Source organism: Diabrotica undecimpunctata, chromosome 3 (assembly GCF_040954645.1).
Source record: "Diabrotica undecimpunctata isolate CICGRU chromosome 3, icDiaUnde3, whole genome shotgun sequence".
Taxonomy (NCBI): domain Eukaryota; kingdom Metazoa; phylum Arthropoda; class Insecta; order Coleoptera; family Chrysomelidae; genus Diabrotica; species Diabrotica undecimpunctata.
Window position 1 is genome coordinate 63,366,628 of NC_092805.1, and position 118,877 is coordinate 63,485,504.

The 118,877-nt window shown below is 34.2% G+C and overlaps 1 protein-coding gene across 1 annotated transcript; it reads right to left on the reverse strand.

The window, feature by feature from the left end:
* Window positions 1-24,710: 24,710 nt before the first annotated feature.
* On the reverse strand, window positions 24,711-98,683 carry LOC140436862 (beta-ureidopropionase-like). The gene is made up of 8 exons (XM_072526009.1): window positions 98,571-98,683; window positions 96,279-96,538; window positions 92,932-93,026; window positions 90,700-90,906; window positions 90,527-90,637; window positions 29,704-29,913; window positions 27,149-27,235; window positions 24,711-24,847 (listed from the first exon to the last, which is right to left on the reverse strand). The coding sequence occupies exons 1-8, from the start codon at window positions 98,672-98,674 to the stop codon at window positions 24,743-24,745; spliced, it is 1,179 nt and encodes a 392-aa protein (XP_072382110.1). The 5' UTR covers window positions 98,675-98,683; the 3' UTR covers window positions 24,711-24,742.
* Between the last annotated feature and the right edge of the window lie 20,194 nt (window positions 98,684-118,877).

Sequence of the window (118,877 nt, forward strand, 5' to 3'; positions counted from 1 at the left end):
TCTGTAAGCTACTCAATGTGTACCAGAGTTCTTTGAAATGTCAAGAATAATTATAGCACATTCATGTTTACGAGGGTTACGTGGTAAATTATCTCTCATAAACACACCACGGAAATTTGGAATTTTAAGCAGTTTAACAAATTTATTTAAGTCCACGTTGGTTAATGGTCTATTGGGTAGCTTCAGCGGAAGTTTTCTGACTTTTTTAAATATAATCCAAAGCCATCTTCAGCGTTTTTTCGTAGGTATAATTCTTTGCATAGATGATCAATAACTTTATTGTGACGTTTATCCTCTTCCAGTTTCTTTTGAGCTTTCTTTGAATCAATTACAGTCTGGCGATTGCGCTTGCGCTCTTGCCAAACTGCCGAGAGCTGATAAGCCTGCAAAGATGGGGATTAAAGGTAAAATATCATCAGATTTTGGTTCGAATGGAATGGTTCTTAGAACTCGTACATTCTTTTTCCCACCTACATTGTTAACGGCGGTTCTAGCTGCTGCAAGTGCAATTAAGGCTGATTTACGCAAATTTGGCGACGGAGGAGTACGTTTCAACGTTTTGATAATTGGTTGTAGCACATATCGCTTAAACTAACCAACACCTTTATCACGTTTCATACCCATACCCAGTTTTCGTTTAGCTTTCATTGCTGTAGTAGTCAAAGCAGTAGCTTTTTTACCCAAAGATGCGTCTTTTACTTTAACTCTTTCCCACGCTTTGTTTTTCAAGACCCAATATGCCGATCTTTCAATGAATTACTCTGGGAATATGCGATATCGTGATCTCTCGCAGTTTGATCTAACGGATTTATCCCCGGATCTCCACGAGCTAGACGTTTCTGTAATTTAGTTCCAGTTCCTAGATATTGGTGACTAGGAGCATGCAATTCAAACGGTAGACTGTTGATCAGAGAATTCAGCACTCCTTCACCTTGAACGACCAACATTGAAATAAACTGCCTTTTCCAAAATGTCTTTATAGATAACCGTGTGTACAAAATGCATCTTAATTACAAGATGAAGTTTATTCAACAAGACAAGACACTAGCAGTGGAAAACTTGGATTTTGTCGACAACGTGACAAGAACCAGCAAACATGGTGCATTGTTACCACATTCATTTCGTGCTATCATATGTGGTCCAAGCGGATGTGGAAAAACTAATGTTATGTTGGCATTACTGTTTGACCTGAATGGCTCTAAATTCAAAAATGTTTACGTTTATTCAAAGTCGTTATTTCAACCCAAGTATCAATTTTTGAAGAAAGTGTTGACATCTGTGAAAGAGGTGGGGTATTTCAATTTAAAAACAATAATGACGTAATAGGTCCTGATGAAGCTAAACCAAATTCCATTTTTATTTTTGATGACGTACAACGGATCCGCAACAAACAATACGTGAATATTACTGTATGGGTAGACATAAAGATATCGATTGTGCATACCATGTCAATCGTACAGTCGAGCAGGCAAACAACTTCTACGTGTTAATGCTAACCTTATTGTATTGTTTAGGCAGGACGAGCTCAATTTAAAACACGTCTTTGACGATCACGTCTCACCGGGTATGACATTTGATCAATTTAAACAATTTTTTTCCGAACGTTGGAAGGACAAATATAGTACGTTGGTGATTGTTAAGGATTTCGATATTTCTAATTGACGATATCGTAACGGCTTCGACAAGTTTATAAAACTGTAAGTATGATCGAAACACATGCATTGTACAACAATATGTGAGACAAAGAGGTAGCTGCACACAAACGTAAAGTTGCCGAACTAGCTCGTGTCATTCGCAAAAAATATTTGGCACTAAAGCTAGGTAGAATAGAACAAGATGAGTCGCTAAATAAACTTTTTAAACCCATAGCTAAACCTCTAAAAGATATTGCGCAATCCTCAAAAACGTTGCATCATGCTATTAATAACAAACTTAATCATGTTAAAAAGGAGGAGGTGAAAATGGAGGAAGAGGTGAAAAAAGAAGCCGGCGGTAACGATGTATTTTCCGATGCAGTATCAACTAATCAAGTTAACGAACATAAAATTTTTAATCCTAATAATGTTTCGAAAGAGGTTATTGATGAATATATCGAGCAATATCCTCCAATGAGTCATAAGTATATAAAAGAGTTTTGGATGAAAGCTGATAAAATTGATAAAAACTATGGACCTATATACAATGATGAAATTGGTTGGATGTTAGGTAAACGGCGAATAAACTTTAACAAAAACAAAGGTAGTGTACAAGTCATAGGTAGTGAGGAAGGATAATGGATACCGGGAAGGCCAGGTTTATACCAACTAATTTTCTATAATAGTCCAAAATATTATGATGATAATGATTTAAAATACTATAAAAGTTTATTAAATAGTACAGGAGCTCATCTGGATGCCATAGGTCTTCTTAAAGGTGCAACTGAAGAAAAATATCATCATATTATCAAGCCACTATTTAAACCTATCGATGCAACAACGAAGAAATCACCACCAAAAACTCGATCTACTGCACCAAAGAGACCACCTTTTGAAGGTCTTGCTCGTTTAGCAAAAGCGACTCGTTCATCATCGTCAACGTCTCCTCAAACATCGTTATCTTCACCATCTAGCTCCAAAGGATCTGGGCTCGTCGGTGCTTTTCAATTGATCTACAATGATAATCCTATTGTATATGTGTATTGGGATGATCCAAACGAACTATGTGAGACAGTAAAATTGCTGATTGCTTCCCAAGAAGCAGAAAATACATCCCACAATAACGAAATTGTTGCCATTATTAACGAATTATGTGAAGCTGATATTATATATTAATGTTAGGTTAGATGGAGCATCATTTCCAAGATGAGTGTTGACAAGTTTGGTCGTCATCATTATCGTTCTAATGAACAAGCTGTTAAAAAGCTACGTAATGGTTTAAAGCAATCCATTTTGGATTTATAATACCAGAAACATGCAGTAAATAAAGACATTAAATGGGATCCTCCTGTAGCAGGCATACATCTTTAAAACAAGAAATATGTAGATGATTGCATTGTTCACGTCAAAAATTTTATACAAAAAGAGTTTAATTTGATACGCAAAGAATATAATGCAAAAGATGCTCAACTTGAACAAAAAATCTTAAACTTAATTAGCAAAATTGAAAGCAGTTTTAATAAATCGATTAATTAGTTAAATGATAACAATAAAATGGATTGTTTGAAAATATCCGATTTGACAAAACAAGTACATGACTTTAAAAATGATTTAGATATATTTAAACGTGAAATGAAGAAAAAAATTACAGATGCTGCTTACCAGAGTTCACAAAATATGCTGAAAACGTTGGAAATAGAAAAAAAGATTAAAACAATGGATCTTAATTCACATGATTTAGACAATCGTCTTAAGGTAATAGAAGAATACATCGAAAATAATAAAAACGTATAAAGTCTATGGAACAATGAATTATAGCGTTACAAAGTAAAGAGGTTAGATAGAGTGAATATGTCCAAATCTAAGATAGAGAGATAGAGGGGCATTCTAAGAAGAAGAATTGAAAACAACGGCTAATCCTGACATTTATTTAGTTGAAAAAGTACTGCGCAGACTCGGAAATGGTTCAATAGTTAGGATTGGATAGCAAACATAACAGTTGGATTGATAGTTCAGACCTAGTTTGAGGATCTGCTTTTACATACGCCGCGTAGACAAACTCTAAATGAGTGGTGGACTAAAAAGAATAAATTGCAAAAAGCCTGCAAACTCACTCTCAGTTGTTCCTGTCATTTCATCAATATGAGTTCTCAAGCACTGCAAACTCAATCTCCAGCACGGCATTTCTCACCAGCCATTATTTTATGCCAGCCTAACAAAAATGTAAGAATAAGTTTAAATACGTTTGACTGGAATGATATAATCGCAGTTTTTAAGCAGAAGATTAGTGATTTATTTAACAGCACTTCTCAAGATGATTACAATCCTACTGAGTTTCAGTGTAGAGAGTATTGTAAAATTAAAGAAATAATGTATGATGTAACCAAATTTATCGTTGTTGAAAAACATGGCGTAGAATACTATCTAGATAAAAGTGATGTCAACCAAATCCTATATGTAAACAGCAGTCTGGTGTCTCATTGTGTATCCTTATTGAATAACCTAAATTTTCATGAATATTATAGAAATGTCATCGATTTAATAAAATCAAACTTTTGTAGCAGAAGTAGTTTATATAGACCACTTGAAGCTTTAACTGCGTTTTGTAGCATTTCCACAGACACTTTGTTAAGTCAGGCTTTACGAGAATATTTACATTATTATAAAATTAAAGTTGTAAATGATTTTAGGCAATAATAAATAATATTATATCTCAAAATGTCTTTCATTTCTACTCATACGTTTTTCGATCGCTTTTTAACATACTAAAAGGACAACTCTTTACGTTGGAATTTGCACTCAAATACAAATAGCAGTGGAGGAGGTTAGAATATATAAATTAACAGTTTGTCATGACCACGTCTTTATTTCGTGAAAAACGTACTACCATGAACAGTGTTGAAGTAAAAGCCAAAAGTGAAACGATGTTGATTAATACACTATATCATTTTGGAAATTTAAGAGTTTTAGTTGGAATAAGTTCAGCTCGATTATTTGAGCCTGGAGTTAAATTATGCTGTCAGAATAATGAAATATCGTTTGGTATATTTGATTGGTTACAATTCATGGATGAACTTAATCGTAAATACAATCTGTTCTTTCAGATGACTCTACAATGCTATTGTGAAAGTGAACCTCCAGAGTGTTGTGAATTTTTAACCGTTGAAACTCAAGCTACAGATCAGCTCAAGTGGTTATTCGTTAAGAAATTGGGTTTTACTTTACATGAAGAAGGTGTCAAAAATCTTATTGAAGGAAGCGAGAAGTTTATTTTTACCACGCATTCGGTTGTTTGAAGACTTTTCTTTCTTGACGACTGAATTTTCAAATTACTATTGTAATGCACTAAAAATTGCTACTTTATTCAAAATCAAAAACGGTTTAAAGCCAATGGACATTTTATATTCATTTTATGAGTCTTCTTTTAATACCAGTATTACAAGTTTAATATTAAGAGAATATTTGTATTATTTTAAAGAATATGTAATTATAGATTTAAATAAAAGTGTTTTTGAATAAAATATTTGAAAAAACTTTTAGTTCGATTCATTATTAATATCCATGTCACAACCTGTGAAAGACAAGCTGAGACTTTAAGAACCAATTTGCAAAAAAAACAATGCATATTTTGAAAGTTTTTATTTTGTACTTAAAATTACAAATGCTGATTTTTACCAAAATTACTATTATCCATCTACATATTAATTTAAAAATAATTGGGTCATTTTTCTTGTGGAGATTGACGAAGCTTTAAAAAATTGGTTATATTTTCATTTATTAATTTATTGTTTTTTACTCAATCATTGTGGTTTCATAATGGCCCCAAGGTAAAGTGTCATAAGAATTTTGTTGCAAGTAACGTTTGTCATCGTACGGACTTAATGCGATTTTTTCTTGTGTGATTGTAAAAAGATCATGGGCGTAGGAACGAAACGTTGATTGGGAGACGCTTTTAGTTGTAAATTCGTTTAAACACTTACCATAATAATCGAAAGTAATGTCATTTTTTACCGTTGAATATTTAACCCTCTTAGATTTTTTTGTGACACTTAAATCATTTACAATTCTTTCAATATTTGCATCATCCATATTATTCTTGTTTTTATCCCATAATGCTTTTCGATCTTTTATCATTCCGAGAACTTTTTTTTTTGACTTGAGGTATTCCATAAATATTATTCTCAGAATAGTCTGATATATCGAATTTAGATTTTATTTTTATTTCATAGATAAAACTGTCAGTATCCCCATACATCAGCTTACAATTTTTTACTCCCATATATGGCAACATAAAGTTATGATGAAAATCGTACATACATACTTTGAATATATCTAAAATATATATGCCGATGTACAATGGTTTGTTAAAAATAAGCTATGTTTTGTTAAGTTCGATTGTCATTAGATTTTCATCAAACACGGTTCTATGATGAAATCTTGGGCTAGCAATCAAATTTTTTGCCCCATATTTTCCATCCCATTTTGATACTAGCTTTACGATGCGATGTTTCCTAATGTTTTCCATCGTTTTACTAAAGATGGCGTTGTTGGCTAACTTGTACATGTATTTTTCAAATGCTGTAGTTGCTGCGGTTCGCAATCTGGTGTTAAGATCGATGTACGGCGTAAGCCAATCGCTCTGTTTGAATTTCAGGATCCGGTGAATCTTTTTTAGTATGGGTCCGGCATTCAGAGCTTGTTTTAGATTGCGATAGTGCAAAGTGTACTCTTTTTTTGTGGTATAGGGTAGTCATAAGTTTTGGAACCTTACTTCTTGGTGGAACACGATGTTCGCAACAAATCAGTAAATCTCGATGTAAGTTATGCAAGTGTTCTGGGTATTCCAAATCCACTCCCCATATCCCACATCCCCCATATCCGCGTCGTCAGGAATGCTAAGAACATCAATATTGGGGTCAACCCACTCGAAACCCCATATGGTAAGAATTGAGACATTGCCCAACCATATAAATTGTTGACATCTAAATATAGCAAATATTTACTAGGTTTTGATGGATCATAATTATGCATGTATTTGTTATTTGAGGGCCTGCGTAGCGTAAGCGGTAGGATGCTTGCCTCGTACGCCGGTGGTCCGGAGTTCGAATCCTACCGCCGGCAAAGAACAACTAGACATTTAAAAAAAAAATGTCTATAGGCCCCAGGTCGACTCAGCCTGAATAAAATGAGTACCTTGGGTAAAACCAGGGGTAATAATAGGCGGTTGAAGCATAGCACTGGCCAGATTACCTTCCTTGTATACCGTAGGCCCTAGATATAGCAGACTACCCTGCTATACTCCCAAAGCCGCGAAGCGGTATAAAACGGGAGACTATTATTATTATTTGTTATTTGCCTCAGAATATCTATTACTTACTTGACTTATGCCACCTCGGATAGCTTTCCCAATAAACATGATTTATCGATATCATTTAATAGTTCAAGTTCACATCTAGTATACTTTAGCATTGCATCCCATGAAAAACCTGGCACGGTATGTGCCCAGCAAAAATGTGGTTCGACATTTTTGTCAAAAATTTTTAAAAATGCATGTCAGTAACATAATATCTGTCTTTATGTACAACATGCTATATTCCAAAACATTTTTAATACCGAACGACTGCCAAACTGTTTGTGCATGACAGTACCTACATATTTTTGAAGATGTGTTTACCTGATAATGAGCTGTAAAATTTATCAATTGATGGTAGTTGTGTTTCATTCAATTTATTAAAAGAATCAATATATTCGTATGGGAATATGCCTTTTCTTTTCAATAATTCCATTTGTTCGGTACTCGCGTTTGGAATTTCACCAGCTAAATATCTTAAAACTCAGGTTGTAATGTGGCAGCCAACTTGTCCAATGACGAATTTAAAAATCTCAGTGAATCAACAAATCTCAGCCTTATGCTGGATTCGGAATCGTTTATTGTAAAAGAAATATACTTTTCCTTATTTATTGGTAGTAGGCTGATACTACTATTTTTTGCTAGATTTCTAATCATCATATGTGAATCGTAACCACTGAGATTATAAAAAAAAAATTGGGACAACAGAGATTCACCGTAAGAACATTTTACGTAATAACCTGCACTAAAGGCCTTATGCTGCTGATATTTAATTGTTTTGCATTTTAACGGACTGTTTTTAACTTTGTGCAACATTGATTCAAAATTAGCATAGGCGAGTCGTTTATTTATACATATGATTTTTAAATTCAACATTCTGATATGATGGAAACGAAACTTTACATTATGCAATATTTTGCATGATCGTTTAATCTGTCAAAACTGCTAAAATAATTCAAACATAAAATATGACATATCATAAAATGTCACATAAAATTTTTATAATATTATTCTTACTCAACTGACTAGACATGAGTCGAACCATATCTTTAATCATACAATAATGATATTTAATTTCTACAGATTCATCGTGAGCCATAGATGCTTGGTAATCATTCAATTTTGGAAAATATTTATCCTGCACAATCAATAAATGTACATGTTTAGTTAATTTGGTTTTGCATAGCCTTACTGGTATTGTTACGTAAAACGTTCTCTCTTTAGCAACAATCATTTTTAACCCGTAAACGTTTACAGAAATGATATTTAACTTTTCAAATTTTGAAATACCCTTTATAGTCATAGGTGTCTCTAGCCCGTCGATATTTAAGACAGTTGCATAATGTAGCGTGATTAAATAAAACGAGCGGTTCGAATTTATATACATATATTTATTTATAACTTTACAGTTCGGTAGTATCTTAACGACTAACTCTACTTCTAAAATCGCGTCATATATATACCAAAAGTATTAAGTTCCAGAACATTCGGGAGTTGTCCCACCTCTAATTTGCCTACGTGACCTGTTGTTCTCTCTCGCACTCGATACACGGAGAAGCTTCTGGAAGGGTATTAGAGATTCAATGCAACCGTTACCTGGGCCATCTCGAAAGCATGTTCGTAACACTGCTCCCCTCTTAAATCTGACCGTCCCGATCAGCAACTCTATATGTAGGCACAGGATGGCGGAATCTACAGGACTCTCCAGCTCTGCATGAACCCTTTAGAAAGAAATAACAGTCTACTGACTTTGAATGATACGATTTCATCGGGTTAATGCAACACACAGTAATTCCTACGCCGGTTTCTCGGAAGATCACTTCAAGCATGCTTCTGACAATCTTCCAGTCCAGATTATCTAGTGCATGACCTATCTTGGGTAAGGCCAAATTCTTGATGTCGTAATTGCACACAATTTTCTTCAAATTAGTTAGAGCACGCCATATATCCTCGTAGCTTGCCCTGTCTGTATACGACTTCCTGGTCACCATATACAGCAAAGATCGAGAACCATCTTCTAATCTCAGTACTCTTCCAACTTTAGGCTGCTGGTTTTTTAACTCGTCCAAACGACCGAATTTCTTATAAAATACAGATGAGATTCCTTTAGTCATCTCAAGATCTTGGGCAACACAGTGGGCTAGAGAGACGTTATGCGGAACCCTAAAAAGATCCTGCTGAACTTCTCTGGTCACGCCGAATCTAGCACTCTTTCTCTCTGCGTAATTTGACATAAATTCATTAAAGCTTGGTCGCCGGTCATCTTTGATCTCATGTTGAAGGGTTCGTGCTTCTTCTGTTTCATTTGAGCCAGCATATGGTGCAAGACGATTTATGTGAACTACTTTTGGTTTACCTTTCGGCAACTTCTTAATTCGGTATATTACGTCATTTATTTTCTTTTTAATTTCATATGGACCTTCCCATTGTCTTTGCAGTTTGGGAGACAAGCCTCGACGACGTTGCGGATTATAAAGCCAAACAAGATCACCTACTTCATAGCTTTCACTCTTGCATCGAGAATCATATTGATCTTTCATTCTGTCACTGGCTATCTGGATGTGTTGTCGGGCAAGTTCATGAATGTTGTTCATTCTTAACTTCAGGCAGTCGACATAATCTTCGCTTGCAACATGTTCTTCGGAAGGTCTGCAGCCAAACTCTAGGTCGCAGGGTAAACGAACTTCACGACCTAACATCAGGCAGGTTGGAGTCTGGCCTGTAGTTTCATTCACGGCCGAGCGGTAGGCCATTAGGAATAAATGAATGTGCTGGTCCCAATCTCTTTGATGTTCTGATACAACTTTGGACAGGTGTTTACCCATTGTTCGGTTCATTCTCTCGACCATTCCATCTGATTGAGGATGCAGGGGTGTCGTTCTGGTCTTATTGACACCAATCAATTTACAGACGTTTTGGAAAAGGGTTGACTCGAAGTTTCGCCCTTGGTCGGAGTGGATCTCCAAAGGAACACCAAATCGGCTAAAGAATTCTTTAACAAGTACCTCTGCAACGGTAGCAGCTTCTTGATTTGGTATCGCATAGGCCTCAGTCCATTTCGTAAAATAATCCATGGCTACCAGGATATATTTATTTCCATCATTTGTCTCTGGAAGTGGACCTGCAATGTCGATTGCTACTCTTTCCATAGGACTACCAACATTGTACTGTCTCATGGGTGCCCTCTTTTTACCAGCTGGACCATTACTGGTTGCACACAGTTCACATTTCCGGCACCATCTTCTTACATCATCTTTACAGTTCACCCAATAGAACCGTTCTCGAACCTTTTGCAGAGTCTTCGTGATACCAAAGTGTCCACCTGATGCACCGTCATGCAACTGACGCAATACTTCTGACACTTTACTTTTAGGTACAATTAACTGAAGCTTAGTTTCTGTACCATCATCGTTCTCAAAGGTTCTATACAGAAGATCATCTTTCAGCACTAGGCAATTCCATTGGCTCCAGTAACACTTGACTTCTGGACTACATGCACTAATGTCTTGCCAAGAAGGTCTCTCACTTCGACGCATCCAATCCAATACTCTTTTTATACATGGATCATCTGCTTGAGCGTCTTGTAGCTGTTGAGGCTGCCATTGCTCATTAATGACGGTGGTTCGTCTCACGGGGCAAAGTCGTTCTTCTAATTTAAGACAGTGATTACAATTTGCACTGCACGGTCGTCTCGAAAGGGCATCAGCATTGGAATGAACTCTGCCAGCCCTGTGTTCGATCTCGTAATCATATTCTTGTAATCGTTCTAACCATCTTGCCATCTGGCCCTCTGGATTACGAAATTGTAGGAGCCATTTTAGAGCAGCGTGATCCGTGCGAAGGAGAAACTTTCTGCCATACAAGTATTTATGGAAATGCTCACAAGCCTTCACTACGCCTAGCAATTCTCTTCTGGTAACGCAATAGTTTCTTTCTGGTTTTGACAAGACTTTGCTAAAGTAAGCGATGACTTTCTCCTGCCCATCTTGGATTTGGGAAAGAACAGCTCCTATTGCACTGTTGCTTGCATCGGTGTCCAACACAAATTTTCCTGCCTGTCTAGGGTAGCTTAAAATCGGTGCGCTGATCAGAGCCACTTGTAAGTGTTCAAAAGCTCTTTGACACTCTTCGCTCCATGTATATTCTTTGCCTTCTTCTGTCAACTTTGTTAATGGCTTGGAGATATTGGCAAATCCTTTGACAAAACGGCGGTAATATGTACATAGGCCAAGAAAACTTCTAATTTCGTGTTTATCTCTTGGTATTGGCCAATCCTTAATTGCTGCAAGTTTTTCAGGATCAGCTGTTACACCATTACTTGCTACAATATGTCCCAAGTACTTCACTTCTCGTCGAAACAAGTGACATTTCTTCGGACTCAACTTCAGATTCGCTGCCCGCAATCGTTGAAAGACTTCTGATAGATTATTGGCATGTTCATCGAAGGATCTTCCAACTACAATTACATCATCCAAATAAACCAGGCATGTTTTCCATGTTAGACCTCTTAAAACTGCATCCATTAATCTTTCAAATGTGGCCGGAGCATTACATAAACCAAAGGGCATAACTGTGAACTGCCAAAGCCCTGATCCTATGGAGAATGCGGTTTTTTCACGATCAGCTGGCTCCATGTCTACTTGCCAATATCCACTTTTCAGATCGAGTGTGGAGAACCAACGAGAACCAGAAAGTGTATCCAAAGTATCGTCTATTCTGGGCAAAGGATAACTATCTTTTTTAGTTACTGCATTGAGCTGTCGGTAGTCAATACAAAAACGTGTTGAACCATCTTTCTTCTTTACTAGGACTACTGGTGATGTCCATGGACTGTTTGATGGTTCAATTACCCCTTGTTTGTTCATATCTTTGATGATGTCTTCGGCTTCATCTCTTTTCGCAAATGGAAGTCGTCTAGGTTGTTGTCTGATTGGCTGAGCGTCTCCGGTATTAATTTTATGCTTTACTATGCTTGTTTTGCCATTATCCTTCTTATCCATGGCAAAAACATCTTGAAATTCTATCAGCATAGACTTCACTTTTTTAGTTCGTTCATCATCAAGATCTTGGCACGTTTTAATCATCGTCTCAACAAGCTCCTTTGGATACTTAGATTTCGACGGTTTCTCATTAGTATTTATGGAACAAATCGAAGCCACGGGAACACACTGTCCGATCAAAGTTCTTTTACTTAACTTAATAGCAGTTCCCTTTAAATTCATAACTCTTACAGGAACGACATCTCGAATTCTCACCAAAGCTTTTGCCGTTAGGAACTCGGCATTATTCACATCTTCGACCATCCTTAAACTTCCCTCTCGGCAGTAACCATCAGGTCTGGTCATCAAAATTTTCTCACTATTACCGGGTATTGTTACGTCACAAGTAGTTATTAAGCTGATAACATCTTCTTTGTCTCCATGAAACGGCAACTCTTCACCACTGATCTCGAGAACTCCATCTTTGACATTCAATACAGCCCCAACTTTCCTTAGTAAATCCATCCCCAATATGAACTCATCGGAGATCTCTGCAATTAATACTGTATGTTTCACTGTGGTCTGGCCAATGGATACTGACATATTAGCCTCGCCATATGTATTAATTATCTCACCAGTTGCTGTTCTAAGCTTTACTGTTGCAGGCAATAATTTAAGATGGCCTCGTACTACTTCTGGCCGTGCAATAGTTCTCGTTGCACCTGTATCTACCAAAAACGATCTACTTTTATTATTGATACGACCCTCTATGTACAAGCTATGAATTCCACCTGAGGACGTAATGTTCACAGTTACTATGGGGGCTGTGTTTCTCGAGGTCGGCAGTTGCCCCTTGTTGTCGACCCGTTCTAGTTTTCCGACTGTTGTATCATTTTCTTGCAATTACGGCGAATATGACCTAAGTCACCGCAATTCCAACATCTGGGCTCGCGTCTCTTCGGCATCGTGTTACGAACTACTTTTCGTACCATTTCTTCCAGACGTTCATCGCTTGGTTCGTCGCCTTCTTCAATGGTTCTTACTCGATGACTCCGTGAAGTTTGACTAGCTGTTTCATGTTCCAAGGCAATAGCGAGCGCTTCATCTAGAACTTTCGGTCTTGCTAGTCGTAAAGCTTTCTGTAATTCACTTTCTTTTAACCCATTGACGAAGGTATCTACAGCAATTTCTTCTAAAATGTTGTCTGGTACCTCCGGATAAGCCAACCGCACTATACGAGCAACATCTGCTTCAAACTCTTGCAAATTTTCACTTGCTCGTTGAATTCTACTTCTTAGTGGCGCTTTGTAGACTTGTTGTAGATGGGCATCTCCATAACGTTTGTCTAGTCGGGTAAACAAGGTCTGGTAACATTTTTCTTGACCCTTAGGAATCGATCTTAGGATATCTGCAGCATCACCTCGTAAAGCAGCAGTCAAGGAAACAGCTTTTTCTTGTTCTGTCCAATGATTGGCTGTCGCAATAGCTTCAAATTGTCTAAGGTATATGGACCAAGCAGACTTTCCATCAAATGGTGGCAATTTGAATCTCATATTATGTGTCGTTTCGTCTCTGGGTGATTCTTCTTTCACTACCGGATCTAAGGCTATTGTATTAACTGGTGGTAGCACTTTTGTGTTAGTTATCATGGTCTCTAATTGTTTGATCTTCTCTTCTACGTCTTCTATCTTATCGTTAACATTTTTCTGTATCTTATCAAATGTTCTTGAGACTTCTTCAAATTTCTCATTGTTTTGATTACATACTTCGTCGAATCTTCTAGACATATTTTCGAATTTCTCGTCGTTTTGTCTGGCTGTTTCTTTAATAATTTGAGAAGTTTCTTCGATCATTTGAGACGTTTCATCGAATCTTTTGGAAACAGTGTCGAATTTATCATCAGTTTTTTTAGACGTTTCTTCAATTTTTTTAGAAGTTTCTTCTATCTTCATTAAAACTGCTTCTTCCGCTGACTGAAACTGGAATGTCTCTGGGTCATCTCCATTCTTGTTGAGAACAGTCTTCAGACGTTCTTGAAGTATCTTTTTGGACCCGCTGCAATCTTCATCGCGTTCTTCCAGTTGCTCACGCAACTGTTTTACTGAAAGTTGTACTAGCAGCATCTTTGGTCAGGCACACACGTACTTTTTAAATGTTCTTTCGTACAAAGGACACTACCGGATGTACTAACTACGCGGATGTTCCCGACGAACAATACTTTTCAAAAGTTCAAAAGTCTTTTTCAAAAGTCACTGCTGAATTTATTTGCAAATCTCACACCGGACACCAACTGTAGCGTGATTAAATAAAACGAGCGGTTCGAATTTATATACATATATTTATTTATAACTTTACAGTTCGGTAGTATCTTAACGACTAACTCTACTTCTAAAATCGCGTCATATATATACCAAAAGTATTAAGTTCCAGAACATTCGGGAGTTGTCCCACCTCTAATTTGCCTACGTGACCTGTTGTTCTCTCTCGCACTCGATACACGGAGAAGCTTCTGGAAGGGTATTAGAGATTCAATGCAACCGTTACCTGGGCCATCTCGAAAGCATGTTCGTAACAATAATGTGGATATAAAGAAGTACGATCTGAACTGCATTTAGCTGGATAAATTGCCGAAACTATGCTCAAAAAAAATCATGCTTCATCATCGTTTTTGATATTAATACATGTATGCTTCTTTTGGATTGATTCTGGTAGTCTAATGAACGACGAAGCTCCATTTCCCACTTCATATTTATTTATATTGACTTCTAAAGAAACTATTTTTTCAAAGCCCACCCTGATCCCTTTTATTCAAATTCTGATAGATTGGTCATTAATTTATCAACTACGTTTCTATAAAATCATAAAAGTCCGTTCCTGCGTCCAGGACAGCATTTTTGGCATTGAAATATTTAAATTGGTTAATATCACCTTGATTTGATTTTTTAATGAATTCTCCACATCATGTCATAATACATTTTATCATATATAATTTTTTTAAAATGTTTTTAACTCCAATTTTAAATAACTTAAAATAGTCCCCGAAAAATTGAATTAAATCTTTGTGTCCTAAATTAATAATTATACCCGTTCTGACTCTACTCGAATTTACATCTTTCCATTTAACTCTATCATGTTTATTATTAGTTCCGTCACCTACGCGAAGACCGAAATTTTTAATTTCCAATTTAATTGTCTTTAAATGACCTGCGTTTGTCTGTAGTTGTCGAAATTTAGCTAATTCCAAGTTCCCACACCGAATCGCTTTAAATGATGCCAGAGGCTGGTTTTTTCCTACGTCCACTTTCCCTTCGAAGATTAGTAAATATTTTCCTCTGCAAAGTTCGCCGATGATTGGTCGGTATACTTCGGTCACCCGATGAGGCAGGAACACGACGTTCAGTACCTAAATCCAGTAGAACTGCTTCCCCAAATTTTGTGTTTACCACTTTTCCTGAGTGAATTGAAAAGGGTGTCCCAATCGGCAAATCTACCAATTTTTTTATTGGTTTGCATTCTGTAACCAAAGATGATGCATTAATTTTTGCTAGATACATCTGCAACAATTTACATTTCCTTAATTTACCATCGAAATATTTTTTTGCGTGCTTCTATTTTTTAATCAACAATTACTTTATTATCTGTGAAATGCACTGTTCTACTTTAAAAACGAGAAAATTAAACATATTTACAAATAATATTGCATGTTTTAAATAATGCAGAAATAAATTAACAATATGACAAACTTAGAATGATGGTATATAAAATCAAATACGAGCCCTCTAAAATATATACAATAGTACTTATTTTTTAATTTTTATTTGTAGCACAAACACAAAACGAACACTTTATCGCTAACCTTCTTATAGCACAAACGACCACTGTTCCTTTTCCAAATGTTGACTACAGAATGAAAGTACAAAAAGTATTCGTTCATTAAATATGAAGGCTGATATGACGTAACTCGACTGGAAATTAGCGAGAACTGCATACTATTAATAACAAGCTGATTCCTGTTGTAAGTGCACAGGATATTCTTGACTGTGAAAACGCCGAAGAGTGAAAAAATGTTAAAAAGGAATGCAATAACATCTGGCGACGTTCTCGTTAGCAATATTTCGCGTCATATTACGTCCGGTGGCATCATTCTATGAATAACAAGCTACGACACGTCGAAAAGGAAATGCACGTGTTTCCGGTGACCGTGTGAGAAATTTTAAAAGGAAATGCCCATCCGGTGAGTCACTGGCTGTGAATGCATACATTTTCTGGCGTTATATTTTTGTTCCCAGCGATGGTAGAATGCATACGTTGGAATTTATAAAGATTCCCAAGTTTAATTACGAGGTTACTCGCAAATTACTCGTAAAATATAAATTGAAAAATAACGAATTTTTACTATTACGCTATTCGTTGTGGATAAAATATATATGGGATTTATCAAAAATTACTCTCTTTGTCCGTCATTCGTCTTTTTTTTCGTCTGTCGCCATTGGTGTTTGTCGAGGCATATCTTCGTTATTATTGGGGGAATGGGGGGGGGGCGTTTGGGTATCTTTTCGTTAATATTCTCGAACGTCTCCACCAGTCGTTTTCATTGGTGTAGGTTGAGGCGTATCTTCGTTATTATTGGGGAATTGGGGGCGTTTGGGTGTCTTTTCGTGGGACGTCTCCACAATTGGTCGATGTACGTCGTTCTCATTGGACGTCGATGCACACGTTCCCATTGGGGCGTTCCTATGTCACCATTGGTCGGTGAGAATTCGATGTCATAATGCCGCCTTTGGACGTACATACGTTCCGACGTCACAAGTAGGGCGTTTTTGTGTCACCATTGGTCGAGGATACGTTCAAACGTCACAAGTGTTGCGTTTCTGTATCACCATTGGCCGAGGATATGTTCTAACGTTACGAGGAGACGTTACTATGCCAACATTGGTCAGGCGTTTACTGTCACCTCGGGGGAACAAATAAGGGTCTAACCACCTTCTGTTGTCTCCGGGTGCTCTGTAGAGGGCTTCGAATATACTGTCGAGAGCTCCCCTACTTAAGTCCATTTTCGGGTTATGGACTTGGAAAATATTTATCTTCGGTGTCTTGCCTTGAAAAAGGCAAGATATTTCTTACATGACAATTTCTTCGTCGAAATACAACACCAAGTTAAGTTGAAACAATTCTTAGCCACAGAGTATGGTAAATAAATGCAGGAAGCAGAGCCCTGAGAGCACTAAGCTCTCGGAGAGCCCATGAGGGACTGACCTGAAAATCGCCAATATTTATATGCGCTGTTCGAGCGATAAATAGGGATTTCCAGGTCAAGAGCCAATGGGCAAATTCGAGGCGGGGCGATGCGCATCGAAATGCGTACTAGTCCACAGACTATGGCATTCGATGACATTACTTGGGGGCATTTCTGTGTCACCACTGTTCGACGATATGTTCTAACGTCACGAGGATATGTTCCTATGTCAGCATTGGTCGAGGATATACTCTAACGTCACAAGTGGGGCGTTTCTGTGCCGCCATTGGTCAAGGATATGTTCTAACGTCACGAAGGAATGTTCCTATGCCACCATTGGTCGAGGATATGTTCTAACGGCACGAGTGGTGACGTCCCTATGTCACTATTGGTCAGGTGTTTACTTGGGGGCGTTCCTATGCCACCATTGGTCGAGGGGCGTGGCCTAGAGACACGAGGGGGAACCTACGTCATCAGAGGGGCGTGGCCTAGAGTGACAAGTCACTTCGGCTCCAGAACGAACTTGTCACATCTACTTAGTTATTCCGATAACGTTCTGAATTTTTTTAAATAAAATAATGTTCTTTGTCTAAAGTTATACGTTTGTGCCGATTTTGATAATAATTTATAAATATTCAGTGGAATAATTATTAAAAAACGAAAAGAATATGTTCGGATTTTAAGCTAATGCTTCCGGATTAACGCTATTAGGATTAGTCGTAACATCTTCCCGCCTATTAATTGGTCACCGCATCAATTTTTTTATATTTTTTCAATTTTATGTCCTATTTTTATGTTACAATGAAGTTGAAGGATCTCCATACACACTTACGAGCCGCAAACAAATTTACCTCAGTATCCTTTCTTCCACGATATCCCTTAAATCCCTTATCAATGCACGATACTCGAGTTTTGCAATGTTAACTTCACGCACAACCAGTTTACTTCAAACGGCATTTTTAACTGATCCCAAGAATAACTTAATAAGATTTACTACTACCAACGTAAGAAAAAATTCACAGCCGCCACTAAAGGCGTCTATTATCCATCTACAATAATGAACATTAATGTATGGCATTTGCTAATAATCTTTAAATACTAACGAAAACAAGAAAATAATTAAGATGTGTTATAAAAAGAATAGAGATTCAGGCAAGGTATTTTGAGCTAGAAATAAACCAGCATACGTCAAAGTACATGATACTATTAAATATAGAGCAAAAAGATGATAGGTCACTTTCACATATAATGAATCAATAGAATATAATATATTATATAGAGAGAAGTGTACTATTTTAGTTCATAAAAAGTAAACCCATCTAGAGTTTATTATAGAAGAGAAAGGACATGAAGAATTAGAGGTGAAAACCAAATTGATAAAAGGAAATAAAAATAGGGTAGTCTAAGAGCACTAATGAAATCCAAATATGAATTAAGAAAAATAAAAATAGGAACTTCAATTTAATGGAGTTCAAGGTAAAAAAGTTCACAAAATTACATATTTAGAAACTGTTATAACGGACCAAGTAGATCCAGATATAAAAATAAAACGCAGAATTGCAGAATAACAAAGACTAAAACTACTTTTATAAAAATGAAGACATTTCTTTTCAATAATCATCTCAGTTTAGAACTAAGACAAAGAATGGTTAAGTGCTATATTTGATATGTACTTTTGTATGGAGCAGAAGTGTGGGCACTAAAAGTATAAAGCATCAACAGAATTGAAGAATGTTGATTCATAGACGAGTGTTGAAAATACCTTGGACAGCAAGAAAAACAATGAGGAGAATTGCTAAACACTGTTAAATACCGAAAAATGTCTTATCTGGGACATATAGTGAAGGGAAATGTATATAGAATACTACAACTGATCTAACAAGTTTCTTTGTTAAAACGGACTCAGATATCAAATGCAGGACAATTATTGTATCAAATTATTTCAAAACACGGTGAAAGACGTAATGAAAATGAAAAATGATAGAATATCAAAGACCGATGAAAAAAGGAGAGGACGACCAAGACAACAATGGTTTTATAACGTAGACGAATTTTTCAGAAACATATGAGTTTATGAATGGACTAGAAGCCATTTAAATAAACAAATATTTATATTTTTGGAATATGTAATGATTTAATTATATTTTAGCCCTAGAGATACATGATCCACTGAGCATTAAAAATAAAAAAAATTCCACTAAGTATGGAATTTTAAAAATGGTTTATACAAAAGTGTCATGAATATATTCATTTATATTGTATATCGACGAGACCAAATTCATAAGGGAATGAGGATTAAATTTTAGAAGCAATGTTTGAGATAAAGAAAATTAGGTGTCTGTAAATTAATGGGGTTTTCTGTATTAATTTTATATAAATGTGTGGGTGGCTTACAGTTTAAGATTATGTAATCTGAACTTACTTTTATCCAGATAAGTATTAAGGGAAGCTATTTATACTCATTTTTTGAAAGAAGTATTATATGAACCGTTGGAAAATTTTCAATTAAAAATTACACTACATATTTTTTGGTTTTGGCACGATGGGGAATCTATTTATATTGCTACAAAGGCAAGATATTTCCTAGATAGATTTTTTAGAGAAAAATGATTAGATTGTTGGCCTCCAAAGTCATCGGAATTAAACTCTATAGACTATTTTTGTCAGGGGCTATCAAGTCCTATTGTATGAAAGGTATTAAGGAAAGATGTATTGAGGTAGATCTGATAGTTAATATTTAAGCTGTTATATACATTCAGTTCATCTCATGTGTTTTCAAAAGATACGTTTTTCCATAAGACAAAGTTGTAGAACGTGCTTGCAAGTAAACGGCCAGCAGTTTTAACATTTATTATAATCTTGACTTATCGTGCACATCGTTACTATTTGTAACGATATGCACCGCTATCTATCGCCACCGTACCGCCAAAGCTCTGTATACCTATTTCCATTGCTGCGTTCCACTTCCAATCATATTCGCTAGAGGAGATGGAGGGCCGACAACGATATAAAACAACGTAAGCCACAAGAGAGAAAGGAGTTCCACCAGAGTGCTGATCTAGCAGGAACTTCACCGGGCCATTGGATGTTGACCAAAGACAAACTGTCCTAGGAGTTCTAACAGAGTGTTGATCTCGAAACAATTTTACTGACCCTAGGGTGTTGACTGAAGGCCAATCGCTTCCGCTAGAGTGATCTAGTGGCAGCTTTCTACCGGTTTTAGAGTTTTGATCTGAGACAGACCTGTCCCGTGCCTAAGTGTTGATTAGTCGCTTCCCGCTCCTTGCCGGATCGAGTGTTAATTGATCCGTCCACCTCTAACCCATCGTTCGTTCTCTTGAGTATGTGTGTATTAACACCATATTTTTGTTTCGATTTTATTACATTAATTATATTTTATTTTCATCAGGTATTAAACAGAGAGTCATCGAGCTGTGCGTCGATACCATCGTCGCTAGGATTGATAATTAAATTTTGTACATATTATCCAGGATATAATTTTGTTTTGTTATTTATTTATTTCGAATATATATTTATTTAAATTAAACCTGAGTTTTACTAAGTCTGCTGTGTAAAAGAGCTACTCTTTAAATATTGTAGGTAATATATTTTTATTTTAATTAAATTTTAGTAATTGCTCCTACAAGTTAAGACCATAAATAGATTTTATTTTTCACTATTCGCGCCTAATTATTATTAGAAGTATAATTATTGGATGTATGTATCAATGTATGTATGGATGTATGTATGTATGTATGTATGTATGTATGTATGTATGTATGTAAGTATGTATGTATGTATGTATGTATGTATGTATGTATGTATGTTTGTATGTATGTATGTATGTATGTATCTATGTATCTATGTATGTATGTATGTATGTATGTATGTATGTATGTATGTATGTATGTATGTATGTGTGTATGTATGTATCATCATCATCACGTAGCGCTACAACCCTGGGTGGGTCTTGGCTGACTGTACAACTTTTTTTCAATTTGTTCGGTCTTCCATCAACCTAGGGTCAAATGGAATGTTCATTTTCCGGAGATCTGCTTGGATGTTATCTCTCCATCGCATTCTGGGACGTTCGAGTGGTCTTTTGCCTGTGGGAATCTCCTCCCATACCAGTTTTACAAGTCTATCGTTATGCAGTCTGTGCACGTGGCCTGCCCATCTTAGTGGCTGTGATTTAATTTCTTGGACAATATCGGCGTCATTGTAGAGTGCTTTTAATTCGATATTGGTTCTGATCTTATACTGGTTTGTGGTGATGTCATGGTGAGGTCCGAATATTTTTCGCTTAAAGCGTCTGAGCTTTTCTTCGTTTGCTTTGGTCATGGTCCACGTTTCGCATCCGTATGCTATTACAGGTCTGACGATGGATTTATAGATTTTTATTTTTGAACTTCTTGTCAGATTTTTTGATTTTATGAGCTTATCCAGTGCGAATAGACAGCGGTTTGCAGATTGGATTCTGTCTTTTATTTCTTCAGTAATGTATGTGTGTATGTATGTATGTGTGTATGTATGTATTTATGTATGAATGTATGTATTGTATATATGTATGTACGTGGGTATGTGTGTATATATGTTTGTATGTGTGTATGTATGTACGTGTGCATGTGTATATATACGTTTTCAACGATTTTATGCTTTAAAGAACTGGAACTGATTTATAATCTTTTCAATCAGATCTCAGAACTAGATATTATTTTGTAAGAATGTATACCACGGATTGCAACTCTATTTTTCGAGTTCCTGCATTATATAAATGTAAACTAAAAAAATATTATTAAATTCTTTTAGTTCTAAAATATATTTGTAAAGTAAAAAAACAAATATACCCAATATTTTTGTTTCAATTTTATAATAACACAATAAATAGAAATAATATTATAAAAATAAAATGCTTCATACAAGTTCACCAAAGATTATTACTAGTCATATATTATACAAAAAAAAAATTAATCACCTGATTTAAAACTTTCCGAATAAAAAATTATGGCACAGTTCTTGCAATATCTGTGGCGTGAATTTTGTTTCTACGCCGAAAAGGATATTGTAAATGTTTAAAAACGCGTAATTTATATTTGAGTCTTCTTTAAATTCTTTTCGCAAATAAACGACAGCACCTCATTTACAATTGACGGTTCGATCTTGTCTTAGTAGTACCACAGATTAACAGAACACATGTTCTGTTAATCTGTGGTAGTACTGTGATGATCATAATGACATCTGATGTTTGGAATAAACAGGTTGTCGATGGAAAATTCAAGGAAAATTCACTGATGTTTCATATGCATATTTCACCAGTCAGTTATCAGTATCACCATTTTCCTATTGGTCGAATTGATAAAAGCTTAGAATGGTAAGTCATGAGTCCTGTCAAAAGATATATTCGAAATCTGTGTTTACTTAAAATTCTCAGAAGAGGATGAAGGAAATGGATAAGGGTCCTTTAAAAACCATGGGATCAGAGCACGGTTCTTAGACTTACAACGGTTGCCTATTCCGACTAACCGATAAACATTAAGTCCGCAAATACGTCACGAGAGTACAGTAATTTGAATCGTAACATGGTTAATCCACGTTTTTATGTCTTTGATGTATGGAAAATAGTAAAGATAGTTGTGAAATAAAGATGAGATGTATAGTGGATTATAACACCTAATTATGGAAAACCGTTGATATATGGGTTGTTAAAATTAACCAAAAAAGAAATCTAGGACAATCTAGGTAATACATTTTAATTGGTAAAAAACGTAACTAGTTTATTGTATTTCCAGTAGATATAAATATACACTACATAATTAAGGTTTTTATTTTTTTAATATTTTTTCTTGATTGATTATTAATGACTTCATCTTAGTTTCTTTTGGAACTGGTAACCTGGCTTTCGAAGCATTTATTAAAATACTTGATCCGCATGAATATCCTTTGTCTGCAGTATATTTTTACGAGACAAAGGGGTATATCCGAACAATGACTAGAAACATACTCTGCAGTTATAAAAATAAAAAAAATTGTTTAAAAAAAAATTTTAAGGCTGTTGCAATTGTGTGAGATAGTAATTTTGCAGCAAGTGCAACGTTTTGTCTCCGCAATTTTTTTTTCCTCTAAATGATCTGAAGTCAGCTTATATATGGAACTTATTTCTGTTGTTGCAGCTTCAATTAGTTCTTTTAATAAATCTTTTTTGGATACACTTCCATTTTCAAGTTCAAATCCTGTGTCGATTAACCAGTTTCTTGTTAATATTAGGAGATGGGGGGCATCAACAAACATGTCGATATTTGCTTTTGTGACTGAATGTGTAAAATGTGTGATGTCAACTGAAATATTTAATTTTTTCCAAAGTCCTTGATTGCCTCTCCCGAAATCATACAAGCATGCAACCACAATATATTTTACATTGTGCAACTCAGTAATTATTGTAGACAAAATATTGTCAGTCATACTTGTATCAAAGGTTATTTTCATTTATGAAACAGTCATCTAGCCATCATTACTTGCATGTACCTATGAGGGCCAACCACTTCTTCCTCTTTTTGGTCATATTTATACTGGACACAAACTTCATTTCATCATATGACAAGATGGTTACTCTTTGTAGTTCAGTTTTTAATTTTCCAACGTTATACATCACCTGAAGTACTCCTTGTAGGAGACCAGATCTAAGGTTAAAGTTTTTCAGCCCATTTTTGTAAAGTTGATATTCCAGGTAATGGGTATTTAAGATTATTTCTTAGATATAGTAACATCTTTTACTAAAATATCTTATTGTGAAAGCTTTTGAAATTTCTTCTGTCGTCCAACATGCTCTCTTTTTCTTTTTCACAATAATTTCAATTTCGTTTTTAGCGCATGGTCCATATTTTTTCTAATTTTGTGTTTTTGGGAAACGTGAAGAATGCCATTTGTTGATCAGAATCAGCAGACTCTTGTTTTTATAAAAAATATTTTTACAAGTGGTCACACTATAACCTGTGCCTGGCATTCTAAAATTTTATCAAAATTATTATTATGTTAATACACAATGAAATTTTAACGTTTTAACCTACCACCATATAAAAAAAATAAATTTATGTAAGCTTCTACAATAGGTACGATGTAGGTACAACTACATATTACAATAAATAACTTCGTCGATAATTCAAAATAAATTTTTATAGGAAACAACACCAAAATTTCTAATATAAAAAAATAAAGTAAACTAAGATAAGATATTATAAACGATAAATAAAAACACAAATAATAAACTCAAAGATCATTACCACGAACAAACTCTGATAATAAATGGGCTTGTGTTCTTGTGTACTCTGGTGACGTAAGTAAAGTATTCAACTCTCCCCACCCCAGTCGAAGTAGGCAACCGTAGTAAGTCTACGAACCGTGGGATCAGGTCGTTAAGAAGATAGCGTTGAAGATATGGAAAGAAAAGGAACCTACATTATAGAGGGTTTGGGAAAAGGAGTTAGTATAAATAAACAGAATAGTTTAATTTTTAATTTTTTTTTACAATAAAAAATATAATAAAAAATTAAATAGAATTACAGTGGCAGTGCTTTTTGATCACTTGTGGCTTGAATTCGTTGTTGGTTAGTTTTAATAGAATATCTCTATATTTTGGTAATTTATGAGTAATCTGAAAATATATTTAGTTAATTAGTTAATAGTTATCATACATAAATAGTCAATACTCGAAAGCATAAACGAACAAAAATAAAGACGAATAATTAATTATATATATATATATATATATATATATATATATATATATATATATATATATATATATATATACATATATAAGAGTAAGAAAAAAGAAGTACTTGTGACTCGTTTGGAAAAAATATATAAATATGGTTTGGATGGGCTGGAGTCAATAAAAGGGGCTATTATGTAACTATTTTTCTCGAGCTTACAATTGTGTTTACAATCATTTTCAAGAGCTGCTAAAAAACACAAAATATTTTACAAAGTGGAACTACCAAAAAATAATAACTCACCAAGCAAAATTAGTTTGGTTAATAAACTTATGTTGCTAAACATATATTTCAAAAAGAGTATTTTAAAAATTAGCGTATCTAATAAATGTTTCTCTTAAATTTTGTAACATAATTTTGAAAAACTTTTTTAACACAAAAACAATTGAATTTATAAATAAGTTAAAATAGTAACCAATTACAAATAAGCCTCAATGTCATGAATGCCAACTTACAATTTTCATTTTTGACAATTATATTGCCAAAAACTAAAATTTTGTTTAAATATTCTTTTTTATTTAATAATAAAAAAGATGATTTATTTATCATTGGTATATGCCTGAAAAAATGTGACAAGTATATGGAAAATTAAATTAAAATGTGATATTTTACCGGTTTTATAAATAAACTATAGAGAAATAATATAATTATAAATTTTGCTTAGATTTTGAATTTATGATCTTTTGTTTAAATTATTATCACTTCTGCTAATACCAGAGCTGGGTAGTATCCGGATACTTCTGTATCCGGATAGGTACAATATCCGGATAAAAAACATTTTAGCATCCCTGCTTCGTCAGACACTCGGGCTGATATAAATTCAAACTCGGAAAGTCCAACGAATATCTCCTAAATCTTTACCACTGCAGTGGTTAGCGTACAGAGGTGCCATCTACTTTAGTGGCTATGAACGAAAAGGATTTAATAATATCGTTTTCTGTCCTCTGGGCTATATAAGATTAAATCTGTTAGCAAAAGCTAACAGATTTAGATCTTTACAGATGTTGCCGAACATATACTTTTACAGAATACAATACTAAACTTTACCAGATTTACCAGAAAAACCTTCATGTAATAAAGAATAGAATTAGATATACTAAAAAGAGAATTAAGAAACATGAAAGAAGAAAACGTGAAACTTTAACAAAAACTTCTAGAAAAAGAAAATACTGAAATCAATCGTAAACCTTGGATTAGAGAACTTGAGACACTAAACTGGAAAGCGAAACTGAGTTTAAGGGAAAAGCAAAACATATTTTTAAAGACTTTTTCACTCCTAATCAACTACAAATAATATTAAAAAGAAAACAAAGGCTCGCTCTCCCCCAAAACTCAAAAGTATACCTACTCAAAATAATTTAAACAAGTTAATTTAAATATAGTATATTTTCATGCTTTAGTCACATATATACACAAGAAAGAACCTACTTTTAATTTATTTTAGTAGTAGTGCTATTCTTCTACATATATTTAGTTGCAATTATATTCTACTATTTCTGTAACTCTGTAGGTATCTCCCACATTTTTTAAAGATTGAATGAAATATATAGTCATTAAAATTCCAAAAGTATTTTTTTAATATACATAGAATAATATATTTTCAATCATTCACTACCTTAAAGTAAGACTCCACCTTAAAGTAAGACAGAGAACACGTAGCAGCGAAGTAGGCGGATCCTCTATGCCAATTTTAGGTCTCTGTTACATAACACCTTGGACATCCTTCTAAAAGCCGCTCTAGCCTGTTCTATCCTAGATCTAATTTCGCCATGACTTTCTGCGTTACAATTTAATTGCTGTCCAAGATAAACGATTTTATCAACTTGCTCAAGTTTGGTATTATTTACATATTGTCATTAATAAATTGATTTACTTTCTAAATACTGATTAAGCGGTATAGTACTTTTATAATTATAATTATATTAATATTGGAACTTTACATAAAATGGTAATTCAAGCTAGTTTCAATAAAACGGACGCCACATCACTAGTCAACATAATTAATTTACAGCAAACAATACTCTACACTTTACTAACGAACTGTTTCCCAACTAAAATGCGTATCTTACTAAAACGGCACCCGATTGGTTGTAAAAAAGAAGGGATCACACCGCAGCATAAATACTTTTAAAATTAACAGGAATTTCTAAACATTCCTAACATTTAAACAAAATACTTACTCCTAAACCTCTGCTATCTTTTACTTGACGACAAAGATTTAGATCAAATTCAGCAATAAGAAGCCCATTTTTTGTTCTTGAGAGTCCCTACAAAATAAATAGATATGATAGGAAATATTAATTAACTAGTAACGAACAAGAAAGGAAGTTACAACTTATCCTTTCTTTTCTTTCGCCAATTGTTTCTTTAAGTAACTGTATTTAAGATATTTATATTTTTCTGGATTTGTATCATATCACCTTTAAGAGCAATATTTACTGATTTTGTTACGCTGAAAATAGAATTTTTTTAAGTCCTAAGAATAAACCAGGTTAGTTGCGGTATCTTAATCATTTTCGTCGTATGCTACTGCTAGTAATTCCCTCAAGAATATGTTTTTTTTAAACTTGTTTGTATAAAGTTGACAACTTTATACAAATTTATGCGCTAGAAAGATGGAAGATTTTTTAAAAACTTTTTGGATGCTTTTCCTATTATTGTTACAAGTGCGTCCCGATGCTTCAGATATATTCCATAGATTTGTATGGGCTTTACGATGCTGAATATTAGGAAACTCTTAGTTTCAGAATGAATCTGGTTTTTCCATTAAGTTTCTAAGCTTTTTTTGAACAGCTTTGCTCTAAATGAAGATTGAGCCACATGATAATATACATCAAACATCACTGGCTATATATCCTTGTCTTGTTTTCGTAATCGTAAGTCTTTGTAGGATTTATGGGGTTGTTATAGTATCAATTTAATGCAGTGGTTTCAACTTCGTTAGGGTAAAGCAAAAATGAAAACTAAACTGAGATCTTACCAAAATATAAATATTTATGGTTATTGACGCTGTGGATGCAACATAGGGAAATTGTGACGTCAGCCTCATGTAAAGGATAGGAGCTGATGTCACAATTTCAGTAGATCCCTTACAATGATAATTAAAATGTAAGTATATAGGATGTAGTCAAAAAAATTGGATCTAAATGGCTTTACTTACAGGGGCAATGGCAATGCAGCATACCTTAGGATAGGATTTAACGAATAGAATATGATGACAGAAAATTTTGATATTGGGGTGGAATGTGATATATTATATGACCTAGAAAGTGACGTATTATGTGACATGTGACCTGGAACGTGACATATTGTGTGACATGTGCCGTGGAATGTGGCATCTAACATTTTTTATGGGGGTAGTTTCCCTTGCCTCCATGATACCATAATGGCATTACAGCAGCTAATAAAAAAATATGGACACAGAAATCCCTCCCCAATGATTGGAATATTGGAATACTTTGCACCATACACAAAAAATGAGATATCTTTGAATGCTCTAACCTCATTATTTGTGGGAGAACGTTGTGCGTTATTGGGAGAACGGAAAACGCTATACGAGAGGCGTATTTAGCATTAAAAGGATCAGCTACAAAAATGTGTTTAATAATAAATACCAACAAAACGAAGTATATGAAAATAAGTACGAAACTACAAATCCTACAACCACTTGAATTTGCACGGCCAACCAGATGCTATTTTGGTCTCAATCTCCTGCTTAAATCCATAATTATATCGAGAAATACAAAAATAAAACTATACAAAACAATAATACGTCGAGTCCTCACATATGGTTTAGAGACCTAAACTCTAACAAAAAATAATGAAAACATGTTGTTTTGAACAGGATGTTTTGAAAGAAAAGTACCAAGGAGAATCTACGGAGCAGTGATTGATAATGGAGTGTGGAGAAGAGATACACTTCGAACATTATAGAATATACCAGGAACCTGATATCGTAAAACATATTAAGATAGGACGTCTGAGGTGGATAGGGCATGTAATGCGGATGGACCAAAATGACCCAGCTAGAAAAACGTTCCTTGATAGACCCATTGGTCAGAGAAGAAGAGGAAGACCCAAAACAAGGTTCCTTGATAACATCAATGAAGACATGAGAAATATGGGAATACGTGCTTGGCGGAAAAGGCGATGGATAGGGACGACCGCAGGGTTGTAAAGTCAGCATGATGATGAATTTCCCTTGCTGTGCCGCTTATATTTGTCTGCTGCTTACTTGCTTTATTTCTTTGTTTGTAGTCCATAATTGTCCCACGAAAAGCTTTTGAATTAATGGCCACTCCCGGCATATGCCACATGCCAGAAGAAGGGTAATAAAACCTAGGTTTAAGCTAAACCAGAGTTGAGCCATAAGGTAGTGATGACAACTGAGCATGAAAAGCCCTTCCACTACAAGATCTTACGACCTTTGGGGTGGTTTATGGCTGATTAGATTACTCAGATAAGAACAAAGTTAATTAAAGTAATTTTACAGTAAAGCTACATCTGAATTTAAAATTTACGCTTAAAGTACAAAAGAATATTTTTGTTAGAACTTATGGGGAAATAAAACTGAGTGGGTGTAAAATAACAAATAATAGAAGACACATTAAAAGGAAAAACTATACAAATATTTAATAATCCAGTAATATTGTAATAAGAAACTGACGATCAAAAGGTTACAGTTGCTAAGCTATCTTGTTGACTAATACCAAACACACTTATATTATATTCTTACCGGAGATCTTGTTCCATCGGGGGCAGCTACATAGCTGGAGCCAAAAAATAGACCAGAATCTTTATGATGAATGAGATTTCCTTGTTCATCTTCATATTCATGATCGTATATCTCCATTCCAATTCTGTTTACAGTACAGACATAAACTCCATTTTCAATAGCAGCATTTCTGGCTTCTACACTCCATAGTAGTTCTGTCTCTTCGCCTATCTGTACAATGATTAAAAATATATACAAAATAATTCTTTAGAAAAGGAAATTGAAAATTATGTAACTCTTAATGTAAATTATACAATATAATCTTCTTTTTAATGTAGATAATTTAAATACTGTTATCAGAACATCTTGGCTGTATTTAATTTTTTTTATTTATCATTTTATAATTTCAACGAATAATAAATAAATTTCGGAGAATATCAGTATAAAGCTTTTCAGTAACTGAAAAATTGATTTTTAATTGCAATAAACAGTTATGGAAAACAACGCACACAAAAGTTGTACGTAATTTCAAATATTGCGAATTCAAAAAGATATTCCCATATAATAGCAGAACATTTTTCCCTTTTTAATGTTAGCCGTCTATTATAAACAGGTTGGACTGCCGCCAATTGACTAATTATACATCTTTCATTCTTTATTGGTACCCATTCCAGAATTCTAGAATCATGTAGCAGCTTGTTGGAGTTAGGGTTAGGTTCAATATAAGTGGACGCTTGACCACCCTTCCACTCGACCTAAGAAGTCTATGGTGACTCACCCCTTGGTTAAACTTATCACTTTAGCTCAGCCTTTTTAACAAAGTCTATTATGACGTTAGATGATACTTCTAAAAAGCCGTAGGGCTCGAGTTGTATATGCTCTAATGTCTTCTTCTTTAAGTGCCGTCTGCCGATCGGAGGTTGGATATCATCATCACTATCTTTACTCTGTCTACTGCTGCTCTGAAGAGTTCTTTGAACTGCATTTAAACCAGTCCCTTAAATTCTTCAACCATGACACTCCCCTTCTTCCTATACTCCTTCCTCCTCTTTTCTTTCCCTGTATTATCAGCCTTAGCAGTTCATATCGCTGTCCCCTCATTACGTGTCCCAGATATTGTAATTTTCTTATCTTTATTGTTTTTATTATTTCTCATTCTTTGCCCATTTCTCGCAATACTTCAGTGTTAGTTTTCTTCTGTGTCCATGCTATTCTAAGAATCCTCCTGTAACACCACATTTCAAAGGACTGTAACTTATTTATGTGTTCTTGCTTTAATGTCCAGCTTTCAAGTCCAATGAATAAAGCCTACATTATATAAATATATATATATATATATATATATATATATATATATATATATATATATATATATATATATATATATGTATATATAAATATATACATTTTATAAATATATATATATATATATATATGTAGATATATATATATATATATATATATATATATATATATGTATATATATGTATATATATATATATATATATATATATATATATATATAAATAAAATAAATAAAAAAATAATGTATAAAAAGGGGGAAAATTAATCACATTAATAAACTTTCATTAAAATTATCCCTAAACTAAGAAGAATGATGACCGATATCGATATATTAAAATATTCACGGCAGGTCGACAAGGCTAATATAAAAACTAATGGAACACTACTTTATATTAGCTATAAGTAAAAGACTTTTTATCAAATGAAATCACCAGCCAGTATCACCTGATTTTTATTCTTCAGTGTAATTTTAAACATCGTCGTTGTTTGGTCATTTCGGTAGTAAACAACGGTTTACAGGAAAGTTTTTGTCGTTTTTATATTTAGAATATGAGTGATAAATTTAAGAACATTTCTCCAATATTAACAGTTTTAAACATGTTAAAAATATTCCGTAAGTTAGAAAAGGTTTAGCAACCTACGTTTCTTTGTAGTCATTTATTACTTTTTTTATTATACAGTATTTATAAATTATTGATTTTATTGCTTATAAATTAATCAAAGAATATACATATCGCGGATGTGTGATATTTGTTGAACACGAAGATAAAATGATTTTGCTGGGTATGAAGTTCTATGGATTGAAGCTGTGTTCCAGTTTCTACAATAATTCTTCAGGCGAATTGGTAAATATTTATTCATTTAAATGTATACAATAAATTTATCGCAGCCTATTTTTTTATATTAAAGCATCTATCAAGTTTTATAACATGCATCTATACTCATTTACTCATATTCTCACACATTTACTTTTCTATATACTAGTTTTATGTTAAACCTTTAAGAAATTTTACGAAAAAATGCATACCAATGCATTGTTGATTTTATTTAAATGTATGTTTGCTGTATCTTTACTTTAATCTTTTGTAATAAAACATATTAAATGCACATAGAGTAAAATTAATTTTATTAATAGAAATTAAATCTAATAGCGTCTTTCTGTTCTAATTTTATTTTGTTTCTTTTTGCAGTACAAATGGTACAATGTCGCCGGTGAGTAAGGGAATGAGTCAGGGGTTTTATATTTCTAATATACTCTTTTTATGTACCGTTTACTTGTAAAATTTTCCATTTAAATACTATATAGACCATATTAAGGTATGTACCAATTGGTACTTACCCAATAGTATCCGACAAAAAGGTCTCGCATCAGTATAATTAGAGTATGCATCATTTGATGCTTACTCCCAAAATATTCAGCTGCTGTAGCATTCGCGAATTGCCTGTATTGGTTTTTTGCTTTGAAATTTCGTTTTTACCGATAAAAAGCGAATGGTTCTAATATACTCTTTTTATGTACCGTTTTCTTGTAAAATTTTCCATTTAAATACTATATAGACCATATTAAGGTATGTACCAATTGGTACTTACCCAATAGTATCCGACAAAAAGGTCTCGCATCTGTATAATTAGAGTATGCATCATTTGATGCTTACTCCCAAAATATTCAGCTGCTGTAGCATTCGCGAATTGCCTGTATTGGTTTTTTGCTTTGAAATTTCGTTTTTACCGATAAAAATCGAACGGGGTGCATATACATGTAGAGCTCAGTTCACGACTGGCACCCTGTTTCAACCAAACGCTCTGCATATATGTTTAAAAATGCTTTCCCAGTTTAAATATAGTTATGTCTGGACTAGTTACTTTTTAGGGACCATACTCTTTCCTAAACATTTTTTTTCTATAAGTCTTTGGTGTACTTATAGTTTAGTTGATGTCTTCTAATACAATACCTATGTTTCAGAGCCTTATGTGGTGACTGGTAGGACACATTCAAGGTTGGTCTTTGTCTTCAACTTTAGAGAAATTCTTATGTTTAGAATGTATTTTAATTTACCATATGCTGCCCAGCCCAACTTAATTCAATTCAAGGTTGGTCTTTGTCTTCAACTTTAGAGAAATTCTTATGTTTAGAATGTATTTTAATTTACCATATGCTGCCCAGCCCAACTTAATTCTTCTACTGATTTGTTCTTTGTTTTTCTGTACTGATTGATTGTCCCATATATATATATATATATATATATATATATATATATATATATATATATATATATATATATATATATATATGTATATATATATATATATATATATATATATATATGTATATATATATATATATATATATATATATATATATATATATATATATATCAATGAAGTGTTACATGAATTAACAGAACTAAAAATAGACATAGCAGTCATTACTGAAACAAAAAAGAAGGGAACCGGCTCTGAAAATCTAGGAAAATATGACCATTTCTATAGTGGAGTACCAAAAGAATGTAGAGCTCAACAGGGAATTTCTTTAATGATTCACAGAAGACTAAGAAAGTTCATAACAACCTGGGAAGCCATAAGTGAAAGATTGATTAAAGTAAATATGTGTCTTCACGGATATAAACTAACAATTATGGGCGTATACGCAATAAATAACGATGCACTAGCCAACGTAAAAGATGCATTTTTTGAACAGCTTCACGAAGAAATATCGAAAATAAGTCAATCGCGGGAAATAATATTAATGGGGGATATTAACAGTAGAGTAGGAAGAAAAGATGCGGATAAAATAGTAGGAACATACGGAGAAGACACCATGAACAACAATGGTGAAAGATTCATAGATTTATGCAACCAGAATCAACTCAGAATATTAAATGGGTACTTTCCACATAAACTGATACACAGCTATACATGGACTCAGGAAACACGAAACATAAAATCAATAATCGATTATATTGTAACAAAACAAAAAACCCGACTAAGAGTACAAGATGTAAGAGTTCAGAGAAGCTCAACATGCGGTAGCGATCACTATTTATTACGTTCAAAAATACACTTCCCAATCCGAAGACCACAGAGAGAAACACGCATAGACATAAACACAACAGAAAAGATACAGGAACGAAGATACAACATCAGAAGCCCAGATGAAGAAAGTACCCAAGACTTATTTAAAAATAGATTGGATAAGAAGCTACAAATTCCCGCCCCCAAGAATATCGACCAGCTATATAAACATATAAAAAACTGTTTACACGAAGCAGCATTTGAAGCAATGGGATACTACATAAAACCCAAGGTAAACAAACCATACTGGTGGGATAACGAAATAGAGGAAGAAATAAAATGTAAAAGACAACTATACCAACAATATTTAAGTTCTAAATCATTACAAGACAAAATAAAATATAAGGAAAAACAAGCAGAAGTACGAAGGAAAATCTCTAAGAAGAAGAACGAGTGTTGGGAAAGAAACTGCCAACGAATAAATACTTATCTAGGAGGAACCAGAAGCACAGAAAGCTGGAAACTGATAAAAAAATTGAGAAAAGAAAAGAATAAAGAAGTAATACAGAGCATAAAACCTGACTACTGGGAAGAGTATTTCAAAGGACTTTTGGTAGAGAATAGAGTCGAATTTCAGGAACGTAGAAATCAAAACCAAGATAGAATTTCAATAGTTGGCTCGCCAATAAGATTAACAACAGAGGAAATTAAAAATGTATGTAAACAGCTGAAGAGGAACAAAGCACCCGGACCAGGAGATATACCCGGAGAATTGTTTAAGTACGGAACGAACAAATTGTACGAATGTCTTCGACAACTTTTTCAAGAATGCATAAACACAAGCGAAATCCCTACGGAATGGAAGATATAACACCTCAGCACTATACATAAAAAGGGTGATAAAAATAATTGTGAAAATTACCGAGGAATAGCTGTAACTGGATCTATGAGTCGAATATATGGAAAGGTGTTAAAGAACCGAATCGAGAGAGAATACTTGTATTATGAAGCAGAAGAACAAGCAGGATTTCGTACGGGTCGATCCACTATTGACCACATTTTCTCCTTAACCCAGATAATAGAAAAAAAGATGGCAAGGAATCAAGAGATTCATATGTTGTTCGTCGACCTACGGAAAGCCTACGACAGCGTTCCACTGAAGAAGCTGTGGCAATCAATGGAAAGCACGAATATTAATATAGAATTAATAAAAGCCGTCAAAGTGCTATACAACCAACCAATAATAAAGATAAAAGCGGGGACACAAATAACAACAGGATTTATAACATCAAAAGGATTAAAGCAAGGATGTTGCTTGTCTCCCACTTTATTTAAAATATACCTCGAAAGTGCTTTAAAAAGATGGAAACAAAAATGCAGGACAATGGGGATACCGCTCACCAATACTATGGTATATACGCTTAACTTTGCAGACGATCAAGTAATAATGGCTCAAGATTATGACGATTTAAACTATATGGCACGAAAATTAATTGAAGAGTATGATATATGGGGTCTAGAAGTAAATAAAAAGAAAACCGAATACCTGTGCATTGGAGCAGAACAAAAAGATCTCATATTAGACGATAACACTACGATAAAGCACTGCTGTGACTACAAATACCTAGGTATCACTATTTCACAAGATGGAACATTAGACAAAGCCATAAGAGAGAGAAATACGTCAGGGAGAAAAGCCATCACAATGTTAAACACCATTTTATGGGACCAATCCATCAGCAAAGAAAATAAAAAGAGGATATATGAGACTATAGTAAAAAGTATCACTTTATACAGCTGTGAGGTATGGCCACTGAAAGAAAGAACACTGTCAACGCTGAAAGCGACGGAAATGGATTTTTGGAGAAGAGCCGCAGGAAGATCTAGAAGAGAAAGGATTACCAACGAACGCATTAGAGAAATAATGGGAATCAAACGAACAATCACAGATGACCTAACAACAAAACAACTTATCTGGTTCGGACACTTACAAAGAATGGACGAACAACGAATGCCAAAAGAAATACTAAAGTGGCAACCAGAAGGAAAGAGAAAACGAGGTAGACCGAGAAAAAGTTGGAGCGAAGGAATAAATAAAGAACTGAGAGAGAGAGGGCCATAGAAGAAGATTTATGGAACAACCGGTCTAAGTGGCGATTGGAAGTCGGAAAACGGCGGAGAACGTTATAAACCGACAAGTAGTAGTAGTATATATATATATATATATATATTGAATTTGAAATTTCCGCGGGAGCTATATGTGGTTTCAGTTGTTTTCCGGGTTTGACTCCGCGTTAAATATTTTTGGTTTTTAGAAAAACCATTGTTTTGACGACGTTTCGGCAAGGTCACACTTGCCATTGTCAAGTCAGATTCTGCTTCGTCTTGATGTTACAGGCGAACTGATTTCTCGGTCGCTGCACGCTGAGTTTAAATATCTTGTTGCGCTTCTTGTCATTGGTCCTGTGCGCAGAGTGGGCGTGGTCTTCTTCGCTATTTTAATTTTTACGTTTTTCTGCAGAATTGTTTTCCACGTATTTGGGAGTCTTTGGGCATCATCTCTGGTGTTTAAATTTTTCGGATGTTTTTCGATCTCTATGGCTTCTCTGATTACACGTTTGGCCTTATTTTCGATGTTGGTTAGCATTGCTGTTCCATTTAAGTCTATTTTATGTCCTGTGTTTATGACATGTTGTGCTAGGGATGAAGTTTTTTCTTTTCTTTCGATGGCGTTTCGATGTTCTTCGCGTCTAACCTGTATCCTTCGATTTGTTTGTCCGATGTACGATTTATCGCAGTCTTCACACGGGATCCTGTATACGCCTTGATTTTCTAATGCAACTTTTGTTTTTGCTGATGGTAATATGGTTGCTATTTTTCTGTCGGTGTTAAAAATAGTTTCTATTTTGTTTTTTCTTAGAACTCTGCTGATTTTGTCTGTCGTACCCTTTATATAGGGCAGGATAGTTTTACCGACTGGTTTTTCTTCTTTTTCTGGATCTTTGCTGTTGTTTCGGGATTTATGTGCTTTTTCAATCATGAACATGGAGAAACCATTTTTTCTTAGACTTGTTTTGACTTTGTGCATTTCTTCATTCTTATGGTCCTCATCTGCCAGTTTCTCAGATCTTGTTATTAAGGTTTTTATTACCGAATTTAATTGTGCAGGATGATGGTGTGAGTCTGCGTGTAAGTACCTGTCAGTATGGGTTGGTTTTCGGTATACTGTATGTCCTATGCTTCCATCTTCTTTCTTAATAACTAACACATCTAGGAATGGAAGTTGTTGGTTATTCTCCCGTTCCATGGTAAACTGTATTTTTGGATGGATATTGTTAATGTGTTGTAGAAATTTATTAAGTTTCTCTTCTCCGTGCGTCCAGATAATAAATGTGTCGTCAACATACCTAAGCCACAGTTTGGGTTTATGCTCTGCTGTTTCTATTGCTTTTGATTCCATATCTTGCATAAAAAGGTTGGCTATTACGGGGGACAGTGGTGAACCCATCGGTGCTCCTTCGACTTGTTTGTACCTCTGGTCCTTGTAGATGAAGTAGGTGTTGTTTAAGCAATGCCTCGTTAAGTTTAGTATATCCTGTGGTATTGGATATTTTCTATGTATAATTTCTAATGTTTCTTCTACTGGGACATTGGTGAATAATGAGATTACATCAAAGCTCACTAATAAGTGTTCAGGTTCCAGAATAACGTCCTTGATACGGTCGATAAAGTGGCTTGCGTTCTTGACGTAAGAATCCGCTTCCTCCGCATATGGTTGTAGCTGGTCAGCCAGAAATTTTGCCAGTGATTGTAACGGTGATCCAATAGAGCTGACTATTGGTCGTAATGGTAGCTCTGCCTTATGTACTTTAGGTAAACCGTACAGTTTTGGACATCTTGACGACTTTTCTCGTGGAATAAGCTGGAACTGTTGTTCTTTCTTGATGTTTGACGCTTGTATTTTGGCTTTCGTTGTTTTCTCCAGATACGTTGTTGGGTCTGTTGCGATTTTTTGATATGCACTATCGTTTAGAATGTTTTTTATTTTTGTGTCGTAGTCTTCAATGTTCATTATGACAGTAGCATTACCCTTGTCAGCTGGAAGAACGATAATGTCTTTGTTTTGTTGTATATTCTTCAAGGCTTTCTTTTCTTCGTAAGTTAGATTCTTTTTCGGAGGCTTGGCTGTTCTTAATATTTGTGATACGTCTTGTCTAATAATCTCGGCTGTTTCTGATGGTAATTTAGTGATAGTCGTTTCCACTTCGCTAATGATGTTTTCGATGGGAATACGTGTCGGTGCAATAGCAAAATTAAACCCTTTGGAAAGGACACTATTTGTAGCTTCATCCAAAGTAAGATTTGAGAAATTGTAGACTAAATTACTGGATTCTGTTGTTGGTAGTTCCTTATTCTTTGGTCGTTGTTGTAGTATCAATTTCTCAAACTTTTTGATTTGTTTTTTCTTGGTGAGATCAGCATCTGTCTCCGATCGAAAGTTTGTGAGTTTGTCGAAGATGTTCCACATAATCGGATGTACTTTGTTACTTAGTGTGAGATATAGCTTTAGCAACTCTGAATTTACTTTATCGATGTCTCGTCTGGAATCTTGAATTGCTTCTCTAGTAAGTGCTAGACTTGCCCTTTTTAAAATATTCTTAGTTTTATGGTTGTTTTTGTGGAAACTTAACTTCATACAAGTGGGTATTATGGCTTCATCGCGGCAGCGTTCTAAAAAGGTTAGGTTACAAAGTAACTTACCTCGCTTTGACCGTAGTTTTTCATATCGTCTAAGGTCTCGTAGAATTTCCTCCCCGTAGAGGTTAATTATATTGAATTTGAAATTTCCGCGGGAGCTATATGTGGTTTCAGTTGTTTTCCGGGTTTGACTCCGCGTTAAATATTTTTGGTTTTTAGAAAAACCATTGTTTTGACGACGTTTCGGCAAGGTCACACTTGCCATTGTCAAGTCAGATTCTGCTTCGTCTTGATGTTACAGGCGAACTGATTTCTCGGTCGCTGCACGCTGAGTTTAAATATCTTGTTGCGCTTCTTGTCATTGGTCCTGTGCGCAGAGTGGGCGTGGTCTTCTTCGCTATTTTAATTTTTACGTTTTTCTGCAGAATTGTTTTCCACGTATTTGGGAGTCTTTGGGCATCATCTCGCAATGCTAGCCAACATCGAAAATAAGGCCAAACGTGTAATCAGAGAAGCCATAGAGATCGAAAAACATCCGAAAAATTTAAACACCAGAGATGATGCCCAAAGACTCCCAAATACGTGGAAAACAATTCTGCAGAAAAACGTAAAAATTAAAATAGCGAAGAAGACCACGCCCACTCTGCGCACAGGACCAATGACAAGAAGCGCAACAAGATATTTAAACTCAGCGTGCAGCGACCGAGAAATCAGTTCGCCTGTAACATCAAGACGAAGCAGAATCTGACTTGACAATGGCAAGTGTGACCTTGCCGAAACGTCGTCAAAACAATGGTTTTTCTAAAAACCAAAAATATTTAACGCGGAGTCAAACCCGGAAAACAACTGAAACCACATATAGCTCCCGCGGAAATTTCAAATTCAATATAATTAACCTCTACGGGGAGGAAATTCTACGAGACCTTAGACGATATGAAAAACTACGGTCAAAGCGAGGTAAGTTACTTTGTAACCTAACCTTTTTAGAACGCTGCCGCGATGAAGCCATAATACCCACTTGTATGAAGTTAAGTTTCCACAAAAACAACCATAAAACTAAGAATATTTTAAAAAGGGCAAGTCTAGCACTTACTAGAGAAGCAATTCAAGATTCCAGACGAGACATCGATAAAGTAAATTCAGAGTTGCTAAAGCTATATCTCACACTAAGTAACAAAGTACATCCGATTATGTGGAACATCTTCGACAAACTCACAAACTTTCGATCGGAGACAGATGCTGATCTCACCAAGAAAAAACAAATCAAAAAGTTTGAGAAATTGATACTACAACAACGACCAAAGAATAAGGAACTACCAACAACAGAATCCAGTAATTTAGTCTACAATTTCTCAAATCTTACTTTGGATGAAGCTACAAATAGTGTCCTTTCCAAAGGGTTTAATTTTGCTATTGCACCGACACGTATTCCCATCTAAAACATCATTAGCGAAGTGGAAACGACTATCACTAAATTACCATCAGAAACAGCCGAGATTATTAGACAAGACGTATCACAAATATTAAGAACAGCCAAGCCTCCGAAAAAGAATCTAACTTACGAAGAAAAGAAAGCCTTGAAGAATATACAACAAAACAAAGACATTATCGTTCTTCCAGCTGACAAGGGTAATGCTACTGTCATAATGAACATTGAAGACTACGACACAAAAATAAAAAACATTCTAAACGATAGTGCATATCAAAAAATCGCAACAGACCCAACAACGTATCTGGAGAAAACAACGAAAGCCAAAATACAAGCGTCAAACATCAAGAAAGAACAACAGTTCCAGCTTATTCCACGAGAAAAGTCGTCAAGATGTCCAAAACTGTACGGTTTACCTAAAGTACATAAGGCAGAGCTACCATTACGACCAATAGTCAGCTCTATTGGATCACCGTTACAATCACTGGCAAAATTTCTGGCTGACCAGCTACAACCATATGCGGAGGAAGCGGATTCTTACGTCAAGAACGCAAGCCACTTTATCGACCGTATCAAGGACGTTATTCTGGAACCTGAACACTTATTAGTGAGCTTTGATGTAATCTCATTATTCACCAATGTCCCAGTAGAAGAAACATTAGAAATTATACATAGAAAATATCCAATACCACAGGATATACTAAACTTAACGAGGCATTGCTTAAACAACACCTACTTCATCTACAAGGACCAGAGGTACAAACAAGTCGAAGGAGCACCGATGGGTTCACCACTGTCCCCCGTAATAGCCAACCTTTTTATGCAAGATATGGAATCAAAAGCAATAGAAACAGCAGAGCATAAACCCAAACTGTGGCTTAGGTATGTTGACGACACATTTATTATCTGGACGCACGGAGAAGAGAAACTTAATAAATTTCTACAACACATTAACAATATCCATCCAAAAATACAGTTTACCATGGAACGGGAGAATAACCAACAACTTCCATTCCTAGATGTGTTAGTTATTAAGAAAGAAGATGGAAGCATAGGACATACAGTATACCGAAAACCAACCCATACTGACAGGTACTTACACGCAGACTCACACCATCATCCTGCACAATTAAATTCGGTAATAAAAACCTTAATAACAAGATCTGAGAAACTGGCAGATGAGGACCATAAGAATGAAGAAATGCACAAAGTCAAAACAAGTCTAAGAAAAAATGGTTTCTCCATGTTCATGATTGAAAAAGCACATAAATCCCGAAACAACAGCAAAGATCCAGAAAAAGAAGAAAAACCAGTCGGTAAAACTATCCTGCCCTATATAAAGGGTACGACAGACAAAATCAGCAGAGTTCTAAGAAAAAACAAAATAGAAACTATTTTTAACACCGACAGAAAAATAGCAACCATATTACCATCAGCAAAAACAAAAGTTGCATTAGAAAATCAAGGCGTATACAGGATCCCGTGTGAAGACTGCGATAAATCGTACATCGGACAAACAAATCGAAGGATACAGGTTAGACGCGAAGAACATCGAAACGCCATCGAAAGAAAAGAAAAAACTTCATCCCTAGCACAACATGTCATAAACACAGGACATAAAATAGACTTAAATGGAACAACAATGCTAGCCAACATCGAAAATAAGGCCAAACGTGTAATCAGAGAAGCCATAGAGATCGAAAAACATCCGAAAAATTTAAACACCAGAGATGATGCCCAAAGACTCCCAAATACGTGGAAAACAATTCTGCAGAAAAACGTAAAAATTAAAATAGCGAAGAAGACCACGCCCACTCTGCGCACAGGACCAATGACAAGAAGCGCAACAAGATATTTAAACTCAGCGTGCAGCGACCGAGAAATCAGTTCGCCTGTAACATCAAGACGAAGCAGAATCTGACTTGACAATGGCAAGTGTGACCTTGCCGAAACGTCGTCAAAACAATGGTTTTTCTAAAAACCAAAAATATTTAACGCGGAGTCAAACCCGGAAAACAACTGAAACCATATATATATATATATATATATATATATATATATATATATATATATATATATATATATATATATATATACATATGTATATACATATATATATATCTACGGCATTAAGTGAACTCCGCCCATGTTAAAATTCAGGTTCAATTGAGCTCCGTGGTCAAGTGGATACCGATATACGGAGCTCACTTGACAATTCCGTAATATTGGTTCAGTCGATTCATCAACATGTAGAGTTTAATAATTTATAAAAATTTTTTGGAGCCCGTAAATACCCCTGTATCATAAATGTATATCGTTTAGTTCACGTGTATATATTATAGGGGTCGTTCAGATCTTTTTCATTGTATATTTGAACCATACGTTTATCGGTTTAAGTAAGCTCTGAGAGTTTGGCAACTGTGCGATTATACCGTATATTTTCAACATATACCCTGAACGGTTTATATGGGCTCCTTATTTTTATCTACTATTTGTAGACAGTGTAATGTCATATGCATTACACTGTGTAACAGAGGATATCTTATTACCTGGTATAACTACGTACTAAAAGGTAACTGGTTCTTTAAAAAACAGGTATATAGATACAAAAGGATTTCGGCTTATTATTTAATGGAATGTTCGCTTGCATAGAAAATTTTATTTTTTCTGCATTTTTAGAAATGTTGTTTTTTTATTTAATATAATTTTATTAGTTCAATGCCGAATTCGATGTTTTTTTTTATTACAGAAATTTCGTAATGTATTTTGTTTACGTGAGTATGTCTTTGTACGTTTTATGTAAGCACCCGATTAATAAAAACTACTTTTATTTCATCTACTCTTCTGCGATATCTTGTATAAAGCTTTTTTATTATTTTAGTTCTGGTCTTATTTGTATACTCATATGATATCTCGATAGAAGGTTATCTCAAAATAAATATGGTTAAGTGCTGCAATAGATATTTTTGTGTTTAAATGGGTAGTAGTGTGCACAAAAAAAAAGAATGGTTAATTTGTCTATCAAGGTATATTCGGCAGCAGAAGCATATAGTGCAAGCGTCTATGTTTTAAAGGCGGAAGGACGTACGCCTCATTTTTAGCTGACAAGCTTGCGAAGAATATTATTTCTGGTCCTCAATTTACCTTTTAGTTTTAAACAATGATCTGTGACTGATCCCGTGGGATACAAACTATTTTCAAGAAATTTATAGGAAGTCTACAGTTCAACAATTTCATGACATTATTGGATGTTCAGTTTGTGAAAGCGTCTATGTTAGGGAAATTGAGGAGCGCACATGAGTTTTTCAGGGGTTTTGGCTGAAAATTGATTCATAGTTTATTTTTATTGTGCAATAATAGGTGTATCGTCTTTATAATATTAGTCCTATTATCTACCGGTATGAGTTGATCGTTTGGGTAAATGTTATACAGTGTAGGTGCTGTTATGCTACCCCAAGCAAGACCGTTTTTCATCTGCTATTCTTAACATTGAGTGATACAAAAAATATTCTCTTGTGTAGGCATACGCAAATAATATAAGTGAGTTTGTTATCTAAGGGGATATCATATAGTTTTTCGAGAAATATTTGGTAATTTAAGGTATTGTAAGCGGCATTTAGATTGAAAAATACCACCCCTGATACCCGATATTTTTCGTACCCGTCTTTGATGTGTTGGGTAAGATTTAGCATTTGTAATCTACATGATCTTCCCTATCTATAGCCAGTTTTGTTTACAGATTTCGTAATAGTGCTCAGATCCTCAATGTAGGTAGTTGTATTATTTTTCATTAAATATGTAGATGGTGGATCCAAGCTGAACATCGTTGAAAGGTTCTCTGAAAGCTGACTGGTGTTGTCCTTTCTTACTTTGAGTTATTCTTTGCTTTTTTTCCGACAGAGATAGCATGTCTATATCTATAATGTGGTTTTCAGCGATAAGCTTTATACCAAATACCCTACGTTAGGCCCTATATGTGTTTCCTGCACTAGAAATGAGTCAGATTCGTATTTAGCGCATATGTCTGATAAGTTTAAGTAAAGTAAAGTTTCTTGATCTCTAGATATACCCTTAACAGTTATATACATATGTTATTAGAATAGTTGGTCCTAAAAAGGACCAATTTGACAAAATCATATTAAAGGGGTGACTGACGAATTAGCCGATTAATTATTTAATCATTACCCTGGGTATGCACGATTGTTCTGATCTTCTTAGTGCTTAAATTTTCGTAAAGGCTCGTTCTTTGAACCCCGTAAGTAATGCCTAATATTTTACTTTTTATTGAAAATTTAAATTTTACATGCCGTGTATTACTTTTTGACGATATTTCGAATCAGATTTGTATAGTAATAATTTAAGGTATTAAAGAGCCTGTTTGTGGAAAATAAATAAGTTTGTGATATCGTTCGTAACTTATATATAGATAATAAAAAAATAAACAGTTAAAATAGGTGTAAAAAATTTCAACTTCATACATGGCGCCATTGTTCAGGTGATGATGGGTTTATCACAGATATCAAAGGTTACATTTTAATTCAAGGTTCTATTTGCGTATTTTCAATATTAAAAGAGTAGGAAAAGACATGTTTATGCTTTTATTTATTTTTTAAATCTATTCTATTTTCTTTCTAGAGTTCCGTCTTCTTTGAACGACCTGTGGTCTTTTTTCAATTGGGCACTTATCTAAGGCTATGACAAATACTCTGTCCTCTGCTATTCTACATTAATATGACTTATTCATTTTCTCTTTCTTGCAGCTATTTTATTGTTTATCCTGTCAATCCTGTGTATCTTTTTCTTCTTCTTCTTCTTCTTTTTATATAGACATTACTCTGTCTGTTTTTCAATGTGTCTCCAGTAAGTTGCCGTTCCATGGTTTTCGTGGTCTTCTTGCTGATCGTCTTCCTATTGGGTAACCGTCTCTTGCCATGTCTACTACTCCATTTGTTGTCATTCGGCTTATATCATCGTTCCATTCTACTCTTCTATTTCTTAACCAGTTCTTAATGTTCTTCACCTTGAATCTACATCGTATATCTGTACTTCTAGCTCTGTCCCATAGTGTCTTACCATCAATTTTTCTAAGTGTTTTTATCTCTGTTGTTTCTAACATCCTTTTTGTCCTCTCTGTGTCAGGTCTTGTTTCTGCTGCGTATGTCATTATTGGTCTGATAACTGTTTTGTAAATTCTGCCTTTGGTTTCTTTCCCGATATTTTTATTTCTTCATATTGTTTCATTTAAGCAGCCTGCGGCTCTGTTTGCTCTATTCAGTGGATCTTCCACTTAAGTTTCGAGATTTCCGTAGCTAGATAATGTGATACCTAGATATTTAAACTCCATCACTTGTTCTATTATCTGACCTTCCAGCTCCAATTAACATATTAGTAAACTTGCTGTTGAAACCATGCATTTTGTCTCTTTTGAAGAAATTAACATGTTAAATTTTCTGGCGGTTATATGAAATTGGTGTAGCATACGTTGTAAATCATCTTCACTTTGAAGGAATAGTATTGCGTCGTCTGCATAGCAGATTATTTTAATTTGTTTTTCTCCCATTTGGTATCCTCTTTTATTTCTTACTTTTTTATTATTTCATCCACAATCCGGTTGAACAATAAAGGACTCAGGAAATCTCCCTGTCTTATCCCATTACCAGCTTCAATAGGGTCGGTTAGTTCTTCTTCTACTTTTACTTTTATAGTGTTGTTTTGGTATATATTTTCGATTGTTTTGATTATTCAATGAAATTGACATTAATTTGATAGTTTTCATTTTATTAGTACTGATGGTATATAACTAGCATCTGTTGGTACTATATATCAATTTGAACATGTATAAGTAAGAGCACTCTCTTGTTGGTAATTTCAGTGTAAATTATGACGAAACCAGAAATAACCCATAATATTATCCCACACCTCAAAGGTCTGCCTCGCGGTAACTTAGAGACGCAATAATTCGCTTTTGATAGATAAAAACAAAAACCCACTAAGACGAACACAACATAAATCAAAAAAATCCGTCAACCTGTCAATAGGGACATACAATATTAGATCAATGTCTACGGATGAAAAAGTACATGAATTGGAAGAAGAATTAACAAACATAAAATAAGATATCATAGGCCTATCAGAAACTCGACGAAAAGAAGAAACCCGAATACAGCCTATGTCATACTTAAAATAAGAAGAACATCAATTAAAATTATCCAGGTATATGCCCCCATGACAGCTTATGATGACGAAGATATCGAACTATTTTATGAAGATATATCAAAGGCTATGGAAGAACATAAAAATCGTCTTATACTACTAATTCGAGATTTCAATGCCAAACTGGGTAGAAAACTAAACAAGGAAGAAACTAAAACAGGAGATTTCGGGTATGGTCAGAGAAATGATAGAGGTGCTACTTTGATGAACTACCTAGAAGAAAAGCATCTATACGCAATGAACTCCTTTTACAAAAAGAAGCCCCAACGAAAGTGGACATGGATCAGCCCTAATGGATCCACAAAAAATGAGATCGACTACATACTGTCCACGGAACGATATATCATTAAAGTTGTAACAGTTCTTAACAGATTCACAACAGGTAGCGATCACTGGATGGTCAGAGCAAAAATTAGTGTTGACGGTAACTACGAAATGAAAAGAAAAATAATTAAAACCTGGGATCTAGTAGATAGAAACAAACTAGGGCAATATAAAGAGATATACAAAGACCTATTAAAAGAACAACTTACTTAAAAATTAGACAGTGATGACAAAGATATAGATGAAATAGACAACATACTTACAGCAACGATGATTACATCAGGAAAAGAAATAGCAAAAAAGGATCTAAAAAAGAACAACTATATATCAACAGAAACAAAGAAGCTTATGGATAAAAGAAGGAAGCTATAGAATATGTAGAAATCAATAAAACAATAAGCAGAATGATAAGAGAAAATAAGAGAAAAGAACAAGAAATAAAAATAGAAAAATAATACAAAACAACAAAAATATGAAATGCTTAAGACCGAAATTAGGTAAGTGTGAAATAAACAAAATAAAAGATGAAAACGGACTAGAAACAAACATTAAAGATGACTTTATAAATATTATCCACCATTTCTACTCAGAACTATATAAAACAAAAAAGGAACCACCAGAAACAATTAAAAACCAACTTAAAGCTAAAGTAAAAAATGTCAACTCAGAGCTACAGCCAGAAATAAGCAAATCAGAAATAAAGAAGGCATTGAAAGAAATGAAAAACAACAAATCGCCTGGAAAAGATGGAATAACTGCAGATATGCTGAAATATGGTGGAAAAGTGGTAATTAACACTCTACATTCCCTTTTTAACAAGATATTAAAAGAAAAAAGAATCCCAATCAACTGGAAGGAATCCGTAACCATTATCCTACACAAGAAAGGGGATAAAGCAGATATAAAAAAACTACCGTCCCATAACACTGCTCAATGTAATGTATAAACTCCCAACAAAAATTTAAACCAATAGATTGACGACAAAATTCGATGGAAACCCAACAAGCTGGTTTTAGAAAGGGATTCAGCAAAAGTGACCATTTACTAAGTATGAAAATACTTATAGAACGAGCAAATGAATACCACATTCCTCTATATATAGCGTTCATACATTTCGAAAAGGCTTTCGACAGTGTCGAACATTGGGCAGTGAAAAGTTCTTTGATTAATAGCAGAATTTACCACAGATATACGGAACTAATAGCCAATATATATAAGGAAGCCAAAACAACAATTAAAGTATATGAATAAACAAAATCAATATAAATAAATAGAGGCGTGAGACAGGGTGACACAATATCACCGAAACTTTTCAATCGGGCTGTGGAAGATATTTTTAAAAGATTAGAATGGGAAGAAAAAGGTTTAAAAATTTGTGGACAACACTTGAACCATCTAATATACGCTGATGACATCGCATTGATAACAGATAAATGAGAAGAATTATTTGAAATGATGAAAGAACTGGACGTAGAAGCTGGAAAGATAGGCCTTATTATGAATTACAGCAAGACCAAAATTATAACAAATACAGATGAAAACATCACAATGAGGTTCGGACAAGATGAAGTAGAACAAGTTCAGGATTATATATATCTGGGTCAAACTATAAAACGTAACAAAGAAAACCAAACAGCAGAGATAAAAAGACGAGTTAGACTGGCATGGGCGGCATTTGGCAAACTAAGCTACATTCTTAAAAACAAAAGATGTACTCCCTGTTCTAAATTATGGTTCTCAAATGTGGACATTTACAAAAGCAAACATGGACATAACCATAAAAACCCAAAGAGCAATGGAAAGACAAATGTTGCACATAAGACTAATGGATAAAAAGAGAAACAAGTGGATAAGAGAGAAAACAAAAGTGAGGGATGTTAGACAAGAAGTTGCAAAATTGAAATGGAGATTTGCCGGGCACAATATAAGACAAAAAGAAGACCAATGGAACAAAATTCTTATAAGTTGGAGACCGTGGGAATATAAACGAAGCAGAGGAAGGTCCCAAATGAGATGGGCAGATGATATTAAGAAGCACGTGGGCTCTAGGTGGATAACTATACCGACAGACAGAGAAGAATGGAAAAGGATTGAGAAGGCCTATGTCCAAAGATGGACCGAAAAAGGCTAATTAGATAGAGACAGATTCTCCCCGTGTGATCTTAGTATTTCCGTTCATTGAATAGTATAGGGTATCCAATATTTTAATTAATGGTATATCAGAGTTTTATAAATTTTATATATATTTGTAAAATGAAGAAGAAAGTTAAGCACAGGCAGTTAAACAGCTGATCTGTCAATTTAGAAGTAAGAGCAAGTACCAACTTGCTGAAAAGCATACCATACACAAAAGGGATAATAAAATGTACTACACAAACTATAGCGATATGAGCTATATATAAGCTATATATCTATTAATTATTAGGATATACAATATTTTTTCTAATACACCTGGAACGATTGAGTGAATAATCAATTATTGACTATTAGGCAGTTAATTACAAATGTTGGGAATACAAAAAAAACATTAAACTATTTATTTATAGATTTTAAACAAACACTGATATAATCATAAGAATAAAACTATGAAATACCATGGCAGAACTAGGCTTACCTAATAAACTAATTAATAAAGTATCTTACTGTCGACTTATTTTCAAATGTACTGCAAAGAGCTTTAAAAAATGTGAACGAATTATTAACAGCTGTTTTGAAAACTAAATATTATGAGACGAATTGGGGATATTATATTACACAAACTAAACCGCTTGCCTACAAAAAATATTAGGAAAATATGATACGACGCGAAAGACTAATGACTTTACAGCTAATTGCCACATAAGTATCAATGTAACTATAGCTCGCAAAATGGGTTCAATTACATTGCAATTTTTAAATTTTTCGTGATAAAATGAAGTGATTGATTGTTGTTTTGAAAAGGTAAGTTGTTTTTTATTTTTGTATTCCTATCATCTGATATTGTAATATCAACAACATTTTTCATAATATATTCTGAAATGCGCTTTCTCTTACTGATAACGAACAAAAGTTTTATTAACTTCTCGTTAATATAATTATGTAGGAATTAAGAATTTTATCTTGTTCTTACTATAGTGCTAAAGCACAAATGTAGTCATAGTCTACCGTATTTTTTTCATAGTGGTCATAGTTTTTAATTGTAGTATAGCTTATGTGTTTATAATAACTAGTGCAGAGAAAATAATAAAAATTTTTACCCTGTGCTTTATGTTTATTATCCTTTATTGTATTGGAACATCTAGAAGTATAGCAATACATTTTAATTGTTGAACAAAAGAGAAAATAAAAACACTTTTTGTGGTGTGCCACTTAACCATACACAAAATTGTACACAAATAGTCAAATGGTAGTAAAAGTTTCCGATATAGGCCGCCAGACGGTAGAGGCACCGCCGCGCTCTATGTCTATACTATGAGATGTTTTTCATACAGTTTTCGGATCAGATTTTTTCAAAACATCAAATTACATTTTCTTTTTGCCTTTCTTTATTTAGGCTAACCGCTACTGTTTTTTTCTTCAGCGTTTCTTCTTAATCTACATTAATGTTATTATATTTACAATTCTTTCTGGAACGAGCTATAATTTTTCTCAAATAACCATTTTGTGTGGTTTAGTCGCCTTAAGGTTTAGCATGCTTTGTCAGATGCTCTTTAAAGTCCCTTTTAATATTAATATTGTTTGAGAAATTTTTCCCAGATACTTATATTTCGTTTTGATTTTCAATCTTCTTTTAATGTTAGTTTAAATGGTCCAGTAGTGTGTTCGTACAGTTCAGTTATAAGCAAAATTAGGTGTTGTTGTACACCTAATTCTTTTAGTATCAGTCATAAGTGTATCCATTTGACTCTGTCGAACGCTTTACGATAATCTATAAAACAAATCCATAGTGGGATATTGAATTCCCTAGACTTTTATACTTTTTTTTGGACTATTATAATAATAGCTTTAAAATTAAATGTTTAGTGAAAATCTCTACGCGACTTTAATGCATTAAATATTTTAATTAAAAATCGACATATCTATTGAAATTAGGCAGTAAAAAAGTATGTTATTAAAGATTGATTTATAAATTATTGTAGTTTAAATTCAACTACGCTATAAAACAAACATTGCATGTCATAAACTGCAGTAATCCAAAAATTACAAAGATCTCCCTGTTGTTTGAGTTTTCTTTAATTATATTAATAGGGTAACAAGCATTATAATCCTACCGAAGGGGCTTCTACTTTCATAAACTGTTACACGATTACTCTATCCGATGTGCGTACATTTATGAACTAAATGTTTTAGTGACAATGCCTTTTAATAAAAAATACTAATTAATAAAAATGGAAACTTAACTTTTCCACGTTTATAATAGACACTTTCTTATGTTTAAAAATATATAAAACAAGTAATATAAATTACCGCCTTGTTTATTAAAACTAAAAAGTAAAATAAAGTTATGTGTCGGTTAACAATTTATATTTAACTACATTAGCCAAATAATCCTGAAATTCCTCCATGACTAAATTGATGGATATTTAAATAAATTTCAAGTTCCAAAATGTACCAGCTGTAAAATTTGAAAATCTACTACTAATACAATTATTGGCAACATCTCAGGAGATTAGAAGTGTACGCAAAATGGTAAATACGGATCCCACAAATGATTTATCCTGTTGTGGAGTCCACTTAATCCTACATGTTGGTCGGAGTCTAAATAAAGCGCTACTTAGATAATACTATACACGGTGTATATTCTACTGGAGTTAGTATGATACCGTTTTAGAACGGAGCTCAGATTAACCGCTAGATGTATATATATACATATATATATATATATATATATATATATATATATATATATATATATATATATATCTACGGCATAAAGTGGACTCCGCCCATGTTAAAATTCAGGTTCAATTGAGCTCCGTGGTCAAGTGGATACCGATATACGGAGCTCACTTGACCATTTCATAATATTGGTTCTGTCGATTCATCAACATGTAGAGTTTAATAATTTATAAAAATTTTTTGGAGCCCGTAAATACCCCTGTATCATAAATGTATATCGTTTAGTTCACGTGTATATATTATAGGGGTCGTACAGATCTTCTTCAATGTATGTTTGAACCATACGTTTATCGGTTTAAGTAAGCTCTGAGAGTTTGGCAACTGTGCGATTATACCCTATATTTTCAGCATATACCCTGAACGGTTCATATGGGCTCCTTATTTTTATCTACTGTTCGTAGACAGTGTAATCTAATACGCATTACACTGAGTAACAGAGGATATCTTATTACCTGGTATAACTACGTACTAAAAGGTAACTGGTTCTTTAAAAACAGGTATATAGATACAAAAGGATTTGGGCTTATTATTTAATGGAATATTCGCTTGCATAGGAAATTTTATTTTTTCTGCATTTTTAAAAATGTTGTTCTTTTATTTAATATAATTTTATTAGTTCAATGCCGAACTCGATGTTTTTTTTAATTACAGAAATTTCGTAATATATTTTGTTTACGTGAGTATGTCTTTGTACGTCTTATGTTAGCATCCGATTAATAAAACCTAATTTTATTTCATCCAATCTTCTGCGATATCTTTTATAAAGCTTTTTTATTATTTTAGTTCTGGTCTTATTTGTGTACTACATATGATATCTCGATGAACGGTTATCTCAAAATAAATATGGTTAAGAGCTACAATAGATATTTTTGTGTTAAAATTGGTAGTAGTGTGCACAAAAACAAAGAATGGTTAATTTGTCTAACAAGGTATATTCGGCGGCAGATGCATATAGTGCAAGCGTCTATGTTTTAAGGGTGGAAGGATGTGCACCTCATTTTTAGCTGACAAGCTTGCGAACAATATTATTTCTAAAAGAAGAGGTTAGTCTTTGTATGTGGGTATATTTTATTTTATAAAAACCCTTAAAAGGGCAACATTACAAGCACGAACGTTTTCGGAACAACTGTTCCATCATCAGGTTTAAAATGCCTAAAATAAGTATAAACCATTTAATTACAGCAAACGTGGTTTAAAATTTTGACTAAGGTTAAAAACAATAAAATGGTTATACTTACAGGTTAACATGCCTGAGCCACCAAAATATTTGGGTAAAAACCCTTTAAATTGAAAAATGTTACCAAAGATTGTACATGATGTTTATAATATTATGTGATGTTTAATATTTTAATTAGATTTTACTTCAGGTAACATACACCCATGCTTAAGTGAGTTCCAGTGTCCGGAGAGTAAACCTCTTCAAACGGACTACGGTTGGCAACTGATTGATGAAATACTCATGAGCGGTGTCAAAAACAAAATGTCAGTGAACCATGAAACAGTGTTAGTTAAACATTATATTACTACAGCCAAAAGATTAAAAAACTTTGATGATGTTAAAATGATAACAGTAATCCAGGTGTTGGGATTTAAAAATTTTTCTATAATTATTTAATATTGGATGTAAAAGATGTAAATTACTGGTGTTGTTGAAGGTCATGTTTAAGAGGATGACGTATGCATTAGGCAGCTTATGTTACTCTTTATCGTATGGAGTGTGGTCTAAAAGGTGTAATTTGTGAAGAATTAGCTGAAATATATGGAAATGTCCTTTTATGTTGCTAACATCTAGGACAAGGAAAAATAAATAATATATATTTGTAGCTAATGTAAGACTTTTTTTAGTAGATGAAATTGTTTAATACTGCTAGTATCGTAAAAAAATTTTTTTTTTATTTAATATAAGTGAGTCCAATAGATTGAGAAAAAATGATTGAAAATCTTCCGGCTGAAGGAATTAAAGTTATAATATATGTGATTAAATTTAAAAAATTTTTGGAAAGACTGAGATCCTCAGAGACCTGGCAGGAATAAAAGTAAATTGAATGACTAAAGAATAAAGGAGAGTGGGTTAAAGGGAAATGAATGAGTTAATCAACAAAATTAGAGATGATAGAGGTCCTTCATGCTTAAAGCATCTAGCACCCTGAACAAAATATATTTTGGTTATATTAAAATCCGATACATAAAAGCCTGAAATTTTATTTGTGAGTATGGTGTACTAAGTTGTTGACTAAGAGAGGGGGGAGCAATGGTTGATTAAAGGTTTAGGTAAAGTGGGAGAAAGTGAATTCTGATGAATTGCTGGATTGTGTTTAAATGTTTACTGAGATTAGAACTAATGGGTGGATGGAAGATATACGAAAAGACTGAGAACTAGCAAAAGAAAAAAGAATGGACAGGAATATGGTGAAAACGTGAAGATTGTAAAATAATGAAATAGTGAGGTATAAAAGATATGATGTTAACATCATATCTTTTATACCTCACTATTTCATTATTTTACAATCTTCACGTTTTCACCATATTCCTGTCCATTCTTTTTTCTTTTGCTAGTTCTCAGTCTTTTCATATATCTTCCATCCACCCATTAGTTCTAAACTCAGTAAACATTTAAACACAATCCAGCAATTCATCAGAATTCACTTTCTCCCACTTTACCTAAACCTTTAATCAACCATTGCTCCCCCCTCTCTTAGTCAACAACTTAGTACACCATACTCACAAATAAAATTTCAGGCTTTTATGTATCGGATTTTAATATAACCAAAATATATTTTGTTCAGGGTGCTAGATGCTTTAAGCATGAAGGACCTCTATCATCTCTAATTTTGTTGATTAACTCATTCATTTCCCTTTAACCCACTCTCCTTTATTCTTTAGTCATTCCATTTACTTTTATTCCTGCCAGGTCTCTGAGGATCTCAGTCTTTCCAAAAATTTTTTAAATTTAATCACATATATTATAACTTTAATTCCTTCAGCCGGAAGATTTTCAATCATTTTTTCTCAATCTATTGGACTCACTTATATTAAATAAAAAAAAAAAATTTTTTTACGATACTAGCAGTATTAAACAATTTCATCTACTAAAAAAAGTCTTACATTAGCTACAAATATATATTATTTATTTTTCCTTGTCCTAGATGTTAGCAACATAAAAGGACATTTCCATATATTTCAGCTAATTCTTCACAAATTACACCTTTTAGACCACACTCCATACGATAAAGAGTAACATAAGCTGCCTAATGCATACGTCATCCTCTTAAACATGACCTTCAACAACACCAGTAATTTACATCTTTTACATCCAATATTAAATAATTATAGAAAAATTTTTAAATCCCAACACCTGGATTACTGTTATCATTTTAACATCATCAAAGTTTTTTAATCTTTTGGCTGTAGTAATATAATGTTTAACTAACACTGTTTCATGGTTCACTGACATTTTGTTTTTGACACCGCTCATGAGTATTTCATCAATCAGTTGCCAACCGTAGTCCGTTTGAAGAGGTTTACTCTCCGGACACTGGAACTCACTTAAGCATGGGTGTATGTTACCTGAAGTAAAATCTAATTAAAATATTAAACATCACATAATATTATAAACATCATGTACAATCTTTGGTAACATTTTTCAATTTAAAGGGTTTTTACCCAAATATTTTGGTGGCTCAGGCATGTTAACCTGTAAGTATAACCATTTTATTGTTTTTAACCTTAGTCAAAATTTTAAACCACGTTTGCTGTAATTAAATGGTTTATACTTATTTTAGGCATTTTAAACCTGATGATGGAACAGTTGTTCCGAAAACGTTCGTGCTTGTAATGTTGCCCTTTTAAGGGTTTTTATAAAATAAAATATACCCACATACAAAGACTAACCTCTTTTGTTATACGTGGTATACAGCCAGCTACAGGAATTATTTTCCTTGTGGATTTTAATATTATTTCTGGTCCTCAATTTACCTTTTAGTTTTAAACAATAATCTGTGACTGACCCCGTGCGATACAAACTATTTTCAAGGAATTTATAGGGAGTCTACGTTCAACAATCATGACATTATTGGATGTTCAGTTTTGTGAAAGCGTCTATGTTAGGGAAATTGAAGGAGCACACACGAGCTTTTCAGGGGTTTTGGCTGAAAATTGATTCATAGTTTATTTTTATTGTGCAATAATAGGTGTATCGTCTATATAATAGAAGTCCTAGTATCTACCGGTATGGATCGTTCGTTAGTGTAAATGTTATACAGTGTAGGTGCCTTTATGCTACCCCAAGCGAGACCGTTCTTCATCTGGTATTCTCACCATTGAGTGATATAAAAAATATTCTCTTGTGTAGGCATAAGCAGACAATATAAGTGAGTTTGTTATCCAAGGGGATATCATATAGTTTTTGAAAAAATATTCTGTAAGTTAAGGTGTCGTAAGCGGCATTTAGATTGAAAAATACCACCACTGATACCCGATATTTTTCGTACCCATCTTTGATTTAGTATTTGTGATGTACATTACTTTGAATAGCTGACAAACTAAAAATTTCGGCTGATAGTTTTTGTGGTCGTTGGAGTTTTTGCCAGGTTTAAGCAAGGTAACAACTTTGGCTTGTCTCTAGACTTTGGGTATCTCCTAATTTGAATACAGTTGTTCATCATCTGGATAAGCCATTGTAGTGTTTTTGGTCCAGATTTCGTAATAAGCTTTGTGCTCAGATCCTCAATGTCGGGATTTGTATTATTTTTCATTAAATATGTAGATGGTGGATCCAAGCTCAAAATCATTAAAAGGTTCTCTTAGCTGACTGGTTTTGTTCTTTCTTACTTTGAGTTATTCTTTGCTTTTTTTCCGATAGAAATAGTATGTCTATATCTATAATGTGGTTTTCAGCGATCAGCTATATACCAAATACCCTAGGTTAGGCCCTATATGTGTTTCCTGTACTAGAAATTAGTCAGATTCGTGTTTAGCTCATATGTCTGATAAGTTTAAATAAAGTAAAGTTTCTTGATTTTTAGATATACCCTTAACAGTTATAGACATATGTTATTAGATTAGTTGGTCCTAAAAAGGACCAATTTGACAAAATCATATTAAAGGGGCGACTGAAGAATTAGCCGATTAATTAATTAATCATTACCCGGGGTATGCCCGATTGCGGTGGTCTTATTAGTACTTCAATCTTCCTAAAGGCTCGTTTTTTAAACCCCATAAGTAATGCGTAATCTTTTACTTTTTATTAAAAATTTAAATTTTATATGCCGTGTATTACTTTTTGAAGATATGTCGAATCAGATTTGTATAGTAATAATTTAATTTAAGGTTCTAAAGAACCTCTTTGTGGAAAATAAATAAGTTTGTGATATCTGTCACAACTCATATATAGATAATAAAAAAATAAACAGGTAAAATAAGTGTAAACAATCTTAACTACATACATCGGCGCCACTGTTCAGGTGATGGGTTTATCACAGATATCAAAGGTTACATTTTAATTCAATGTTCTATTTACGTATCTTCAATATTAAAAAAGTATAAAAAGACATGTTTATGCTTTTATTTTTTTAAATCTATGCTATTTTCTTTCTAGAGTTCCGTCTTTTTTGAACGACCTGTGTTCTTTTTTCAATTGGGTACTTGTCCAAAGCTATGACAAATACTCTGTCCTCTGCTATTCTACATTAATATGACTGATTTATTTTATCTTTCTTGCAACTATTTTAATGGTTATCCTGTGTATCTTCTTCTTCTTCTACTTTTTCTTTTCATATAGACATAACTGTCTGTTTTTCAATGTGCCTCCAGTAAGTTGCCTTTCCATCGTTTTCGTGGTCGTCCTACTGATCGTCTTCCTATGGGTTAACCGTCTCTTGCCGTCTTTATTGTTTTATTTGTTGTCATTCGGCTTATATGATCGTTTCATTCTACTCTTCTATTTCTTAACCAGTTTTTGATGTTCTTCACCTTGCATCTACGTCGTATATCTGTACTTCTAGCTCTGTCCCATAGTGTCTTACCATCAATTTTTCCAAGTGTTTTCATCTCTGCTGTTTCATATCTTTTTTGTCCTCTCTGTGTCAGATCTTGTTTCTGCCTCGTATGTCATTATTGGTCTGATGACTGTTTTGTAAATTCTGCCTTTCGTTTCTGTTTCGATATTTTTATTTCTTCATAATGTTTCATTTATGCCGCCTGTGGCTCTGTTTGCTCTATTCACTGGGTCTTCCACTTTAGTTTCGAGCTTTCCGTAACTAGATAATGTGATGCCTAGATATTTAAGCTCTAACACTTGTTCTATTATATGACCTTCCAGCTTCAATTAACATCTTAGTAAATTTGCTGTTGTAACCATGCATTTTGTCTCTTTTGGACAAATTAACATGTTAAATTTTCTGGCGGTTATATGAAATTGGTACAGCATACGTTGTAAATCATTTTCACTTTAAAAGAGTAGTATTGCGTCGTCTGCACAGCAGATTATTTTAATTTGTTTTTCTTCCATTTGGTATCCTTTTTTAGTTCTTATTTTTTATTATTTCATCCATAATCAGGTTGAATAATAGAGGACTCAGGTAATATTCCTGTCTTATTCCATTGTCACCTTCAATAGGGTCGGTTAGTTCTTCTTCTACTTTTACTTTTATTGTGTTGTTTTGGTACATATTTTCGATCGTTTTGATTTTTCCTAGAGGTATCTCTCTTGCGTACAATAAGGGGATAACGTTTTTTTAATTTGTGTATCTTCTGTATATTATTATTTCTTTTGTGTATTAAAAATTAAATTTTGGTTATTATTTCTTAAGATTCTCTTAACGTGTTTATTAATTGTCTTGTTTTATGTGTATCAAGATATGTGTGTCATGATAGATTGTAATGCATATTTCATTTAATGTAATTAAATTGCTCTTTGCGTCTGCCTATTACTTTCTCACTTCCTTAGCGATAGGTCTTTTTTTCCTCATCAATAACCTTATCCTCGCTCGATACAGCTATTTTAACCCTCTATAGCCCCGTGTGTACTCAAGGTAACAAAGGAGTTTTTGATGCAGAAAACTTTTTTAAAACAATTTCCGACTCTAGTATGCCCTCTGTTAATTTCAGGCAATATTTGGTTATACATTTTAATACACTCTATGAACCTATGACGAAACCTATATGGAAATGTTTAACAGTATGTCAAATGGACATGACTGCCTTATTAGTTTGTATTTTCGATCGTGATTTATTGTTATAAATTGTGTACAATTTATATAAAATACATACAGAGGCATTATATCAGCATTTAGATATTGATTACCGTTGACATTTGTTTATTTTATTGTGTTGTTTCAGTACTGTGACAAAAAACAGGTATGTTGCTTTGAATCCACACTTTACCATATTATTTTAAATTATTTCTTTAAGATGCATACAAAAACGTTCTACGGGAAAAGCAGTAAATATCCGAGGAATTCAAAGACTCTGACTTTGATAGTGATAATAAGAAAGTAATAATAAATTTTCCAGGTACCCAGATATTAATCGATCCAGAATCAAATAAAATGGAAAATAAAGACGATTTGTACGAAGCAAATTTAGACCAGGATACCAATTTAGATTTAGACTAAGATGAAGATGAGGGCGATACCGATAAAACTGAAAAACACACTGAACAAAATGTGCTCAAAAGGTCAAAAATGATCGTAAAAAACATTCAGTGGACGAGTGGTTCTCGAACAGTATTTCCAATTCCAGAATGGAAAGGTAATTTACCAACATGCAAATTATTAGAACCGGAATCCCCTCTACATTATTTTAAAAAGATGATATCTACCAATATACTGGAAAACATAGTAGAACAAAGTAATTTGTATGCACTGCAAAAGAATATAAATAAACCATTGAATATGACACTAGCAGAATTAAACCAATTTATTGGATCTGTTCTACTGATGTCAATATATGGCTTGCCAAGGACAAGATCATTTTGGCAGAAGGAAACACGTATTGCTCAAATAGTCGATACTATATCTAGGAATCGCTGGGAAGAAATAAAAACTAAAACGCATTTCAATAATAACGAAAATATGGTCAACAATAATGATAAGTTATACAAAATTAGACCATTCATCAACGGTCTATTTTAAAATTTTCGAAGTATTCCAATGAGTGAAAAATTGTGTATTGATGAACAAATGATACCATTCAAAGAGGCACATTCTTTAAAACAATATATGAAGAACAAACCCAAAAAATGGGGATACAAGGCATTTGTTTTGTGTGATAGCAATGGTATTGTTTATAACTGGGAATTATATACAGGAACTGTTAAAGATCCCCTTCATTTACCTAATGTAGACACCAGCGGTAATGTAGTAATAAGATTGTGTGAGATAATAAAACCAAACAAATACTATAAAGTATATTTTGACAACTGGTTCAATGGCATTCAGTTGCAGATTGAAATGGAAAAACGTAGACTGCAATGTTTGGGAACTGTTCTTCCAAACAGAGTGCCTTATTGCCATTTTTCTGATGACAAGAATATGAAGAAACAGGGCAGAGGTACTGTAGAAGAAAAGCACGCTACAGTAGATGGCATAAGACAAACAGCGTTAAAGTGGTACGATAATAAACCGGTTCATTTGCTTAGTACATTTGTTGGTTCTAAGCCTACTTCGTTAGTCAAGAGGTGAAATAAGAAACAAAAATCAAGAATTATTGTATGCTGTCCAAATTCAGTACAATTTTATAATAAATTTATTGGAGGTGTCGATCTTATGGATTCACTAATTGCTCTTTACCGAACAGACATAAGATCTAAAAAGTGGTATCTAAAAATATTTTTTCGCCTTCTGGATTTAGCCGTTGTTAACAGCTAGTTGTTGCATCGTCGTGATTGCGATTACTTTGAAATTAAAAAGAAAAACCAGTTACCTTTGTTACAGTTTAAGTCCCACTTATGTAGCGTACTGTTAGCAAGCAATGATCAGATCAAAAACAAAGGACGTCCCAGGCTCAGTGAAATTGAGAACGAAATTGTAAAAAAACAGAGGAGAGGATCTACTGCTATTGTACTACCAAAGGAAGTTAGGCTTGACCAAACCTTCCACTGGCCAGTAATTTCTGAAAAAAAGGAAAGATGCAAAAAACCAGGATGCTGTAATACTTCTAAAGTAATGTGCGATAAATGTAAAGTTGTTTAATGTTTTACAACTAACTACAAATATTTGTTTTTTTGAATGACATAATAAATAAGTATATAACTTAATTCGTTAGTTTTTGCTAAACACTCCCAAAACTCTCCCCAAACGAAATTTAAAAAATCTAAAAAAATTACTAGTTGTTGTAAATGGATATTTGAGCACATATACAAATTAAAACATTTTATGAACAAACAAGTTTACAAAAAAGTCGGGCAATAGAGGGCTAAGATATTTATATTTCAGTATATGCTCTATCATTTGGTTTTCATTTATAATTTGCACCTATGACGAAATTTATAATATCTAAGATCTGGTGCTTTCATATGAAACTGGAATAAAACACTTGTTAGATAATATTTATTCGTTTTGAGTACACTTTTCTTAGAACCTAGTATATAAAAAAATAAATATTTGTCTGTCAACAAATTTCTTTATAAAAGTACGAGGCACTATTCTCATGCTGTGAGCTTTGCTGCTCTGTTACTTTTATAACGCTTAAGCTATTTTTAATTTATTGTCAATATTTTTGAGGTGTGTTATCTTAAATGATCATTTTTAAGGTTAGTACGTTTGATTAAATGAAATTGACATTAATTTGATAGTTTCCATTTTATTAGTGCTGATGGTATATGACTAGCATCTGTTGGTACTATATATCAATTTCAACATGTGGAAGTGAGAGCACTCTCTTGTTAGTAATTTCAGCGTAAATTTTGACCAAACCAGAAATAACCCATATTATTCTCCCCGTGTGATCTTAGTATTTCCGTTGATTAAATAGTATAGGGTATCCAATATCAATATCTAATGTTGATTTTTAAATGCACACTTTAGATACTCTGTTTTTGTTTACCTTATTTTTAGACCTTTTTGCTCAAGCGCCCATCTCCATTGTCTCAATCATTAATTCAATTATCTCTCCTTATCTCTTACTAACACCACATCGTTAGCATACATAAGGCACCAAGGGATATCTCCTTAACATGTTTTCGTTAATTTTTCCAACACTAATTAGAAGAGATAAGGGATTAACACTGACCCCTGATGCAATACTATTCTCAAATGAAATTTATCAGTCTTACCCTAACTTGTTCTAACATTAGTTTTCCATTACTTGCCTTATGATAAAAATTGCATCCGTTGTTGATATGCCTTGCATGAATTTAAACTGATTTCCTAATATTTCTGTTTCTTCCTCTATCCTACTATCAATTATTCTCTCCCACAGTTTCATGGTGTGACAGAGTAGTTTTAGGGCTCTATAGTTTGTACAGAGTTTAAAATCTACTTTGTTTTTGTATACAGGTACTAAAATGCTACTTCTCCATTCATCCGGTATTCGCCTTACTTTCAAAATTCTATTAAATAGTCCTGTTAGCCAACTTGTTCCTGATTTTCCTAATGCTGATCATATATATCCAGGGATGCCATCAGGACCTATGCCTTTTCTTTTTTCATCTTATGTAGCTCTTGAATTAGTTCCGCGGTCGTCATTTTCGGCACCATTGCTATTACTGTCTCTGTTGCCTCTATAGATGCTTTCTCAATCTATTAGTTTAATTGGTCGTTAAAGAACTCCTTGTAGCTATTTTTTAGATCCTTTCCTTGCATAAATAGTTTAATGTATTTATCTCGTATACATTTAATCTGATTAAAATCTTTGGTTTTCTTTGCTCCACTTTTAACAATTTTGTATATGTTTTTTTCTTAGTACTCAGTTCATTGTACAGCTTTTCATGCGCTGCTACCTTAGATTGTGCTACCGCACATTTGCTTCCTCTTTATCTATTTGATACTTTTGATAATCTTATTCTGATATTTTTTCTTGTCCCTCCTTATATAATCTTCTCTTGTCTTTTATATTGTCTTAAACATCGTCTGACTATCTATATTTACCAATTTTTAAGTCAATTTTCTGAGATTTTTTCAAGTATTTTAGTTACACCCTCTTTAATAATTTTTGACACATTTCTCCAAATTTCATTATGACCTTTTTCCATATTCCAACACATTCTTTTTTTATTTCTGTTCTAAATTGAACTACTTTGTCGCTTGTTAACGTCAATTAATTGTTTTTGTGACTCTCCTCGATATTTTGGTTTTATTTCATATTTTACTTGTATATCTAGTACCAGCACTTTATGCTGTTGGCTTACAGTTTCACTAATTATTACTTTAGAGTCTTTACATAAGGGATTGGCTTACGATCCATATTTGGAATTGATTTTGTCTGCTTTTAAATTGGATAGTTGGCTTTCTCTTTTCTAAAAGCATGTACTAACAGTGGACTAGGTATGGCCACTGTTAGTACATGCTACTGCTAATTCCAGCATATTATCTGCCATATTATTTGCTGCTAATATCATTCTAATATTTCATCTATAGATTAAATCCGTATAACAAATAGATATTTTTCACTTTCTCGGAGTAATAATATTCTAACATACAAAATCCTATTAAATTGCCAAAACCTTCCTTGCATATTTTATTCACTTATAAGGGACAGCAGCAATATTAGTACCATAATAAGGGTATAGTCCTGGACTGGCTAATCGTTGGATAATAGGAAGCATGAGTGTAGCAGTTTTAATGTTTTCGGGACTGCTACCTGGTATGGGGGAGCAGAGATATCAGTACCAAGTTATTGCATATATGAATTGTTGCTTGAACTTTATTATTATTAAACAGCACTATATAAACAGCACTATATTCTATAACACAAGAAACACTGTTATAAAACAGTCGAATAATATACCGATTCTCAATTCAAATATTCTAAAAATGAAAGAACAGCTTACTAAAATAGAAATCGCCTATTTAAAATGCAATCCATTAATGGCCCAAAGTACCAAGCACTTCTAGCATATGGTAATGATATTGATCTCATAAGAAACTCTCTCCCGTCTGCGACATCTTCAACAAAGTGAAGAGAACACGAAAAATGTTTTACTTAAAATCAACAAAATGAAAAACAAATACAAGCGAATCAACAGAAGAGAGCAATTCAATCTAGATTGTGAATAAAACAAGTGATGTTTTTATCTAAGGGGACGTCATAGAATTTTTGGAGAAATTTTCTCTAATTTAATATGTCGTAAGCGGCATTTCGATTGACAAATACTACCCCTAATACCTGATATCTTTCGTACCGGTTGTTGATTTTTGCAACAACGGGTACGTTATTACATACTTTATAAGTATTACGAATAAAAATAAATAAGTAAGAAGAATGTAAGTGTACTATATTTAAACCAAGTGACAGAAAAAAGAATATTATACATACATGTACTTCTAAATTAAAAATTATATGCCTGACAACGCAAGATACAAAAAACAATGATTTAACATTGAAAACAATGATAGCTTGCACAAGCGACAAAGTATTTAAAACGATAAGGCCGAACATATTATATGTAATTGTAATAGATATGTTGGCTAAAATTATACCATAAGACACCGAAATATTATATCTATGTGTTTATGTGTATCTAAAGTATAGTAGTATATTGAATTCCCTACATTAAAAAATCGAAATATTTAAATTAGACAGTAAAAAATTATAATTTTAAGATTGATTTATAAATTATTATAATTTAAATTTTACTGCTTGATGAAACAAATATTGTAAGTCATACACTATAGCAATCGAAACATCGGAAAGTACATTTATAATATAATAAATATTTCAGTGCCAATGTATTAAAAAAAATTCTAGTACATAAAAATGGACACTTGCCTATTCAAAGTTTATAATAGACACTAATTTCAGTTTATCTATAATTAAAGCAAGTAATATAAATTATAATTATTAAAATATTTAACTACATTAACCAAGTACGTATTTGTGAAATTTCTCGATGACTAAATTGATTGATATTTAAATAAATTTGAAGTTCCAAAACGTACCTGCTGTAAAATTTAAAAATCTACGACTAATCAAATTATTGGCAACATCGGAGGAGTTTAGTTGGGTACGCAAAGAAATGTATACGGATCCCAAAAGTGTTTTAACCTATTACAGAGTCCACTTAATCCGACGTGTTGGTCGGAGTCCACATAAAGCGCTACCCAGATAATAATATACACGGTGTATATTCGCCTGGAGTTAGTATAATACCGTTGTAGTACGGAGCTCTCATTAACCGCTAGATCTATATATATATATATATTATATATATATATATATATATATATATTATATATATATATATATTATATATTATATATATGTATATATATATATATATATATATATATATATATATATATATATATATATATATATATACTCAATACAAACTATACAAACTCAAATTTGGGAATGGCGAACTGTCTTTTTTAAAACAGAATTTATTAGAGCTAAAACAACTAATTACAATAAGATCAGATTCTAAACTGAATAAAAAATTAATTAAAATAGAACATAATATATACAATTGCAATTATACAATTCACACTTTACACTTAGTCCTAAGCCTTTCTACCGTTAGGTGTAAGGCTGGTGGAGTTAAGTTTTGATACAATTCACAATATACGAAAACATCAATGTCTTTGACTATGTCAGCACTCCTAAGTCCAAGGCCTGAATAAACCCATAATCGTCACTCTATAACTCCTCTTCCCCTAGATTGAGGCTCCAAGTGGGAGGTGAATTTTCGAACTGGAATTGTCTGGGTTCTGTACGTTTGACATTCTTATGTCTTCCTTTCTTTTGGTTTATTTTCTTGTTCTTATCGTTATTTTCTTATGGATAATGTAAATGATTATTAGTACGATGGCAAGATATAATATGATCATCCAAATGCTGGAAATGTGGTAATTTTCTCTTTGTTCTATGATGGGTGTGATTCTGTTTGTGGGATTTTTTTCAAATTTTAAATTCTTCAAAGATATTTTCATAGGTGAAACGCTTAATTCATTGAACTTTAATTTCGGTTCGGTGATTAATATTGGTTGTCCAAAAGTTCGATCTTGGAACAACAATTCTTGGTTTCTGAAAAGGATTGTACACTGTGTATTTTCGATCAGAAAGATGCCTGTCAGTGTTTTAATTTGAATTCCTTCAGAGCATTTGAAAGTTAATTTTTCCTTCATAGGAAATATTGCCAAAAACTGGTTCATCCCTGGTATGATTTCGATGTGATTGCCTTGGATGTCTGCCTTAATATATTGACAATTACTGGAGTTTTCTTGTAAGATTAGTTCTTTTTCGCATAGGTGTTCTTGGTTATTTTCTAGACATTGGAACATTTTACCGTGTGCAGATGTCGTTGAGAGGTATTATTGTATTTTTATTTTTTAACAAATATCTTGTATTAGGTATTATTATAGCAAATTCTGACTAAATTTATGTGGGTATAGGTAATAAATAGTAGAGATCAAAGATGTTGTCAAAATCGATAGGAATTGTCAGAAAATATTGAATTTGGCTTTTTCCTCTATTTTATAGGTGATTTTCAGAATGGATTCAAAATTTAAAATATTTTCGTGTTTTAATTCAAATGGTAATTGTGTTTTGTAAAATAAAGAGATTTTTTGTAACTCTCGAAATAGATCTCTAGATTTGATAATACAGTATACTCCCTCTATAACGAACACGGTTATTACGAGTTTTCGCTTATAACGAGGTACATTAGATGTCCCGTGAAATTTGTATTCAACTATAACCCTCTATAGCGAGGTAAATTTGCTTATAACGAGAGAAAATAAGATTGAAAAACGTGTTTTTTACGTTTTGGCCCGACCGTAGCTATAGCTATAAATAAATACCCTTTTTAACTGCCGATGCCGTCCGCAATAAACTTCTTACAATTTATGATTCTCAGTGGGAAATTTACAATTTATGATTCACAAGTGTCATTGTAGGGGGTTGACCATTCACACCTAATAATATAGGTCCTAATAGACAAGATGTGGAAAGTGTTTTAAAGGTTGTCAGAAACTTTATCCAAAGAAAAAACGCAAATGAAGAAGCATAGAACTGTTTCACATCTTTAGAAAATATGATAGATAGAATACTGGACAATTTAAAGCAGTCAAAAATGACAGACTTCTTCCAATTATTGCAGACGCAGCAGTTTATGTTATTCTTGAAAATACGCTTTATACAGATTTACAGAATACAGATTTTTTGTTTTAACGTATATCATTGACAATAAAAGTAAACAACTCTTTTCTGTTTTAAGGTATTTCTTTGACAATAAAAGTAAACAACTTTTTTTCAAAAACGCCATTCAAACAATATTTATTAGCATCTTATATTGCTCCGAATGGCTTCACTATAGAAAGTTAATATTTTAGAAAACTACATATCCATATGTATGCACAGTATTATTGTTGTTGGATATAACGAGATCCGCTTATAACGAGGTAATTAGTCTGCCATTTCAGTTGTCGTTATAGAGGGAGTCTACTGTACTAAGGTGAAGGTTTTGAGCTTACAAAAAGTAATAGAATTTTCTACAGTCTCCATTACATCAAGTATAGAATTAGATGTGATAATAAGTTCATTGAACATGTCCTTTAGATAAATATATATATACAAGGATTTTCACAGTTTTCACTGTATTCCTTCACTCAACCGTTTTCTCCAATTTTTCCTGTTTAGCCAGTCCCCTTCCTGTAGGTTTCTTCTACTCATTGCTTCGTCCACTTCATCTCTGAAAGATCTTCGGGGTCTGCCTCTCTTTCTTCTTCCTATCGGGCTCCACAATGTTATTCTATTTATCCACCGATTTTGGTCTACTCTTCTGACATGTCCGTACCAGGTTAACCTCTTCTGTTCGATGTAGTCTATTATGTCGGAGTTCATTCCTATTCTCCTCTTAATCTCCATGTTATTTATTCTATCTCTTCTTGTTACTCTGCAGCTTCTCCTTAGGAATTCCATCTCTGTTGCTCTTATTTTGTTTTTGGTTTTCTTATTTATTGTCCAATTTTCACACCCATAAGTGAGGATACTTCTTGTCATGGTATTATATTTTTTTTTCTTTGTTTTCATGCTGATGTTCTTATCGCATAGTATATACCGGGTTCAATTTTCGTATGCAGTCTCTTGTTTGCCCTAGTCTATTTTTTATATCTTCCTCCGTTGTTCCTTTGTTTGATATTATGAAGCCTAAATACTTATACTTGTCTGTTCCTTTAATTTGTTTACCTTCGTCTATTTCCAGCTGTTTTATTTCTGTATTCTCCGTTGTTAGGTATTCAGTTTTCTTTAGGTTTATTTCCATCCCATTCTTTGTATATTCCTGCTCCAGTTTTCTCATCATAAAACTGAGGTCATCCTCGTCTTGTGCGATCACTATTTGGTCGTCGGCAAAACTTAGCGTATATAGATATTCGTTCCTTACTGGTATACCCATTCCTTTAGATAAATAATGTTCTCAAATTTGGTTTGAAAATCGACAATGTCTTTTATTTCAAAAATGTTTGTTTTAAGGATTATTTCATTTGAATGTCTTGAATGGTTTTATTAAAGTTACCTATGATTTGTTTACTGAAAAAATATTTGATGTTTTCTGATGTTCTAATTTTATTTGATTAGTTTTCACATGTTCTAGTATTAAATTTATCTTCTCACCATCTTCGGCGTCTAAATTTCCTGTGATTGCTTTTACTATTGAACCAAAACCATTAATCAAACCTTTTTTCCTTCTTGTTAAATTAATATGAATATTTAGACCACTAAATTTTTCTTGTATGCTATTTTTGATATATTGAATAATATTAACGTAGTTGTACGTCTCTGATCTAAAGAATTCGCTGTTAGAAATGTTATTTTTAAGATACTCAAATTGCTTGTTCAGGTTGTCATATTCAGTTACAAATGGTTTTAAATTATAAAAATGTACAAATGTATGACTAGGTTTTTGGAGTATTGCGATTCCTAATTTTATAGGTAGAATGCCTAGGTTGTGGGTGATATCCTTTATTTCGGCTATTATATGTCCGATTGTGATGAACCTGGAAAAATATAAGTTTTCCGTTTAGGTCGTTTTACATTAATTTGAAAGGTGAATATTCTCGGTAGTATTTTTATGCCGCTTAAAGTTTTGCTGTTTTCTTAAGTTTATTAATGGATTTTATATTTTCCTTTTGATATTTATTTTTAGTTTTCCTTTTATTTGTCTATATCGCACAAATATTTCGGTAGGAATTTCTTTTGGTAATTCCTCGCGTGTTTCATTTGCTTTATTTATAACTTTTGCTTTATTTTCTTGAAGTTTTTTGTTAATATTAGAATGTAGTAATTTCATTTTATCCTTAGGATTAGAAATATAATTATGAATTAATTATTGCTCTAGGTCAATGTTAAATGGGGAGTTGGTGTCTAAATGTCCCGTAACTGGTTCATGGGGTTTCATTTTTGTTACGGTGTGGATAGTCCTGGTGTAAGCTAATATTGCATAGTTTACTTTTTGTTCTATTGGGTCAGATTTATACTTATTTTGATTGTTTAGTAACCTGATATGTTCTATAATAGTCGAATGAAATCTTTCAGCTATACCATTTGACTCTGGATGCTGGGAGGAGATAAAGTGGATTTTTACCTTGTGTAATGCTAATAAGTCTTTAATGACTGAATTCTTTAGTTCCGAACCATTGTCTGAAATGATTTGTTCTAAAATACTATGGTGAGTAAAGTATCTAATCAAAGCGTTTGATACTTCGATACCTCCTTGAGCAGAATTAAGTTTATAAAGTTGGGCATATTTGGAGAAGGAATCGACTATCGTTAGAAATTTGGTATTTTCAAGAGTTAGGAAATCTAAATGTAAAATCTGAAATGGCTTAATTGCTGTAGGAGTAATGCTAAATAATGGTTTTATGGGATTCCTATCATATTTTGTTATTTGGCATATTTCGCATTCATTAATATAAGTTTCTATAGAAGCTCGTTGATTGGGCCAATAATATAATGATTTAATTCGATTATCCGTTTCATCTAAACCTCTATGATTTTGATTGCCTTCATGATAGTTTTAAATTATTTCTTTAATTTCTTTTATAGGAACATCGACAAGTTTCTTAGTGCAATTAATAAATAATATTTGAGAATTTGAGAAATAATATTTGAGAATACTGATACTAAATCAGTATTTTTGGATAACAACGCTAAATTTCTCATATACTTGGTCTTCAAAATAAAGGTGATATTTTACTTTGAGTATCGTATATTCTTTAATAAAATCAATCACATCACACTCAAAATTGTTTTTTGAGAACTGGACAAGAATTATTTGTCTTTTATCAAATAATTTGATTATAATGGGACTAGCAGGATTAAAATTGACTTCCGAGATAAAAATTTGGTTAATTCCCGTGTTCACAGAGTTTTCGGAAATAGGAATGCTACATTGTAGGATTTTCTACATTGGTGTGTATCGTCTCACCGGCATCAGGGTTTTCTTCTTGTCTATTATCTTCATTTATTTCAACAATTAGCTATTCTGTATCTGGTTCATTATTAAGATCTTGTCGAGTTTGTTCATCGAGTGTTTCCATATATTCAAAAATATTTTTTGTGTCTTCCAAATTGGTTGTTTCATTGACGTTTAGTTCTATTCTGGATAAAGTTTAACAATTTGTATTTAAAGATCCTTTTTTATAAATGATTTCATAATCATATTCTTCTAGTTTCAAACGCCATCTTACTAGTTTGGAGTTGGGATCTTTTAATGAAAATATACACTGTAGTGGTTTATGATCAGTAATAATAGTAAAATGTCCTAATAAATACGTGCGAAAATATTTGACAGCCTATACTATTGCCAGTAACTCTTTCTCAATTGTTGAGTAACTTATTTCTCAGTTGTTCAAAGTTCTGCTTGCATAAGCAATTGGCAAGTCGGATCCAATATTTTCTTGACTAAGTAAGGCTCTTAGTGCAAAATTATTAGCATCTGTAGTGAGATTGAAAGGATGGGAGAAGTCAGGATATTATAATATGGGTTCGTTTATTAGAAGTTGTTTACAAGTTTCAAAACATTGGATGTAATCTGAATGGCTTACATTGATTTCAGCATTTTTCTTTAGTCGAATAGTTAGTAATTTAGTAAGTTTAGAGAAATCTTTGATAAATTTTCTATACTAGAACCTAGAAGTGCCAAAAATCCTTTTAATTGTTTAGTATTTTTGGGTATCGGAAAATTTTTTATAGCTTTTATTTTGTCTGGGTTCGGCTTAACACCTTCTATCGTTACGATGTGACCTAAATATGCGACTTCTTTCTTTAAGAACTCAGATTTATCTATTTGAATTTTGAAATTTGATTCTCTTAATCTTTGAAACACTTCTTTTAAATTAACTAGATGCTCCTGAAGACTTGTACTAAATATAATTATATCGTCAAGATAAACCAAACATTTTTCATTTTGTATACCTCTCAGGATATTATCCATAACCCGTTGGAATGTTGCTGGGGCGTTACGGAGTCCGAAAGGCATTCGCAAAAATTTGTAGTGACCATTTTCTGTATTGAATGCAGTTTTTTGAATGTCGCTTTCATCCATCTTGATTTGATGAAACCCGACAGCGAGGTCGAGTGTCGTGAAGTATTGACACCGTCCAAGTTTATCCAATAGGTCACTATTAGGTAAAGGGTATCTATCACCAAGTGTGATAGCATTAAGACGTCGATACTCTATTACGACTCTAAACTTAGGTTTCTTGAAAGCGTCCATTTTTTTGGGACCACCCATATAGGAGAGGTCCAAGGGGAATCCGAAGGTCTAATAATATCTTGATCCAGCAGATTCTGGATTTGATTTTGTACTTTCTTCCTATACATTTCTGGATATCTATATGATTTTGAGTATACTGGTATATCGTTTGTTGTTTTTATTGTATGTATAATTTTATTAGTAAAAGTTAATTGGTTTCCTTCGACATGGAAGATATCGGAATATTCTTTTATTAACTTTAATATTGAATTTCTTTCCTCAAAATTCATATGATCTGTTCGAACTTTAGAAATATTGAATTTAAATTCATCATCATGTATGGAATTCAAATTTGGATTTAAAATTTGTTCGTATTCAAATTTTCCACCACGATTGGGGAAGTTACATCCAATTTAAAATAACATTCAGAGGAGTTCAAAATCGTGCAAATAGCCTTATTGTTTTCTACCGTCGTAAGGCATTCAGGAATTTCTAATTTACCGATTTGTGTATATGGTATAATTACATCGCAATTTTTTTATATTTCCAACATTAAACTGATAACTTGCTCGGTTCGTGGCAGCACTACTATACAATTCATGTTGCCACTATTCCCGGCTTTATAATAATTTAATTTTATCTTACTCTGCGAAGTAATTAAAACATTATTGGCCAAATCAATTTTTTCATTTAATTTTCTTAAATTATCGAGGCCTAATAAGTAGTGAAAATAGTCATGGAATTTAAGATCGCAATAACTTAAATTTAATTTATTTTTGGTATTTTTTTTTATTTAAATTATTGTGTCTCGGCTGCAATGACCATTGACACAAACAAGATTGTGTACAATAATTATAATAAGCACATGTAACTAATTGCTACAGTTAATCTATAAGCTTAGAACCTATGACGAAATAATATAATATAAGTAAAGTACATGGAAAACAAGGTGTCATATTCTGTTGAACAACTGAATGTTTTCAAGAAACCAATTAGGTTAAAGACTTGATCGGGTGAGTTTAAAACGTCTTTGATATTAGTTTATGTTGCACTCTGTGTTTTGCGTACCGGGGACACTCGATCAGGATGTGTTTCACAGTTAATACACTTGAGCAGATTTGGCAATTGGGCTTCGGCTCGGACTTCATTAAGTATTCATGTGTGGATCGGGTATGTCATATTCTTAATCTTCGGATGATAGCTTTTTCGTTTCTAGAGATAGTTGGAAGTTCAAATTTTTCAACAGTCTGCCGGATCTCATGTAATGCACTCTTAATTGTGTTCCAGTGGGTTTGCCAGGTATAATACTGTTGTTGCTTGAAAATTTGCTTTAGGTCATTATGGATTTGAATATGTTGGGCTTTTGAGGATTGACTGTTTAGACAAGAAGCTTGCTTGGCTGTTTGGTCTGCTTTTTCATTACCGGGGATGCCGATATGGGATGGTAGCCAGATGATAGTGACATTTACACCTTAAAAAGCGAGTGCACTGTAAGTCTTATGGATTTCTTGAATTAAGGGATTATGAGAGTATAGACTTTTCATCGATTGTAGTGACGACAGGGAGTCTGTGCATATTGCTTGGTTTTTATCATCTGTTTTTAGTTTTTTAAAATCTTCTAGTATCGCATAAAGTTCTTCAGTGTATACGCTGCATAAATTCGGTAAAAAACATGATTTTATTATTTCATCATATGTGGTAACGTCACATCCAACGCCTGCTTCGCTTTTGGAGTCATCTGTATACAGAATTTTTTGGAATTGGTTCTTTCTTATGATTTCTTTGAAGTGTTGTCTTATAAGAAGGCTTAAGGTTTCATGTTTACTGTATTCTAATGGAGAAGTGATTGAATGTGGAATTAGTCTATTCTATTGGAGTATCCGGGATTGGGAAGGGATGTGTTTTAGTAAGGTCGATGGTTTTTCTTAGAGTTAATTTCTGGATGTCGATTATTGATCGGATCCTTTGCGGGGTCTCCGGAGGTGATGTTGAAGTAATTAAATGGTAGACTGGATTGGATGGGTTTGCGGATACGGAAGCAAAGTAAGATTGAAGAAGATACTCTCGTCGAATCCAGAGAGGTGGTTCATTAGTCTCGCAGTAAAGGCTATCTATGTGACTTGATTTGAAAGAGCCTAAGCAAAGACGAATAGAAGTGTTATGCACAGAGTTCAGTAGCTTTAAGTCAGATTTTGATGCAGACATGTATATGAAGCTGCCGTAGTCCAGTTTTGAGTGGATTAATGCTCTATATATATTCAGTAAGATGGTTTCGTCCGCACCCCATGTGTACTTTGATAGTGCCTTGATGATATTGAGTCTCTTCATTGCATTGCCCTTTAATACACTAATATGCTGTTTCCAAGTTAGCCTACTGTCAAACGTTAAACTAAGTATTTTGTGGTGAGTAACTAGTTGCAATGGAGTTTCATTAAGGGCGATAATTGGACTTTGGCTGAAGGATCTTCTGCTAAACCGTATTAATTTTGATTTAGTCGTTGAAAGAGCTAATCCGGTTTTTTTGGACCATTCGCTAAGTTGATTTACAGCGGTTTGGAGCACGTTGCATGTGGCAATTGTACTTTTTCCTTGACAATATAAAATAAGGTCATCTGCATATACTAAGTGCTTGACTGGTGGACAAATACTGGAACAAATATCATTTATTGCAAGAATAAACAGTGTTTTACTGAGAACTGAGCCTTGTGGGACTCCATTATTTTGACCGAATGTCGCCGAAATTTCCCCATTTGTTTTTACTTTGAACGTTCTTTTTATTAAAAAGTTTTTTATGAAGGAGTAAATATTTCCTGTTATCTTGTATTGACGAAGCTTGTCAAGAATGGCTTGGCGCGAGATAGTATCGAAAGCTCCTTCTATATCAAAGACAGTAGCGATTAGATCTTGTTTATTTGAAATAGCGGAAGCTATTTGTGTTTGTAATAACACTAAATTATCAAGGGTTGAACGGTGACGTCTGAAACCGAATTGCGCTGCGTCAATTATTGCATATTTTTCGAGAAGCCATGTTAATCTTGAATTAATCATTTTCTCAAACAGTTTACATAATGAACAGGTTAGAGAGACAGGTCTGTATGATTTTGTTAGGTTTAAGGGGAGATCAGATTTTTTTATTGGTATGATAATTGATTCACGCCACAGTTTGGGTAATTGCTGAGTATGCCATATCTTGTTATAAAGATTCAGCAGTATTGCGAGGCTGGAATGAAATAAATTTTTGATGAATATAATTGGGATATTGTCTGGTCCAGCGGCAGAGTTCGTAAAAGAGGATAATGCAAATGCTAATTCTTCTTGTGTAAAAGGAAGGTTAATAGCGTCAATATCGTGTCTACTTATTTGTGGAGCAAGAGGAATTTGTATATTCTCGTCATTTGGACTTTCAATCTGTTCGACTTCAGACCTAAATTTCCATGCAAAACTTTCAGCCATGATTTGAGCAATTGTTTGGTTATCTGTTATAACTTTTCCATTCAGTGATATAGCTGGAATTTTTGGAGGAGTTTTATAACCTTTCATTTGTCTTATTTTGGCCAAACTTGAGATGGTGGAGTATCACTAGTAATTGTAGAAACAAAATTTTGCCAGGAATATTTTTGGCTTTTTTTTAAAGGACATATTTCGCTTTGGCTCTTAGCTTTTTAAAATAGATCAAGTTTTCTTAAGTTCTTCTTTTTCGATATCTGTTGAGGGCCATTTTGCATTGACGTACAGTTAGTTCACATTCTGAATTCCACCATGGTACGGCTTTTTTAGAGGGGCATATTGTTATTTTTTTTACATGTTTTTCTGCAGACATAATAATGCAGTTATTAAAGAGAGTTACTGCCTCGTCTATATCTTCAGATTGTTGAAGTAATAAAATATGATCTTCGGCGGTAGTTTGAAAATTATTCCAGTCCGCTTTAGCGATAGTCCATTTAGTAATGGAGCAAATATTTTTATTGCCATTTGTTATGACTATCGGGAAGTGGTTACTATCATATAAGCTATCTAAAGTATACCATGAGAGTGAATCGGCAGACTTGGGATCACATATACTTAGATCGATAAAAGAGTAAGTTCCTGAGGCGATGTTAAAATATATACTGGCTCCACTATTCACCAGACAAGTATTATTGCAACTCAATACGGTCTCTACGATTTTTCCTCTACTAAATGTTTTCTTTGAGCCCCACATAGTATTATGGGCGTTAAAGTCTCCAACTAGTATAAAAGGACTGGGAAGTTGGCGAATTAAGTCATCTAACTCGGTTTCTGTTAAGTTGTCATTAGGTAGAATATATGTACTGCATATAGTTATTTGGTCGAGACACCAGACAGTTATTGCTATGGCCTCCAAATTGGTAGTTAGGATATATTGTATAGAAAATAAATAATTAGAAATGAAGATAGATGTTCCTCCACTTGCTCTTGTAAACGTAGTCCGATAGAAATGGTAACCTTCAAAATTTTTTAGTTCACGTCTATGTGTTTCCTTGAAATTGGTTTCTTAAAGGCAGATGATATCTGCTTTTGTATTCTTGATTAATTCTTGTAAGCGTTCTAAGCGAGGGTAGAACCCATGGCAGTTCCACTGCACTAACGTGAAAGTAAAAAAAAATTTAACATTGAGAACGTTGAGAGGTCAGAGAAGAGTAGGTTAGATAATCTTCATCATTATTTGTAGATTGCGATGTAATGCTTCCAATTTCTAAATTGTCTATATTAAGTTGCTGTTTACTTTTCTTAGAAACTCTTGTAAATCTATTCTTGATTGTTCTATCTTCCAGTGAAAGGTATATTCTATACATGTCGTCGAGTAGTGATCGAACATTTTGAGTGAACTGCTGTGTTTCTTGTAGAGGGTTATTACTACCGAATGAGTTTTCCAGAAAGGCAAGAAAATTTTCAACCGGAAAGGAGAATAAGTTTGGATTTTCTTGATGAAGATTATTGATTGTGAGAACAGAGGAGGCGGTTAATTTAGACTGATCGGATGCGACTTTCTTGGATTTTTAGTTTTATGTTTTTTAGGCACGTTTGCATCAGGTGAAGGCATTTTTATGTCTTTGATGGGTGAGTTAGTAGACGTGTTTGTTTTTTGAGAGGTAGAATCGCTGAGGTAAGAACGAATTCGTTTCTGACCAGTGGTAGAAGGAAGAAATTCATTATTTGCGGCAATAGAAGTGGTGGATATATCGACAGTTTTTATCTGTTGACTGGGAACCGAATTTTGGGTTGTGTTTGGTGGTGCCATATTGTTTGATATTGGGGTAGCAGGGATGGGTTCAGCTGAGGACGTTTCTTCGTTTGGGAGAGAGAGGATTGCTAAGGGGATTTTGACAGTTATTTGCTGAATGTCCATGTTTTTTGCATAGAAAACATGCCATGTTGTCAGTAGAGAGAAATATTCTGTACGAATTATTGTCGAATGAAATTATTAATGAAGTTTGAATTTCGAGGCTATCTGTAGTTGGAGTAACGTATACCTGTCTTCTGAAGCTCATAATATGCGTAAATTCATCACCGGGGATTCCAGCTTTAATATGTGACACTGGTGAAGCTAGTTGAAGACCTAGATCTTGAAGGTGTTTTTCTATAATTTCATGAGGTATTGATGGAGAGACGTTGGAGATTATTAGTCTTTTGGCTGGGGTTACCAGTCTTCTTACGGGTAGTTCTACAGAGTTGATTGTAATCGTAGGAGATTCTGTTAAAATATGTTCGACGAGTTCACAATTTGTTAAGTAGATGCATATCCGATTATTGGAAATTTTTGAGGCGTAGCATATGTTTTTGGGGCTAACAATATTACCTATGGCTTTGACGTAGTCGAGTAGTAATAAGTTTGGTTCACCATAATATTAATATGGCTTGATTTTTTTGGGATATTTCGGTTTGGGTTTTGACATGTAGCAGTTGCATATGAATTTGGATTATTACTGATGATGTTGTTTCCAGACATGGTGTTGCTAACTGTAGGAGAATATTGATTTAAGTTGTTACTCATGTAGTCAAAAGTAACTTTTTTTGGTTTTATTGTATTTAAGTTTCGACTGATAGGCAGAAATTGTAACACATATCTGTATTACTGGTTACCTGTCTAAAACTTCGCCAAGTCAGTCCTTGATAGGACTGACTTATGTCAAATATGGCAAAAAATGACAACACAGCTGAATGTTTTGTATTGAAAAGTATTAATAAACAATTTCTTACTGAATAATATTGCAGCTGTTGACGTTGAAAACTTTACACAATAATTACATTTTCAGTAAAAAAAATCACTTTTTGATGGTAAAATACTTTTAAAAACTGGTATTTACTGTGATAAACAGTGAATTTTTACACTAATTCACAGAGCGGTATGTACTCGTTCGAATTAATTTGACAGTCCATTTTTGGTATTAAAAATTTTTGATAAGGCAATTTCAGTACAGTAATTTTTCTGTTTTGCTCCAAGTGCTGTTGAAATTTGAAAGGTTTTACGAAAAATTGAATTCTTAAAATATTTTTCAGCGACCTCTGGGGTTACAAACGATTTTGTGCTCCCAGTGTCTATTAGTACTTTGAGATTATGCTCAGGAAATACAATGTACGGCAATTCACTTTCGTTATTTATCAGATTTAAAAGTTCAACTTGAATAATTATGGATTTTCCGAGGCTTCGTTCTCTAAAAAATTATTTTGTGTAGCTCCTGAAGTAATCAAGTCATATAAGCTAGCAGACAAGAAGTTTGAAAATTACGTGGATAATTACGTAATAGAGCACTCTAAACAGGACTGTGATTTAGACCACGCTTGGCAAAAACTGAAAGAAGCACTCCTAAACGGTGGTAAACAAGTATGCGGAATAACAAAATAAAAAACGGTGGTAAACAATTATACAAAAAATAACGGAAGTAAGAAATGTACAAACTGTTGAACTGGGACATTGAAATAAAAGCAGAAGTAAAGACCAAGAAGCCTTGTAATTTGTTCCAGTAGACACATTTCTATGGCATAAATTTACGCTTAAAAGATAGTAGAGTGATAAACTAGTCTTTTACTAAGGCTTAGCCTTGGTTTCCCTCCGTATACCCCAGATCCTACTCCTTCATTGGTTTTAGAGGTGTCTATATACTAGCATTGATCTGGCATTATGAGATTCATTTTAGTCGACTTCCATTCATCTCTTTCTGGAAAAACGATGGTAAACAGCTTTTCTAAATTATCATCATCATCATCCAGCCTCAAGAGTCCACTGCTGAACATAGGCCTCTTCCTCATGTTTCCAACCCCGTCTATCTTGCGCCGCTCTTGCAGTCCATCTTGTAGGTGGTCGACCGACGCTTCTCTTGTCTTCCCTTGGCCTCCATTCCAATAACCTCTTTGTCCATCGCCAATCTGTCATTCTGGCTATGTGTCCTGCCCATCTCCATTTTAGTCTGGCTATCTTCTCGATGATGTCAGTCACTCCGGTTCTTCTCCTGATGTCTTCGTTGGTTATTCTGTCTCGCAGAGTTATTCCTAACATGGACCACTCCATTCTTCTCTGCGTGACTCTCAGTTTGGTAACTGCTGCTTTTGTTAAGGTAAGTGTTTCTGCTCCGTACGTCCAGACTGGGAGGACGCACTGATCAAATACCTTTCTTTTTAGACATGTGGGTAGCTCACTTTTAAAAGTTTCTCTCAGTTTTCCAAATGCTGCCCACCCAAGGCCGATTTTCTTCTCTTCAGTTCATGAGTCTGGTTATCCCTGCCAATCATAATTTCATGTCCCAGATATTTATATCTATCTACGAGTTCTATTTCTTTCCCACGGAAAGAAAGAAAAAATTTCTAAATTATATTTAGGTTATATTGCAGATATAACCTAAAAATAATATAAAATATAGTTAATTATCTCTCCAGATTTGATTCCGGTAAACTTTTGATCTGCTTTCTGGTATCTTATTCGCTTTCTGTATGCTCCTATCTTCGCGTCTTTCTTCATCCATATATGTAATAGAGAGAAGTCAAGCATGACCTCCATGGAGGGGGTTGGGATAGTCGACATCGCTCCTGTTGTGATTAAGCATGTTTGTAGTTACAAACAGTACATCTAGTTGAAATCCCATTTTTTCCACATATCCTTCGATATGTTTAAAAGGAAATATTTACGTTGTTGGTTATTCTTACTAAGTTCTATGTAAGCCGTTTATTTAGAATTACTCCTAGATATTTAATATTATTCGCCTCTTTGGCATTTTCTCCATATAGAGCGGGAATCAGGATGTTATCTAGATCAGAAACGTTCCGTCTTCTTATGAAACCGACTTCTACTAATAGGATTGACAGAGACAGTTTTTCCCTGTCGCACCACCTAGTTAGGATATTTAACGGTCTTTGCACTGGATAGAAAAGTACCATATCTTACCATAATTACTACTAAGATCACCTGCATAGGCCTGCACTTCTTCCCCTTGTGCATCAAGGAGCCACGCGCAGGGGGTATTGTCCAGCATTCCTTTGATCCAGTTATAGCGGATATTCCTCTTCATGCTGCTGCATCATTAAGAGAATTTGGTAGTGCATTATTAAATGTGCCTTTTATATCTAGAAAGGCGGTTAATGCAATTTTTTCCATTTTTAGTGGAGTGACTGATTTTTGGAGCTTGTAAGAGTAGCACATATTTTTGGAGTCATTGGGTAATCTCCAAAAGTGTTTGCAGCATACGATATAATGCCTCCCAGTCATGCAAGATAGGTTAGCCCTATTAGCCCATATCCACCACGTTCCATCAAACAACAAACACGTTTTGTTTTACACTTAGGAAAGGGCACCCTAAAAAGTTGTTTGGGAGTCTCTTTACCATTTTGATTGTATTTACCTGACTGCTTTTGAAATGAATATATATTTATCTGAAGGTCTTTGAAGAGAAATAAATGGAACCTTGATATTTCTGTAGTCTGTTTTATCTCCTCGCAATACCTTCTCCACGACTCTCTTTTTGCGCTTCGCTCTCTCGCTCTTTCTGAATATAATAAATTCCTTATTGTATTTAAAAACAGCTTTGCGTTAATTCCCCGCTCCAGATCTTTTGGCAAAATTAAATTTTCGTTCGACTCTTTCCTTTGATTTTGAAGGTTATTGGTACACCGCGGCACTTTTTTGTTGGGATTCCTCGCTATCTCCGAACAATTATCTTCGAATGCCAACATAACAATATCTTGATATTATTCGGCCCACATTACGAGATCCAGTATGTTCCTTATCGTCCCTTTAACCCTGCGTAGACAATATTCCAGGTGTGATTGATATTTTTGATCTGTTTTACGAGGGTAACGTTAAGATTCATTGAAAGACTTATCGGTTGTTTCAAAACAGATATGTCGATGATGTGGACAAGACAGCTCATGAGACACATTTCATTTTTAAACCGTTCTATCCACATGAATCGTGGCCACTCTTATATTAATGACGCCCTTTTGTTATGAAGTTACGAAATTTGGTTTATTTCCTATGAGTAACTTTAATATCAAATTAAACTTATATTATGGTCGAATTAAAGAAAACATTAACTATTTTTATTACTGATTCATGACCTAGGTAAAAAACGCGTCTAAATCATCTGTAATAATTTACTTCCGGTAGCTCTACGTTGGGTGAGCTCCTTATTTTGACCCATAAATTTTTAGAAAAGTTAATATATTAACTTTTCCTCTAAAACTTTTGTCTTACAAAGCCATCCTCAGGGCTATGCTACAATAGAATAACTAATTTAAGTATTACAATGTTTAACTAAAGTTTACTAAAATTTTAAAAAGTACCAGTACCAAAGAGGTATTCTATTGGTGAAAAGATACAAAATTTCTTCAAAAGTTAAAAAAACTTTGGAAGTTTTCCATTTCCTTTAAAAGTTTATTAGTTACTTATATTAGATATTTTATTGTAGCGTAGCTCTGAGGATGGATCTTAAAGCCGAAGGCGCTCAGCTAGGAATTAAATATTTTGCATACTCTTAATATATTTTTCTTTTCCATTCATTCATCTGCCATAAGTGTGTACAAAAACATATCAGTCTTTTTCAATTGATAATTTTATGCATTAGATTATATTGTTTGTCTAAAGTTTGCAGTTGTTATAATTAGAAATACTTAAGCAAATAAATAAAGGGTATCCCAAAATTAAGGCAAAATTTCAGTTGAATAGAAAACACTGTTTTTTCTTATGATGATTTTATAAGATGATAATTTTATTATTGAATCATAGAAATAGACATAATAGGGTTATTCTTCTTCTTCTTCAAGTGCCCTGTCCGTGGCGAACGTTGGCTATTAACATGGCAATTCTGATCTTGTTTGCGGTGCTTCTGAATAGTTCGACCGATGTGAGCCCGAACCACTTCCTCAGATTTTGGAGCCACGAGTGTCTTCTCCTGCCTGGCCCTCGCTTACTGTCTATTTTTCCCTGGACAATCAATTGCAGTAGACGGTACTTATCGTGTCTCAATATGTGGCTAGATATTCAAGCTTTCTTTGTTTAATTGTATTCACGATTTCTTTCTCCTTTCCGATTCTTTGGATTACCTCTATGTTGGTGACATGTTCGGTCTAGGATATAGGAAGAATGCGTCGGTACACCCACATTTCGAATGCTTCTAGTTTTCTCGTGAGCGTCTCCGTCAGCGTCCAGGCCTCCACACCATACAGTAAGATCGGAAAAATGTAGCATTTAACTAGACGTAGTTTTAGGGGAAGAGACAAATCCCTGCTTATGAGGAGCTTTTTCATATTGCTAAATGCTGCTCTAGCTCGTTCTATTCTCGCCTTAATTTCTGTGGCCTGTTCCCATTTTGCATTTACGTTGGTGCCAAGGTACACATAAGATTCTACATGGTCAATTAGTATGTTACTTATCCGTAACTGTCGAGCAGGCTGTTGCTTCCTGCTTATCAGCATCCACTTTGTCTTCTTGAAGTTGAGGCTCAGGCCGTATTCCTCACTAACTGAATAAACACTTTCCATTACCTGCTGTAATTCGTCTATGGTACTGGCAAGGATCACCGTGTCGTCGGCATATCTTATATTTTTCGTTAACTCGCCGTTTATTTTTATGCCCTTATTTGCATTTTCCATACATTTGTTAAATATTTCTTCGGAATAATTATTGAATAGAAGTGGGGATAATATACACCCCTGACGGACACCTCTTTTGATCTGCACACTTTCAGTGAGTTCGTTGCCAATTTTTGCTCTTGCAAAATATTGTAATAAATGTTGACTGCAGCCAGTTCTCCGGGATTTTACCGCTATTATATATGTTGTTAAAAAGTTCAACTAGATTATCAACGAACTGTTTGTCTGATTTACATAGGATCTTTAATATTTCGCAGGGTACATTGTCCGGTCCTGCTGACTTATTGGTTTTTAGTGCTGCAATGGCATCTTCTATCTCCGATTTAAGGATTGAAGGTCCTTTTTCTCCTTCTACATATAAGTGATCATCAGTCCTGTCAGATGCAAATAATTTTTCTATGTATGATTTCCATGTTTCTAAGATCGTTGATGGCTCCGAGATAAGATTTCCATCGTCATCTTTTATGCTGTTGGGTGACTTATTGAATTTGAAAAACCATTTTTCTTTGGCTTCTCGAATTTTCGTTCTTATGATTTTGTGGATCTGCTGGTATTTTTCTGCATTTTTATTCTTGAATTTACGTCTTTTATCCATCATATCCATTATCTCATCAGATATCCATTCTTTCTTCTTCCGTCTGTCACGCTTTAGGGTTATATAGGCAATAATACATCAGGCAAATGGCTTCGACGGCTTTGCCGGACCATATGCACTCTTTCGTCGAAATTTTCCATGATCATTTTGCATAAATGTGTTGGTACTTGTAGGCTTGTTGGCGTAGACCTTTGACTTCATATAACCCATAAATAAATAGATCAAATATTCCCATGTGATTGAAAAGAAAAGTCTTTGATCAATGTGCACTTCTAGTTCTAACGTATGGAGCAGAAACATTGACTCTTACCAGAAAAGTTATCGATAAGATACAATGGGCAATGGAGAGGACAATGTTAAATATATCCCTTAGAGAAAGAGTTTTAAATGAAATTATATATATATATATATATATATATATATATATATTGTGACAATTAGGGTTTATAGAAAATAATTTATAAGTTATATACTACATAATATTAGATATTTGGTTGTTTTAAATAAGTTATATACTAGAGAATTTAATAAAAATATATTTATGTGAGGGCATTTTTAATAAATTAGCATATAATAAGTGTAAAAAGTTGTATTTTAATTTTGTAAATAGATTTAAGTGAGCCATGTGCTTAGGCAACCAACTATACAGTGGATTGACAGATAGAAATTAATCATAATACGAATATAAGTGGGGTTATAATAATAATGTTGGTTTGAGGTGTTTAATTTATATATATTTGATGATTTAAATGTTTATTCTGATCTGAAAAGCCTAAATGTCAACAAAATTATCAATGGAACAGTAACGAATTCTCCAGAGTGCAGAATTTGACCTTTGTTGACGGTCGAACATTCTGGAATAATGATTATGTCGGTGGATCAAACAGATATTTTTCGAGAACATCTATATAGAAGTTAATAGAACACAATGGAACATGATCTCTTACCAGATGGTTCTGGAATATCCAAAAGATATAAATACCCGTGATTTGGATTCAAGATGGCAGTTTTTGGAAGTTTTTAGTCAGAAGTCAGGCCAGTTTATTATGAAAGTTATTAGACACATTTAGTGAAGTAAATTGTTCAGAATTTTCAAGAAGTCAGTCAGAAAAGTTTAGTAAGAAATATGAAAGATTATTTGGAGTCAGAGAATCAGGTACAAATAGTCAAATTGTTTAATATAGTGAGTTAAATGAAGATTAAAAATTATGCATATAATTAATGCACATTTATAATTATACACAAATAATTATTGAAGATTATAAAAGTATATTGGAAGAAATTAAATTATATTGTGGTTGGAGATTAGTATAAATCAACTTATAATAATTGGATATTGGTATATTGAAAAGAAGAATAAATATAAATGCTGTTTGCTGGTTTGGTTGGTGGTGTATAAATGCTGGTGAAGAAAACTATATCTTAAATTGGTAGAAGCTGATAATTGGAAAAAGTAATTTCACAAAAAAACAAGGATAACTGAAGTACGAAGACATTCAGTGGTGATTAGAATCTATATACTTAGTGGAAAACAGTTCATTTAGGCATTCAGTGAAAGAAAGGTACAAAATTTTGTTAATATAATTTAGTTAGTGTCATAACAATTTCAATTTTGAAGATAGTTTGTTTAAATTTTAGATTGTCTATAGAATTTAATTAGTTTTATAAGAATATCAGTTTAAAGATAGTTTATTTTAAATTTACATTGACTAGGTTAGATATATATGTGTGTTTCATAATAGTTATAATAAAGATAATTTAAAAAAGTACTTACAAGCTAATTCTTTGAGAACCGCGATAAAAACCCTATATATTATATTATTAAAAATACTCATTGCTCATCATTCAAACAAAAACACATCATAACAATATATATATATATATATATATATATATATATATATATATATATATATATATATATATATATATATATATATATATATATATAACGGCTATACACCCCAGTGTGGGGTTAAACCGCGAATGCTTTCTAGATCCTATTTCTTAAGTGAATCAGTCTTTTTTGTTTATCTTATGTTCTTGACAATATCTCTCCATTTTTTCCTGTCTCTAGTTCTTCCTCTCCATTCTCTGACTCTTGCCCTTTGGAGGCCTTCTTCAACTTCTTCCAGCCACTTTGATCTCGGTCTTCCCCTTCTCTTTCTTCCTCCTGGATTCCATTCTATCATTGCGTATGTCACTGTGTCATCGCCTGCTCGCCAAATGTGACCTAACCATCTAACTCTGCATTGCTTTATTTTAGTTACGATGTCTTCCTTAAGTTCTTCCTTAATTTCTGCATTTGTTCTGCTTCTATATTCATTTTGCTCTGTTCTGATTGGTCCTAGTATAGTTCTCATAATCTTTCTCTCTGCTATTCTTAAGTCTTCTTCATCTTTTTTAACCATCGTCATTGTTTCTCCTGCATATAATAATATTGGCCCAATTATGGTGTTATAAATGCTCATCTTACTTTTTTTAGTCAGTGTATTGCTTTTAAGTAATCTTTTGTTTGCAAAATAAGCTTTATTCACTGCTAATATTTTTTCTTTTATTTCGGATTTCCTTTCTCCGGATGTACTTATTGTAACTCCTAGATATTTGAAGTATTCTACTTCTTCAAACTCAGAACTTCCTATTTTGATTTTTTCTTTCATTGGTTTTTTCCCTAATCTTAATATTTTTGTCTTTTCTTGATTTAATCTTAGCCCCATTACCTTTCCTTTCTCTCTTATTTCTTCTAGCATTTCTTTCATTATTTTTCTGTTCTTTGCAATAATAGCAACATCGTCTGCATATGCAATTATTTGACCGCCTCTTGTTCTGAGATTTCCTTTATTTATATTTCGTAGTACATATTCTAATGCTAGATTAAATAGCGTTGTTGATAAGGCATCTCCTTGTTTTATCCCTTTATTTATACTGAATTCCTCTGTCTCTCCTCTTTGTGTCTTTATGCTTATTTTTGTAGTTCTCATTGTCATTTCTATTAATTTTCTGAGTTTATGTTGAATTTTTAATTTTTTAAGTGCTATCATTAATCCGTTCCTTTTAATTGAATCAAATGCCTGTTTGAAGTCTATGAATAACATTTCCAATTCTAATTTATACTCGTTTGCTTTTTCCATTATTTGTTTTATTGTGTGTATTGCATCTATTGCAGATCTTCCTTCTGTGAATTCACATTGGTACTGTCCTACTGTCTTCTTTGTGATCTTTAGTAACGTTATTCCTCTATAATTTTCACAGATTTGTTGGTCTCCCTTTTTATGCACTGTTATGATCTGCCCTACCTCCCAGTCCCCTGGCATTTTCTCTTCTTTCCATATATTTTTCAATAGTGGCAGTATTTTTCCTCTTAGTTCCCTTCCTCCGTATTTTATTAGTTCCATATTAATTCCATCTTTACCAGGGGCTTTTCCATTTTTGCTTCTCTGTATTACTTCATCCAATTCCCCTAATGTTGGTTCTTTTGAAATTTCGATGTCTACTTCATCTACTTCATCTGCTTCTGCTTCGTTCACCGTTTCCTCCTCGTTATGCATTTCTTCTTTTGTTGTTTCCTTCGTCAAGAGCTCTCTGTAGTAATCTCTCCATACTTGCTTGTATTCTTGGTCCGCTATTATCACTATTCCTTCTCTATTTTTTATTCCGTTTGTTTTGCCCTTGTATTTTTTGTTTTGTTCTTCAATCTTTTTTTAAAAACTTTTCGTATTACTGTTTGTTCTTTCCTGCTCTATTTCCTACATTTTTTTGTCTACCCATCTTCTTTTATTTTGCCTTATCACTTTGTTAGCATTTCTTCTTAATTTTTCATATTCTTCTCTGTCTTACACTTTATCTGTTCTTAGCCGTTTATTTCTGGCTTGCACTTTTTTTCCTGTTATTTCTCTACATTCTTGGTTATACCATCCGTTTTTTGTTTTAGCCTGACTTTTACCTATCTGCATATTTGCACCTTCTTCTATTGATTTTTGGATCGTCTCCCATTCTGTGTTTATATCTTCTGCTTTATATTTCTCTTTTATTTGAACTGTTACTGCCTCTTCATTTTTTTTCTTACTTCTTCATTACTGATTTTATTGACATTCCACTTTTTATGTTGTTTTTTTTTTGTTTTGTTTCAATTTTAACTTTTTGTCTTATAGTGGCGGTGACCATGTAGTGGTCTGAATCTGCACACGTACCTCTGAACGTTCTTACATCTTTTATTGACTATTGTTTTCGTTTATTAAACATTATGTGATCAATTTGACTATATGTTTTCTGATCTGGTGACCTCCATGTTACCTTATGTAATTTAGGGTGTTCAAATTTTGTTGAGCTTATTAACAAATTTGTTCTTGTTGCTAGGTTACATAGTCTTTGCCCATTGTCATTCGTGTTTTCGTGTATTGTATGCTTTCTTGCAATTTGTTGTAAAAAGTCCTCTTTTCCAATCTGGGCTTTGAGATCTCCTAGTACCAATATGACATCTTCTTTGGGTATTTTTTCTATCTCCTCTTCAACCCTATCATAAAAGATTTCTTTTTCGTCTGTATTGCTTGTTTCTGTGGGGGCGTATAAATTCAAGACTGATATATTAAATGGTTTGCTGTTGACTCTAACATAGGCCATCCTTTCGCATATTGGCTTGAAATTTATAATTTTCTCTCTTAGGTGCCTTAGTATCATGAATCCCACGCCTTTTTGCCCTTGCTTCTTTCCTCCTGAATATATCATTATGAAGTCTTGTTTATCAATCTGTCCATGTCCCTCCCAGCATAATTCTTGCAGTGCTGCAATATCTATTTTATACTTTTTGAGTTCTTTTCCTATTTCTAGCATTTTTCCTGGAGCTAGCATAGTTCTTATGTTCCATGTGCTTATTTTCAACTCTTTATTTTTTTTATTCTGTTGTCTTCGTCTTTTATTTTTGTTTTCTTGTCTATCTTTCTTTATTTCACTTTTGTTGTAGCCGAGTTTATCTGCAGTCATTTCCTGTTTCTTTGCCTCGTCCGTCAACGAATAATGCATCCTCTCATCCCTTGCTAGTTTTTTTAACCACTTCCATGATGGTCCTCCAGCTGGTTGGTGTTTCTTTTCCATCTCCTTTCTAGACCATCTATTATAAGTTTGTTGGCTTTAATTTGGACACGTTTACCTTTCTTCATTTCATCTTTTGCTATTCTTCGCATTTCCTTCTGTATTTGTAATTCCTCTGTCGTTAGAACATTGTTTATATATATTTTTTCTTTTTTCACTTCTTTAAGTTTACTTTTATTTTCCATAATTTTTGTTTTTGCTTCTTTGTTTGGCAGTCTGACTAAACATGTTTTATCTTCTAGTTTCACTGTTTCTTCTATATTTACGGTAATATTTAGCTCTTTTGTCATAAAATTTCGTATTACTTCTTTTAGTATTCTTCTATCTCCAGTTTCAGATTTCACTATTCTCTTGTTTTAGTTCTGCTAGTTCAGTTTTCAGTTTCTTCATTTCTTCTCTGTATTGTTTTTGTTCCGTTTTTGCTTCTTTCATATCAGTTTTTAATTCTTCTAACTCTGTTGTTAAACTGTTTATCATATTTAGTATTTGATCTATTTTGTTTTCATCTCTGTGACTTTTAACTGTACTTCTTTGTACTTTTTTACCGGGACCAAATAACAGTTCCTCTTCTTCTCTATTTCTTTTCCGATTGTCATCGGATGTATTATCATCTGAATCCATATTTCTACTGCTACTACCCGCGATAGAGCCAACCTCCCCACTAAACGCGTCGAAGGAAGATGGTCCTCTCAAGCAGTAGCTTGTAGTAATTTATTTTCACGTTTTCTTCCTGGATAAATTAATTTTCAAATAAAATAATTGTCAGTTACTTTGGAACGGTTTGATGTGGCAACGCCCACCTCTAGGTTTTAAAACTGATATATTAGCATTAATTAGCTGGGCCGGTTTTGTTTTTAGTTTTTTGTGTTGAGAGTAAATAAAATTTCCTTCGCCTTCCTAAATTTATAGAGGTTATGCACTTACCTCTCTTCCAATGTCTGCTATAATTACCATTAACACTTTAATTCTTCTATTACACACTGCATGCATTGTGTTTAAATCAAATAGGTAGAAGAAAAACTGGTGTTACGAACACAGGTAAGAGAATTACAACGCTGAAATGGAACTGAGCAGGACATATTGCCAGAGTCAAAGAAATGGAAGATGGACCAAGAAAATTTTAGAATAGAGACCTAGATATGATGCTTATTGTATTCGAGGACGTCCTCCAACAAGTCGGTCAGACGACATCAAGCGCATCCAGCACAACTGGATAGAGCGTGCTTAATGTTATGTTCAACAGTGGACTCGGAACAACTTATGATGATGAACCCCATAAAAAATCCAATGGTGGTAAATAATCCGATCTAGTAAGCCAATTCTGATCACTGAAACGAGAAAGTATACGACCAAGAAATATCCCATGCACTATTGGAATTGTTTCACCAGCTATATTTTATGTGGCAGCATCATGTTAAAAGCACATGCCATTCACGTCAATACCATCCTATTTAGGCAGAAAAAACTCTGATATTATGTTGCCATATCAAGCATAAGTACAGTCACTGCTTGACTGTCCTCATTTTCAAAGGAGTACGATCCAAGGATGACTACAGCCCAACAATTGCAATAAACAGTGACCAAAGCCGTCAATGTGAAAATGTGGTTCATCACTTAGATTAATTTTTCTGGTATCCACTTGTTGATGTTTAATAATCCACTCCCTTCGCTATTCATAGTCAATAGGCTTTAGTTCTTGTGTCAGTTGAAATTTACAAGCATGAAGATGCAGATTTTCAGTGAGACACTTAAGAGAGTTTCTTGAAAATTGCAATCTCTGTCCACGACGCCGAATTGATGTACATGCACTTTCACCCTTACACTCACCTTTCAATCTCACGCACTTATTTGATACTGACACTTGAATGGCTTATTTTTGGACGGCCAGTTACTTTCTTAACAGTTGACGAAATTAAATCAATATTCCAACCATATTTTGTACATTTTCGAACTGTTGACGCCAAATTTTCATTATTTTTAGAATATCGTACAACAATTAAAACGCGTTGTTTTTCGGTTAACGCTTTATTCATTCTTACTAACCCTAAACTGTCAGCTGTCAAACCGTTTTTGTTTTTTTCTTGTTAACACTTTACTGGACGAATGGCGGCAAATTCAAATCATACGTGAATTTTGGGACACACTATATTTTTAAGTAATGTTAGTAATGTTTTTGTGTCGAAATATAAGTTTATATATATATATATATATATATATATATATATATATATATATATATATATATATATATATATATATATATGTATAGTTCGCAAAATAAGAAAATTCATTTTTTTAACATTCTTATTTTATAACATGCAAATGGTGGTATTTAAAAACAACTTACTGCCCCACATGGATTAAAAACAATTTCAGCACCATTTAATGCCAATCCAAACCAACTCAAAGGGTAGTGTCTTTCGTAACAGATGCTTACACCAATTTTGCCAAATTCGGTCTGCAATATAAATAAAATATACGTACGACATAAATATTGTTTACAATTACAACTTAACATACTTCAAAAACAGGATGTCCTAAGTTTCCCTCGCAGTAATATGTAGGCTCGTTGGAATTTTCTAAGCAGGGTATATGATTTCTCCTTTGTTTCCCCAAGACAATACCATGGTTGTCGATAACTACAGCGGTATTCCAAATTCTGTCTTCAAATACTTCATCCCTTTCGAGGATGGTAGATATTATTACCATATTATTTTCTAAAGCCAGCTAAAAATAAATTTTTGTGAAAAAAATTGATGGTTATTATATGTACAGCTGGTTCCTAAAAAAACTGATACGACTCTTAAAGCGTACTTTGTAGAAAATTGAGCAGTGTATTTTAAAGGATAAATACTTATTATTTACATACTGTCACTGTCACTGCCAAATCTTAAAATTTGCCAGATAACTTATTTTGTTTAACCTCAAAAATGGCGCCACATGCTAGCAAAGAACTAAAAGCAATAATTGTAACGAAATTAGAAGAAGGTTGGTCACTATCTGCCGTAGCGAATCATTTTAACGTAAGCAGAACAACAGTTTTTAATATTAATAAAAGATGGATAGAACAAAAACCCTCGAAAGAAAGCAACGTTCTGGAAGACCAAGAGAGATTAGAAGAGAATCCTTTTGAAGATGCGAAAACTGCAAGAATTATGTCACAGTTTCCGGAAAGAAAGAAAACAACTTGGCGTAGAATTAAAGCATCGCGTCTTAGGTACCGAACTGCGGCAAAAAAACAAGCTCTTACACCACAACAGAAGCAACCAACACTTATATTTGCTTTAAACCATCAGCTACAAAATCAAGATTTTTGGGACAGGGTACCTAATATTTACAGATTAGAAAATTTTTAAATCTTCTAAAATTGATAAAATTGGGGTGTATAGACCAGATAAAAATAAATTTATTTCTCTATATGTTAATAGATATCGAGCAGCTGGTCATTTTAGCGCCAATGTATGGGATAGATTTCATCTAGAGGAATGGGAATGGTATGGCGTATTGATGGCAGGTTTGTTGGGCAGACTTATCCAAATATTCTAGAAAACATTATGTTTCCCAGTGTAGAACAGTTGTATCCAGAAAATAATTTTATTCTCCAACAAGATAATTGTTCGGTTCACACTGCAAATATAATAAACCATTATCTCCAGAATAAGAACATCAAAACCTTATCATGGCCCAGCTACAGCCCAGATTTAAACCCAATCGAGAATGTGTGGAGGGTTGTTATAAAACGGTTATATCGGCGTAATTTTATACCTCAAAATGCTAAAGAGCTGTGGAACGATATACAACGGGTTTGGGAAGAACTCTCTGAAGAAGACAATTTCATAGTTTCTTTCACGCAGATGGACCGAAGACTACAAGCTGTTATCAGTGCTGATGGAGATATTACAAAATATTAATTTTATTTTTACATACCTAAATTTAGTATAGTTTTGGTCTTCCAGACTCTCGTTTTCTTTCGAGAGTTTCTTGTTCCCTCAATTTTTTAGTAATAGAAAAACTGTGGTTCTGCTTATGTTAAAATGTTTTGCTACCTCTGATAATGCTAAGTTATCTTTTAATTTGGTTACAATAATTCTTGCTTTAATATATTTTCAAGTCATTTGTTTTATTCCTTAATAATAATAAAAATAATAACAACAACCCTATTTTATGTAAACACTATCATTTATATACTCTTTATAAAATACAGGAATTCAAAATAATATCAAAATTTAGACCTTAATAAATATTAAAATTTATGAATTAACATATGTAATCAATTGTTTGTTGTTTGTTTATTTATTTTATTATTTGTGTGTCATAATAAATATAATATAATGTCAGACCAACCAAATACACTGCTCAAAATGATCAAATCTGACTAAGAGTCGTATCAGTTTTTTTAGAAACCAGCTGTACGTATTCATATAAGTATTTGCGTTTATACATATTTACATAATATTTACATAAGTGTAAGATTAGCGTATTATATAATACACTTGTATATACATCATTACAAAATTGTCACTATAATACACAAAGTAATGTAAAATTAAATATTCAAAACTACCCACTTTTTAATTTATTCCCCTCTCCTTCTTTTCCTCATGATATTTTAGGCGTTGGATATTTTAAACGACGTTACCTGGTGAGTGCATAAAATATTTGTTTTCCTAATTGAAGTAATTATTTCAGATAATTTGTTTAGTTCACAAACGCTATCTACCTATTAGAGGTTTAATTAAAACAAAAACTTACTGACTGTAAAATTCTTGTCGTTGATCCATCCTCTGCCTTTTCGGCATATTCACTCCAAGGCATTTTTTCTCCACTACAAAATGCGTATGGCATATCTGAAACATATAATAAGTATTCTCTCAAATTTTGTCCACATATTAGTTTATATCTTCGTTATACAATTTTTTTTTTTTTATTTAAATTTACGTGCCTCGACAACTATGGTCATTGACACGGGAACAAACAAAATCGGTATTTACAATATATGATTAAGCTACAGTTTTGATACTTTTACAAAATTCGTAAATATTTTATATTAAATTATATAATTTAGAGTCTCTTAAAAAATAATCAAAGAGTTCATTGAACCAGGTGAACTAAGTATATCACTAAGGGTACCACTAATGTTATGCCGTCGTCGGGTGGAGCTGAAAGTACTACATTCAAGTAGGATATGCTGTATGGAAAGCCGCGTGTTGTTGCAGCGTTCGCAGACTGGTGGATTTCCAGAACTCATGAGGTAACCATGCGTGAGACGAGTGTGTCCTATTCTTATTCGTCTGATTATGGCTTTGTCTCTTCTTTTTTGTATGGGAATTTGCAGTGGTCGAATTATTGGTTGTATTTGATGTAATTTGGATGTGCTTCTACTCCATTGATCTTGCCAATTTTCCAAGACTGATTGCCTGAAGAGATATTTTAGGTCCTGATGGAGCTGTATCCTTTCGACTGGATGATCAGGGCAATTAGCTTCTTTCGCCGCTTGGTCTGCTTTCTCGTTACCAATAACACCTACGTGCGAAGGAACCCAGATTATGGAGACTGAGGTGCCCGAAGTTAACAGCTGATGACAGTGAGCGTGTACCTTATTGACTATTGGGTGTTGTGATCTTAGGGTTTTTAGTGAATGTATCGATGACAGAGAGTCGGTGCATATGGCTATACGTTTGCTGCTTTTTGGTGTGACTTCTAGCGCCTTGTTTATTCCATATAATTCCGCTGTATGTATACTGCAGATAGTAGGGAGGCGAAATGACGCTATTGTTTCATTTGTTGTAGTAACAGCACAGCTTGTACCATGTTCATCTTTACTGGCGTCTGTGTATAAGATTGTATCAAACTTTTCCATGTCAATCATTTTGTTGAACTCTTGTCTAAACATACTAATGGGGGTTTCCTTTTTGTCGTATCTACATAGACTAATGTTAAAACTAGGCTGCTTTCTGGTCCAAGGCGGGGTATGAGGGATACAGATCGGGGTCATATTTGAAAAATCTGTGTTGTTAATTAACTGGTGTAATTTGCAGTCAAATGGGTATACAGACCTAAGTTTTTCTGTTGGCTTTATTACTGTGTGTCTGGCAACAAGCTTGGCAGCTGGATTTGAGGGGTTGGCAGAGACCTTTGCAAAGTAATTCAGAAGTAGTCTTTGTCTCCTATAGGTCAGTGGAGGTTCATAGGCTTCAACATGAATGCTTTCAGATGGGCTAGGTCTAAAAGCACCAAGATAAATACGAAGAGATGTGTTCTGAACGACGTTAAGAGAATTTAAGAGAGACTTGCATGCAGACATATAGAGTATGCTACCGTAGTCAAGTTTGGACCTAATTAGGGCTTGGTAAATTCTGAGTAATACTTCCTCTTCAGAGCCCCAGTGATAGTGAGCAAGAGATTTAATTATGTTTATTCTTTTTAAACAATTAGCTTTAGTGGTTTGTATATAATTTCTCCAAGACAGTCTTTTATCAAACTGCATACCTAAGATTTTATGGTTATCTACTACACGAAGCGGAGTTCCATGCAGTTGTAAATTAGGTTGAGGAGACCTGTATTTTTTACTAAACTGGATTACTACAGATTTAGGTGGTGAAAATTTGAATCCTGTACTTTCTGACCTATTGGTTATAGACTCTAGGGTGTTTTGGAGTAACGCGCATGTACTGGATGTGGTCCTACCTTGACAAAATAGAATGATATCATCAGCGTAAATAGCGTGTTGAACTGGTGCTTTTATCGTAGAGCATATGTCGTTAATACAGATTAAGAATAGTGTGGTGCTAAGTATACAACCTTGAGGTAGTCCATTCTCTACAGCTTGTGGTGCAGACATTTTACCATTTGCAGACACTTGGAACGTTCTATCCGTTAAAAAATTATTAATAAATGTTGTTATATTACCTTCTAATTTGAGGTCACTAAGTTTTGCAAGAATTATTGATTTTGAAGTGGTATCGAAAGCACTCTCTATGTCTAGAAAAACGGCAATTACCTCATTCTTGTTTTGCATGGCGTATGTAATTTCAGACTGAAGTGAAACCAAATTGTCCATAGTGCATCTATTTGATCTAAACCCTGACTGAAATGGATTTAGTAACTTATGTCGTTCTAAATACCAGTTTAGACGATTATTTATCATTTTTTCTAAGACTTTACATAATGAGCAAGTTAAAGAGATGGGTCGAAATGAACTGGGTAATGCTGAAAGGCAGTCATTCTTTTTAATTGGAATCATAATGGATTTTCTCCATAGCCTGGGAAACCGTTGATATGTCCATAAAATAATACAATATTTAACCTTATAACAAATAACTGTTTTGTGCTTACTTATTCATAAATTTTAAAAATTAGGATCTATGCCATGTAAAAATAATTTGCAACTTTCTACTTTAAACCAAAGTATAAAATAATATGCAAAGAATGATGATCTAACTATAAAACATTACTGACGTTTTTAGATATTTTATGAAAATTTTAGGTGCCATCTATAGTACAAGATCCCACTGCAGGATCACTACGTAAAATTATTAGAATGCATTTATAAAAGGTTGCCAGTCAACAAGTGGCCGCAAATACTTTTAATTCAATTAATAGTAACTAATTTTTGAACAAAAATTTTATTTCGTTTATTTATTTTTTTAAATAAAAATAAAAACTCATATAACTGGCACTTCTAACTGGTAGCATTGCGTGCTAACTGTCTTTTACTTTATCTTTGATACCTCGTGTTTTTAACAGTTGGCAACCTTAATTTGCGACATTTTTTCTCTGGCAACCTTATATCATCATAGTAAGTTTAACCTTATTTAGTATTAATACGGCCACCCTTATAGCCGTATTCTCACTTTTGTAATCTTTGATTATAGTTCAACATATAACTTATCCAATAACATTTTAGCTGTCACTGACGATGGTACAAACTAGTGACTAGACTTATGATAATTTTAAGACAATTTAACCAAATTCATTATAGTCCGAAAATGCTTCAACCTTCAACAGACCTCTAGGTTGACCGTCTTCGTAATTTAAAAAAGATAATAAAGCAAATAAATTACAAACCTAATACTAACTACGACAAAATCTGTACTTACTCCAAGCTTGCTGTAAACAAAAGATCTTAGCTCCTCCCTTCGCAGCCACTTTAACGGCGTCCATGGCTAAGGTGTACATTTCGGTTTTTACTTTATATATGGGAAATGTCAAAGGAACTGGTAACTTTTGTTGGAACAAAGCCACTCGTACTAGCCGTGGTGGTCTTAACTGTTCGGGTGTGCTATTAAATTTACATTTCACCAACTCCAGTTTATACCTCGATACTAACTTTAGGCATTTCTCCGATACTTCTAGATCCCTACAAATAAAATTATATATATATATATATATATATATATAAAGTAAAGTTCGTGTAACCATGTTTGGCTAGGGTCTAAAGTTCTGGCTAAGGTCTAGTGTTAGGGTTTTCAGGTCGTGCAAGCGCCCCTAACGTGACTTAACGACTACTTTCGGGACATAAAGCCGGGACCGACGGCTTTATGTGCCATCCGAAGCACGGTGGCAGCTCAGTTAAATTAGAAATTGAAAATTTTGTCGGTGCCGCGGTTCGAACCCGGGCCCTCCAGCTTGTTAAGCCAGTGCATAGTAACATAGCCACCGAGATACGGCTGCCATATATTTATATAATAATATATATATATATATATATAATACATATATTATAAATTTTAAAGTAGATGACTTTAAATACGGACGACTTAATATTAAAGGATAGTTCATTCGATTACATGAAATTAACTTTAACTTGAGGGCCCGCCAGAAAAATCATAGCATGTGATTTTTTTTTTAAAACAACCACACCTCCACAACCATTATGACAGTAAAATTATCGTTGTTAATTAAATTCTAAATCATGAAGAAAATTCAGAAAAAACAGTCATGATGATAAGTATTTGGTCTTTTCTTTAGTTTACTCTCAATATTAACATCAAACTTTAATTTTATATGTATGTCACTTAAAAATTTAAATGATACTAATAGTTGTATTTTCTTTTTATTGATTTTTTTTTTAAATTGATAACCAGCTCCTACAGTCTACCAAGGAATTTGGGACGGAGTTGTTTTTGTTTAACATTTAAGATATTTTTTTTATATCTCACTACTATTTTCCTATTCTCCCATTCTCTGGGAACTTTTACTTCTGTCCATATTTTTTTAATTATTCCTTGAACTCTACGTCTGAATAATTTTGAGTTCATTAAATTTTTCCCGGGTACTTTGTTACTGGGACTATTCTTAACAATTTTAATTACTTCGTCTATGGTCAGGGTCAAGGCAGGTTTTTTTCTGCTCTTCATTTAGTAGTTTTGAAATTATTCCTACTATACTAATTTGTATTGTTCTTCATCTTCAATTACTTTTCCTTCTTGATTTTTAGTGCCACTTGTCTCTGGTTTATAGCTAATGCTTTTTTTCTTTGATTTTTTCATAGAACCTTCTCGGATTATTGTGTTTACTTTCCTGTTCGGTTTTAATTACTTTTTCTCTCATTCAGTTCCCCTTACCTTTTTCTCCATACCCTACCCTTTTCTCTTACCCTATTATTATTTGTTGACTTTGTTTTCTGAGATGTTCGTATTTATTCGTATCTTTCTGTCTATTTGTTCTAATCTGTACTAATCGTGCTTTGTTTTTTCCTTTATTTATGATTTTAAAATTATCATTATACCACTCTCTATTTTTTCTGTGTTTTCTTCCCCAATATTTCTTCCGCTGTTTTATTGTAATCTTTATTTTATTACAGGTTTTCTCTATTTCTTTACATTATTATTATTTAATTGAGCCACATTCCATTAAATTTAATTTTTAATTTGAATTTTCTTTTAAATTTATATGTTCTCTTTAATATTTCCCACCACTTCTGATTCTCTTCTGTTGTTGACCAGTATGTAATCAGTAATCAGTAAACCAGTAAAGTGTTATTGATATATTCGTAAAGGAAGAAATGGTCAAATGTATTGGCGCCATAATCAGTATTAAAGAAGAAAGAATTTTATAAAAAAAATTATGTAGTGAACACGAGGAGAAAAAATAAAGAACTGAAAGAATTAATAAAAACAGACAAATTATATAAATTTATAAACAAAATATAGGGAAATAATATTCATACTTTAAAAGAAAATAATCTAAAACTTATTTTAATAAACTGCATCAAAAAAATACAGGACAAAATTGTGTACTTATTTAAATAAGTATAAGTTTGATGTTAGTTATAAGAGAGCTAAAATGTCTCTAAAAATTTAAATATTCAAGAAAAAAAACTATTACAGAAATAAGACAATACGAAAATCAAAATCTCTTACATTAAACAAAAAAATATATTTACTCACTTTACTCCGTCTCCATAGAGTATTCTCCATACTTGCCTGAGTTCTTTTTCAGGTAATTTATGTAAAATTGATTCGACACTGTCCAATTCCTTCTCTAGTGACATTTTAAATGGTTTAAGTACTTTAATTTTATAATTGGAATGCTTTGAGCAATTGTAATACGAGCAAGTGGTGACAAAAATAAACAATTAAAAATAGATGTAGTAAGAGGTTGAATTTCTTTCGAATATATTTCACCTGTCTTAAAAATGAATGTCTCCATATTATCGAGCTGTCTCTATTCTAGTTGTTTTAATGCCTGCTATAAGCTCAAGTTATTTTAATATTGTCCCAAATTTTTAATAACATTTGTGAGAATATTAAAAAATTACAAAAAACAACATAAAATGTTGTGAAAAATATACAGAGAAATAGGTACATACTTTTTTACTTTTTCACTAGAATTTCCTATTTATCGCCGAAGTCGGGGATCGTGCCATGCTCTGCGTTTTTAGTTTTTAACAAATTACACAATATTTATGATGACCAAAAGGAACTCAACTATTAACGGCTATAGAGCGAAGTATATAGTATTAAAATATACAAGGGAAGTATGATCTGGTAGGATATAATCTTTCTGATATCTTTAATAAAAGAAATAAAAAGGCAGTTAGAAGCAGTTAGAGTATGAAGATTTAATAAAAGACTACAAATCTTTGTATTAAATTTTTCCATGATTATAATATACGTTAAAATAAAAAGATATACTAAGTATCTGGAAATTATAACAAATATTACAATAATGTATAGAATACAACAAATAAAGCTAAAGAGTGAAATCGCTTAAACTATATTCACAAAAATATAATCAGTACTCTTTACACACGCCTAGAACACATGGAAGACATTGTTCACGAATTACTTTTTAAATCGCGTCTCTTTTGTACTCACAGAACCTAAACCATCACATTAAGCCGCATGTAAGTATTGTAATTTTATTATTAATCTAATTTATTGTCTTTATTTATTATTAAAGGTTCTACACCTATAACACTTATAAGTTTATTTAAAGTCTTTATTTGTACAATAGAACTAATTTATTTTACACTAAGAATTATATTTATCTACATTTATTACAATACGTGCGTTACATTTTAAAAACTCGACGCGATGTTCAAACACTAACTGTCTGTTTACAACAAAAGTCCTTCTTTAAAGCCATTTGTTCCGGAATCCCCTAGAAGCAGACATGAATTGGCTCGAACATTGGGGAAGACCGGTCGCAACGGTGTTGACCTGAATTGCCTCGAATAAACGGGAACTCAGGCTGGTTTTTAATCGGAGGGGACCCATCGGTTATTACCTGCGTCTCCGCCGGCCGGTGTATGATCTAGAAAATACTTGAACAGAAAAGATATTTAGATTAGATTAGATTAAGAGAGGTGGCCTTTCGGCCTATTCCACTGCGACCTTTTCAGATCTATTGTGGTCCTCTAGTCCTAGATAACATTCTCTAGCCTGACCCTTTTTATAAAGTCTAGTAGTTTCGAGACTGTACCTTCCATGTAGCTATTTTCCGGTGGATTTTCTTCTCCTAATGCAAAGAACCGCACATTTGGCAGACTGTCACACTGACATAAAATGTGCTCTGCTGTTTCTTCTTTGAGGTGACAAAATCTGTACAGGTCATCATCTGATAATCCCATCAGCTTCAAGTGCCTATTCAGCTTACAGTGCCCTGTTAGAAGACCTACTATGACCTTGACTGTTTTCCTGTCTTTGCTTATTAGGTCTGCCGTAAATTTTGGCGAATGTTCTGTAATGAACTGTTTCGCCTGTCTTTGTCCTGGTGAATTCCTCCACCATTCCAGAGATTTGCGAGCTACCCACTTCCTTGTAGCTGTTCTTGTTACTAATTTAGCAACTCCGCAGAAGGGTTCCGGTCCAATGAATGGCAATGATGAGCCTTGTTTGGCCATTTCATCTGCTTTTTCATTGCCCTTATGACCCTCGTGCCCCGGTACCCAGGCTACCGTAACCTTGCTACGGTCTCCTAGTTTATTTAGGGCACACACGCAATCCCATACTAGCTTAGAATTTACCTCTACAGAATTAAGTGCCTTAAGCGCTGCCTGACTATCTGTGAAGATGGCAACTGAACAGAACGTTCTTTCCTGCCTTTCTATTTCTTCCACGCAGTGATGGATTGCAGTTATTTCCGCCTGGAAAACTGTCACATCCTTAGATAGACTTACCAGGAAATCTATCCCTTGATTTGTCCCTACTATGCCGGCTCCCACACCCTCCGATGTTTTTGAGCCATCCGTGTACCAGGTAGCAGCAGCTTGTATGGGTACACCTTTATTCCAGTCTTCCCTACCTGGTATCTTAATTGTGAACTTATTGTTAAAGCTATATCTCGTAACTGTTGCATCGATAGGTTTCCCCATCACAATATCGGCTTTTAGCTCCTCGATTAGCTTTCTGTTGTCAGTACCATGCATCTGGCTTATATGTCGCTGACTATGGATTAATCTGTGCATCACGGATCTGGCTTCGCTCTGTATAAAGATATGAAGTGGTGGTAGATTCAACAGGACTTCCAGCGATGCAGTAGAAGTTGTTTTTAAGGCCCCCGTAATACACAAGCATGCTAGCCTTTGTGTATTACCTAGCAGCCTTATTGCTCCCACTTGCTGCGTCTTTGTCCACCACGTCACCGAGCCATAGGTTATCATGGGTTTAATAACCCTTGTATATAACCATAGAGTCGTTTTGGGGTTAAGTCCCCAATTCTTACCGCACATTCTTCTACATCTGCCCAAGGACATAGTAGCTTTCTGTGTGGTTTTTAGAATGTGAGTATTCCATGTAAGCCTATGATCAAAATATACCCCAAGGTATTTTGTTTCTTTGGCAAATGAAATCTCTGTTCTTCCCAGCACCGGTGGTTTTAGGCCTTGTAGTGCTGTTTTTTTGGTGAAGTTGACAATTTGTGTTTTCTGAGCATTGACTATCAGTCTCTCATGTTTACACCAGTCGTCAACTATTATTTAGGGCTGCTTGCATTCTCTCAGACACTACCTGAGCAAACCTGCCCCTGACAACGATTGCTATATCGTCAACATATCCTAGACAATAGAAGCCTTCTGTGGACAGATTTGTGAGGAGATCATCTACCAAGGTTGCCCAAAGTAGTGGGGACAGAACTCCTCCTTGTGGACAGCCTCCACCTACTTTTGCTTTGATGGTTGCTTTACCCAGAGTGGACATTACTGTCCTATTCTCCAGGGATGCCCTTATCCATCTGCATATTACCGCAGGTGCGCCTCGTCTACTTATAGCCCCTATCAAAGAGCTGGTGGTAACATTATTAAATGCCCCTTCTATATCTAAAAAAGCGGCCATTGCTATCTCTTTGTCTTCCATTGACTTTGAGATAAGCCTATCTAGATCATCCAACGCAGAGTCCGTAGATTTACCAGGTTGGTATGCATATTGACGATTGCTTAGAGGATTATCTTTGAGCACTTCGTCTCTGATGTACCTATCAAGAAGCCTTACCAGCGTTTTTAATAGAAAAGAAGATAGACTTATTGGTCTATATGACTTTGGTGTTAGGTCTGATACTTTACCTACCTTAGAAAAGATATTAGTAATAAATATGTTTACCGTTCTGAGCCACACGATGCGTCATCATCTATCGTAACATTGCCCCCCTCTTAAAACATGGTTCCTCCTGGAACCTTGCCGGGACTGGAACTGGAACGGTACGTTAGTATCGGCAACTGGGCCCTCTTTTACAACTTCCAGTTGTATAAAAATGACAGGGGACGGTTTTCTCTCCGCACCAGTAACTATGCGGATTGCAACAGACTAACACCTGGACTTCGGTGTCTTTAAAAATCTCCTCCACCATACTTCGGATAACCCTCCAATCTAATTGACGGCACTCTAACTTTGACATGGCTAACTTTTGCACGTCGGACTCTGCTACGTGCTCTATCAATTGAAGTAAGGCTAACCATACATCTCGGTAGGTAGGTTGGTCACGGGCAGTGTCTTTTGTTACCAGGTAGAAAAGGTAACGTGATGCATCTTGGAGTTTCAAGGCTTTCCCGGGAGCTGGCAATTGGCCTTGAAGTTCTGCAACTTGACCGAACTTCCTTCGAAATAAGTCATCAGGGTAGTCGAAAGACGAAAGACTTCGAAATAAGAGTAGTCATCAGGAAGCGCGAGTAGATCTTGCTTTTCTTCAGTGGTAACACCATGTCTTGCTTTACCGGTACCTCCATAGGCACCCATGAATTCCTCAAACGTGAGGTCAGACACGTCTTGGACTTGGTTAACTTCCACTTCTTCATCTACGTCGTGGTCATCTTCGAAAGACGCCAGCCGGTTATGGTGTACTATCATCAGCTTTCCCATCGGAATCTTGCTTATTCGGTAGATGACATCGTTGATCTTCTCTATAATGAGGTATGTACATTCCCAAAACTGCTGCAACAACCTTTTCGCTTCTTGGGATTATAGAGCCAGACTTTGTCGTTCTTCTTAAAGCAACCCTCTTCGGCTTGTGTATCGTACCGTTTCTTCATTCGGTCGCTAGCGATCTGAAGGTGGGAACGGGCCAACTCATGTACATTGTCCATTCTTCTTCCTAATTCGATCACATAATCTTCACCTGCTACATTTTCTCCAGGTCGACACCCAAACTCTAGATCACAAGGTAGTCGCATTTCGCGTCCGAATAGGACTCTGGCTGGTGTCTGGCCTGTTGATTCGTTAACAGCAGATCTGTAGGCCATTGTGAAGAACGGAAGATATTGGTCCCAGTCTCGCTGATGATCGGACACCATCTTTGTCAAATATTTGCCAACTGTCCTATTCATTCGTTCTACCATACCACCCGATTGCGGATGATACGCGGTAGTTCTTGCTTTCTTCATGCCTGGTCTATCACATATTTCTTGGAATAGATCGCTTTCGAAGTTCCTGCCTTGGTCACTATGGATCTCCAAAGGCACTCCAAATCGGCTGATATATTCTTGGATCAACTTATCTGCAACGGTGGCGGCCTTCTGGTCTGGAAGTGCGTAAATCTCGACCCACTTAGTGAAGTAATCCATTACTACCGACATGCACTTGCCTCCATTTTCACTTTCTGGAAATGGCCCAGCAATGTCCAAAGCTATGCTTTCAAACGGGCTTCCAACATTATATTGTCGCATAGGAGCTCTCCTTTTTCGGTAAGGCCCGTTACTCGTAGCACAAATGGTACATTTCTTACACCAGTCTTTTACGTCGGTTTATTCGGTAGATGACATCGTTGATCTTCTCCATAATGAAGTATGGACCTTCCCAAAACTGCTGCAATTTGGGAGAACAACCTTTTCGCTTTTTGGGACTATAGAGCCAGACTTTGTCGTTCTTCTTAAAGCACCCCTTTTCGGCTTGTGTATCGTACCGTTTCTTCATTCGGTAATGCATTACTACCAACATGTACTTGCCTCCATTTTCACTTTCTGGAAATGGCCCAGAGATGTCCAAAGCTATTCTTTCAAACGGGCTTCCAACATTATATTGTCTCATAGGAGCTCTCCTTTTTCGGTAAGGCCCGTTACTCGTAGCACAAATAGTACATTTCTTACACCAGTCTTTTACGTCGTCGGAACTGTTCATCCAATAAAACCGTTCCCGAATTCGCTGAAGGGTTTTCTTTACACCAAAATGCCCTCCTGATGGACTGTCGTTTTTGTGGATCATTGTGGGTCAAAAGTTGTAAATGACAAGTTTATGCCCTTAGGCAAAGTGAATATCGCATTTGAGGAGCAAATGTTTTGTGCTAGTTGTTAACTACATAGTTCATTTATAAAATTTTAAATAATTTGGCCCCTGCTTACTTTTGTGAGTTTATTATGAGGAATTGTGATATTTACAATTACCCTACTCAAAGTAATTGCAATTTACACATTGTGAAAACAAAAAGGTCGGCTTCATGAATCTCTTTGTTGTTTAAGGGTTTTGATCTTTTTAATAAGCTTCCTTAAACAGTTTAAAGTTGTTCATCTGTACAAATGTTTAAAAGCAAATTAATGGACCATATTAAAAGCACCAATAGTTAGGTAGTTATTTTGTAGTCATGTTTTATGTTATATTATTGTTTTATATTTTTAATAAGTGTAGGTTACTATATTTTAAGTGTTATTGTTATTTTTATCTTATTATGTATTAATGTTATAAATTGATTACCTTTGTATGTATTAGGGCTTTCCCTATTTGAATAAATAAACTTCTTCTTCTTATGCTTTTAGTTTGCTATTATTATTTAAATTATACTCTCAACTTGTATGTACATTCAGTTCGGTTAATATAATTTGATTCTTGTTTTTTTCTTACTTTTTAAAACTTAAATTGTAATGTAAACATATTATTCTCTCTCATTTTCAAAGTAATAAATTGTACTTTTATTATTTTAGAACTTGTAATTGATGAATAAAAAAGCATTTTTGCCCCAAAATTTGAAACCTTTTTTAAAAGACAATCGCCGAATGGAGAAAGTTATATTACCATTATTATTTTAGATATGGTTAATATATATATATATATATATATATATATATATATATATATATATATATATATATATACCCGGTATTTAGGCGTTCCTCGCCCTTCCGGTAGGGACCTATGGAGGAGTATCACCTAGCCGCAAGCCCTTATCTCTTGCCGTACTACTCCACCATAGGCCGATCAGATACCAGCATATTCTAGACTAAGCCGCAGATTCATTTTAGAATTTTAAACTACTGCGTTAGCCTTTTTGTTTGCTATTCACCGAGCCGGGGATTTGAACTGACATCTCTCGCATTGAAGCGAAGGAGAAGCCAGCCGCCCAGCCCGCTTGGCTATCCGATCGACGAGATATGGTTAATAAATATTTAAAAATGAATAAAACTGAAATTGAATGTGAAAAAAACAAATGCAATGGTTTTCACTACCAAACATAAATATAGGTTGCTTGATTCTGAAATCATAAATTTAAATATTAATAATAAAAAAATTGAAATTGTCACAACAGTTAAATATTTGGGATTCCAGCTTGATAATATTCTGAATTTTGGAGAGTCACGAGTATTTTCATAAAAAAAAATATCAAAAAAACTTTACTTTCTGAGTAAAATATCTCAAAATTTATCAATGGAGTCAAAAATAACAGTGTATAACACAATTATTCAACCTCATTTTGACCATTACTCATCAATCTTATATTTATTTAACCTTAATAAACTTAACATGCTACAAAAATTACAGAACCGTGGAATGAGAATAATTCTTAAAACAAATCGCCGTACCCCAATTGGGACGATGTTAAATACATTCTCTGTGGGTTCTCTGTCGAAAATATACTGTTTTATTTCACCATGATTTTGGTCTTCAAACTTATCACCTGACTATTTTCAAGAATTCATTTCTTTCAACAAAAGTATTCATTCTTATAATACCCGAGGTTTAGATGACATATATGTACCTAGAACTATGTATAAAAGTACGATGAATTCGCTCTTTTTTAAAAGCTTCCTTAAATTTAATCAGTTACCAACATCTGTAAAAAAATGTACTAGTCTCAATAATTTTAAAATGTTACTTAAACAATATATCAAAAATTTATAGTATACTTTCTTTATATTGTATGTATATTAGGTTTTTTTTCTATTTAAATAAAGATTTATCTATCGATCTATCTATATTATATATATCTATATTATATATATATATATATATATATATATATATATATATATAATATATATATATATATATATATATATATATATATATATATATATATATATATATATATATATATACATATAAATGTTATTCAATGTCTATGACAAATAATTTTAATGCATTTGTAATAAAAAACATTTATTTTGAATTTGTTTTATTTACAACTATATACCATATGATGTTCGAATAAAAAAAGGTACAAAATAAAGATAACGCCAACATTAAAAAAATAATTTGAGAAACAAATTTACTATATTTTGGTTTTATTGATAATTTAATTATTTATTTTAAAAATTAATAATTTAATATTTACAAACAAAAAACTTACTTTTTAATAAAAATTAAAAATTTCATATCTAAGGAGAACAAGCTTACAAAACCATAAGTTAGTTAACTCTAAGAGATTCACACATTTAAAGGACCAAGGAACCAAGAAATACTGCAGTTTTCATTTTCGCATTTTATCATTGGTTGGCCATCGTCAATGCCTTTACATACATAAAATATTTTCAAAGTAACTCGAGAATTATAATTTCTTTATGAAAAAAACTTGCTTTTTCCATGTAAAATTTCCAACATTCTTCGTTAAACATAATTTTTTTATGATATAATTCAGTAGGAGACCATACTACAAAATGGCAATATTGAACATAGGAGAGAGCCATTTGCATTTGAATTTGATAGTGATATTTACGTTGTCTATTTAATTGAACTTCTTCATTAGAATTTCTAATAAGACATCATGAAGGTAATTTTATGTACTCTGCTATTGACATATCTTTTAATAAATAAGGGCATTTCACTTCTAAGCATCCCTTACTGCAACATTTGCAAAAAACCATTGCATCAGAAGTAGCACCAAGTTTTGGAAATTGAGGCTTAATGAAAAATCCAGCATTTTTTCTGACTAGATCTTCATGGGTACTATATAATATTTTCAAAAAGCTTCTATTGCATTTTTTTTTCATTATTTTTCCCCCACACTGTTGCACTGGTTTTGAACAAACATTGTTCTGGATAACATATAGTTTTAATTAGGGATAATGGCGGTTTTTCGATGTGAGAATTGGCAGCTGCAACTGGCAATAAGCGGTCTTATCTAAACCAGCTTTATTTATTTTGATCTCATCTGTTTTACAGTTCTGATATACTTTTTATGTTTTTATCATATACGTCAGCTTTCTCCAATCTTTTAGTACTGTTGATCTAGCGAATATTAGGTCTTCCTGTCAGTTTGGTATCATGTGTCATAATATGTAGTTCCTCAAAAGGGTTTATATTATATTCTACCCAGAAGTCGACTTTAAAATATTTTATTAAGGGTGGAAAAAATGTATTCTACAGCTGATATTTAACTATCCCCAATTCTACTATTAAAGATTGTGAGAACGAATACCGTTTGTACTAGGACATTTCAAGAATAGGATTATGCGGCCCTAAATACTTCCTAATCTTGAGGAAATATGTATATATCTTCTATATAATTATTTCTAGATTTTATTCCTAATTTCGTATGACAATACATCATACCACCATACTACTTTTGTGGATGTTCGCGACAACATTATCTCTAAATCTGTCTCTTGCTTCACCAACTATAGTCCTCAATTATTTTTAATCGAGTTCATTATCTTACGTTTTATTACTTTGACTTTTAGTTTTCGTTTCTAGTTATATTACCGTTGTTTGCAGTTTTGCGAATTTTGGTTGTTTAAAATAGTTCCGTAGATTAAAAAATAATAACCGTACATACCAATTTTATAAACCCTCCTCTTGAAATTTTATTTCTATAATTAATTTATTGCTACGAGATCCACTCTCTATGCAGACAAAAATATAAAATACTATCTAACTTATCTCCTATCAACGTTACCAACTGAGGGTTGCGGCTGAGTCTAGCTATCGACCCACCCATGACCAGATTCCACTGAAGAGGAAATAAGACTTCCCGTTGCAGACAGCCTCTGGCTACTTGTGCTGACCAGTAACGTTGCGTATATCACATGGCTTCTAAGCATGCAGTCTATCGATCTGTAGCTTCTTTTGCTTATTCCTTTTGGACGAATAACCCTTGTGATTGCTTCCTAGTGTGATTTGTTATCGAATGCTACCTTTATATCGAGAAATGCACTCAGCATCATCTTTTGGTTATTCAGGATGTACTTCATCCTTTGTACAGGAGGGCACAATGCCATTGCCGTGCTAAAATACTGCTTTATACGAATACTGTCCCTGATGTATCTGACTTTCAACCAACATTCCATCGCTTTTGTGCCTATCGAGCAGTTTTTCTAAAATATTATCGACTTCGAGGAGTTAGCTTTTTCTGTCCGGGTTTATCAGGTTTATATATAAAAGCTGTATATATGAGACTTCATGTTTCGGTATGTATTTCAGTCCTAAGTTAGCATGTGTCCAGATTTTTTTTTCCTTCTGCAGAAGTATTGTATAAATTTTGTCCGAATCCTGTGATTTATATGACTCAAACAAGCTTATTGCTCATTTGATTTTATCCTGATCAACCACTTCGTTTACCGTACATCAGTTTACTTTAGAACCTTAAATTATGACGTCAAGTGCAGTGTGCTTTTATGTATTTAGTAGTATTAGTTTTGTATCAGACTCGAGAAAGTGCACCTTGAAATTTCTTGCAAGATCTCTGCACTATTGTGAGTGTATTCACCTGATTCCTTTGATCCTAGGGTCCTTGGAAATAACTTTATAATCTACGAGATTTCTGTAGTCTATTATATCTCCTTGCAGTGCCTTCTTTACGATTCTCTTTTTGCCTTTCCAGTTCCCTATATTCAGTCAGAACTTTGCGATAATCACTCCATTTACTTTTTCTGTCCTTTGATTTGTAAGGTAGTTATTCCACCAGGGCACTTTTCTGTTGGAATTTCTCAATATCTCCGGATAATTGCTTTCGAACTCCTACATGACAACTTCTTTAAATTGTACCTTGCACCTTTTTCATTAGTGTTTGGGCTGCCCTAGGTCAGGCTTTGAGGATTCGCATCACAGCCGATAATCTCCCTTAGTAGTCGTTGTTTGGCATCATTATATGGAAGATATGTTGATCCAAAAATTATCTCTTCATTCTATCTACCACTATGATTTTTAACTTTCCCTCGTTAAATTCCTGAAGCAGACTTGTTAATGGCAGAAATGGGTAAAAACAGCCACACATGCATATACACTCACTAACGCACATACACAGAAACATACAGTGTGGATATTAAGTCTTACCCCCCCCCCCTAGGGAACTCCGTTATTTAAGACAAAGATGAAAAACGCTTGGACCCGTCAATTTTTATTTTAATAGAGGTATTTTATAACATAAAAAAAATTGTCGCCCCTTTCATCCCCTTCACTTGATAGCTACCCCCTCAGATTTTTTAAATAGCAATGGGGGTCGTGCGATAGTTTGTTGGAAAGGGTTTGAAAAGTTGATTTCAAAAATGTATAAGTTTGAAATTTTGTATGGCATAATGGTTTTATTTAAAATAAAATAAACAAAACCTAATGTATTAAATTACATCTTTAAAATTAAAGGAACTGGCAAATTACCCTAAAGAAAACTTAAATTACTGCAGGAGATGCTCGAAATGTTCTCCATTTACTTTCTGGCAGAAGTAGATTCTTTGTTTCGTTGCCTCCCTAACCCTTTGTAGGGTCTGCATATCAATCCTATCACATTCTTCGAATTCTTTCATCGGAGTTCATCAACTGTCGTTAACTGGCTCCCATACAGTTTGGATTTAAGGTAACCCCATAGGTAAAAATCTAGAGGAGTAAGATCTGGTGATCTTGGTGCCCATTCAATGAATCCACGACGTCCAATCCATCTTCTCGGATACAAATTATTTAAAAAATTTCGACCGCCAGCATCTTAATGAGGCGGAGCTCCATCTTGCTGGAAAATAATATCTTGGGTGAATTCGCCTGGATTGTTTCTAAGCACATCATGAATTGTAGGAATTATTTGTGTTTTCAATTGATTAAGATAGCTTTCCCCCGTTAAATTGCCTTCGTAAAAAAAGGGTCTATAATGTGATCCCCTAGTATACCTGCCCAAACATTTAATTTAGTGGGAAATTGAGTATGACACTCTCGGAACAATCGAGGGTTTTCGTCAGACCAATATCTTACATTTTGTCGATGGACATGACCATTTAAATAGAATGTAGCTTCATCGGAAAAACAAATATGTCTTAAATAACTTGGATCTTATGAAATATTATTATCCATAGTTTCACAATATTGCAGTCGTCGATCTGGATCATCCTCTGTCAATTCGTGCACCATTTTCATCTTATAGGGATGAAATTTTTGCTTTTTTAAAATGTTTAAGATAGTCCTGTGACTTACTTCGCATTCACGAGCAACATTTCTAGTTGAACTGGATGGATTTACTACAAATTGAGACAAAATATCTACTTGCTTTTCCTCAGAAATCTTTTTTCTACCATCCCGTTTCTTGTTTTCGACAGAACCAGTTTCACAAAATTTGGTGACAAGTAGTCTATAGTAATGTCGATCAATTGGACGATTCGGAAAACGTTCATTAAATATTCTCACAGCTTCATGGTAGTTACGGCCTGCTTAGCTAAATATTAAAATTGCTTCACATTTGTCTACTAATCTACGAGGTTGTGCCATTTTGATTGTTTTGAATTTTTAATACTAAAAATTTACAGTTTACCACTAAAGCTCACCAAATCTCAAGTTCTTGTCAATATTCTTTACAATCAACAGTGCTAATTGCTTGGTTTTCATGACAGTTGTCAAAAACTATACATGCCAACTAGATTATTTAAAAAATTGTTCTAACCATGATATGTTTTAACGACACAAAAGTATTTATTCTGCAAAAAAATAATTCGGTATAAACGTTCAAGAATAAAAATTAAATAAATTTTGTTATACCGAATGTCCCATATTAAAGCAAAACCAGTGTACCTACTTTTGTATTGTTGTATCGCAAAGTGTATCTCCAAACAATAAATCGTTATTAACAAACAGATCCTTAAAGTTAAAGTAAAGTGTGATAGATTTTAGAATTCTTCTTTTCAAACCCTTTCCAACGCACTATCGCACTACCCCCATTGCCATTTAAAAAATCTGAGGGGGTAGCTGTCAAGTGAAGGTGATGAAAGCGGTGACAATTTTTTTTATGTTATAAAATACCTCTATTAAAATAAAAATTGACGGGTCCGAGCGTTTTTCATCTTTGTCTTAAATAGCGGAGTTCACTAGGGAGGGTAAGACTTAATATCCACACTGTATATAAATTACACAGAATGAACCATGGCCAGTCATAAGTACTCTCCCCTAATTGGGCATAAAATTCGTACCGTTTAGGACTCTTGATTGATTTCTATGACTTGTGTTCAAGTGACAACTATACTAAAATGAGTTGTATGAATGAGTCATTTCTGTGGCCGATGTTTCCGAAAGAAGTATCCAAAAAATTTTCAAGGAAAACATGAAGCAGGTGTAGATAATAGCTCATCTTTAATATCAAAAAAAAACTAACAATACAAAAAAAACCTAAAACTGACATAAACAACGTAGATAATGGTATATTACGTCAAATTATTACAACTACGTTTACTCTTGAGCAAATTGTACCTACTGTTACTGCCTTGTAACATATCGCCAAAACATATTTCTCTCTTAATACGGTTCTAGTATATTTCGGTATCAATAACACCACAGATGATCATAACCAGATGATCATCTGCGATAATACACAGTACATCCCTGTGCCATGGTTCCTTGCAATATATTATTTTTAAACATATTTTACTATAAAAAAAAGAGTGGAAAGACAGTTCGTTAAATGTCTCAACTTGTTTTGAATCTACACCTGCAATTTTAGACTTCTTTTTGTATATATTTGAATCGTTAGTTAGTTTAGGTCAAACTCAATAAAAAACTAAATCTTAAACAAACGTGGTTTGTTTTTTCTTTGGTTGTTGGCTTTTTTGCTGTGTGGGTTCCAGTGGTGGTTGGCTTCGTGGACTTGTCGGCGGAAGAGCGTCCTGGACAATCAACGGTGAAAGGGTTGTTGAGCTAAAACGGTCCTTTTCAAAATTTTATTGCTAAAAAATATTTTTATGAATTGAATGAATTTATATGTATACAATTTACTAATTAGTGAATGTATTGACTCGCGTGAGGGCAGCTGTGGCTGTATCCTCTGCAGTAGATAAGTATCATTGTGCAATGAGATCGGGAAACCACAGAGAACCGATCCCTCCCTGTCTAGGCAAGCTCGAAGTGAACATTTATTGATTAATACGACGGTAAAAGAGGGAAGTTCCCTCCAGAATGTCAATGTATTCATCAAAGAGTTCGTTGCTGGCAAGGGCCAGTAATTTTGTGGGTGGGAAAGGGAGTTTGGGTCTAGAGGGGAGTTCCCTCCAGAATGTCAATGTATTCATCAAAGAGTTCGTTGCTGGCAAGGGCCAGTAATTTTGTGGGTGGGAAAGGGAGTTTGGGTCTAGGTTGTATTTTGAATAGATTGCCGATAGATGAGCAGGTAGTTTTCAAGATATTTTGGGCTCTAAAGTTTTGGTCACGGATGGTTTTGATTGTGTAACTCCTGCTCAGAGAGGACAGCCTCTCATTGATGGGCTCTATATGAACAGTTGATGAATAAGGGCGGAGGGGTAGTCGCGTCATTTGTTGTTTACTCTACGTAGGATGGATCTATACTCGATCACCGGCCTAATGAATGTTCTGTAAGTATGTATAAGTGTACATGGGTGTGTCCTTCCAAACTTACCACAAAGAGCATTGAGTAGACCGACTCTGCTCCTAGCCTTACTTACAGACTATGTCCAGATCGAGCCTCCAGTTTAGTGTTTGTGTTAACACCACACCGAGGTTGCCGAGGTACTCAATCCGGTCGCGGAGTTGGAGTCGATCACCGCAGAGAGTCTAAGGTTGTTGCTTTCGGCTATGTTGAGTGAGGTGAATCTGCTGCGACTAGGGTGTCTGAAGATAATTATTTGAGTTTTATTTGGGTTAGGTGTAAGTCTCCATCTCCTGCACCACCTGTCGACCAGGTCAAGGCGATTTTGAGCAAACCTAAGTACTGAGTTTACGTCTCGCGATGTTGTTACGAGATCGATATCGTCTGGATAGAGCAAAGTGAGTGTGTTAGTATATAGTGAGTTAGGGAAGTCACTGTTGTATATTGTGTATAATATAGGTGCCAACAATGAACCTTGTGGAACTCCTGCTGTAGGAGTAAAAGAGTCGGAGAAGTGACCTGGCACTTTCATCGTGATTTGACGTTGAGAGACATATGAGTGGATAAGTCTAACGAACGAGAGGGGCAGGCTGATGTTCAACAGTTTCCTGGGCAGTACAGCATGCCAGACGTCAAAGGCTTTGTGAACATCGAGAAAAATTCCTAGGAAGAGTTTTGGTAAAGTGACCTTATCTAAAGCCCAATTGAAATGTTGGGATAATGTTATGTTCGGTGGTAAAGTCAACGAGTCTTTCCTTAGCTAAAACGTTTAGTAGGGAAATCGGCCTATAAGAGTGTAGATCGGTGCGGGGTTTGCCCTTTTTCAGGAGCATAATTGTATTGGCTACCTTCCATGGAGATGGAAAGTAGCATAGTCTAAGTGTGGAATTGACTATGTTCGTCAGGTAGAGTGTGACGCTCGGTGGGAGGTGTTTCACGCAGTCCAATATTGTCAGGTCTTGGTGAGTTTGATTTGCCGATTTGGCAAAAATTTACGAAGGTTTGTTGATCCACTGGTGCCATGATAGGATGATCATGTGGTTCCTGTGGATTGAAGGGGGTGGCAAGTCATCCTATTATGTCCCTCTCAATCATTGCACGGTAGTCGTGGTCAAATCTAGGATAATCGGGGGTGACTAGAGTGTTTTTTAAGTGAATTTTGAAGGCGTTGGCCTTCTGTTGATTTGAATTAATAATTTAGTTGTTCACCACAAGATGAGAAGGGTTTTTGGTTTTCTGCTTAATTAGGACTTTAAATTTGGACCAAAACGCTCCACCGTTACGATAATCAAGACTAGAGGTAGCTGCAAGCCATTGATTGGCTTGCAGATTATTAACCTGTAGTTTGGTCACCACAGACAGGCGGTTGTATTCTGTTTTGACTAGGGGGTTGCCGGTACGTTAAAACTGACGGAGGGGTCGTCTCTTTTGTTTAATTTTATCAACAATGTGCTGAGGTAGTGGTGGTTGGTTGGGGTTGATAACCTTATTGGGGACTGATATCTCAATTGCTTGATTTATCAGTTCGTTCATGACCGTGATACCATGGTCGATATCATCAGGCTGTGTAAGTTGCCTAGCTGAGGAGTGTTTACTGATAAAAAGGCTTTGAAGAGGTTCCAGTCGGCGCGTTTGTAGTCTCTTATTCTTTGGAGAGGATTAGGAGGTAAAGGATTAAGTATCTGTTCTTTAACCAATAAAGGAAGGTTATCCGACGTAATCGAGTCGCCAATAAAGCACTCATCGACCAATAAGTCGACCAATAAGCATATGATGTGATCGACAGACGACATGCCCATGGGACCCATAAAAGTCGGTTCACGGTTTCGTACGCGATGTAGAGGAAGGTTAAGAAGCTGATCTAAAAGGTCATTTCCTGCACTGTTAGTTGCCGTGTCGCCGAATTGCGTGTTCCTGGCGTTAAAGTCTCCAAGTATGACGGCCTTATTCAGGCTGGAGACATAATTAAGCAATACTTCGGATAGGGGTTGAAAATAGTGTTTGTAACAAGAGACTAGTGTGAGTGTGGTGTTGTTATCGAGATGAATGTCCACTGTCAGGAAGTCTTCATCATTTAGGATAATATGTGGGGGGATGGTGTGAGGGAAAAAAGAAATTCCATATTTGATAAGGAAGTTATTACCACGTGATAACTGGCTGCGGGAACGGTGAAGAGTGCAGTATCCAGTTAATATAGGGTCAGTTTTGGGGAGGGTTTCGGAGAAGGCAAGGATTTGTATATTATATTTCTGTAGGATATGCTGGATGAAGGGGCGTTTTCTCACGACATCCTGGCAGTTGACAGCACCTATCGAACTGTCCATTACATAGGTAGGAAGGAGATGGAGACTCTATTGTTATGTGCCACAAGAATGCTCCTGTGGCCAAACATAAGAGATGAAAGTTGTATAATGACATCTAAGATAACTTGTCGCCTATCAGGGAGGAGTTCGATGAGGAGGAGTGAGGTAAACTCCATGACCTCCTTTATGTCTAAAGACAGTTGATATGGAGGGATTCGCTTTTCGGCTATGATCGGTTGGGTTTCCTAGAGTTTTCGTGATTTTCTTTTTGCGAGGGCACTTGGCAGAGTAGGCCGCGTGGTCTCCGCTGCAGTTAGGGCATTTGGGGGCTTGAGGAATAGGGCAAGCTTTGGATTTGTGGTCCTGACCACAAGTCGGACACCTCTACTGCTTTTGTGAACACTCTGCAATGGTGTGTGTCCATTTTGGTTGCACTTGTCGCAGTACTTGGGTACAGGGTTGGAATTAAGTGGGAGCTCGAGGTGAAGACGGAGCACATCCATGTTGGGATGTTAGCATCCGGAGTTAGCATCTCCGTGTACTTAAGCTCACTGGAGGTGACCAACTTGACGAAGGTAGTGGGAAGGTTAGCACGAGATATTATCCTCCATAGTCGAACTACGAGGATGTCCATCTCTGTGAAGGTTTTGGTGAGGTCGGCGTCGGTGTAGAGCTTGTCTACACCTTTGACGACTACCATGAATGTGGGGGTGGTTGGACGGGTAATATTTTTGGGAATGGGTTTGTATTTCGGAAAGATTTGTATTTTAGGATCGCCTAAATAATGTCTCACGGAGCTTCCGTTGTAACTCTACGTGATTGATTGGGTGGGTGGTGGTAAGGTGCGTTATCTGTGTGGGGAGTACTTTCACTGAGGAAATCTGGTTCAGTAGGAGTTCTCTTGTGTTAATGATCCTAAAGAAGTCACGTTGTATGGACTTCTCCAGACGGATGTGGGTAATGGCATAATCGAATGATTCAGTTTACTGTGGTAGAGGGGGTGGAGGAATGGGGAGGAGGCTGTGGTCTAGGTGTATGTATGGCAATTACGACAACGGAGTAGTGAGTATGCTAGGTGGTGGGTTAGTATTTGCTGTAAGTGTAGGTTGTATTTGGGTGGTTTGAGTGGTTATGTAGGTTGTAGGGTAGATGCTAGGTCAATCTGGTCGGCTGTCAGGATATGGACGAGGTCGGTAACAAAGGAGTCCGTGTAGGTGTTCATAATCGGTGTGGTAGTAGCCTCACAGGGATGTGTAGGGTAGGTATAGGTGACTTGTTGCCAGTGTGGGTGGTATTGGGTGAAAGTGTGTGTTCATAGTGGGGAGAAGAAGGTGGAGTGTTGCCTGTGTGTGTATTGTGAGTGGGTAGGGGTAGAAAGCCTGTGTTGTCATGAGTGGTGGTGTTGTTCGGTGTAATGGTATGCGGCGGATCAGGTGGTTCAGCCGGAATAAGGTTATTTGAGCGGGTCGAACTATACTCAACTATTGTTATTATGTGCTAGCTATCCCACGATAAGTACTCTTAACGCTGTATACAGCCTACTGGGTAGAGTGTAAAGAGTACTGTTCCCGAAAAAATTTAAATATCAAGCAGAATCAGTCAGTTCAGTCGCTTAACTGGAAGCTGGAAGCACCAGCAACAGCTTGCGTAGGTGGCCTTTCTTACGGAACCACCCACTAATGCTCACTGTTACCGTGCGAATCTGCAGAAAAAGTTTTAATCACTAACCTGTCAAATATCGCAACCTCTCCTGTCTTCAGGTGTGATGCACGTGGCGACTTACAGCTTTCGGCTACTGTTTACACTCAATCGCCTATTGCTGGGCTCACGCGTCAATCTCACCTTAGTCTTCGTTGGTTTGCTTTGCTTCTGCGCCTTTCTTAGGCAGCGTAGACGTCCCAAGCGGTCAGAACTGTGGTTTGCCTATGGCTACCGTCTGACCTTGCGCTGTAATGTACGCCTTGTTCTACCTAAAAACCGAACTACACTACCGCATTGTTTCACTGCTTGTCTGATTCGCCGCGTTGTCTATTGTCGGTTTGTACTCGCTATGGGTGTTTTCTTTTTTAATAGTTTGGAGTTTTGTGTCCTGTTATAGGTTTTCCACCTTTTTAACAGGACACAAAACTACAGACTAAAAAAAAAAGAAAACACCCATAGCATTACGGAGGTCATATTTATATTTTCTACTCTCCTCTCCTCCACTGGTTTCGGAGTGAGGGGGCGTGTCGTCGTTAGTAGCTTTTCATTTTTCGTGATTTGCGGGAAGGGTATTGGTGGATTTTAATATCAGTGTCCATGTTTTGTTAATTCTTAGTCCTTCTTCTATCCGATTAAAATTATTTGGATGCTCATATATTTCCACCGCTTCCCGATATAACCGTGGGTAGCACCGTGATGTTTTATCCTTCTATCTGCGTTTCTTTAAACAGTATCCGATGTTCTCCGCTTCCCAAAGCGTGTTCGGCAACGGCAGATTTGTCGATATGTCCTAAACAAAAATGGTTTTTAGGTTCGTTTATCCTTGTGTTTGTGTGTCCTTTTGTGGTATACTGTTTATGCTATTCGGTATACTCCGACCGTTGCTAGCAGGTCGCGTTTGTCCTTCACCGATGTTAAACAGTTCTTAATTTTCTTTGTTGGCTTGAAAATGGTCTTTATATTGGCTTTTTTCGGGTTTTCGATACACTTTATGTCCTAAGTAATCTTCGCTTCAAGAATTTTGGATGTAGTGTGTTTATATAAGACAGGAAATCGTTAAGTTTTTCTACTCCGTGACCCCAAATCACAAAAGTGTCATCGACGTATCTAAACCATGTTTATAATTCATATAATTCCATATAATTCCGATAAATTGCTGTTTCTGAGCGGTAACAAGGCAGACTATTCTCATGTTTTGAGTGGGACACTCACCACGGCCTACGCATTATTATGTATGCAATAAGACATAATAAGAAGTTAAGTTTTTAAATTAAGTATTTTGTTAAGCACAAATTTGTAAATTAAAAGTGTTTTTGTGACTGTGAACATATAAAATAAAATTATTTTAAAACTTAAAATCTACAATTGGCATCGTACCTGCGACATCGAATTTATACCTGCTTCGACCAAGATTGATTACTTGGAGTCTCTTATAATCAACCACTTTAGAAGCTTGGTTCTTGTCTTATGTTGAGAACAAGAGACATCCACAACACCTAAAACGCCAAATATTTTTTTTAAGAAACTTGGATATATAAGTGGAAAGATTCCCTTCATAAACATTTTAATGGAGCGAAAAACAAACGTAAGCATTTTAATGGAGAAACAAGATCCCTAAGAGTGTCTTGTTTACGTTTAATCAAAACGTATAGAAATAAAAAAAGAAATGTGGTTTTACTATGGATACTTCTTGGAATAGTAATTCCTATAAAGGATAATCAAGACCTATGTCAAAAGGGCAAAAGTTAATAATTGTTCATGCTGGCA

Coding starts and splice junctions, on each gene's coding strand:
- LOC140436862 (XM_072526009.1), bottom strand. CDS start 98,674: ATGTCACTAGAGAAGGAATTGGACAGTGTCGAATCAATTTTACATAAA. Junction 90,638..90,699: donor TAGGACATCCTGTTTTTGAA/GTATGTTAAGTT, acceptor TTTATATTGCAG/ACCGAATTTGGCAAAATTGG. Junction 29,914..90,526: donor TTTTTAATCCATGTGGGGCA/GTAAGTTGTTTT, acceptor ATCATTGTACAG/ATAGGCGAAGAGACAGAACT.